General features: G+C 39.5%; 2 protein-coding genes across 4 annotated transcripts; one reads left to right on the top strand and one right to left on the bottom strand.

Annotated features, from left to right (window-relative positions):
* Positions 1-23527: 23527 nt before the first annotated feature.
* LOC118908309 (indoleamine 2,3-dioxygenase 1) lies at positions 23528-40807 on the bottom strand. Its single transcript, XM_057505194.1, is given in 11 exon segments — positions 23528-24255; positions 24258-24350; positions 25213-25361; positions 25778-25829; positions 26874-26991; positions 27522-27621; positions 29099-29102; positions 29571-29700; positions 35120-35236; positions 35352-35447; positions 40694-40807. Coding segments are annotated over 11 exon segments (1206 nt in total). The 5' UTR covers positions 40793-40807; the 3' UTR covers positions 23528-24007.
* Positions 40808-74874: 34067 nt separating this feature from the next.
* LOC118919330 (potassium channel subfamily U member 1-like) lies at positions 74875-139456 on the top strand. Of its 3 annotated transcripts, XR_008998713.1 has the most exons (8): positions 74875-75123; positions 79632-79721; positions 79852-79949; positions 99761-100146; positions 100527-100641; positions 134115-134211; positions 138420-138630; positions 139006-139456. XR_008998713.1 is itself a non-coding variant. In XM_057505192.1 (4 exons), the coding sequence occupies exons 1-4, from the start codon at positions 100613-100615 to the stop codon at positions 139309-139311; spliced, it is 657 nt and encodes a 218-aa protein (XP_057361175.1). In that variant the 5' UTR covers positions 100534-100612; the 3' UTR covers positions 139312-139456. The 3 variants fall into 3 exon arrangements, 1 of the variants encoding a protein (XP_057361175.1); XR_008998714.1 differs by lacking the exon at positions 138420-138630 and having other exon boundaries at positions 74877-75123; XM_057505192.1 differs by lacking the exons at positions 74875-75123; positions 79632-79721; positions 79852-79949; positions 99761-100146; positions 138420-138630 and adding an exon at positions 137397-137621 and having other exon boundaries at positions 100534-100641.
* The last annotated feature ends 4723 nt before the right edge of the window (positions 139457-144179 follow it).

The following is a 144179-nucleotide window of genomic DNA, read 5'->3' as shown; positions in this document are numbered from 1 at the left end:
TTGGTACTGGCACAAGAGCAGAGCCACAGACCAATGGAACAGACTAGAGAATCCAGACATTAACCCAGACATATATGGTCAGTTAATATTTGATAAAGGGGCCATGGACATACAATGGCAAAATGACAGTCTCTTCAACAGGTGGTGCTGGCAAAACTGGACAGCTACATTTAGGAGAATGAAACTGGACCATTGTCTAACCCCATATACAAAAGTAAACTCAAAATGGATCAAAGACCTGAATGTAACTCATGAAACCATTAAACTCTTGGAAGAAAACATAGGCAAAAACCTCTTAGACATAAACATGAGTGACTTCTTCTTGAACATATCTCCCCGGGCAAGGAAAACATCAGCAAAAATGAGTAAGTGGAACTATATTAAGCTGAAAAGCTTCTGTACAGCAAAAGACACCATCAATAGAACAAAAAGGATCCCTACAGTATGGGAGAATATATTTGAAAATGACACATCCGATAATGGCTTGACGTCCAGAATATATAAAGAGCTCACACGCATCAACAAACAAAAAACAAATAACCCAACTAAAAAATGGGCAGAGGAACTGAACAGACAGTTCTCCAAAAAAGAAATACAGATGGCCAACAGACACATAAAAAGATGCTCCACATCACTAATTATCAGAGAAATGCAAATTAAAACTACAATGAGGTATCACCTCACACCAGTAAGGATGGCTGCCATCCAAAAGACAAACAACAACAGATGTTGGCGAGGCTGTGGAGAAAGGGGAACCCTCCTACACTGCTGGTGGGAATGTAAGTTAGTTCAACCATCGTGGAAAGCAGTATGGAGGTACATCAAAATGCTCAAAACAGACTTACCATTTGACCCAGGAATTCCACTCCTAGGAATTTACCCTAAGAATGCAGCAATCAAGTATGAGAAAGATCAGTGCACCCCTATGTTTATCGCAGCACGATTTACAATAGCCAAGAATTGGAAGCAACCTAAATGTCCATCGATAGATGAATGGATAAAGAAGATGTGGTACATATACACAATGGAATACTACTCAGCCATAAGAAAAGGGCAAATCCAATCATTTGCAGCAACATGGATGGAGCTGGAGGGTATTATGCTCAGTGAAACAAGCCAAGCAGAGAAAGAGAAATACCAAATGATTTCACTCATCTGTGGAATATAAGAACAAAGGAAAAACTGAAGGAACAAAACAGCAACAGAATCACAGAACTCAAGAATGGACTAACAGGTACCAAAGGGAAAGGGACTGGGGAGGATGGGTGGGAAGGAGGGATAAGGGGGGGAGAAGTAGGGGGGTATTAAGATTAACATGCATGGGGGGGTAGGAGAAAAGGGAGGGCTGTACAACACAGATAAGGCAAGTAGTGATTGTACAACATTTTGCTATGCTGATGGACAATGACTGTAAAGGGGTTTATAGGGGAGACCTGGTATAGGGGAGAGCCTAGTAAACATAATATTCGTCATGTAAGTGTAGATTAGTGATACCAAAAACAAAACAAAACAAAACAAAAAGGGCAGTTCCGGTGTGGTAACCTCCCATGAGTTCTACACAAGGGTATAAAGGGCATATAAAAGTGTAGGCAAATTGTCTGTTTGCGTTTATGCAGAAGATCAAAGCCTAATTGGGCTACCCCGAAAATGAACTAAGATATGATATGAAAGAGAACTTCCAACATCAGCACTCTCTTGAAGACTCATGCCAGAAGATGATCAGCAAAAAACCCCAACAAAGATCCACGCACCGCTACAGCTGTAGATGCACTCATCCCACCAGCTCCTGGACTTGCCATGGGAATGAAGGAGATATCTAAGCTGGCCTGTGCATACAGTAAAACAACAAATTTGACTGGATCTATACTTTTGGAACTCAACCAAGAATTAGGAGAAGTGCAAATTGTAGCGCTCCAAAATCTTACAACTACAGACTATTCACTGTTAAAAGAACATATGGGATGTGAACATTCCCCAGGAATGGGTTGTTTTAATTTGTCTGATTTCTCTCAGGCTGTTCAAGTTCAGTTAGACAATATCCACCATATCATAGATAAGTTTTCACAAATGCCTAAGGTGCCTAACTGGTTCTCTTGGTTTCACTGGAGATGGCTGGTAATTACAGATATGCGTTGGTTATGTAACTATACTCCTATTATGTTAATGTGTGTGCACAATTTAAGCAGTAGCTTAAAACCTATACATGCTGAATTTACTCTACAGGAAGAGATGTCAAAGAAATAATCAATCTTCCCATGTTTTCTGCCGCCTGCTACTTCTATAGCTTTTCTTCTTCCTTCCTAATTACAACACTTAAATAGAATTTGTGCCTCATATCAAATTTACCGAGTATCATAATTCTTCCAAGTGGTAAAGATACCTCAAGACAAATGCTGGGCATAGAAGCTACAGGGCATAAGTATGCAAAGAAATAAAAAGCTAACCATTTCAAACAATAAGGCTTCTCTCTCACTTACCAACTTTACATTTCCCTGTATGGCCCCGGAGGATGACTGGTTAGCCAGAGACGGGTAAGATTCCTCAAGGAAGGAACAGCCTAAGACAGGCACAGTCGCAGGGGGGTCATCAGGTGAGAAATTGGGGATCAACAGAGGTGAGGCTTAGAACCTCACCCCCCCGTTCTGAGAGGAATCTTCTGCTTATGTGGATGTTTTATTGCCCTTGTCTAGCTTGGATTAACACATAGTCTACAGGCACACACCTGATCATCTACATTTGCTCTCTTACAACACTAAACTATGTTTTCTACCTTTATCTTGTATCTACCTACCACTTCAGCATTTTATTAAAAATAATAATAATAAAGAGAGAAATGTGGTATCCACATATAAATCAAGTATAAAAACCAAATGAGTATTCATATTTGAACTGACTGTTTATAGTTCATAATGCATGAGCAAAACCGAAAGTTTCTGTGATGACTGCCCTTGTACTGTTCACTATGTAACTTATTCATTATGTAAGAATTTGTTCTACATGTAAGAACTTGTTTGTTATGCCTCAGAAGATTGGAGACTGACGAAAATTAGGCTTGGGGTGGATTAATGATTGTGCATTGAGCATTGACTCCCCTGTACAGAATTTTATTGTCGTTAACAACCATTTGATCAATAAATATGAGAGATGCCCTCACAAAAAAAAAAAAAAAGGACAGACTTCCAATGGTAAAATAAATAAGTAACCGGGATGTAATGTATAGCATAAGGAATATAGTCAAGATATTATAACAGCTTGGTAGGGTGATAGCTGGAACCTAGAATTATGTATATAAATGTTTTATCACTGTGTTGTACACTTGAAACTAATGTAATGTAATACTGTGCATCAACTACCCTTCAATAAAAAATAATTATCTAAAAAAAAAAAAAAGTTGAGTGCAGGTCTAGAGGCAATGGAATATAATCTTCATAAAATAAATTCAAAGAGGTCAGGCCATGGTTCTCAGGAGGCCCTTCTAAAATGGGCTTAAGAAAGGAAGTTGTAAGCAAATCCTCACACTGGCCCTTCCTTCTTGGATGTCTACATAGGAGATCCTATTGTGAGAATTAAAACATTCCGGATTTCTGGTTCCTGGCTCACACGGAAATCCTTAAATACAATGTTTTTGCCTGATTCTAGGCTGCACTCTAATATTTGCTTTTTCTTTCCCCCTAGATGACTACAGGAATCTTCCCTTCCTCCTCTACCTCATCCTCTCCCTTGTTTAAAATGTTCTGTTTGGACTTCTGTATCATCCACAAACACAAGAAAACCATGAGTTTTCAGATCTTCTGTGCTCTTAAAGTGCAGTGACTGGTCCAGCAGTGGCGGAACTTGTTATAAATGCAAATTACTGGGTGCTCCCCAGCCTGCAGAGTCAGAGGCGCTGGTTTGGGGCCCAGCAGTGTGTGTGTCTAGCAAAACCTGTACCCAAAGTTTAAACGTGAGCACCTTGAGAGTGATCACAAAGGGAAAAAAAGATTTTAAAGATGTTTCACAATCCATTAAAAATGTACCCTTCCTTTTGGCTTTTCCTCTAGAAACTGAAGTATCGAATTATGTTATTTTTTGATTCCCAGACTTTTTTTTTTAAATTACAGTGTGGGAGAAGGGATTAGCTGATGATATTTTCACTACATAGCCCCTCTCTTGGTGCTGGTTCATACTTATGTATTATGTCTGTTTTAAAACTTGTCCAGTATGCCAATATACTGCTAATGAATTTTGTTAATTGCTTATAATTTTTCATTCTTATTAACAAATCTGCAACAATCATTCTTATGCATGTATTATTATGAATTATACATGTAATCATTATTAGGAATATTTTCTAAAGTTTGTCTTGGATTAAATATTCTGTACATGGGAAGACTAGAAGCTACTTCTTAATTTTTCTTCCAGAAAAGTTACTGGTAGAAAAATCTCTTCCAGAAAAATTACATGGATTTGTGATTGCATTTAGAGTATATGATATATAATGGAAATGCCTTCTATGTATGATTCTAGCAATGCAGAGGGTTACCAAACATCTTTTGTTTCATTATGTTTTTAGGATAGAATATGTATTGTATTATTTGCTTTAAAATTCTATAGTTATTCTAATATTTCATAAGCTTATTAAACTAACTCTCCAAGAAATATACCTTTCTCAGAAAGGGATGATTAAAAATAATTATGGAAAGTAATGCAATTATTTGTAAAAAATTATCGATGTTTATGGCAAGACAGTCAAAAAAGCACAGAATTTATAAGTTGGAAAGTAGAAGTAGTCTCATTTCCATCTTCCTGTCTAACAGTGACAACTCTTGAAGTTTCTTGTATAATTTTTCAGAAATTTTATATGCTATCATACTACTGTCTAAATTTTAATTTCTGTGATTATTATTGAGTTTGAATATCTCATCAGCTTTGATCATTGTGCTTTGTGGGCCTGTGAAATTGCCATGCACAAGGCAGTCCCACAAATTGGTGTTTTTTCATTTATGCCACTGGGTTTTAAATGATGCTTAGGAAGTTCTTTCCATGCCAACATCATTTGTTTTAGAGTAGTTCTAGTTTAAATGCTGATGCTTACACCTTTAATCCATACACATTTGTGTGGTACATGCTATGTGTTAGGACATATCAGCTCATAATTTCCATTTTGAAACAGAGCAAGTTGAAGGGTTGGAGACTTTCATGAGGTTACACACCTGATCGGTGGCCAGGTCAAACCTATTCTGATTCAAAGTTCAGTGTACACTCCAAAAACCTCCTCAGAGTCAACACGTGGAAAATAGTGGGGATGAGAGGATGTAAGAGAGGACAGAGGGCTGGCGCAAGGGGAATGAAGGGCTGGTGCCAAGGGGACAGGAAACTGAAAGAAACTGTGCATGTTTCCTCCCCCTCATTCCAATAATTGGAAGACCCAGAAGTGGGATGGACAGAAATAATAACACCTTTGGCCATCCTTTCATCATAAAAGCCAATTTTCTTATTTGAAATTATTTTTTTTCTAGACTTTAATGTCTGTCAAAGTATAATTTTCAAATATTTTTTAAATGACTTATACAAATATAAAACATACATTCAAAATAAATTTAGTTCATCATTGAGGAAATCTACAGGGTGGTAAACTTATCCATAAGCAACGGGGGGGTTTACAGAGTTTTGAAAAAAAAAGTTGAACTCAAATTACTAAGTTAAATATTAGCTATCATCAGCTAATGCCCAATAGGGCAGTACAATCATAAGCTTTAGGGTTATATCTTCTACTCCACAGAAACCATCGGCAACTCTTTTGTACATAAATTTACAAAGTAATATGTAACTTCAAAGGTTGGGCCACAATCAATAATAAGTAGCATGTCAAACAAGGAGACATTCTTTAGATAATTAAATAACCCTAGAGTAAGACAGTGCTCCGGGGTGGTACTGAATGAACACACAGCCATCCTGTTGCTTTATTTTGGGTAATTTTCTTAACACATTTGTAATCTAAAACAGAATAGACTTATATAAATAAATATAAATAAAGTATCTTACAGAAATAATAAACTCTGTTAGATTAACACTTTGGTTCAGTGAATTATCATGGGGGACAGCTTGGGGTGGGTGAAATAGGTAAAGGAAATAAAGAGGCACAAAATCTCAATCATAATATAAATTAGGCATGTGGATGAAGTACAGCACAGAGAATATAGTCAATAATTCTGTAACATCTTTCTATGTTGACAGGTAGTCACTACCTTAGCTGGGGTGAGGATTTAGTAATGCATATAACTGTCAAATCACTGTGTTGTATACTTGAAACCAGTATAATATGGTATATCAACTATGCTTCAGTAAAAAAGTATATATAAAAAAGTAGCCCAGAAAGTTAAAGAACTAAATGAGTAAATAAACCAAGTAAATAAAAAAATAAGTCAATAAAATAAAAGTTTAAGTAAAAATAAACCAGGCAAATATCAACAACGCTGGCTGACAATATTAATATAAAACTCCAGGAAGATTAGAATTCGAAGCAGCTGGATTTCAATGGGAAGAGGCCTCTGTGGCATTGCAGCAAAGTAAAGGGAGGAGAAAGTGGTAGTAGGTGACTCTGAAGAGACGGGCAAGCAGCATGAAGCCTCCTAAATGCCCGGTTTTGTTCTAAAGCACAGTTGGAGAGTTTAAGAGCAGAGTGACATGGTGGGATTTTCATGTTAAAGAGTCCCTCTGACTGGGGTGCGGAGTGTTTTCTAGTTGGGCAAGAGTGGAGACTAGGCAGAGGAGGAGCCATAGTCTGGGGGAGAAATGACGGTGGACTGAACTCGGGTGGAAATAGAGAAAGGTGACCAGCTAGGAGACACGTTTCAGAGCGAGGGCTGATTTCATTCATTATCAAGTGACTCATGTGAATACTGAAGATAATGGTGAGGCTTGATGGAAAAAGTGTAGTTCAGGTTAACACAAGTTCCAAGTAAGCATTTACTAAGTAGCAATTACTGTTATTATACTATTATATACAATAATGGGACGGTAATAGGAAATAAAAACTCCATTCTTAAGGAAATATAAGAGAATGGTATAAACACATTTTGCTGATGCATTTGGAATTCTGAATTGAATCTCCATTTGGAAAATTGTAAAAGATCAATATTTTTTTCCATCTTGAAGTAGGAAACCTCAATAGACCAATAAGCAGAGGGAAAATATAAATAAAAACTTAACACCTAAAATTTCTCTAATCTCAAGAATTATGATCTCTGTTCTGTTCCCAAGCATAGAAAAAGATGAGAGAGCATTTCATGGACCTAGTGAAGGTGACGTAACCTTAGGACTAACCCTCAAAATGATAGCACTACCGTTACGTATGAGTACAAAAGGGTAACTCTTAAATAAAGTCCCTTCAAATTGAATTTAATGCTGTGTTAAAAGACCATCCATTTTGATCATTACTGTGAGTCTGCTTTTACATTAAAAGGTTGTTATTATAAATCAGGAAAACCTAAAAAAGTTTGGAGAGAAGGTTTTGATACGCTGCTTAAGAACCTACCGCAGTAAAATAAATGATTGCTAAAATGCCTTCTAAGGAGACAGGACTTGATGATAGATTTTTTTTCTTTCCTTGAAGGATGGGTAAACAGATTTGGGACCGAAGCTCAACGGCTGCAGAGTAGCTTCCACAGATGAAAGTTCACCTTCCCTGCTTCTCTTTCCACGTGGAGGAGAGCTCAGCCATTCCTCCCATTAAACACTGGATATTAAAGACTATACCTTATAATTAGCACCAAATTAATTAGTCCACCTGGAGTGCCCAAGTCTTTGGTTCTGGCCTCCTAGTCTACCAGAAGTTTCTTCAGTCTCGGAGTACAGAGTTCACACTGGTCTCCTTCATGCCTGTATCTTAAGGTCTTCAAACATTGAAAATAGGGCAAAAACATTCAATAAACTGAGGCAGTGTAAAGTGCCATAAAATAATTGAAAGAGTAGTCAATCCAGGGAGACCAACATTTTCACACTAGAGAAAAATAGAGCAAAATTATTAGCATGAAGGGTGGGAAGGGTTCTAACCATTCACCTTCAAAATTAGCTAATGATTACAAGTTATTTTTAGAAACAAGGTAGGGAATTTTTGTGTAAGTGGTTTGGTTTGAACTAAAACATCAAGGGTGAAGAGCCATACAAGTTTTGCATATCAGTTTTATTTATAAAGAGAGGAAATTGAAGTGAACCAAAATGTCAATGCTACTTAAATTTCAGTGTTATATCATGCACAGAGATTTGATGCAACCACTGAAATTACATTAAGACTGATTAATTTCAGGGAAAGGTTTGTTTTATAGTATTGAGTTAAAAATGCAGAAAACAGATTTGGATATGCAATAGGATTACAACTTTACAACTTTTTGAATACACACACACACACACACACACACACAGATGTATACACTCTTAGATAAATTACCCCAAACACCAGAGGTATTTTGATTCTGTGGTGGAGCTTTAAATGATCAGCTTCATACTTTTTAACATTTTCTAATTTTTGTTTAATATACTTTTATAAGTTTAGTAATAAAATAACACTTAGAGTACTTTTTCATAAAAATATTGGGACTAATGGGCTACCATACTTCACTATTCTGTCAGTTTCTAAAGATTAATAATAAAATAAACACTAAAAAAAATGTGAAAGAAAATTTCCAACAGTGGATGGTTAATTTATGGGACTCATTAACATGAGTTTATGCAGCACTGAAAGATTTTTATCAATAATAAAGCCACCAAATGTTATTAAAAACACTTGAGAGCTATTTAGGGTAATCAAATGTTTCAAAATCAAATTAAGACACATAGTTTGATAGATCTTGGCCTAATTATGGGATGAAATGTTCTATTTCAAACTGGTCATGACTTAAGAAATCTGGTCTCTATGGCCCTGACTTCTCCTACCGTCACTAAGATCCAGAGCTGGGCAGTCCTAGTATTTAGTTCTGTGCTCAAACCAGAGTGTCAGAATTTCGAGGGGCTTTACTTAGTAGTAATATCTAACCTTTATTTCTTAACTTGATCCTCATAGCATACCCATGGAAAATAGATTCAAAGAAATTCAATATGACTTGTTAGTTTTAAAACTGGTAAGAAATTTAGCCAGAATTCAAACTCAAACAGTATGACTGTTGAAGAGTCTGTGCCATTAATCACAACTTGTCATACTGACTACCTACTATTTAGAGTAATGAATAGAACTGTCATAAAGTAAAAATATTCATGAATCCCAGAGAATAATTTCCCAAGGATCCGAAAACCTCAGCTGGAAAAAAAAGAAGAAAGAAACTAAAAATCTTATTTCATGGAAATGTCTTCAATTGCAAGTTGTCATGGCAACATAAAATTTTGTTTTTCTACCTAGTCAGACAATAAAAACACAAAATTAACTGTCTTCGGTATTTATACAGTCTCAAGAATACCCCTGCTCCTCTTCCTTTCCCCACTCCATGGGCCACAGAGTGAGAAACACGATTCCGGTTTACCCTTTCAACTTTGTGCAGGAGAAACGACTCCTTTCCCATGCAGCTGCTGTCACCTGATTCCCGTGCTCACATAGAAAACACAAGACTGGAGCTGGAGCTCAGGTGGGCTCGGTGGCCTACCCTTTGCCCACATGATGTTTTCTCATATTCAGCTGAGTTTTCCTCGGACCTGAAAACTACAATTTTGCAGCTTAGGATATGACTCTTCTCTGGAATATTGAGATCATAGTGGTGCATGTGACTTAACGTTATGCTGGCAAAACCAGTCAGTGATATTGCACTGTCCGGGTGTCTCCTAGATCATTTGATATTTTGCATCCTCACTTTTCACTGTCTTTCCCCCTCCAACACCTGCACAGTCCGGTTTGGGAATCTCAGGACGAGACAGTGTTTTCATTCTGGTTCTCCAGGTCCCTCCCTCCCTTTAACCCTTTATTCTTTCCCCTCCTCATTCCCAGGAGCAGATTCAACGGTGCCCCAATCCCTCAAAAAAAAAAAAAATATATATATATATGTCCACTTGGAAACTGTGAATGTGACCTTCTTTGGAAAAAGGGTCTACACTGATGTAATTTAGTTAAAGATTAGGTCATCCGGGATGCGGGTGGATCCGGTGAGAGCGGAACTTATCAGCGAAGACATGGACCGGAGGGGAGAGACAGAGGCAGAGGAGGAGGCTACGAGCCGAGTGGACTCATCCTACCACAAGCACGGAACACCTGGGGCCTCGAGGAGATGGGAGAGGAGGGGAGGGACTCCCGCACTGAGCCTTCGGAGGAGTGGGCCTGCCCACACCCTGATTTCAGACTTCTGAACTCCAGAACTCTGAGAGAACACATTTCTGTTGTTTGAGCCCCTCAAAACTGGGATAATTTATTACAGCTCCCGGAGGAAACGAATACACTCCCTTGAACCTCATTTTGCCTGAAAACAGCCAATAGGTGTTTTCCAGGGCCTGGGTTTTGCATCGGTTCTTAGGATCTGTCAGCTCACCTCGGTCAGGGTTGTCTCGAATTCCTCTTAGTGAGAAAACTCAAAGTCGCTTCACTGTTTAAAATCTCTGTTTCCAGATGACTGCTTGGGCTCTCTCCTTGATCTCACTTCCTTTACCCTTCTGTCCATTTCCCCTGGGCTCTGCTAAGCATTCTTTGGATCTTTAATTTTGGCACAGAAATCTGCACCCCACCTAACCTCCCCAGCAAAGTCAAACAACACACTGCTTTGTTGATCTCTGTGAACTGTGATGACATCTGATCTCTTTGTCTCTCTCTACTACTTCCCCATCGTGGCCTCAAACCCCCACTCAACATAATAAGCATGCCCCAGATACCAGCAGAGATGGCAATTTCTCAAGGAAATACCTGAATTCTCCTCCTTACGACTTATATCTGCAAACCTCAGCCTCCTTCAACAGCTATTTTTCTTCTCCTTGTAAGCATCAGGAGTCCACTGCTGTACTTTGAATTTCCCCAGCATAGTACATATGTATTTATTTTTCCTAAATGGTTGCTTGATCACTACAAAGAATAAACTTCCTAACCTTCCCTGACTATTTGCACTAGTCCTTTTCTTCTGCTCCATTCTGGCACATTTCCAATCTTCACTTCCTTTGTTTTCTCATTTAAACTACCTCGAAGCTCTTCTGGGAGTTTGTCACAGCCATGCACCTTTATTTCCAGAGCAGTCTATGAAATGTAGCCTCTCTTCTCTCCCTTGGTCCTGATTCTGTGGTTTTCAAGTACTGAGCCTTCTAGAGTAACTGTTGGAAGTCCGTCTCTGGCATGAGCATGGTTGAAAGCTTTCCAAGTGATTTGGGTGTGCAGTCCCGAAGCCAGAGCTCTAACCCACCCTGCACTTAACATTCTGGAAATCACTCAGATGCCAATTGCAACACGTTTCTCCCAGATGCGTGAAATCCAAATTCCTGAGCCTCCCATTCGAGGTCTCAATTCTTCCCCAATCTAATCTCTTGCTGTAATCTACCTTGATATCTCTTTCCTGCCAAGCTAATTTCCTTGTATTCTTTACGTCTAAAGAAAAATGACCCCCTCCCACCCAAACACAAATGCACACACGCACACAACATATGATGGACCAAGGGACTTTGGCGGCGCATTTGCAGACAGGAGTCTGAGAGGTTTATATTTTCCACGCTGAAACGCTGGATGCAAGAAATGTTGATAGAAACGGGGCAGGGCTAGAGTATTTGAAACCAAGTCAGCCCCTCACCCAAAGCCAGAATGTTTGTTTCTTCATTAGCTCACTGTGCTTTCTTCAGAGATACTTGAAAACTAATATTTATAGTAAGCAAGTAAGTTTACTGAAGGAGCAGCTTTGTGCTGGCTGATGTGGAAGCGCACACCCTTCCATCACTTGGGCTTTAGCAGAAAGCACAGCTTATTCACGCCCTGAGCAATGTCAGTGACAGATGGTTACCCTCCTGGGCAGCGGTTGCAATGCTGTTGTCTGGTGATGTGCTGACAGCCTCTCCCCTGAGGAGGGGGGCAGCTTGGAAACATCCTGGGGAAAAATTCCTTCTCCCACCTTTTCTCAGAAATGGAGATGTTTACAGTTTTCACCCAAATGAAAGAAAACTAAAAGTGAAACTACATTTTTCCAGTCTGGCATACACTTATGATGCAGGAAATCCAGTTTACTAGGGGATTTTTTTATATCAGCTCAGGAATGGAAATGTCTATGGGGTCTCCATCTACTGAATCACAGGACAGATTGAAGAGGCTCCGAATGTCATAAGCACTGTTGTTTCTCAACAGAGGAAACAACAAAGAGGGGAACTCTGCTTGTGGCCCTACCCAGGGTTCACGCACCTCACAATGGGATTTTTCCTCATGTAGGTGTACATAGTTAATCCCCAAAACAGTGTGTTGAACTATTGGTCTTTTTTTCCCCTTGTGAACCATGGTGGGAATATTCCTGAATCCAATTACATACAGAGTGGAGTTTTTAATGAGCACTGGATGGAGTCCGCAGAACTGCATTCTAGTCCCTACACTGGATTTATCAAAGCGCTTCATGCCCCAATAGCAATCCAGCGGAGATGGCACCAGATCCCCATTTGATGCTTGTGATTCACTCAGGGCCACAAGACTTACTAAGTCCCAGTTAGGGTGACCGACAGAATCTATTTTGCCTAGAACTTTCCCGGTTTGGCACTGAAAAATTCCACATCTTGGGGACCCCTGTGGTCCAGCAAATGGAGTCCCTTGGTCAGGTTGGTGGCAGTGTCAGAGAACACAGTCCAGTACAGGAGCTACAACTCAACTCCACATGACACCCTGAAGTCATTCTTTTCGAGGCTCAAGGGACCTGCAGATCTCACAACCAACAGTTCTCTGGGGAGCCGTGGGGCCAGCAAACAGGTCAGACCTTCACTCGTATTCGTATTAAAGCTCAGAGGTGAAGAAGCACTGGAGTAGGTATTCAATCAAAGCTCACCAAATTCCAGGCCATTCTTTGATCACCGTTAACTGGCGAATTAGGCTTAGGAGGGAAAAATTGGATCTAGTAAGTTCTGGCAAGGACTACAATCTTAGATCTCTGGGCTCTTAGCCAGGTAGGCCGGGCCCTTGTTTACAGTGTAGTGGAAAAAAAGATGTCAAGAGTCCCAAATACTAGTTCTGCTTTTGCCACTAATATGACCTTGGACAAGCCTACTTCATGGCGACTTCAGCTGGCCCCAAAGTAAAAGGGTCCAGATGGTTTCTAAGGACTCCTACTGTTTTAATGTTTACATTCAAAGGGTAAAGTGTTGATAAGGGTTAACTGATGGAACAGAATGGCATTACAGGATGAGCCCCCGGTAGAATTAAGAAATAACTGCTGTTTTTTCTCCAGCGTTCCCTTCTCCTCTGAACAATTTCTGAAAATACCTAATTCCTCCTCCCAGGCCCTGAAAGCACTCCAGGCATATTGTGTTCACTCTTTTCTCCCCCTAGCAAGTCATGATAAACTGATTTGCTCAGATAATCGCTCTCTATTGAAGTTCTGTCTTTTTCTGGATGACTTCAGTTTTCTCAGAAGTTTACTGAGCCAATCAACAATCTATTTTGTTTTTTTAAAAAAACTGGCATTAGAACATTCTACTAAACACTCCTCTGCTGTTACCACCACTTCTCTTTTGTTAGTCACACAGAGCTCTTTGAAGCTCCTTTTCCATGTGTTTATATGACATGTCTCTTAATGATTACATAAATTAAACACACAAACAAATCAGCAGCTCAAGAAACCTATTCTGACCTGATCCGAGACTCTATCCTTACCAGAGAATTTGGAAGAAGAAAGCCGTAATCTTCAGAAATGTGAAATCTTCCTAACGTCAATAACAGTGCTGTCTTCGAATTCTGACTTGGAAACTCCGTAATTTTCTTTGAAGTGTTGGCCCTGAAGTGGCTACTGAGGAGAGAGCTGCTCCAAATGCATCAAAGACCTCAGTCAAGGGAGCTTGAAAGACATATTTTCGTTGCAGTTAGTCAAACTGTGTCTCAGCAATGGGGGGAACTTTGGACCGAGGTTAACCCTCCATCAGAGCAGACTCTGATGCAAGGCTGAGTAAACAATTACACTACTGATTAAAACAAACTGGCCAGCCAAAGCATCTCAGAAAAGAATCCCTCCATTTTTGTCCTACACCCGTATATAAGAAGACTGGTTTTAAATGCAGAGATAAAATTCTGCTTCAGAAAAGGGGAAATGACCCAGATCTTAAGTCGTGACTGATCCCAAATGCCCTGCCAGGAATCTGGTCCACAATGAAATTTGACAAATTTATCCCAAAAAAGTGAACCATTACAACTAGAAGTTACTTACATTTAGACAGATATTCTGGATGGGTGTACAGTAGAGTGGGGCAGAAGACCAACTCCAACTCTCTCCGTAAGTCAGGTGTCTGCACATAGTTGGAAAAATATATTCCAAGGTTATGAGTGCTTTGATCTACTTAAAGAAATAATACTTATAATCACTTTTTCAAATCTCCAATTGCATTAAAGGAGGATATGTATGTATTTTTTTAAGTTTAGCCAATGAGGTAGTGGATAACAAACTTGAGAAGAGCCTGAACAGATCAGATCATTTGATTTTCCCCTCTTCTTTCATCCAACATCTTTTGGGAACCTACCAGTAAGGCGGGTGATTTTACCTAGAAGTAGATACCACTCTTACTAATTTGGCAGGTTAGTAATCTGCCGCACACGCACGTGAATACGGTCATTGTCTTCATCCATTGCCGTCGTCCATTGTCTGCTGATTATCAGCAGAGTGAGGACTGGAGGCGAGGTACCTTGATTTCCAAGCCATTGCTCTGTCCACTCCATCAAGCTGCCAGGCTCTTTGCCAGAAGTACCGTGATGGTTTGAATTCACTTCGCACGGAGCCAGTGACAGGTTCCAGCTTGCAGATCTGCACTAGGCAAATTCTGCAGGCTTTGCCTTTTCTAGTGGCCCTGAATTTACTCATAGGTTGAAAACAAATTTATTCGGAAACTAACTGATCTATTCACACCCGTTTTCTAAGATAAATGTGAAAGCTAAACGTGGGAAGTGATCTGATAATTCATTAACAATTCCCCCAACCCCACCCCGAGGGTTCAGCTCTGAAGGTTGTATGTCAAAAGTAGCCTAACTGGTTTATGGCTCTGCAGGCACTTGCACAATCCTCGGTAATCCCGCTCCCCCCACTCAGTATCCAACCAGCTCAGAGATCAGTGTCTTATGCCTCCTAAATGTAATTTCTCAAACTTGCTATCATCTTCTTGTTCTTTTCATGAATGTCAGATGAAAAGATGGCCCAGTTATTTTTGTTTATGCTGTCATGTCACTTTCCTCCATTCCCTCTGCACCCTCTCAAGAATTTACTGTAACATTATAAAAGCATAGAATATAAACCATCAGAACTGAAAGAAACATTTCAGTAAAAGATCTCATTCGACACCCTCATTAAATATAAGGCAAAGCTGGACTTATGAAAGTGAAATGACTTCTCAAATGTCACCCTGGCAGTTCGCATCAGAACTGGACTAGAATTCTGACTTCCTGCGTCACAGCCCAGTCAGTACTCTCACTGTTAATTTAGCCAGGACTGCCCGCGGGCGAATCTCTGCTCTATCACCTATCAGCTACGTGCATGGCTTTTTAACAGATGTGGTTTAAAATTGCAAGCCTATTTCCACATCTGGAAATAATAATGTTCATCTCAGGGACATTTTGTGATGAATAAATGAGAAACCAAAAGTGAAGCACTCATTAGACAACAGTAAGTGTCATTTTTCTCCTACTCTTTTTGCTTCATTCTGGAAATCCTTTTTTAATATCATGTTTTTCTGGTTCTCTTTCCTATCATTCTGGTTATAATATCTTTTGTATTTCAGTTGCTGTCTCCTTTTTATATTTCAGCCCTGAACATATAGATATTCGCAGTGTCATTATAAACATTTCTCTACCTCTGTGTTCTTATGTATTTCTCCCTGATCTTAACCATCAATTCTATGCCCAGTTTCCCAAGTTTGCATATTCAGTCTTGACTTTTTCTGCTGCCAAGGTTTAGATCCATAGTACCTGTGGGTCAGCGGACACCTTGGGTCCTGCCATAAAGAAACCTTTCAAGAGCTTCTCACTGTAAAGTAAAATAAGTTCAAATATCCTTGGCCTGGCATTCAAAGCTGTCCATACCTGACCCCAATCACCTTTCTAGCTGTGCAAAAATCTTCAATCACCTTGGACTCTTTCACCTCAAGTTTCAAGTTCAAGCTGCTTTGACTATTACTCATACCCTTGTCTCATCCTTTCTGTTACATTGTAAGCTCCTTGAAGAATCCACGTCGAACCCAATTTTGTATTTTCCTTTAGCAGCAAGCCAGGGTCTGGTACTCAATAAATGCTTGTTAAATGAATGATCTCTCACAGTCTCACTGTGGACTATATTTTTAGAATGGGGGGCTTCAAGCCAGTAATAGTGTGTGCTCATCTCTGTTGTACTACGGTCAGCCCAGCCCCAGAGACTTACTCTTCAGTATGGAGCACAGCGGCCACACACTCCAGGAAGCTCTGCTTGGCATCTTGTTTATCAAGAGGAAGGTGGTTAAACATAAGCATGCCTAGAAACTTCCTGTCTTACCAGTGGGGCTTGGAGTTTCAGAGTCCTGGGTTTTATAACTAGCTTGCACATGACTTGCAGGAGTATCAGTACTTAAGAAAGGTTGTTTGTTTTAGACTGGCTGCCAGGGCCTTTGGAAATGGAGCAGGCAGTATTCACAAAAAGGAGAAAAAAATTCCCAACGGAAATTTTTAAGAGGTCGTTTACGTGTTTACTAGATGGCACTTTCAGATAGATTTAGCTTCAGTTTCAAATTGACGAAATCCAAAAACTGAAAGGTCAGAAGCAGTCAGCCCAGATGACGCTAGAAGGCAGGGTGACAAACTTGGAGATTATAAAAGTCATCCAAGTGACTGAGACTATCCTTGTATCACCCAGTAATTACTTCTTTGTTCATAAATTCCGTGGGACTTCCCAGTCCCTTCTGGTCAACTTTCAGGCATCTGGCATTTTGCCTCCCTTTTTTTTCTTCTCTTTTTGACATCAGTTTACTGTTGGTGGTCTCTACAGTTCCGGTCCTAACTCCCTCTCTTCCCAATTTGTTCCCTTTCCTGGGTGATCACATCCATTCAGAGACTTCAGCCATCATCTCCAGGCTGATGACTCCCAACGTTTTGTCTCTAGTTGGATTTCTCCTACCATCTCCTAGACATCTTCACTTGACTGCTCTACAGAGCTCCCTCTGAAATATCTTGACACATCAACCATATACTAGGTACCTTACCCGTTACCAGAAGAGCAAAGGCTTATAAAACCTCCAGCGCCCAGCTCAAGGGCTTGAGCAGAGATCCTGCTGCCTAGTGGCCAGTCTCCTGCTATACTTAACACTCATTCCCTCTTCATTAGAAAAATGCCCATCTTCCTCATCTTGCCCGTGTCTTGGGGAGTGGTCTCTCTCAGTTTGAGGGGCCCAGTGAAGAATGAAGACCTAAGAACACTTGTTCAAAATTATTCAGAATTTTAAGACACTGATAGTAGAGCCCTAAGCCAAGTGTGGGGACCTTCTGCAAGTCCCTACATGACTGCATAGGTTGAGTGCCCATGAAGCTGGCCCTAATACCTCTGAGGCCACAGCTGACCAGTTAGAGACCTGGGAACCATGTGCACCTCACAACCAACAGAGCTCCAATCTTGCCAGTTCTCCTGCCCTAATATTTCCCATGTTTCCCTTTATCCCCGATTCCAACACCATTGTTTTCCATCCCTTGCCATTTATTATTAGAATATTGTATCATAATAAACCCCTAACTGACCTCTCTGCCTCAAATCTAACCCCAAAATGCTTTCCCATCTTTTCAGACTTGGATGACTTTTATAATCTCCAAGTTTGTCACCCTGCCTTTATCCCACCCTACGATCTTTCTAACTATTACCAGTCATTTAAATATTTATTTATTTACAATGGGCATCTCTCCATTTAAATATGATTTGAATAGGCAAATATAATAAAGTCCTTTCTCTGCTTAAAATCTTCCCCTTTGTTTTCAGGATAAATTGAAACTACTTCAGTGCACAGCCCTTGAAGTCAGTGACAGTTTAGCTTCCCTGACCTGTCAACCTTGTTCTTTTACCGTTCAACCATGTGGAACCACGTGTACTTCCTCAAAGAGACCGTGTGAGCTGCCGTTCTTTTCACATCCTTTGTTCTCTACGTGGAATTTTCTTTCATTTGCCTATATACTAATCACCCTTTAAAATTCATCTCGCACACTACTCATCTAGGAAAGTCTATTCTTGCCACACACTCTGCGGTGTTTCCCTCCCCGTCCCTGTTGTGTCCATGGAAAGCCCCATTTTCCCTCTCCCACCCCTTAGTCGGAGTCAGAAAGTACCGCTGTATGCCCTTGGACTCTCTCTTTATATTTTTGGCTCTTATTCCATTGTGTTGAGATAATCCATGTGTCAATTTCCCCACTAGTGAGCTCCTTGAAGGTAGGGCTGGTACCCTCAATCTGTCTCTACTGTCTAGCACAGAAACTAGCATAGTATGGTTTCTTATTAAATGGTTATTGAACAAATTAGTAATTAGGGTAGAGACTCTGATGCTTATAGGGTTAGTTTTAACCCCTTTAGGGAAACAATACTTGAGTCAACACAGTATTCATACATTTCTTCTCTTAACAGCCAGTATTTAAAATGCAGTGCTATGTGTGTGTATGTTGCAGAGACGAAAAAGCCATGAATCCCAGCTGTAGGGAATTAGCAAGAGAAATTAACACACACGCACACATACACAGCCATAATCATTACATGAGAGCAACAATGACCTACTAAAAGAGATTAAAATAATCTCTGGGAACACAGCTGAGAGATAATTCTTCACAAATTAATCCTTCAGTTGGGTTTGAACAATGACCTGATAGAATGGTTTCCAAATAGAAATGCAAGGTGGCGGGCAGTTGTAGCAGCACGGCCATATCACTGCGGCGCTTCCCAGGTCCATGGGGCTTTGACTCGACCCGGAGAATTAGAGGGTCTGGTTTGGGTATTCTCCAAAAGCCACTCTCCTCAAAGACAGGTTATTCTGGTATTGTCTTCCTCATTCCTCCTCCTCCAAGTCTTGCAAATCAGCACAAAACAAGAAAAAGGCTTTGGAAAAGGAGTCTTCTGACTAACTGGCAGGGTTAAGGGTTAAAGAATTAAAACAATGACACTGAGTGAGAACACATTGTAAACTTTACATATATATATATATATATATATGTATATATATGTATATGCACACACAGTTATTATATCAAAATCTCATTAGCCTGGAATAGATGTATATATATATATATGCTCACATATATTTTGTGTCCTCTTTCAAGCTAGCTATAAGCTTTACTTTCTCCTACTAAGGTGTAAGATTTCTCAGTATTTTCAACCATCTGACTTAAATTTTCTCTTTTGGGTACTTTATTCCTTAATTGAAGTTATATGAAATACAATACTATATTGGTTTCATGTATACAACATAGTGTTTCAACAGTTATCTGTGTTATTAAATCCTCACCTCAACTGGTGTACTTACTATCTGTCAACACAGAAAGATGTTACAGAATCATTCACTATCTTTTGGGTACTTTTGCACCATCATAAAACCAAACCTCAAAATCAGCACCAAGGTAATTTTCCATAAAAATTCATTAACAGCACCTCGTAAAAGAGATGATTTCTAGAGACTGCAATCTTACAAGCTGAACAAATCTGGTAGCATAGTCCTATTTCTTCCGATAATTTTCTGGTGAATTGTCGAGCCTGTACCTCCTGATGTTTCCAGTAGATGACCACATTCTACCAGCAAGAGAAAGCCTTTTCCATCATCTGGGTAATAAATGCTAATCACATTTCCATCCCTAGGTGCTTGAACAATGGCTTTAGAAACTTGGCACACACCTTCTCCGACTGTAGTATATTCACCACTCCGTTTGGTTCTCAGTCTGATTGGTTTTACATGTAAATAGTTAAAGAAGATGTAATGGCTCACAAAGTACATTTCTGATAATATAAAGGAGGCTCTACACATCAGGTTTTGCTTTATCCTGCAAAAAATAATTAGCATTTCATAATCTTCCAATACCTCTTTATTGAATGCATTTTTGACTGTGTCAGTGTCCAAAGGGGGCCTCCCAATAAATAAAGCATGTAGCCAATAGACCAAACATTATCCAAGTCCATGTGCACTTTGAGTTGCAATTTCTGAGGTGAGTGTAATTAAGACTTCTGAATAAAATAGAGTGCTTTTTACATGGCATTTTCAACTGAGTTAATAACCCAAACTTGGCCATCATTCGTAAGAGACCAGTTTCTGATATAATATGTCATGAAACTAAAAATACAACATTCTTGTGACAATCTGGTCCATGAAGTTTAAGCTTTGCGTTTTGAAAAGGCTTTCATCCTGTTCTTTAGATAGGTGTTCCTTTTGCTATTATGGTGCATTTCTAGTACAAGGTATACATCATCGCTATCTTCCAAATAGTTATAAAGCACCAAAGTAGAAGGATATTCCAATTGGTAATGTGTGGACTCTATACCACTCCAAAATTTCTTATCTATTATTTTGACTGCAACTTCCAAGCCAGTGTGAATGAACTCAGCTCTGTAGCCACCAGCAAATGATCCTCTTCTGAGCAGGTTCTAGCTTTCCAATTTCCCATCTTCTCTCCCACCCAGGTCGCCGTATTTCTAGGCACCGGCTCAGTGCCTGGTAGGCCCCCATTAAGCTCAGCCTCCATGACTGTGACTCCTGTGGCAAAAGCACAACCAGAAAAAAAGGTCTCCAGGGCATCTGCAGGCCAGGAGTATGCAGCCGCCGAGCTCTCATTTAAAAAAACCAGCTTGGGCTGGTTGCCCCACAGGGCAGCAATGGGAACAAAAGCAGGTTGTTACCACCCCTTGTGAGGAAAATTTTTCTTTCAGGGAGGTTGTAGTGTGTGGTAGTTTGACATATGCTAGAGTCAGATTGCCTGGGTTTAATCTGCTACTTATGTACAATATACTTATATGACCATATACATATATTTATAGTATATATATATATATATATATATATATATATATATACACTAGCTGTGTGGCTTTTGAAAGCTACTGAATTCCATCAGGTCTCAATTTCTTAAAAGTAGTAGTACTTATCTCAAAGGCTCACTGAAATGATTAGTGAATGGGTATGTGTTAGCTGTGTATAAGAGTTTGCTGTATTTTCAGAGGCTTTGGAAAAGGAGTCATGCGCTGTATAGGCCATTGTGACTGAGTTGGCAAGAACCTTCGAGACCATTGAGTGCATATTTCTATGCCAAATTTCTAACTTTTCAGTTGTTTATTGTAACATAAAACAATTCCATGGAAATGGGCTCATTTCTATCTTCAGGCATGGCTGAACAACAATGACTGTATGCCTCTTTGCACCAGCTCTTATAGGAGGATGTGAGGAGTTCAGAGCAGTGTGAATTGAGCAATATTCTCTCTGTGCCATGTAATATTATATTCAGTGTATTAGAGTGAGAAAACTGGGTTATAAGTTATACATAAGAAACTTCAGTCATTAATTGTGCACAAGTTAATCATAGAAGGAAGGAGATAAAGGTTACCTAATTTTCTGAACCCCAGATATTAAAAATATACATATTTTAAGCTAAATTCTACTCCCTTATAGAAAACGACTGCAAGTGTCCGATTCTACAAGGACATAGACTGGAATGGATTCTTGTTAATTCCATTCACACAGGATCCATGTTGCTACGAACTCATTACATCTAGCTAAAACCTCGGAGTGTGGGAGACTCCCCTCCCCTCCGTGGGCCCTGGAGAGCAGCACCCACTGGAATGAGCAGAGACCACATGGCCTGCAGTGCAGCAGTAGCAGGCCTTCTGTAGAGACATACCCAGTGTTTTGTTGAGCCTCTTCTCGTCCAGAGATAGTTAGTTAGTGCAACATCAAATATCTACTATTTGGACATACAGAAGATAACAGACTGAGGAAAAAGTGTCCACACTCTCTGTGGAGAGCTTGGAGCCCATTTCAGTCAGTCTATTACCTCTATAGCCACAGAGCAGTGTCAGCAGCGATCCTTCTGCCTACGTCTCCTCCCCCAGGTCAGGCGGCTGTGATGTAAAAGAGAAGGTGCTAGCGCAGGGTCTTGCTGAGGGAACCACAGATGCTCTGCATCTCCAGGCGATTCCACACCTAATAGATGCAACTGGCTCTCAGGGAGAAATGCCTGAGATAGCCCTGTGTTGTGTAGTTGTGCAGTCGGACTGACTGGTATGGCCGACAGGGCAGAAAAAAATATTGGCACCAATAAATCTTCAGCAATTTACTCACTTATGTTCTAGTATTACTTTACAGGTTCCTAACACTTCAGCATTAACTTTCATTCAGTCCTCACAGTAACCTTGTGATGAGGCAGGACACATACCATGCCCTTCTTACAGAAATATAAAGTGACTTGTCTAAGGTCACTAAGCTGATAGATGTCCAAAGTGGAATCCACCACTTTGGTCTCCTGACTTAATTTAGTGCTTTCTAAACTGCAGCAAACCCTATGGCATGATGTTCTACCTTCTGGGCCATCCCTCAAGAATTGCACACATGTGCACATACACATATGTGTTTGGGATGTATGTATGCATACTTTTTTCATTATAACTTTATATATCACATTGCAGCAACATTGGAAGGAGAATAAAGAAGAAAATGTGTCCCTAAAAACTCTTACTATTGTCATTTGGTGTATTTTCCGAGGAATCAAGTGAAATTTTGCTCTGAGCAGAGAGATTTCACTTGATATCATTGGGTGAGGGTGTATTTGAGAAATAAAATGTCCAAACAGTTTTCAGAAGTTTGACTTTATAAGTATGTGACTATATTTCCTTCCTCAGCTATGCTTGTGTGCACTCAAAGCAGCTCCTTATCGCTGGGCTTTTAGTGATTTGAGACTTGCTGATCCTGCACCTGGACAGCCATTCTGCTTTTTGTCTCTTCTCATCTTTAATAGCACATCCAAGTTCTGGCTGAGCATCTAGCATCTCACGAGATGCTGTCAGTCATCTCCTTTTCTCCCCGTCCCCTTTCCAAAGTTCCCTTCCTCTCTAACCCATTCTAAGTCAACTGAAAAAGAGTTGTCAAAACCCATAACGTTCTTCTCCCATTTTTACCTAATCATGTGACCCTAAGTACATTGCTTCCCTCCTCTGAGCCTCAACTTTGTTATCTTTAAAATGACTCTGGCTCACATGATTTCCTCTCCAGACCTAGCTTTTCATACATTCCATCATTAATTACCTTTTGCCAGAATGTGAGTGCCTGATAACCTTGACTTCCCAGGAGAAACTGACCAGAGAAAAGTGACCTCTTCTTGTTAGTCCAGGTTAATTTATTCATAAATTCACTCAATCTTCTATGTATATTCACTCAACAGATATTTGCTAAGTATTTTCTAAAGACTGGAGGTACCTGGGTCTGGTCACCGGTACGGAGTGTCCCTGGCATCATGTATCAAGAGTACAGACAAGTAAACAGGTAATCATAAAAAATGTGATTCTATTACAGGGGAAGTACAGCAATCTATTAGACTCGCTGAAGTGTAGCAGTACAGAGCAGGTCTCATCTGGAGGAACAGTTGATTATAGTTATGAATAAGGCAACTTTTAGAGATTATATTAACTTCTATTGAATTTCATCATTACATTGTAATTAGAGAATATAGATGATAATGTTTTTAATGGAATCACCTCTTGGTGTTCTCATACAGGGCCTGAGCAGGTATCAGAAAAGATATTTTGAACTCTTTTATAATACACTGTTAAGTAGTTGTTGCATTTCATTCATGGAGCTTATATAATGAACAGTGACATTAACATATATAGACATCTTTGTCTGGACAAAATGTACCCTTGTTTGGGTCACACTAATTTTCCTACAATAGGAATCTTTCAGTTGTTTGTTTTATATTCCCTAGGAAAGCCATGACATCAGTGCCTCCAGTTCCCTTATTTTCTATTTCCGATGGCTCTTCAGATGTTTGGTTGTTCTTGGCTGACTTTGCAGGATTCACAATGTACTTCTCTACTATCTTCAAGTGGTACTCTCTCAGGGAGACAATAGCTTTGACACATTTATTGTAAGATGCCTTCAGGTTGGCATCACCTTTCAAAAGAACAACTAACGGACTGAGAGGCCTGACTCCGATGAGACAAGAAATTTCCAGTGAGCTGGTGGCATATATTTTCTCATATCCTGAAGGAATTCAGCATCAGATTCTGAAGGAACAAGAGAAAGATGAGTTAGCAGGGAGGCTGAAGCATTCCCCAGTCCAGGGAGAAGGGCAGAATGAGGTCAGCTGGTGAGAGATCACAGGCCCAAAGCACAGCATGAGGCAATGAGTTCACAGCAGTCCTATTAGAAGACTTTCATCTTGCTACCTGTAAGGTAATCATTGTAAAATATACTTAATTCTGAAAACCATGTGAGCTAAACTCATTCTTTCATGCTAAGACTTTTGCTAGCTCTTCCTTTCTCACTTTCCTTCTGTTTTTTGTTCAGACATATTTGTATGGAAGCACTTAAAATCCATGAACTAAACAAAAGATTAGAAGGAACTATCCAAAATTGCAAAGAAGGGTGGTACTTAAAAAAGCAAAAACAGAAAGAATGGGACTGTCCAGGCAGCAGGATGGCTGAATGAGAGCAGTGCTAAGCCTCTCCTTGATGCCGAGGTCTCCATTTCCCCAAATTCAACTCCCTGTCCTATCTCATTTGCAGGTGACTTTCTCCTTCTAAATCTGCTGTGCATTTTCAGACAAGTGCTCCTGGCTCCACCACAGTCAATCAGAACTTATGTACAAATTCAAGAATCAAGATGGAGAGGGTGATGAACTTGCATTCGAGTTCTGGCTTCCCTGCTTTCTAGCCGGTTAACAGGCAGCCAGTCACCTCTCTCCTTTAAGTTTCTGCTGCTTCATCTATGAAATGGAATGACGGCAATAAAGTCTCTACTTTCCTGATTCTCCTGAAAGCATCAGATGAGCTCAGAGGAGATGCTGATGGAAAGGACTTTTTATATATATAAAATATTATTGCATTAACGTACAAGATGATTATTATTTGTTGTTATACACTCACTTTTACCAGAGTTCTGCTGGATGCCCAGCAGGACGTCGAAGCACTGAAAGATGCTGCTTTGGGCTGCACTGCCTCCTGCAAACATCTGTGGGGTGTTCTCGACGCCTTTGTACAGCAGCCCCTCCGACAGCAGGGGGTTGCCTTTCCAGCTAGGCCAGGAAGGAAAGAAGAATCATTATTTGGATTAACTGCCAAATTTTCAGGTATAAAATCTTGCAGTAGAGGATGAATGGAAGGAGACAAGAGATAGAAGGAGACACAAAATTCTTCCACACTCCCTCTTCCTCTCATCCTTATGCATGAGAATAATAAAGAACATGGTTCTGAGCAAATCTGGCCTAAGGATTCTGTGAATGGAACCTTATCTTTACACTAGTGAAGATCCCCCAGTGCATATGTCTGGCCAAGTAATAACAGACAGAATAGTCTATTCTTTCTCTACAGCGTGGATTTTAGGTTACCAATTGTTTCCTAAACCCAAGTGGAGGACCATCAGTGGGAACTTGGTGTGTGCTCTATGTTAATTGTTTAAGAGAAAACAAATTTCACATGTAAAACCACATACCCAGACAAGTATATGTGAAGAACATTGAAGAACTGGTTTGGGTCCATGAATTCTGTGAAGAGATAGAATGTGTTGAATTAAGCAGCACCAGTGATAACAGAGGAAATCAAGCCCTTGTAAACAACAGATTTGGGATTTCAGCACAGGGTGCAGGGGAGGCATTAGGTCACTGCCGATAAAGTCCTGAGAACAAGCTCTCACTCATCTGTCCTCTCACAGGGGAGCCCGTGTCCACTTCACAGGGTCTTCCACAAGGCTAACCCTCAGCTTGAGTCAAAGCACCTGAGTCCTCCCACCACTCACCCTCACGAGGCCAATTCAACCGTCAGTTTTTTTAAGGCCCCTTCATGTGTACTGATATAACAGAGAAACTACATACCTAAGGGAAGAAACAAACCTAAACAAAAACAGAAAGAAAAACTCTAGTTTTCCTATGGACCACAGACCTGGGTCTCTCCCTCCCCAAAGCTTGCCAACATTTTTGACTGGAAGATAAATCTTGCCAAGTACTGAAGAGCAGAAATGCAGAGCCTGGTGACACACAAGGCACACACTTGTTGGAGCTGTCCAGTGGCACACATCTCATTTTACACATTTTTGTTTATTTGCTCTTTTAATTATTGGTGTTTTTTAGCTGCTAATTGTGCAAACTCCTTTGAGCTCAGTGGGTTTTCTATATTGTTTTTTAGTGAACTAGTGGTAAAGCAGAATTTGCAGAGCTCCTATCAAGCTGAGCCAAAATTTGTCACAACTTAAAAATGTACCGCTTAGTGAGCACCTTTGGCAAGTTTTTCCATGGTTTTAAGTGAGAGACAAAGACATTTCTTAGAGATGAAGAGACCTATCTTGGAATTCTGGCTTCTCAAGTTATTACTTATATAATATTAGGTCATCTATCTTGTCACTTCAAACTTAAATTCTCTTATCAATAAAATGGACTGAATAAAACCTACCACAGGAGAGTGTAATCATTTAGTGAGATAAAATAGATCAGGTGAAAACACACCCACCAAATGAGAGTTGGTTTAGCTTCCATTTTCTCAACAACTCTATGTTTCAGATAATCAGAAACCTTTGACTGTCATACGATACTTACCATGCATTTGGTGAAACTCTTTAAGGGCTTTGCGCAGACAAGAAGTTATCTCAAGCAGTGCCTTCTCCAAAATACCATGGTCCTCGTGTTTTATTGTGCTGAATATAGCAGGAATTACCTTTAAAAATAAAAAAGACAAAAGACAAATACTTAAGATTTCCTGCCACTGAACACTGGTGTAGAATAAAATTCTCCTAAATCTTAATCCCTAAATTTGGGATTTCTTTCTTTCTTGGGATGGGTATCTGATAGTTGGATGAATTTCCTTACATTAATGAAGTTTGGGTTGTCTTTATTCATTTACTAGAGATAAGTTTATATAGTGTGATTTATTTCTATTTCTAATCAAAACTATTAGATTTATATCAATATGTGATACAGTTCCATGCCAAATTGCATTGAAAATATTTCTCTCTTACTGGGGTTTCAAGTCTGATTCTAAATTCATGGCTCTTACATTTTGTATTCTAGGTGATCCACAAAAATAAATAAAATATTTCTACCAGATGATCCTTTACCTCCAATTAAATAAGCAAATGCTGTATTTAGTCAGGATAAAGTTATTTCAAGTGTGATACAGCTTAGTTACTCAGTGATTGCTCTGCTTATGTGTATCAAGATGTACATTTTCAGTAGGGATGGACATACTTTGATTGCAGAAGCAGCTGCTATTTCCACCAACAGGGAAACCAGGAAGAATCCCTTACTGCAATCCCCGCCAGGAAGTGAGAACAGAACGTCCATGTTCCTAAAAAATTAGTCAAGGGAGTCAAGAATTTAGCAAAAATGTTGGTACACTTTTGAGTACTTTATAGTTTTCAAGCATTTTTATTTATCCTATTTTATTTTCAAACTAATCTTGTGAGATAAGTATGGCAGGTTTTACTACCCCCATTATGTAGCTGGGAATATTAATGTTAGGTCTGTTGTCTAAGATAATATAATTAATAATAAGTTAAACTGGAACTTGAGATTCCACTCTGGAACTTGGAACTAGAAATTCCAAGACTATTTCTGTTTCTGTTACCTCATTAATTTTTCACATACATATATATTACCATATTTATATGCATATATTCAATCTTTATCAAGACATGTGAAAGGTTTCAATTTAAGAGTAGTCTTCTGCTTAAATAAATATATTCATAGCTATAATTTTATCTGTGAACCTGATTCAGTTTCTCAGTGGTTTATCTGCCTTACAACGGAATTGACCAGCAAATTGAAAGAACTGCTTAGCCCCAATTTTTTTTGCTATTCATGTTTTGCATTGATGCAAACATGGTATCTGTATTATCTATGAGTTTCATGGTGGTTAATTCAGGTCTCTGAAGCCAGACCACTTCTGTAGCTTGCTGTGTGACATTGAACAAGAAATTTGAGGTTTCTGCCTCGGTGTACCCATCTGTAAAGTGGGACTGATGATAGTACTCTTGCATTGAAAAACCTTCCATAGCTTCCCATGTATTTCAAGACAAATGTTTAAATCCCTTATCATAGCCCAAGTCCGACATAACCCTTTTTCCATACATTTATTTCTTCATCCCTTTCCTGTACTATTCTTTTGCTAGCTGTTCCTTTCTCACTTTCCTTGTTTTTTGTTCAGACATATTTGTATGGAAGCACTTAAAATCCATGAACTAAACAAAAGATTAGAAGGAACTATCCAAAATTGCAAAGAAGGGTGGTACTTAAAAAAGCAAAAACAGAAAGAACGGGACTGTCCAGGCAGCAGGATGGCTGAATGAGAGCAGTGCTAAGCCTCTCCTTGATGCCGAGGTCTCCATTTCCCCAAATTCAACTCCCTGTCCTATCTCATTTGCAGGTGACTTTCTCCTTCTAAATCTGCTGTGCATTTTCAGACAAGTGCTCCTGGCTCCACCACAGTCGATCAGAACTTATATACATATTTAAGTATCAAGACTGAGTAGGTATCTCAGATACTTTATTTAGGGCTTTATAAGTGAACTAACAAATTAAATACTCAAGGAACACATGTGCATGGTCAAAGTTAGTTGTTACTAATAAGAAACTGTTTTAGATCAAATCCTTTTGTTTTGTGGCATTCCCATGTCTAGAATACTCCTGTACAGACGTTCACCCAGAACCCTGGGAGACCACAACTCTCTTGACCCTTTTCTGTGCAGGGCCTAGATTCTCAGCAGGCTCGTGTGAAAGCCCAGAGGTAGCCATCTCTATGGCTGAAGATGCGTTGACACTTAAACTCAACTGGACAGTTAAAAATTAAATATGTAGAATCTCAAAAACACGCTAAGCAGAGGGAAGCGAGACAGAAAAGAGTACATACTCTAGGATTTCAATGAAATCCAATAACAGAAAAAACTAGTTTTTGATATGACAGGTCAGAATATATTAGCCTGGGGATAGGGAAGAGAACTGAATGGAAAGAGCCACGGAGGAATTTTCTTAAGTGATAGAAATATTCTTATCTTGTTTACAGTTACACATGTGTATCTAATAGTCATATTCATCAAAATGAACACTTAAGATTGGTGCATTTCATTGGTGTTACTTATGTATATCTGTCTCATACATGTTCAATGCATTTGTGGTTATAAATACACCAAAGAAACTGTGCCTCAAAAACACAGAGGAAAGCTGTGCTGCCCCAAATTAAACCACTAACTCCCTTCTGATTTAAATAGCATACAGTCCTGTAATTCCCATAATAATTACAGAGTACACACCCACTGGGATCCTTTTTCTTCCAGTTTGCCAAGACACAGTCTGCATAAACCAGAATGGGAGGCAGCCCCAGTTTCATAGAGAGTTCACAGTAAGGAATAGCAATGTTTCTTGGCAGGACCTAATTAAAACACAATACTTAGTGTTAACCTTTGAAGCATGTTACACATTTTCTTCTGCTTCCTGAGTGCCAAAACAATAGCTGTTCTATGTAATGACACTTGAAATTTGTTAAAAAGAAAGCCTCTGGCCAAGAGTGATTCACCTGTGCTGAGCCAGGGTTTAGCCTAATTGCAATATCAACCTCCCTCAGAAACGTAGCCCTAACAGTCAATAAGGAATTTTCTGGTCAGCATCAGGGAGTTAATCCATCACATGAGCCTTCTCCATCCTCCTCCTCAAAAAAGAAGAAGTCATCTACTTAAGACCCCCTACTTCTCCCTATGGGAGGGTAACCTTTCATGAAACACCTTTTCTTTTGCTAATAACTTCTTGCACCCCCTCCCATCCCTGCCCCCACGCCTTTTCTGTAAAAACCTTCCATGTTGTATACAGTTCTTGGGAGCATCTCTCTACTTACTAGATGGCATACTGCCCAATTCATGAGTCATTTAATAAAGACAATTAGATCTTCAAATTTAATTTGTTCAATTTTGTTTCTTAACAGACAAAACAAATGGAAGTTTCTCTTCCTCATTCTGTAACTTAATCCCAGTAATTGTTGAATGTTTATATTTTAGATTTGTGGTGATGTGGACATAAACTGGTCATAGAGAGAAGATGGACCCTGGACTTTCTAAGGTCCTATGAGTTATTTGTACTCTACGTAGTAAAAGGCTCCCAAAACCCCACAGGCAATCCTGATGGGAAAGTGCACTTTGTGTACCCAAGCTGTGTTCTCTAACTGCTCTATTGTCATGAAGCTGGCATTTGGTTCTTTATCTGCCTGACTTCTTCATGTAACTATCATTTTGTTTTTAATCAAATGATCCCATCTAATCATTATTAAGATCGTCCTTGTCATCAGAGCCTGTTATTGGAGTGTATCTGACTGGGCAAAGGACAGGGCTGTGTGGCCCCAATGGGGTAGTGGGTGGTGAGACTTGAGTGGTAGAGATGGTGTGAGTCTGGAGCCCGCTTCACAGTTCTGTGAAAATCGTGGGAGCTACAACCCAAGTCACTTCAGATTAGCTTCATTTACCCCAGATGAGGTTTTAACCAGGAGAACAAAATATAAGAATAAAATAATTGACTATCAAAGTAGCAGCTGAAAGTGGGCTTCCCATGGAAGAGCTTGTGCCTCCAAGAATTAAAGCATTTTGGCTGGCAAATAATTTATGTGTGTTTCACAGGGAAATAAAATTTGGCCCTCTATGATTTAGGGATAGATCAAAGGGAAACAAAAAGGGAGGTAGTTTAATTGAAAAATTAATTGAAATGACTTAAGGGAAATGAAGGAAAGGTTCAAACACATCTTAATATATTATATCCATTCATGCGGCTATTATGAAGCTCAGGCTAAGGGTTTCTTGCCCAGTCTCAAGCAAAACATGCCTTACATTGAGGTATCTTGTTATCCATTTCTTTTCTCTTTCCTACAAATCTGTCACTTAGATATCTTTATTTTTTTATATGTATTTTTGTTGTTGTTGTTATCATTAATCTACAATTACATGAAGAACATTATGTTTACTAGGCTCCCCCCTTCACCAAGTTCCCCCCACAAACCCCATTACAGTCACTGTCCATCAGCATAGTAAGATGCTGTAGAATCACTACTTGTCCGTGCCCTCCCCGTGCCCCCCACACACATTACACATGCCAATCGTAATGCCCCCTTTCTTTTTCCCCGCCCTTATCCCTCCCTTCCCACCCATCCTCCCCAGTCCCGTTCCCTTTGGTAACTGTTAGTCCATTCTTGGGTTCTGTGATTCTGCTGCTGTTTTGTTCATTCAGTGTTTCTTTGTTCTTATGCTTCACAGATGAGTGAAATGATTTGGTACTTGTCTCTCTCCCCCTGGCTTATTTCACTGAGCATAATACCCTCTAGCTCCATCCATGTTGTTGCAAATGGTAGGATTTGTTTTCTTCTTATGGCTGAATTTTTATTGCCAGTTTCTAAAATCCTTTTCAAGATGAAGTGGCATACAAAAACTGGATAAATTTAAAAAATACATTTTCATGTTTTATTTTATAATTCTGATCTTAAGTCTGACAAATTATCTTTTGATTATCCCATGTACATCTGGTCTCCACATTTTTGCTAGTCCTCTTTCTCTTTCTTTTCTACTCCTCTCCTCTTTGGATAAGCCCAACCAATCTTCCAAGAAATAATTCCAGTCCCACTTCTTCCCTGAAGCTTTCCATGATCATGTAGCTGTTCTCTCCTGCTGTCATTATTGATGCACAATGCCTGTGCACTTAGCTAGTCTCAGATCCTAGGAAGTCTAGTCAGACTGTGTGCTTAGCTAGAGTCTAAGCTAGGTGTAAAGACCATAACTAATCTTAACTTTTTATGTCATTACAGAATCTAGACAAAACCCTTTAATGATTACAAGTGTTATGCAGAAAGACAGACTTGAGCAGAATGAAAAGAGGGTGAGGCCCACCAAGAATTCAGGTTGTTAATCAGATAAAGCCAGAGAGCCAAAGATAATTCAGAGGATTAATTAAAGCCACAGGGACCAAGAGTGACTTGAATGCACAGACACTCCCCAGATAAGGAACCTCAGAGTACAGGCACCCCCCCAGATGACAAAAATTCCCCAGATAAAAATGTCAGTGCACAGCCCATGTCTTCAATCCTCCAATCAGATCAAGCCCCCAAGGTCAAAGAATGTCAATCAGGGACTTCTGTGCCTTACCAAAAACCCCATAAAAGAACCCTCACAGTAGCATACCTTTGCCTACCTTGACTCTGGCCTCTTCCTCCCTTGGAATGTATTCAAACAAACTTGCCTTGTCTGCCTTGACCCTGGCCTGCTCCTCCATTGGGTTGTATTCAAATAAAACTTTCATTCTGCTTTACTACTGTTTCTCTGCCTTAAATTTCTTTGTTACCAAGGAGAATGAACTCAACCCCCAACATAAGGAACTACGTTCAAGGTGTTCCCATGATGGTGCAAAGCAACTTCTCTAAGAGTGAGTCATCACACAGGAAAACTGTATGTGCTGTTCTGTTGTGGGGGATTGGGTTTGTTCTCCTCCATTCCTGTTCCTGCTGCAACAAAGAATTGAAGGGCAGAGACACAGTGGTGAAGCAGGGTAAAAGTTTTATTTGAATGCACTCCCAGGGAGGAGCAGGCCTGAGTCAAGGCAGATAAAGGCAGGTTTATTTGAATGCACTCCCAGGGAGGAATGGGCCAGGATCAAGATAGACAAGGGCAGGCTACCAAGAAGCATGAACTTGCAAGCCCAATTCAGAGCGCTCAGCAGCCCCTCCCTACTTACCTGAAACAGGACCAAGAGAGTGAAGGTCTAAGTCTGGAGGGTTAGAATGAAATAGCAAAGGAACAAAGACACCGCTGGAAGAGCACAGAGGCAAAATGTTGTAAGTTGAAGGGCAAGAAAGATTTACCTAAAAGTTACACACTTAGAGAGAGAAGAAAAAGGGTGTACATCCTGAGAGAGGAGGTACACTGAAAGGCTGGGGTTTCTGTCTTTTAAGCACTTCTCAGGAATTTGACAAAGGGCTAGCGGGTACAGACTTGTCACATGGTCTCAAAATCTTATCTCTGGTGAGAGACACATCTCCTCTACTCTGTTATCAGTCCTGCAGCTGATTCTGCTAAATAAACTTCACACAAGAAATTTATTGATCCAGCTCCTCTCCAGGATGGTGACTTTTCTCTGCGGATATGTCAGTTACGCCTGTTTGCCTTGCTTTAAGGTGGGTTGAGAGGTACTGTCTGTTTACTAAAGAATACTTTAGGAATCTTACTTCTTAACTCCCTGGTTTTCAGAATGGAATTCCTCCTGTTCTTACTTACTATAACTGTTTATCTCTGGTTTTTTTTTGAAAATTAATCCTGAAGCTTGTCTCCTGTCCTGGTTACAAATTACTTGATGAGGGGGTGGAGGAGGAGGAAAAAACAGCGTACAAGTTAAGTGAAAGAATAAGCTGGGTCTTTCAGCAGGCTGAAGTGAATCTTAGCTCTGACTGACACAATGAAGACTCGGGCTGCGCTCAGATACTTTCCTTTATCTGGGTAAGATCCTGACATTCCAAGTTGCTCCTGGTCTTTGGAGCTTTAACTGATAAACTCATTAACCCTGTGATCTTTTCTGGCTCTCTAGTTTTATCTGGTTAACTCTTTGAGTCCCTTCTAGTGGGCTTTACTGGCCTTATTCTCCCTCCACTCTGCTCATATCTATTTTTCTGCCTAACAGTTCTATCTTTAAACAAGGTCTGAAAAGAAAACCTTTATATGTGTCCAAAAAGAAAAAAAAAAACTTTCACAAATGGCAGAAGGTGCTTACAGAATCTATTTTATCACTTTGTGTTTTAAAGGTTATTATAATTTATATTGGTTTCATGTGATTAGAGTTGCCAGATAAAATACAAGACGGTATTTTAAACCTAAAGTTATCCGCTGTTGCTGAGAGCAGTGTGAAACCACTATATTGTTCTACGTTGATGGGGTGAGATGAGCATTAAGAAGAGCCATAAAATGTTCCTATCTCCCAAAGTCATAAACAGAGAGAAATGTTTCATATTCAAATATATTGACTATAGTGTCATTTACAATGGTAAAATATTAAAAGCAAGCAAAATATTTATCAATAAAGTATTGGATAAATAGAGTTCAGGAACTCAATGAAAAAAATTACAAAGTGATTTCAAATGATGACTGGGATGGTTCTGTTAGAAGCCCCAGGTCCCAGAGAGAGTGCAGGGTCAGGTCACCAAGCTGGAGCTTCGTGCTGAACCTGATTACAGTTTCAGCCCCTCCTAGGAATGGAATTTTAAACTAATCAATCTGGAATCCCCTAATCACGGGTGAGTTAATCTTCATGAAACCCCTGTTCCTTCCCCTAAGGGAAAAGGACCTTGCCTGAAACAATCCCTTCTTTTCTTTTGCTAATAACTTCTTGCCCCCTCTGCACCCACCTCCTCTTTCCCGTAGAAACCCTCCATTTCGAACAACTCCCTGAAGCATTTGTCTACTTGCTACCTGGGGAGCTGCCTGATTCATGAACCAATCCATAAAGCTTATTCGATCTTCAAGCACTCAGCTGAATTTTGCTTTTTTAACACTGTGCAGTAACTAAAAAGTGATTACAACAAAATTTAAGTGAAAGAAGCAGGACATGCATGCATATGCACAGGACACAGCAAGGGTGTTACAGAAATAAAAGATGAAAAATCCAATAGTGAAAGAGTTGACATGTTAAGTCAATGGTTTATTGTTTTCCTTTACCTTCTTCTTGTTACTCAAGCTTCACAAAATGCAGCTATTGTACTTTAAGAATTCTTTTGGGTTAAATGTAAATTGGACGTACATCCAAGTAGTGTAAGAAACACTGGAAAATCTGCAAACCTTCTGAATATCTCCATCTCGATTCCACACATATGCCATGGTGATGTACCCCAGCACCAGATGGGCAAGGTGCTGAGACTTGTACCCTTGGAGGCCATCAATGCTGAGCATAGGTAACTGAGAATAAAAGGACAGGTTGACTTAACATGGGTGACATTAGAGCTTCAAAACCAAATTTAAAAATGCTAAGAAGCTATCCTAGAAGAAGACAAATGTAATAGTTTCTTCAAACCTCCTCAACTCTTGCACGTAGTTGGCCAGTCTCAATCACTTCTGTCAGATTTTTGGCAGTGAGAATCCAGGCACCATAAGGCTTAGGTAGCTCCTCCTTGAAAAAAAAAGAAATAATTGAAGAGGAAAAAAGTGTAGTGAGAATGTTCAATATTTTGATCTGAGTCATGGGTATATGAGTGTGTACACATGTTAAAATTCATCAAGCTGTACACTAAGAGTTGTGCATTTTATTGTATGTACCTCAATATAAAAATAATTTTTTTTAAAGCAATAGGACTTTAATTTACTAGAGGAAGTTTTTGTAAAATAGTTTAGTCCCCCATTGATTGTCCATCTTGCCTCTAAATCAGTTTTGTGCAACACTGTCCTGACATACACACAGCTGTCTAGTAACACTAGCCTGTGCACTGTCCCCCACATATTCAGAGCCAAGGACCATCTCTGTGGTCCTCCCCCTAAGCATTCTCATCTGCTTCTTTTTCAAAGTTCAACTCAAAACTTCCACTAAAATCCGACTGATTACCCCAGTCTACACTCATCCCCAATTACGAGTCCTATTGTTGCCAGACAGCTGCATCTGCAGAGGCCTCTCCCTGCATGACAGGTGAAGCCTCAGCCTGGACAGGGGAGGGTTCTTGACTGTGAAGGAGAAAGAATTCTTGAGTAGGTGAGAAAGGAATTCATTAAAATGAGAGCAGCAGGGAAGGGCAGTGGCCTTGCAGGCACCAGAGAACAGGAAAAGTACAGAGAGAAAGTTCTCAGCCTAGGGCAGGTTCCCTTGCCAACCCTTGAAGCCAGGGTAACCTGGCATCCAGTGTCCACGTGGGTCTGCACAGCATGGGGACTATCCCCTACCACCTTAGGGCTTGGGGGAGCAGTGGAGCACGGGATGGAGTGACACGATGTTCTGAGACCTTCCCAACAAAAGGAGACTTTCAGGCAGGCTACTGGTTCATGGGATTAAAGACGGTGGTGTGAGAAGTGAGACAGAAACCTCCTCCCCAAACCACATACAATACGAAAATATAGCAAATACAACTAATCCTGAAAGGGTGACAGGAAAGACCACTTACTACATCTGGTAGACTGTGTACATGTGGGGAAAAGAGAAGATCTCACGGAAAAGGCTAAAGCAGCAAAGCCACCATCTGGTGAGACCCAAGCCCTTCCCCCACCCCAGCTCACCAGTGGGGAGGGAGAGAAATGGAGTGGGGAAGAGGTGAAGGCCTGAGACTGCTGAACAAACAGCCCTGGAGATGCGCTCTGGGAGCACAAACCCTAGCCGATTGCACAGCTGCAGTTCCGTCTGGTCCCCCAGGGGGTGGGAACTCACAGGCTCACGTTCAGAGTGCTCAGCAGCCCCTCCCCGAGTATCAGGAGTAAAGCAGAGACAGAGTGAAGGCTTGGAAATAAAATGAAATAGTAAAGAGACAAAATGCAATAATTGAGCACTGAGAAAGCTTTATTTAAAAGTAAGCACTTAAAGGGAAGTGCTGGCATCCGCAGTGAGGAGGTGTGATGAAAAGTTGGGGAGTCTGTTGTTTAAGGCTTCCTAGAATGAGGCAAAGGGCAGTGGTGGGGGTGCTGGGTGTAGGCTTGACTTGTGCTCTCATGATGTCTCTCCAGTGGAGAATACTGCATCCTTCATCCACGGTCAGTCCTCTAGGTAATTGTGTAAGAAAAACTTAACACAAGAAGTTTACTGATCTGGTTCTTCTCTAAGATAATGGTTACCCTCAAGCACTGGGAACATACAGATTGAGACTGCTTGCCTTGCCTTAACATAGGGTGGGTTATTGTCTGATTACCAAAACATATGTTAGGAATCTTAGCTCCAGCTCTGGTTTTTAAATGGATTGTTAGCCTTAAGATGGGGTTCCTCCTGTTCTTACTATATTGTTTATATCTCAGCATGTTTCATCATAGGCAGGGAAAGTTAATCATGATGCTTATCCCATGTCCCTGCCCTATCTCACTATGGATTATACCTTTCCACATTAAGTAATTTATTGTGTTGTGCCCAAAGTTGCGAATCCCAGAAGACCACCAAGGAGCCAACACGGATGCAAAAGCAAAGAGCCTTTATTTGAGCTAGCTCAAGTTCAGTCTCTTATCTACACCAATGCAGTGGCAAGATGCCAGAGAAAGAGAGCGAGTTTCAATACCACAAAGGTTTTATGGGGTTCTAGGGCAGTTGGTGGGGTGATGGTCGTGGCTCTGGCTGATTGGCTGGATCTAGGGGTAGTTGATGGGGTGATACGTCGTGGCTCTGGTCAATTGGCAGGGTCTAAGGGTGGTGGGTGAGCTCCTTGCTGACTGGAGAGAAGAGAGACCAAGCTCCGATTGGGTGAAATAGGATCCAGGTCCCGATTGGCTGAGGTAGGATCCAGGTCCCAATTGGCTGAAATAGAATCTGGGAGTTTGCCCTTTCAATTGTTATCTGCTTTTTGTTCTTCCTTGGCTAGATTTTAATTTTTTTGGAATGGAAGAAAAATGACATTGATTAGATGTCAGTAGTAGACTAGACTCTTTCCTCAATAATTTCTCATTTTAACTATTATAAGGACCTAAAAAGCTGATGGTTATCTCCATATCCTAAATAAGAAAAGCAAGGCTCAGTTTACATAACCTGTTTTGTATAGTTTATCATGATTTAATCAAAAATGCTTCCAACTTGCAAAAAATCAATGCCCTTTTTGTATCTCACTACCCAATGGCAAGGATTTTATCATGCTTTAAATTCTCTGTTTCTTACAGGACCTGGTGTAGTACTAGACAGGTAGGAGATGATGTACACGTATACATGGCAATTACCTCCTGGGTTGGTACTATAGGCTTATTTTTGCCCAGTAAGTGCAAATGGAATCCAAATAGAAGTGCCTCCCTGGATCTTAACATATTTATAATCTCACCCCAAAGGAAAACATAAACACGAAAGACCTAGGTAACAACCTGAAATGAAATTCAAATCCCTGAAAAACCCCCATATGCCCTTTCTCCAAGCCTCCTTCATTAAGCTTCATTCCAGACACACCTTGGGTCATTAATATTGAATGATGGGAATGAGATGCAAATCAAGAGAACTCAAACCAACATGGGTGAAGTTTTAACCTTCAAAACAAAGTTAATATGAGAGGTAAGTTATAAAACAAGAAGACAAATAAATAAAGCATAAAATTCAAACATGTTGAGGGGATGCAGATAACTGGACAGTCTAAAACTGTTAGGGCAGATTTTTAGCAATGAAACATCCAGGAAGTATATTCACTAGTCAGTCACCTTTCTTGTGTGCTCCGAATTTTTCTTCCTAGCCACTCAAATGCTGTGCGCTGGTGTTTCAAGTTAACCACTATATATTTATTTTGTTATGTGTTTCACTATGTAGCACACCCAAATTTGGGGTTGTTGCTATTTTCCCCAAAATAATGAATACCTTTTTTTGTTGTTACATGTCATGATTAGTATCCTATCTGACAGAACTTTGAACAAATATAAAATTCAATCAATAATATATTTTGGGTTCAGAGGGTGCCTAAATGGTAGGATATGAGTTAGTGAAGAATAACAGAGGGCCAGTCAACTTTCTGCCAGGTTAGAGGAAGCATTTGGGCACCTATATGGGATCAGAAGACACATTACTTTCCTTTGGAATAGAAAGTTGACCAGTTATAAAAGACAGAATGGACACTTTTGAGCTCATAATATCTAGTCAAGATCTTCCATGAAGAAATAAAAGTAGGCCCCCATTTTTTTTCTTGTTTCAGGACACTGAATCTAATTCCCTAAGCATTTCAAGTAGCAGTATTTTTTTTTTTAAGTAGCTCAGGAAAAGTTGTTTTGCTTTTGTTTGGGTGCTTTGCATTAGGCCTTGAAATCTGTTCTAGAAGTCTGCATGATTACAACGACTGTTTCAGTGTCTAAGAGAACTGAACCTGGACAAAGAAAACAAAAGGAATAGACTTGATAGGAGGTTTCTAGTTTCTGGAAAATATTTTTTCTTGAACATCTGATAAGTACATCAAAACCACCCAATTCTGGCAACTCAGTGTGCTTATACAGAGCCTGAGCAAGTCTGAATAGTAACTAACTTGCAAATATAAAACAAACCAGGTGCTTTTAGCAATACAATTACAGCATTTAATTCCTTTTCTTAACTTAGTATTAGAAGAGGAAAAGTAGATGGGGAGGAAGAAATTGCTTTAGATTTGCCTGTCTTACACAAGGTATTACACAAGGATGGTATTTCTAAGTACAGTTAGGTTGTAGTTCCTGATTTAAAATAAATTTGCTGAACTTAAAGGTACTCCTCTGGAGTGTGGACTCTAATCCACAAATAATTAGAGAGACACTCTGGTATATAGGATTGTCACAACATGTTAATTTGGCTCCTAGAAACCCCCTCCTGAAATCTCGTGCACTTTATTAAGCCTGAGTGGGGAGTGGGTATGTCTTGTGATCTCTTCTCTTCAGAGAGGCAGCATAGCATACTGGTTTTAAAGATCATGCCCTCTGGAGCCAGACTAGTTAAGCTCATATCCTCTCTGCCATTTTTAGCTGTGTGAGTTCAGAAAATCACTTGAATGCTGCACAGCTTACGTGTCTCATCAGGAAAATGAGGTTAATACCATACATATCTTTTAGGATGGTAGTAAAGATACAATAAGTTAATATTGTAAGTTGCTTGAAAACACCATATGAATGTTTGATAATTAAAATTGAAGGTTAGATGGTTTTCATGGTATTCTTTGGAAGACAATGTAGGGAAATGTAGGATTTAGGGTAAACATTTACTCTACATGTCTCGCACTCTGTAGGAAAAACTTGTAACAAAAGAAAAAAATGGTAGCTGAGAGTCTCACTTGAATCTTATGCTTAATTAACAACAAGCAATATTAATACAACACAAAATTGCCTAATGTGTCATCTCAAACCCTAATTCAAGTAGGAACATATACTTCATACAATTTAAGGTGTATCAGCCAAGAAAGGGGGTTCCTCTAATGCATGGATCATTTCTTACATTGTTTTTTTTTTCAAAATGCCTTCTGAAAATGAAAATTGTATTAAGCCAGAATACTCCTATAGTTTCCTTTTCTCATTGCTTTCTGTATCTGTGTTAAATAAGTAAGGAGTATGTCAAAGGCTCCCTTTTTAGACAGAAAATTTCAAGAAAATTAAGTGACCTATTAAAGCTCTGCTCCAATTTTGGCTCCACTTTATCCTGCTTCAGTCTTCTTCAAACAGAAATTACTGAACCAAATCTGTTCAACAGAAGTTATTTGCCCAGGTAAATAATGGTCAAGAAAATGTTTTTGCCCATATTTTGGTTCCCTCTCTTACCAGTGGATTTGGCAGAGCGAATCCCATACCTTCATCGATTTTGTATTCTTTAAAAATCTTCCGAGGATCTTCCATAAGAGATGCCTTATCACATGCCATCTTCCATTCCTCTCCTGTGGTCCTCTCAGCCTCTGAGCAGTTTCAGAACATCTATTTATTACAGAGGTGGCCATAGCCAATGACCACAAACGAGGCAATGAGAAATGACTTCCACTTTTGGAATAGTTTCATTTTCTTTATTTGGAATTTGCTAAACAATAAAACCACAGGAGCATTACTATCCATCATAAGAAGAAACTGAAAGTTTATATTCCATATCAAATATTTATCACTGAGCGTATCATTTGCTTACTGCCATTAGAGAGGTCAGCAAGGGCCTGCTTGAAATAACAGAGACCAGGAAGATAGGTCACCAGAAAAGAACATTTTTATTGTATGGAAACTTCTAAATCTTCTAATTAAAATAATGAATTTGACCAAAGCTATATTCCTAAGCTATCATGTAGTTTTGGTTTTTTTTTAATAATTATTTTTTATTGAAGGGTAGTTGACGCACAGTATTACATTACATTAGTTTCAAGTGTACAACACAGTGGTAGAACATTTATATACATAATTCTAGGTTCCAGCTATCACCCTACCAAGCTGTTACAATATCTTGACTATATTCCTTATGCTATACATTACATCCCGGTTACTTATTTATTTTAGCATTGGAAGTCTGTCCTTTTTTTTTTTTTTTTTTTTTTTTGTGAGGGCATCTCTCATATTTATTGATCATATGGTTGTCAACGACAACAAAATTCTGTATAGGGGAGTCAATGCTCAATGCACAATCATTAATCCACCCCAAGCCTAATTTTCATCAGTCTCCAATCTTCTGAGGCATAACAAACAAGTTCCCACATGGAGAACAAATTCTTACATAATGAATAAGTTACATAGTGAACAGTACAAGGGCAGTCATCACAGAAACCCTCGGCTCTGCTCATGCACTATGAACTCTAAACAGTCAGTTCAAATATGAATACTCATTTGGTTTTTATACTTGATTTATATGTGGATACCACACCTCTCTCTTTACTATTATTATTTTTAATAAAATGCTGAAGTGGTAGGTAGATACAAGATAAAGGTAGAAAACATAGTTCAGTGTTGCAAGAGAGCAAATGTAGACGATCAGGTGTGTGCCTGTAGACTATGTGTTAATCCAAGCTAGACCAGGGCAATAAAACATCCACGTATGCAGAAGATTTCTCTCAGAACAGGGGGGGTGAGGTTCTAAGCCTCACCTCTGTTGATCCCCAATTTCTCACCTGATGGCCCCCCTGCGACAGCGCCCGTCCCAGGTTGTTCCTCCCCCGAGGAATCCCACCCATCTCTGGCCAACCAGTCATCCTCCGGGGCCATACAGGGAAATGTGAAGTTGGTAAGTGAGAGGGAAGCCTTATTGCTCGAAAAGGTTAGCTTTCTACTTCTTTGCATATTTATGCCCTGTGGCCTCCATGCCCAGCATTTGTCCTGAGGCAACTCCACCACTTGGAAGAATTATGACACTCGGTAAATTTGATATGAGGCACGAATTCTATTTAAGAGTTGTAATTAGGAAGGAAGAAGAAAAGCTATAGAAGTAGCAGGCGGAAGAAAACATGGGAAGATTGATTATTTCTTTGACATATCTTCTTGTAGAGTAACTTCAGCATGTATAGGTTTTAAGCTACTACTTAAATTGCGCACACACATTAACATAATAGGAGTATAGTTACATAACCAAAGCATACATGCAATTACCAGCCATCTTCAGTGAAACCAAGAAAACCAGCTAGGCACCCCAGGCATTTGTGAAAACCCATCTATGATATGGTGGATATTGTCCAACTGAACTTGAACAGTCTGAGAGAAATCAGACAAATTAAAACAACCCATTCCTGGGGACTGTTCACATGCCATATGTTCTTTTAACAGTAAATAGTCTGTAGTTGTAAGACTTTGGAGCGCTACAATTTGCACTTCTCCAAATTCTTGGTTGAGTTCCAACAGTATAGATCCAGTCAAATTTGTTGTTTTACTGTATGCACAGGCCAGCTTAGATATCTCCTTCCTCATTCCCATGGCAAGTCCAGGAACTGGTGGGATGAGTGCATCTACAGCTGTAGCAGTGCGTGGATCTTTGTTGGGGTTTTTTGATGATCATCTTCTGGCATGAGTCTTCCAGAGAGTGCTGATGTTGGAAGTTCTCTTTCATATCGTATCTTAGTACATTTTCGGGGTAGCCCAATTAGGCTTTGATCCTCTGTATAAACACAAACAGACCCTTTGCCTACACTTTTATATGCCCTTTATACCCTTGTGTAGAACTCGTTGGAGGTTACCACACAGGAACTGCCCTTTTTTTTTTTTTTGCTTTGTTTTTGGCATCACTAATCTACACTTACATGACGAATATTATGTTTACTAGGCTCTCCCCTATACCAGGTCTCCCCTATAAACCCCTTTACAGTCACTGTCCATCAGCATAGCAAAATGTTGTAGAATCACTACTTGCCTTCTCTGTGTTGTACAGCCCTCCCTTTTCTCCTACCCCCCCATGCATGTTAATCTTAATACCCCCCTACTTCTCCCCCCCTTATCCCTCCCTACCAACCCATCCTCCCCAGTCCCTTTCCCTTTGGTACCTGTTAGTCCATTCTTGAGTTCTGTGATTCTGCTGCTGTTTTGTTCCTTCAGTTTTTCCTTTGTTCTTATATTCCACAGATAAGTGAAATCATTTGGTATTTCTCTTTCTCCGCTTGGCTTATTTCACTGAGCATAATACCCTCCAGTTCCATCCATGTTGCTGCAAATGATTGGATTTGCCCTTTTCTTATGCCTGAGTAGTATTCCATTGTGTATATGTACCACATCTTCTTTATCCATTCATCTATTGATGGACATTTAGGTTGCTTCCAATTCTTGGCTATTGTAAATAGTGCTGCAATAAACATAGGGGTGCATCTGTCTTTCTCAAACTTGATTGCTGCGTTCTTAGGGTAAATTCCTAGGAGTGGAATTCCTGGGTCAAATGGTAAGTCTGTTTTGAGCATTTTGATGTACCTCCATACTGCTTTCCACAATGGTTGAACTAACTTACATTCCCACCAGCAGTGTAGGAGGGTTCCCCTTTCTCCACAGCCTCGCCAACATTTGTTGTTCTCTGTCTTTTGGATGGCAGCCATCCTTACTGGTGTGAGGTGATACCTCATTGTAGTTTTAATTTGCATTTCTCTGATAATTAGCGATGTGGAGCATCTTTTCATGTGTCTGTTGGCCATCTGTATTTCTTTTTTGGAGAACTGTCTGTTCAGTTCCTCTGCCCATTTTTTAATTGGGTTATTTGTTTTTTGTTTGTTGAGGCGTGTGAGCTCTTTATATATTCTGGACGTCAAGCCTTTATCGGATGTGTCATTCTCAAATATATTCTCCCATACTGTAGGGATCCTTCTTGTTCTATTGATGGTGTCTTTTGCTGTACAGAAGCTTTTCAGCTTAATATATTCCCACTTACTCATTTTTGCTGTTGTTTTCCTTGCCCGGGGAGGTATGTTCAAGAAGAGGTCACTCATGTTTATGTCTAAGAGATTTTTGCCTATGTTTTCTTCCAAGAGTTTAATGGTTTCATGGCTTACATTCAGGTCTTTGGTCCATTTTGAGTTTACTTTTGTATATGGGGTTAGACAATGGTCCAGTTTCATTCTTCTACATGTAGCTGTCCAGTTTTGCCAGCACCTCCTGTTGAAGAGACTGTCATTTCCCCATTGTATGTCCATGGCTCCTTTATCAAATATTAATTGACCATATATGTCTGGGTTAATGTCTGGATTCTCTAGTCTATTCCATTGGTCTGTGGCTCTGCTCTTGTGCCAGTACCAAATTGTCTTGATTACTATGGCTTTATAGTAGAGCTTGAAGTTGGGGAGTGAGATCCCCCCTACTTTACTCTTCTTTCTCAGGATTGCTTTGGCTATTCGGGGTCTTTGGTGTTTCCATATGAATTTTTGAATTATTTGTTCCAGTTCATTGAAGAATGTTGCTGGTAGTTTCATAGGGATTGCATCAAATCTGTATATTGCTTTGGGCAGGATGGCCATTTTGACTATATTAATTCTTCCTAGCCATGAGCATGGGATGCGTTTCCATCTGTTAGTGTCCCCTTTAATTTCTCTTAAGAGTGACTTGTAGTTTTCAGAGTATAAATCTTTCACTTCCTTGGTTAGGTTTATTCCTAGGTATTTTATTTTTTTTGATGCAATTGTGAATGGAGTTGTTTTCCTGATTTCTCTTTCTGTTGGTTCATTGTTAGTGTATAGGAAAGCCACAGATTTCTATGTGTTGATTTTGTATCCTGCAACTTTGCTGTATTCCGATATCAGTTCTAGTAGTTTTGGGGTGGAGTCTTTAGGGTTTTTTATGTACAGTATCATGTCATCTGCAAATAGTGACAGTTTAACTTCTTCTTTATCAATCTGGATTCCTTGTATTTCTTTGATTTGTCTGATAGCCGTGGCTAGGACCTCCAGTACTATTTTAAATAACAGTGGAGAGAGCGGGCATCCCTGTCAAGTTCCCGATCTCAGAGGAAATGCTTTCAGCTTCTCGCTGTTCAATATAATGTTGGCTGTGGGTTTATCCTAGATGGCCTTTATTATGTTGAGGTACTTGTCCTCTATTCCCATTTTGCTGAGAGTTTTTATCATGAATGGATGTTGATCTTTGTCAAATGCTTTTTCAGCATCTATGGAGATGATCATGTGGTTTTTGTCTTTCCTTTTGTTGATGTGGTGGATGATGTTGATGGACTTTCGAATGTTGTACCATCCTTGCATCCCTGGGATGAATCCCACTTGGTCAAGGTGTATGATCTTTTTGATGTATTTTTGATTTCAGTTTGCTAATATTTTGTTGAGTATTTTTGCATCTACGTTCATCAGGGATATTGGTCTGTAGTTTTCTTTTTTGGTGGGGTGTTTGCCTGGTTTTGGTATTAGGGTGATGTTAGCTTCATAGAATGAGTTTGGGAGTATCCCCTCCTCCTCCATTTTTTGGAAAACTCTAAGGAGAATGGGTATTATGTTTTCCCTGTATGTCTGATAAAATTCCGAGGTAAATCCATCTGGCCCGGGGGTTTTGTTCTTTGGTAGTTTTTTGATTACCGCTTCAATTTCGTTGCTGGTAATAGGTCTGTTTAGATTTTTTGTTTCTTTCTCGGTCAATCGTGGACGGTTGTATTTTTCTAGGAAGTTGTCCATTTCTCCTAGGTTTCCCAGCTTGTTAGCATGTAGGTTTTCATAGTATTCTCTAATAATTCTTTGTATTTCTTTGGGGTCCGTCATGATTTTTCCTTTCTCGTTTTTGGTACTGTTGATTTGTGTTGACTCTCTTTTCCTCTTAATAAGTCTGGCTAGAGGCTTATTTATTTTGTTTATTTTCTCGAAGAACTAACTCTTGGTTTCATTGATTTTTGCTATTGTTTTATTCTTCTCAATTTTATTTATTTCTTCTCTGATCTCTATTATGTCCCTCCTTCTGCTGACCTTAGGCCTCATTTGTTCTTCTTTTTCCAATTTCAGTAATTGTGACTTTAGATCATTCATTTGGGATTGTTCTTCCTTTTTTAAATATGCTTGGATTGCTATATACTTTCCTCTTAAGACTGCTTTTGCTGTGTCGCACAGAAGTTGGGGCTTAGTGTTGTTGTTGTCATTTGTTTCCATATATTGCTGGATCTCCAGTTTGATTTGGTCATTGATCCATTGATTATTAAGGAGCATGTTGTTAATCCTCCATGAGTTTGTGAGATTCTTTGCTTTCTTTGTACAGTTTATTTCTAGTTTTATGCCTTTGTGGTCTGAAAAGTTGGTTGGTAGGATTTCAATCTTTTGGAATTTTCTGAGGCTCTTTTTGTGGCCTAGTATGTGGTCTATTCTGGAGAATGTTCCATGTGCACTTGAGAAGAATGTATATCCTGTTACTTTTGGATGTAGAGTTCTATAGATGTCTATTAGGTCCATCTGCTCTACTGTTTTGTTCAGTGCTTCCGTGTCCTTACTTATTTTCTGCCCAGTGGATCTATCCTTTGGGGTGAGTGGTGTGTTGAAGTCTCCTAGAATGAATGCATTGCAGTCTATTTCCCCCTTTAGTTCTGTTAGTATTTGTTTCACATATGCTGGTGCTCCTGTGTTGGGTGCATATATATTTAGAATGGTTTATATCCTCTTGTTGGACTGAACCCTTTATCATTATGTAGTGTCCTTCTTTATCTCTTGTTACTTTCTTTGTTTTGAAGTCTTTTTTGTCTGATATTAGTACTGCAACCCCTGCTTTCTTCTCGCTGTTGTTTGCTTGAAATAAGTTTTTCCATCCCTTGACTTTTAGTCTGTACATGTCTTTGGGTTTGAGGTGAGTTTCTTGTAAGCAGCATATAGATAGGTCTTGCTTTTTAATCCATTCTATTACTCTATGTCTTTTGATTGCTGCATTCAGCCCATTAACATTCAGGGTGACTATTGAAAGATATGTACTTATTGCCATTGCAGGCTTTAAATTTGTGGTTACCAAAGGTTCAAGGTTAGCCTCTTTAGTATCTTACTGCCTAACTTAGCTCGCTTATTGAGCTGTTATATACATTGTCTGGAGATTCTTTTCTTCTCTCCCTTCTTATTCCTCCTCCTCGATTCTTCATATGTTGGGTGTTTTGTGCTGTGCTCTTTCTAGGAGTGCTCCCATCTAGAGTAGTCCCTGTAAGATGTTCTGTAGAGGTGGTTTGTGGAAAGCAAATTCCCTCAGCTTTTCTTTGTCTGGGAATTGTTTAATCCCACCGTCATATATGAATGATAGTCGTGCTGGATACAGTATCCTTGGTTCAAGGCCCTTCTGTTTCATTGTATTAAATATATCATGCCATTCTCTTCTGCCCTGTAGGGTTTCTGTTGAGAAGTCTGATGTTAGCCTGATGGGTTTTCCTTTATAGGTGACCTTTTTCTCTCTAGCTGCCTTTAAAACTCTTTCCTTGTCCTTGATCTTTGCCATTTTAATTATTATGTGTCTTGGTGTTGTCCTCCTTGAATCCTTTCTGTTGGGGGTTCTGTGTATTTCCGTGGTCTGTTCGATTATTTCCTCCCCCAGTTTGGGGAAGTTTTCAGCAATTATTTCTTCTAAGATACTTTCCATCTCTTCTCCTCTCTCTTCTTCTTCTGGAACCCCTATAATACGGATAGTGTTCCTTTTGGATTGGTCACACAGTTCTCTTAACATTGTTTCATTCCTGGAGATCCTTTTGTCTCTCTCTATGTCAGCTTCTATGCGTTCCTGTTCTCTGATTTCAATTCCATCAATGGCCTCTTGCATCCTATCCATTCTGCTTATAAACCCTTCCAGAGTTTGTTTCATTTCTGCGATCTCCTTTCTGGCATCTGTGATCTCCCTCCGGACTTCATCCCATCTCTCTTGCGTATTTCTCTGCATCTCTGTCAGCATGTTTATGATTCTTATTTTGACTTCTTTTTCAGGGAGACTGGTTAGGTCTGTCTCCTTTTCTGGTGTTGTCTCTGTGATCTTTGTCTGCCTGTAGCTTTGCGTTTTCATGGTGAAAGGAATAGTTTGCAGAGCTGGGACGAGTGACGGCTGGAAGAACTTCCCTTCTTGTTGGTTTGTGGCCCTCCTCTCCTGGGAGAACAGCGACCTCTAGTGGCTTGTGCTGGGCAGCTGCGCGCAGACAGGGTTTCTGCTTCCTGCCGGGCTGCTATGGAGTTTATCTCCGCTGTTGCTGTGGGTGTGACCTGGCTCTGGCCTCTGCTAAAAATTGGTGGAGTAGCGTTGGAGGGTGAGCGGCCTGGAGGCTATTTATCTCCCTAAGGGGCCTTCCTGCTCCCTGCAGCCCAGGGGTTAGGGTGCCCAGAGATCCCCAGATTCCCTACCTCTGGATTAAGTGTCCCGCCCTTCCCTTTAAGACTTCCAAAAAGCACCCACCAAAACTAAACAATGACCACACACACACACAAAAAATTTAAAATTAAAAAAAAATTGTTTTTTAATTAAGAAAAAAAAAGTGGCCGCTCGTTTTTCTTTATTCTCTGGCAGCAGCCTCAGGCATCTGTTCACCGGTCTAGCTGTCCTGTTTCCCTAGTATTGGGGGCCCTATCCCTTTAAGACTTCCAAAAAGTGCTCGCCAGAACAAAATAGAAAAGAAAAAAAAAAACGGTTGCGTGTTTTTCTTGTGTCCTCCGGCGCCAGGCCACCGGTGCCCACTCACTGTTCTCGCTGCCCTGTTTCCCTAGTGTTGGGGGCCCTATCCCTTTAAGACTTCCTAAAAGCGCTCGCCAAAACAAAACACCAAAAAATATATATATATATGGTCGCTCGCTTTTCTTATGTCCTCCGGCACCCAGCCTCCGGTGCCCACTCACTGTTCTTGCTGCCCTGTTTCCCTAGCATCCAGGGACCCCTGGGCATGTACTGTGTCTGCACTCTAGCCCGGATGGCTGGGGCTGGGTGTTCGGCAGTCCTGGGCTCCGTCTCCCTCCCGCTCTGCCTATTCTTCTCCCGCCGGGAGTTGGGGGGATGGGCGCTCGGCTCCCGCCGGGCCGGGGCTTGTATCTTACCCCCTTCACAAGGTGCTGGTTTCTCTCAGGTGCGGATGTGGTCTGGATATTGTCCTGTGTCCTCTGGTCTTTATTCTAGGAAGGGTTGTCTTTGTTATATTTTCATAGATATATGTGGTTTTGGGAGGAGATTTCCGCTGCTCTACTCACACCGCCATCTTCCGCCCCTCCTTATATATCTTTCAAATTAATGATTTTGTTTTCTTTGGGTAAATACCCAGAAGTGGAATTGCCAGGTAGTATGGTATTTCTATGTTTAGTTTTTTGAGGTAACTTCATATTGTTTTCCATAGTGGCTCCACCATTTTACATTCCCACCAACTTTTCTCCACATCCTTACCAACATTTGTTATTTCTTGTCTTTGGATGGTGGCCATTCTAACTGGTGTGAGGTGGTATCTCACTGTGGATTTGATGTGCATTTCCCTGAGGATTAGTGATGTTGAGCATCTTTTCATGTGTCTGTTGGCCATCTATATGTCTTCTTTGGGAAAATATCTATTCGTTTCCTCTGCCCTTTTTCAAAATCAGATTTTTTTTTTGGTATTGAGTTTTGTGAGTTCTTTTTATGTTTTGGTTATTAGGCCCTTATCATATGTATCATTTGCAAATGTGTTTTCCCATTCAGAAATGGAGAGCTGAAGCTTTTCAGTTTGATACAGCCTCACCTTGTCCATGTTTGCTTTTGTTTCCTTTGTGTGGGGAGTCAGATCCAGAAAAAAATTATCAATGGTGCTGTTCAAGAGTTTACTGCCTATGTTTTCTTTCAGGAGTATGATGATTTCAGGTCTTTAATCCATTTCAAGTTTCCTTCTGGGTGTGGTGTAAGGCAGAGATTCAGTCCCATTCCTTTGCATATAGCTCTCCAGTGTTCCTGACACCGTTCGTTGAAGAAACTGTCTTTCCCCTCTGTCTACTCTTGCCTCCTTTGTCATATATCAAGTGGCCATGCCTTTCTCATTGAGGGATAAACAAATATTTTGAAGTACTTCCTTCATACGTCCTCCTAAGATTACTAAGAATGTGGTACCCACTCAGGTGAAGAACCAGCTCTTTGGCACATAGATGGCTGGATGTCATTTACCTCAAAAAGAGTTGTTCTGGAATTGGTTGCCCAAACCAAATAGACGGCCAAGCCACCTTAGTTACGAAGGTTGTAATTTCCTCAAGGTCATGGAGAAAGTCAGTAGTAGAGTCGGCTCTAGAATTCTCATCTTCTAAAGACCCGGTGAGGATGCCGGAGTTCTCCCTCTGCTCACTCATTTGCATCCTATGAGTGAGCACCGTGGTGGTTCGTGACTCTCATCCTGGAATTGCTCATTGTTATCCCCCTGGTGTTAGGACTCAGTAATAGACTGAATTCTATATTTGAAATTGTTACCATGTGCTGATGACATCTTAGAAGGCTGACAATTCTGCCTCCTGATATCTCAAACCAAGACACAGAGTGGTAATAGGGAAGACCTTGTGAAAATGCGCTGCACACCTAAGATCCAAGCAGCATTTATTCTTTTCCCTGTGTGAGCTTCTTCAGTGGGCTCCTCATCTTATTCATTTTCAGGATGATCCGGAAGGCCACAAAAAGATGGCACAACATCAATGGAACAGGAACTGTCCCAGTCAGTTCCTCTGTTTGGGATCCTACCGTATGAAGATCAGAGACAGGTTTGGCATGTGTTTGTGTTTAGGAAATGAGTGAGGCTTCACACGGTTTTCACAAGCTAACAGAGATGTGAAAGGGGAAGCTCTCCTTCAGGGGTGGGAAACAAGACCACAGGCCACCGTTCCAAAGGCTGCAGGTACAGAGCCAGACCTCTCTGACCACTTAGAGACGCAGTCTTATAAACGGTTGATGATGAATGTTAACTCTGGAAACAGAGATCACTGTCTGGAGAAACATCCACAAGCATTATGTCTACATCTCTATTTTGAATTTCAAAATGACAATCTGCTAGGAACTATGAGGGATGCAAAAAGGAAAGTCAAGGCTAAGCTCATTTTTATAACTTGTTCATGCATGATGCATATACATTCAGGTGTGCACACTGCTCTCCATATACCACATGAACATGTCACCCTGAGTTCGTACGCACAGAAACCCATGCAGACATGCACAGACCATTCAGCCACAAATGCGGAGACACTATTCATGCCCAAACAAGCTTTGCAAGCATGGCTGCTGTTGAATAACAGCTGGCAAATGATGATGACAAGAATAATGGTATCTTACCCAGATAAGATTTTGCTTAAGAGCTTGAAATTAAACTCTTAAATGCTACCTAATGGCTGTTCTATTACTGGTGGTCAAAGGAAAGGAGCTTTGTTATGCCCAGTGTGCTTTGTTTCCCAATTTTGTTTCTCCAACTTTATTTTTCTGATAGATTATCATAATTACCATAATAGAATATGTTTCACCTGTGCATCATAATTAATACTGGAAAGTTGCTTAAAACATTTAATGCTAAACATTGACACAAAATAACAGAATTTATAATAACTTGGTAACTTTTTAAGGTCATTTTCAATATCATAATATAGAATTCAAGGTTTTTGCATTCAAGAAGTACCCAGTATTGAAGTTCATAGGTTTTGTTGCTAAATGAGTTCATTCTATTATTTCTAGATTAAAGAATTTAAGCAGTGGCATAAAAACTGGGGAAAGAATTTTGAAGTATTGACTTCTTAACAAGACTGAGTACAAAAATGGGTAATGGGTATGGTGCATGTGCCCTCTACTTTTTTTCTTTTTTTCCCAATGCACAGTGAATGGGTAGAATTATTTAATCTTAGACTTCTGCTCCAGGAAATTTATCTTCTTCCCATTATATTTTGTGTGGTTACGAAAATGTGAGAACCCATTTGTCCATAAACAGTCGCTGTATTTTCATGTCTTACCTTGTATGTAACTCATGTCTACTCTTCAGTCCTAGGGTACCTTTCAATTTCAGATAGGGAGTAAATATTACAAATTGTTGAGAAGTGTAGGCCAAGCAACCAAAACACTACACTGTTCTGCTTTTAAAGCTTGAGGAGAGAATTTGATAAAAGTTGAGTGACTTCTCAATAATTTGCTGTATTTACTTTAATTGAAAGTGCTCTAATTTTCTTTAAGCCTTTGGGAAAGTTGGCCTAATGCAAAAATGTCACAGATCTAGGTACTGTGAAAGTTCTTTCAGAAATTATTTGGAGAGTCATAATTTTCTCCTGAAATGTGCATTTTTAGAAAGTTTACTACAGTCCTAAGTATGATTTTACCATATCTAAAGGCTGATTTGTTTTCCCAGAGAAGGCACCTCTAATTTTTTTTTTGAGAGGGCATCTCTCATATTTATTGGTCAAATGGTTGTTAACAACAATAAAATTCTGTATAGGGGACTCAATGCACAATCATTAATCAACCCCAAGCCTAATTCTCAACAGTCTCCAATCTTCTGAAGCATAATGAACAAGTTCTTACATGGTGAACAAGTTCTTACATAGTGAATAAGTTCTTACATGGTGAACAGTACAAGGGCAGTCATATCACAGAAACTTTCGGTTTTGATCACGCATCATAAACTATGAACAATCGAGACAGATATGATTATCCATTTGATTTTTATACTTGATTTATATGTGAATCCCACATTTCTCCCGTATTTTTTTTTTTTTACTAAAATGCTGAAGTGGTAGGTAGATGCAAGATAAAGGTAGAAAACATAATTTAGTGCTGTAAGAGGGCAAATGTAGATGATCAGGTGTGTGCCTATAGACTAAGTATTAATCCAAGCTAGACAAGGGCAACAAAACATCCACAGATGCAGAAGATTTCTCTTAGAACAGGGGGGATGAGGTTCTAAGCCTCACCTCTGTCGATCCCCAATTTCTCACCTGATGGCCCCCCTGCGACTGTGCCTGTCTTAGGTTGTTCCTCCCTTGAGGAATCTTACCCGTCTCTGGCTAACCAGCCATCTTCTGGGGCCATACCGGGAAATGTAAAGTTGGTAAGTGAGAGAGAACAATATTCTTTGAAAAGGTTAGCTTTTTACTTCTTTGCAGATTTATGCCCTGTGGCTTCTATGCCCAGCATTTGTCTTGAGGTATCTTTACCACTTGGAAGAATTATGATACTCGGTAATTTTCGATGTGAGGCGCGAATTCTACTAAAGGGTTGTAATTTGGAAGGAAGAAGAAAAGCTATAGAAGTAGCAGATGGAAGAAAGCATGGGAAGATTGATTATTTCTTTGACATAACTTCTTGTAGAGTAACATAAGCATGTAGAGGTTTTAACAAACTACTAATTAAATTGCATACACACATTAACAGAATAGGAATACAGATACGTAACAAAAGCAGACCTACAATTACCAGCCATATCCAGTGAAACCAAGAAAACCAGTTAGGTACCCTAGGCATTTGTGAAAACTTATCAATAATATGGTGGATATTGTCTAACTGAATTTGAATAGTTTGAGAAAAATCAGACAAATTAAAACAACACATTCCTGGGAAGTGTTCACATCCCATATGTTCTTTTAACAATAGATAGTCTACAGTCACACGATTTTGGAGCACTGCAACTTGCACTTCTCCTAATTCTTGGTTGAGTTCCGACAGTGTAGATCCAGTCAAATTTGTTGTTTTACTGTATGCACAGGCCAGCTTAGATATCTCCTTCTTTATTCCAATGGCAAGTCCAGGAACTGGTGGGATGAATGCAGCTACAACTGCAACAGCGCCAGGATCTTTGTTGAAGTTTTTTGGCACCTCTAATTTTATACTGAAATTTAAATGAGTGTTCCATATTAATGCTATATTGAATATTTTTTAAAAGTCAATTCTCAGATGACATATCAGGAATGCATGTGATGGGTCAGTATTAGAAGGCGAATTGTCAATCAAGATATGAACTCAACATAGTTATTGAATGAGACTTCACTTCCTACCATTCAGAAAATAATAAGTAGAAGAATTAAGTCATTTTAAAACCCTGGCTCCACATAAAATGAGTTTTTCTAAAAGTCAGAGGGTCTTAGCGTGGCACGGTCAATTCCAGTTTACTTGTGTCTTTCTCAGTGGTAGTTCAAGACTATTAACAGACATGGAAGCTAGTTCAGGTGCTGGCCTCTCATTGCCTGCTCGTGGGCGAGTCATTTAGTTTCTCTAAACCTCAGTTTCCTTATCAATATAAAATGGACTTAATCATACTAACTTTGTCCACGTCCCATAGGATTATTGTAAATTTCAAATATAGTAAATAAAGGCATTTTGTAAATATGAGGACGGATTATCATTTCGGCAAGATACGGAAATAAAAGCAACATAAAATTGCTGAAACTTCTTTCTCAAAAAAGCGGATACCTAAGTAATCAACTAAAAAGCAATTTGTAATCTTTTTCCTTTGTCCATGCATCTTGATAGAAGAGGTAAGACTTATTCCCGGAGCAGAGAGAAGCGCACTGCTCCCAGTCCTGACCACCACGAGGCCAGTTTGGAGGGTCTGGGCCTGGGAGCGTGTAGAAAGGCAGGACGAAGACTGCAGATTTCAAAACTGAAAAGCTGTGCAGAGGATCAGTAAAATGCAAAAACAGTAAAATTCGGTTTATGAAATGCTAAATAACCTAAGAAAAAGAGAGTGGTCTTAAATTTGAAGTGTTTCTTTTTTTCTTTCCCACCTAATCTCCATCTGCTGTAAAGGAAAGAGGCACAATGGAGCTATACTCCCTTGGAATATCCTCTTAACTGGATGAAATTAGATAAAACCAAGACTGACCTAGGAGTTTTAAGAGGAAAGTTAAACAACAATAATAACAGTAATAATGATAAAAATGAAAAACAATTATGGAAAACAGTGAAATAAACTAGATAAGCCAAAATCAGACCCAATTCGTCTCAGGAAGTGGGTAGAGGATACATGCTAGATTAGCCATTAAAGGTCTGGAAAATTCAAGGTTAATTTAGGCTAAAACCATGGTTTCAGTTTCCTTTAATAAAAAGTGGAAAAATAGATTCTTTATATTAAGCCTGAGGGAATTGATGTCTGTTTTTCACCGTGAAAGTTAAAATTTCTGCATAGATTTTTGCTCTAGGTGTTTCTCCACTGGACTCACTCTTCTGTAACTACTAGGTAACTTTAGATGTGAAAGATAAACCGGAATAACCTAGCTTCCAGGGCCACCTGTGTCCTACTATTTTGACTTTAGGAAAATCAGTGAACATTTCGGATCCTTAGTTGTTCCCCGATGAGAAAGGACTAGATCAGCCATGCAGGAATCAAGTGAAATAACACATGTGCAGGTCCAGTCTAAGTTCTTCCTAACCTGAAAAATCCAGCAATTCCAACAGTTATGGATATATTCCTGAAAGTTATGTGTAATTTTCACATTTGGACCCATACTCTGTATGAAATTAGCTGGATGCTACCGAAATCTGATGCTTCCTTTCTGTTGTTCAGATACAGTCCTTAGTGTTTCTATTTTACATATCTGGGTGATGCAAACAGGACCCTATTTAAACCTAAGTTTACGTTTTATTTAAAACTAAGTTCCTGGCAAGTAGTTCCTTGACAGGAAGATACTTCTGTTCCTCGGCTGATCCGTGTCACCTGTACTTACCACCTAGGTTCATCGTGGTGTGTGGAAACATCACTGTGGACAGTGTGACTGCCTTCCTGAGGAATTTTCTCCACCACAAGTCAGGGGAAATCAACACTGAGATCGTTTTCCTGGGAGAGTAAGTGTATCTGTCTGGCTCTTGAGCTCTAAATTAAAACTTGAAATATGTGTGAATTGTTTTTTAATGTGAGGAAGGTACCCTTATAATATTCTTAGAAAATTAGGAAATAATAATAAGCAAAAAGAAAAAGCAATCGCATTACCAGAGTTAACCTCTGAAAATATTTTGAAATCTATCTTACCAGATGTTTTTCTGTGTATATATATATATATATATATATATATATATATATATATATATATATATTTTAGTGACCCCCCTGTGGTATAGGTTATTCTACACCCTTTTTTATTGTATCTGATGATAATTTTTTACATAAGTCTGGTGTACTTAATAATTATTATTCTACTGTTAATTCTTAAAATTGGAAATGTGAAGTTCAAATAGATGCAGAAAAGGTCACTTTTGATATTTTTGTTCTATTAAGTTTACCTTTCTACAAGCAGAGCCCAAGTCAAATATTTTGTGAAACACTGGAAAATGGATACTTGATATAAAAAGATGTTTAAGTAGGCTAAGTGGCTGCTTACTGTTTCTACAATTTTGGTTCCTAGCAAGATTGAACAGTTTTTGTGTGCTTGGATGTTTTCCATTCCTTTTTGAAATTTGTCTTCATTTCTTTCATCCTTCTTTCTACGAGGATGGTCATCTGTTGTTTTACCGACTTTTAAGTATCCTTAATATATTTTAATATATTTTTATGTTAGCCTTATTGTGTCTTATGCTGTAAATAATTTTTTCATTCTTTGACTTTTTCTGTGTGTGTGTGTTTTTACTTTAATACAGAAGCATTTGATTTATATGTACTTCAGCCAATTAACTCTCATTTTGGCTTCTTGCTTACCTGACAAATATCCAGAATTAAGCAAATATTTCTTTAGCATTTTTATGTTTTCATATTGAAATGTTTATAGTTAAGCTCTCTGGAATTGATTCTGTGCAATATGTACAGACTTCTTTATTATATTTTTAAAATGTGTTTATATATTTAATGTGTACTAACTTCTTTAATATATATTTATTTACTATTTTTATTGAATGTATATTAAGTAAATGTATATATATAAAATGAATCATTTTACTTAATATATATTAACTAATTTGTTTATTAATGGGAACTAACTTCTTTATTTTGTCCAAATGGTTAAGCAGTTATACAAGCACAACACACTAAATATGTCAGACATATTTGAAATGACATATTGATCTTATACAGGATTGTATATGGGATCACCTCAACCTTCATGCATTTTACAGTTGAACGTTCTGTACTTTTTACTTTAGGACATGTCCGATCCACCGTAACTTTGGGCTCTCATATATCAGGTAGCCAATAAGCATTTTGATGTTGATGGGCGGCTAGCAGTTCTGTTTCATCGCTATGCCTGTCTTTTCAATAATTTGTGTATTGAATCCTTACTCTAAAAAAACAGTAAGAAAGCCAAAGTGCTAAAACTAGTAATAAGAGGTTAGTAATTACAATCCAATTATGACAAAGAGGAAAACATCAGATGTTACAGAAAGTGACATATTTTATTCATTGCTGTATTTTCAGAGACTAATGTAGGTTATTGCATGTCTTTATCAAGATAATGAATGAAAATTTATAAATGGTAAATGTTGGCAGCATCCATGTAGAATTTTGCCAATCACATATGTAGTCTTATGACTCCAAGTCTATATGCTTCATCAGACATTCTCTACAACTCCACATTCACACATATAATTGCCTATTGGATATTTGTACCCTAGTGTTTCAAAGGCTCCTCAGACTCAACATTTTCAAAAGTAAATTCATGATCTTATGGTCCCTTTCCATCTCATAAGGCAAATAAAAAAATTAAAGCAAGAAAGAAAACAGCATTTCTAGAATTTTCTGTTTCAGTAAATGGGACCTCATTATCACAGCTTACAGCTAAAAACCAGGCATTGCCTTTGATACCCTCCTTCTCAGACCCTATGAACATTAGCTTCAATGTCATCATTTTTGTCTCCTAAATAAATCCTAATTCTGTTTCTGCCAATTCGTCTCCACTATCACCACCTTATTCAAGTTATTACTCTGTCTCTCCCACATTTCTGTAAAGGCCACTTTATTGATTTGTTCTTTTTGCTCAGGAGCCCATCCCCTAACTTTATATGACCAATTTATTCCCCTCCTTCAGCACTTAGAGAGTCCTTGCCTCTCCAAGCTCTCTGAATTAGTGTCTGTCAATCCTTCTCTATCATTACTCCATTGTGTTTCCTTTAAAGCAATTGTCACAATCTGTAATTGTGGTAGATATTCCCGTAATAACAGCTGTTAACATTTCCTTCCCTTACAGTACATTTGCGCTGCTCCTCTCAATAAAAGATGGAATCTCTTTCTCCTTCCTCTGAATATGGGCCAAACTGGCTTGATTTGATAAGTAAAATGTGGCAGAGGTGATGCTTGGCTATTTGTAGATGACAGGCAGTTTCACTGTCTTGAATCCCTAAGCCATCATAGAAAAAGTGACACTAGCTTGCTGAGGAGAAGGCCCAGCCAGCTCTCAGCTACTCCAGTCGTATAGCTGAGATAACAGTCACAGGTGGAAAGTCATCTTGGATTTTCTAGCCCCCAGTCAAGCTCCCTGATGAATGTACCCATGTGATTGACCACATTTAACAATGTAGAACAGCAGAATGAGACCAGCCAGCCTACAAAATCATGTGAAATAATGTATCATTGCTATAAGTCAGCAGTTCCAGAATGGTTTGTTTTGTGGAAAGAGGTAACTGATATAAAGAGTTGTACTTGAGGTGGGGGGCTATCATAGTAAAAGCCAAAAATATGGCCTTTCCTTGGAACTAGTGGTAGGCAAGGACTGGAAACATTACGTGGATTCTCTTAGAGACCATAAAACAATGAGGAAAAATTGCTGTAGGGTACTGGAGGAAGAGCAGGGTTTTGGTAACAATGTCACCAAAAATAACATAGAAGGCAGGAAATGTACATAGGGAAATTATCTAAGAAGATTTCCTGGAAGACTGTTGGGAGTAGTGGGGTCTAAGGATGTCTGCTGCCTCCATTACCTCCCACCCCAGTTTCTTTTCCTCGGGAGCATCAGTTGAGTTTTCCCATTCCTGCCTCATAATGGTTTGTTGAGTGTTGAGGAGGTGGTTCATGGGTCTTCAGATGGGAAAGTGCTGTGCCTGAGAAGCCCCATTCATGTCTACACCTAACGTAGTTGACAAGATCCAGAACTTAGGAGCTGATGCTTTAAAGACATGAGACTTGGGGGAGAAAGTGAGAGTATTTTGTACAGTGAAATATGTGAATTCTTGTGACCAGATGGCACACTGTGGTAGATTGTTTTTAAAAGATGGCTACTAGCCATTCTTCCCAAATGTTTAAACATATTCTCCTCCTAACAAAATTCTAGCCTATTTTCCCTTGTATGGGCTGGACTTTTGACTCTTTTTAATCAATCAAATGTGCAAAAGTGACTGGGCCAGTTGTGGGCCCAGCCCGTAAGAAGCCTAGCCGGTCTCTTGGAGTCCTGAACCACTGTATATGAAGTCCAGCTACTCTGGTGGAGAGACAGTCCATCCTGCCACCAGCAACTCCAGCTAGCCCAGTTGGACTACTCTTGCATCCTCTCTTGGATTTTCTAGCCCACTAGCTCTTTCAGCTAAATGCAATCATATAAAGCAGACTCACACAGGATAGAAGAATCATCCAGCTGAGCCCAGTCAAACAAAATAATATCAAGAAATAATAATTTGTTATATAAGCCACAAAGATCTTGCAAGATTTTGTGCAAAAATTTGATAGCTGACACAGAAATTGTCACTTTTCTTTCTTTGGTTATTTGTTTATTATTTTTTTAAAAATCCAAAATACTGGTGCTGGCAAAACTGGACAGCTACATGTAGGAGAATGAAACTGGACCATTGTCTAACCTCATTTACAAAAGTAAACTCAAAATGGATCAAAGACCTGAATGTAAGTCATGAAACCATTAAACTCTTGGAAGAAAACATAGGCAAAAACCTCTTAGACATAAACATAAACATGAGTGACCTCTTCTTGAACATATCTCCCCAGGAAAGGAAAACAACAGCAAAAATGAACAAGTGGGACTATATTAAGCTGAAAAGCTTCTGTACAGCAAAAGACACCATCAATAGAACAAAAAGGAACCCTACAGTATGGGAGAATATATTTGAAAATGACACATCTGATAAAGGCTTGACGTCCAGAATATATAAAGAGCTCACACGCCTCAACAAACAAAAAACAAATAACCCAATTAAAAAATGGGCAGAGGAACTGAACAGACAGTTCTCCAAAAAAGAAATACAGATGGCCAACAGACACATGAAAAGATGCTCCACATCACTAATTATCAGAGAAATGCAAATTAAAACTACAATGAGGTATCACCTCACACCAGTAAGGATGGCTGCCATCCAAAAGACAGAGAACAACAAATGTTGGCGAGGCTGTGGAGAAAGGGGAACCCTCCTACACTGCTGGTGGGAATGTAAGTTAGTTCAACCATTGTGGAAAGCAGTATGGAGGTTCATCAAAATGCTCCAAACAGACTTAACCATTTGACCCAGGAATTGCACTCCTAGGAATTTACCCTAAGAACGCAGCAATCAAGTTTGAGAAAGACCAATGCACCCCTATGTTTATCGCAGCACTATTTACAATAGCCAAGAATTGGAAACAACCTAAATGTCCATTGATAGATGAATGGATAAAGAAGATGTGGTACATATACACAATGGAATACTACTCAGCCATAAGAAGAGAGCAAATCCTACCATTTGCAGCAACATGGATGGAGCTGGAGGGGATTATGCTCAGTGAAATAAGCCAAGCAGAGAAAAGAGAAATACCAAATGATTTCACTTATCTGTGGAGTATAAGAACAAAGGAAAAACTGAAGGAACAAAACAGCAGCAGAATCACAGAACCCAAGAATGGACTAACAGGTACCAAAGGGAAAGGGACTAGGGAGGATGGGTGGGTAGGGAGGGATAAGGGGGGGGAGGAAGAAGAGGGGTATTAAGATCAGCATGCATGGGGGGGTAGGAGAAAGGGGAGGGCTGTACAACACAGAGAAGACAAGTAATGATTCTACAACATTTAGCTATGCTGATGGACAGTGACTGTAAAGGGGTTTATAGGGGGGACCTGGTATAGGGGAGAGCCTAGTAAACATAATATTATTCATGTCAGTGTAGATTAAAGATACAAAAAAAAAGAAAGAAAAGTGGGATTACTCCATGATAGGATAAAACTAACTATAAATCAACGATTAATGCATGCTTTAAATATCCTTAATTTTGATCACTTAAAGGGGGTCAGATGATCAGCTATGGAGGTACACTTATCTGATAATATTCCTTTCTCTTAAAAAAAAAAAAAAAGCAGTTCCTGTGTGGTGACCTCCAATTAGTTCTACACAATGGTATAAGGGGCATATCAAAGTGTGGGCAAAGGGTCTGTTTGTGTTTATACAGAGGATCAAAGCCTAATTTGGCTACCCAGAAAATGAACTAAGATACGATATGAAGAAGAACTTCCAACATCAGCACTCTCTGGAAGAGTCATACCAGAAGATGGCCATCAAGAAACCTCAACAAAGATCCAGGCAATGCTGCAGTTGTAGCTGCATTCATCCCACCGGTTCCTGGACTTGCCATTGGAATGAAGAAGGAGATATCTAAGCTGGCCTGTGCATACAGCAAAACATCAAATTTGACTGGATCTACACTGTTGGAGCTCAACCAAGAATTAGGAGAAGTGCAAATTGTAGCGCTCCAAACTCTTACAACTACAGGCTACCTACTGTTAAAAGAACATATGGGATGTGAACAGTTCCCAGGAATGGGCTGTTTTAATTTGTCTGATTTCTCTCAGACTGTTCAGGTACAGTCAGACAATATCCATCATATCATAGACAAATTTTCACAAATGCCTAGGGTGCCTAACTGGTTTTCTTGGCCTCAGTGGAGATGGCTGGTAATTATAGATCTTCTTTGGTTATGTAAATGTATTCCTATTATGTTAATGTGTGTGTGCAATTTAATTAGTAGTTTAAAACCTATACATGCTTAAATTACTCTACAAGAAGATATGTCAAAGAAATAATCAATTTTCCCATGTTTTCTTCCATCTGCTACCTCTATAGCTTTTCTTTTTCCTTCCTAATTACAACCCTTAAATAGAATTTGTGCCTCATATCGAATTTATCAAGTATCATAATTCCTCCAAGTGCTAAAGATACCCCAAGACAAATGCTGGGCATAGAAGCCACAGGGCATAAATCTGCAAAGAAGTAAAAAGCTAACCTTTTCAAACAGTATGTCTTCTTTCTCACTTACCAACTTTACATCTCCCTGTATGGCCCCGGAAGATGACTGGTTAGCCAGAGACGGGTAAGATTCCTCAAGGGAGGAACAACCTAAGACAGGCACAGTCGCAGGGGGGCCATCAGGTGAGAAATTGGGGATCAACAGAGGTGAGGCTTAGAACCTCTCCCCCCGTTTTGAGAGAAATCTTCTGCATCCGTGGATGTTTTATTGCCCTGGTCTAGCTTGGATTAACACATAGTCTACAGGCACACACCTGATCATCTACATTTGCTCTCTTACAACACTAAACTATGTTTTCTACCTTTATCTTGCATCTACCTACCACTTCAGCATTTTATTAAAAATCATCATAATAAAGAGAGAAATGTGGTATCCACATATAAATCAAGTATAAAAATCAAATGAATATTCATATTTGAACTGACTGTTTATAGTTCATAATGCATGAACAAAACCGAAAGCTTCTGTGATGACTGCCCTTGTACTGCTCACCATGTAACTTATTCACTATGTAGGAATTTGTTCACCATGTAAGAACTTGTTCATTATACTTCAGAAGATTGGAAACTGTTGAGAATTAGGCTTGGGGTTGATTAATGATTGTGCATTGAGTCCCCTATACAGAATTTTATTGTTGTTAACAACCATTTGACCAATAAATATAAGATATGCCCTCTCAAAAAAAAATAAATAAGTTCAAAACCTTTGACCTAGGAACTTTTCTTCCACAATCTGTCGTAAATAATAAAAAATCCAAGATAACTATGCTATCAAATGTCATAAAAGTAAACTTTTAATTTATACTTTTATAAGTCATATTCTCTAGTGGCATGCAACAAAAACTAACTATGGCTAAATTAAAGCAGAAAGGAATGTATAAATAGTTATTATGTAGCTCTCATAATCTCCAGAAGAGCCATATAACCAGCCTTAGAGAATATAAAACATGGAATACTGATAATATGATGCTTATTTATAAATGTATATTTTTTTATGTTCATTTGTATTTATAGGTATTTTGATATTTTCTGATACTAGAAATACTGTCATTATGTTTTCTAGTATTTTGCTATGGTATGAAAAAACAATTGACATTTGTATATTAATCTTCTATCTAATCATATTACTAAATTCCACTAGTATTTTTAATTATTTTCTGTAGTGCTATTGGGGTTTCTATATAAGTAATAACATTATTTTAAATAAAGACAGTTGTTTCCTGCTTTCCAATCCTTATATGTACAATTTACTCTTTATTTTCTTATTGTACACACAGAGACATCAAATGTGATGTTAAGAAATGTGGTCATTGTATGATCATTTGTCACTTAAAAGAAAATTATTCTATTTTCCCATTAAAGATGTCATTTTTCTTTTAAAGGTACTCTTTATTGAGTAAAGGTAATTCTCTTCTATTTGTAATGTACCATGACTTGTATTTCTTAACTGTGAAAAGACATTTCCATCGACATGCTCTCTGCATCTGAGATGATTATAATTTTTCACTTTTTTTTAATGTGGCAAATTACATTAATAGTTTTGGTACAATTATTAGTTTGGCTTTGTTGTATTAGTTGAGAACTATTTCCTTCTTTTAATGTCTTTGAAAGACTTCATAAAGATGGGATTATTTGTTGCTTGAACATGTGGAAGAAGTTACCTATAGAACCATTTACAACCGATGGTTTAAAAAATTCTGTTTGGTGTGTGGCTTTGTGTATGTGCTTGTTTTTGATTTTAGAGATTTTAAACTACAGCTTCAATTTCTTTAACAGTCATAGGACCATACAGGCTTTTTGTCTCTTATAGAGTGATTTCCGGTAAAATATATTTTTAGTAATTTCTCTGTTCTGTCTACGTCTTAAGAGCTGTTGCATTTAGTTATTTGTTGTATTCTTTTTTTATTCTTATATCTTTTTTTCCCATAGGTATTTTTCTTCTTCATTCAGTACATAAATCATTTTTGTCTTCTTTTTTTATCTATAAATTTTACCACAGCTTTGCCTATTATATTAGTCTCCCCTGCCCCCAGCCACCCACCACACACAAACAGAACCAGCTTTTGCCTTTGTTGATCTTCTCTGTTTCATCTTTTCTATTTCATTCTTTGCACTTTTGTTTTTATTGTCTCTTTCCTTCTTATTTCTTTGGGTTTATTCCAATATTAATGTCCAGTGCTTTTGTTGTATCCATTGGCTTATTTAGTGTTTCCAACATAATTTATTTCTAATATTTTTAAAAGTTCATTATAGTTTCTTCCTTAAACCCAAAAGATTTTTTTAGTAATCTGTTTTCTTAAATTTCCAAATCTGAAGAATATATTTTTTTGTTATTAACTTCTAACTTAATTGTATTGTCATCAGAGATCATAATTTGTACAACTGTTTTTTTGTGGGATTTTTTTTGGCAGTGTGTCAAGGCTTTCTTTATTAGTCAAGTAATTTATGATTTTGATAAATATTTGTGTGCCCTTGAAAAGTATCAGTTATTCACAATAGCCCTGTTATGTAAACAACCTAAGTGTCCCTTGATGGATAAATGGATAAAGAAAATGTAGTGTATATGACTTCCCTATACAATGGAATATTATTAAGTCTTTAAAAAAGAAGGAAATCCTGTCATTTATGACTACATGGATCAACCTGTAGAACATTTTGCTGAGTGAAATAAGCCAAAGATAAATATTGCATGGTATCACTTACAACTGGAATCTTTAAAAAAAAAACAGTCAAACTCAAAGAAACAAAGTAGTAAGGTGGTTGCCAGGGCCAGAGATTGAGGTGAAGCACATAGGGAGAGATTGGTAAAAGGGTACAGGCTTTCATTTTCAAGTTGGATAATTTCTGAGGATCTAATGTATAACATAGTAATTGATAACACTGTATTACAGAAATTGGCTAAGAGAGTAGCTCTTAAATGTTCTCAGCCCAATAAAAGAGGTACGTATGTGAAGTGATAGATGGGTTAATTAACTCAATAGGAGGAATCCGTTTACATTGTATATGCATATCAAACCATCACATTGGAAATTTTAAATATCTCACCATTATATTTGTCAGTTATTCCTTAATGCAGTTCTAAAAATATTAGACACCCTAAATGTCTGTAGAGTTTATAAATATAATGCTTGATAACTTTTTTCTGCTTGATCTATCAATAATTGAGAGAGATGTATTGAAATCTCTCATTACAGTGGCCATCATTTTATCTCTTTAGTTTTGTCAATTTTTTCTTCATGTATGTAGAAGCTATTTTATATAAGTCATAATTATTAAATGCTATATATCTTTTTAAATAATAGAATGTTTTTATTTTATGCTGAACTTCATCTTTAGTATTTTAAAAATTATTTTTAGCATTAACATTTGTATTTCTTCATATCACTATGATTGATTAGATCTGAGCTCCAGGCCCATCCCTCAGATTAGGCTAGTTGTCTCAACATCACCTAACCATATGGCTTAATAGTGGGGGAAGGATGTTTTTCAAGAGGACATTAGGGGTTCTATTAAGTGCACTAAATAAGTATGACGATCTCTAAATCAATCATCCGTTCCCATCTTTGGTACTCCATTCTTTGCCCAGGGTTCCTCTTTCTGTGGAAGTGAAAAGCGTATTTCAATGCTACATGGCCTATACAACTTTTATTTCTGGATCTGCCCCGAAATGGGAGGATCTGAGGCGAGTTGCGGTAAGAGCTAGTTATTTTCCTCCTTGTAGTTTCCCTAAGCTGCAGCCATCAAGTTGATAAGATGTATTTTTCTTCCAAAAGTATTACCCAGACACTAAAAATTGGGGAAAATATGACTTCCTCAACTTTAAAAAGTAATCCCAAAGGAAATGTAGTAATTAACCTACAAACTCTCCTTGACAAATATCAAGCAGACCTCACTGTTTACCTACACTTACATTTAGATTATTTTCTTTACTAAGTCCTCTACTTAGAGCAGTTTTATTTTATCAGTCTAAGAGATCTCAAAAGGTTATGGTTAGCTAAAGTGGGTTTTAACTTAACCATCCAAATAGGGTTCTTACCAGACAGAATTACAGACTGATACGCGTTCTGATAGGAAGAACATGAAGGAAAACAACAGAAATCCCATTAAGGTTGAGACTAAAACTAATGCGCAAAGGCCAGCCCTCTAGAGAGCTTTCACGTAAGACCGAAGCCAGCTTTCCTCTCATGTAGGTTTCAAAGAATCATATTTTCCAGAAAAACATGCTTTCACAAAAGCTTTAATTTTTTAAAGCAGAGATCTATAAAGTTAACAAAGAATTAAAGCAGAAAATGACAGATCCAGAACAATCTTTATCTTTCCTGCAACTTGTTAAAAGAGCCACTTCAGTAATTTTCTAGAACCTTAAGATTCAGAACCACAGATATTCAATGCTTGCTTACTTGGGCCAAGCAGACTTCCAAGTTCCTCCATTTTTTGCTGTCCTGAAAGGCAAATAAATATATAGGCAGTTGCCTAAAAAGACCTGATTATACATCACTAGGCATAAATTGATGTCTATGGATGATAGGAAAAATACAACTATGCACTGGACCTATTTTAGAGCAATCTTGCATCTATGTTGGAGACTCTGTGCCGTGGTCCCTCCACTGCAGCCATCACAGCTCTTGTAGCATTTGCAGGACTGTGATTCTGATGTAAAGACATTTTCCTCACAACTCCTTCCCAAGTATGTTCTCTTTCTTATTGGAAATGTTATGACAGAACCATAAGAAAACCCAAAAGGGGAACACTAGGACATTTCCCATGTAATGAATCAGAGGGCTGCTCTTTAATTTTGAAAAAGAGGTGGACTCTGCAGAAGCATGCCTGATCATAGCCACCCTTTGTGTAATGATCCACATGCTGAAGATACTGCAAACATTAGGAGGTAAGAATCTGGCACTGTATTATATATGCTCCAACGCTAATTTTATTTCTCTTTTAAAATAAAGCCCAATCATGGGACTAAATAAGAGAAGATGTCATCTGTTACTGCACTAAGTTCAATGTATTTCAGGTTTCTGCAGATTCTTGAGACTGCAGGTACTTGAAAAAAGAACTGAAAATAGAGGCCTCTGATTGTCGATGTGCTTTTCCACATACTTTTCTGAAGTTTATATGGATAATAGCTACCTAAATTTTAAAAGCAAGCATGCAAAACCTGATAACTGTTCAGATAGCACCATTGTAAGTAATGCCTCTGTACCTCAAAAATAAAGATGCCATTTGTAACTTGTGAATCCTGTTTGTAGCATTTATTGGGGTTTTTCTCCAGCTCTTCCAGTAAGATTGTGTATGGTTCTGTATGATGTGATTATTGGCAAGTATTTTCAAGATGGCTAAAGTTGGTGTTACCATCTTTAACTGTGAACTTTGAGCAATGGCATTGTGCCTAACCCAGGTGGCCTTCAGAGAAAAATAAATATATGCCACTGAAGGTGACACTACAGATAGCAAGAGACAGCTGAGAATTTCAGCTCTGCATAATAGAGTAAATATGATATAGACTTTAAATATGAGGTAGGTTCTTAATTTGTAAAATGAGAATGTTGGATAAGACAGTCTATGAACTACTTTAAGCTATAGACAACAATACAATCTCCATTTTTTCCTATAATTAATGTGTTTGAGATTAAAAGCTAAAATACATGAAATTCTTATTTCCTCCTCAAGAATTGGTCCCCGAATAACAGTCTCCTAATACCAAAAGATGACTAAATATATTTAGTTTTCTAAGACACTAAAACAATAGTACCGTTTTATGTGTATGTTATAAATGGAACATTTTTAGAGCACAGTAAAACAGTGAACTTTAAAACATGTTGTTTTATTATGCTTATCCACAGTGCAATTTAACTCTGATTTGAATTATATTACAAAGCCATTGGATATGTCACTTCACTGATGAACATATTTGTTGTTTATGTAGCGTGCTCTCTATCAAGAACTATCACTCTAAGACCAGAGTCATCATACAGATACTTCAGTCCCATAACAAGGTATAACATTCTATCCTACCCAGTCTCCTCTTCCTTTAGTTTATGCAGCTAGGTGAACTTAGTTCATTAAAGCCGTAGATGGAACTTACTACTTTATGGGTTCACACTTGAAAAGTTTCTGCCAATTGTAGATGAAATTTGGAGTCACATTAAGAGATTGTTAATCAATTAAGAATGTAAATTCAGAAAGTTATATTCAAATACTTTAAAAGTCACTAACTTGAGGGTCTAACTTCTAGTTAGCCTGAATCTAATTGTGTTGACTGAGATCCTCCCCTTTTGGATGCTGACAGGCTTTGGCACATCCTTGACTACTGAGAGCCACTAAAAATAAAGTAGGCTGATTAGACAATCACAAAGGTTGAGCTAGGGCAGAGTTTAATGATAAGGTTCATCTCCTCCATGCAGCCACTACTTCAAGAGTGGGAGAGGTGGCTCTTTTATCTAATGCATAGAAACCAACATAGAGTATCAAGGAAAATGAAGAAACAGGAATATGTTTTAAATGAAAGAACAAGATAAAACCTTAGAAAAAAGGTGTTAATGCAACAGAGATAAGTGATTTACCTGACACTTCAAAACTGCAGTTGAAGATGCTCCCTGAGCTTGGGATACTAAGTGAGTAAAGTTGAATTTCAACAAAGAGAGAATGTTAGTACCAAATAGAAATCATGAAGCAGAAGAAAGGATCAGTGAACTTGAAGACTGAATAGTGGAACTCACCTAATCAGACAGTAAAAAGAAAAAAAATGATGAAAAAGAGTGAAGATAGCTTACAGGACTTATAGGACATCATCAAGGGAACCAATGTACACATTAACGGAGTCCCAGGAGGAAAAGAAGGGAGAGATAAGTGGAAAGAAAACTTATTTGAATAAATGATGGCTAGAAATTTCCCTAACCTGAGGAAAAAATAGATATTCAGATACATGACGCCAAGAAAGTTCCAAATAAGATGAGCCCAAAGAGACCCACACCAGGACACGTTATAATTAATGTGTCAAAAGTTAAAGGAGAAACTCTTAAAAGCAGAAACAAACAAAAACCCAACTCGCACAGAACCACAGTAAGACTTTCAGCAGTTTTTTTCTGCAGAAATTTCACAGACCAGAAGGGAGTGGGTGAATATATTCAAAGTATTAAAAGAAAAAACTGCCAACCAAGAATATTCTAACCGGCAAAGGCATCATTCGGAATTGAAGGGAAAATAGTTTCCCATACAGGTAAAAGCTAAAGGAGTTTATCGCCATTAGAGCTGCCTTTCTAGAAATGCTAAAGGGACTCCTTTAAGCTGAAATGAAAGAGCATGAATTCCTAATAGGAAAACATGAAAGTATAAATCTCACTGGTAAAGGTAAATGTATAGTAAAATTCATAAGTCTACTGTTGTAAAGGTTGTAGGTTATCACTCATAAAGCTAGTATGAAGGTTAAAAGGCAAAAGTAGTAAAACTATAACTACAATAATTAAGGCATACACAGGTAAGTTAAATTGTGATGTGAGAAATAAGGTGTGACTGTAAAAATGTAGAGCTGTAGAATGTAATCAAACTTGTTATAGCTTAAACTATTATAAATGGTATTTTATATAAGCCTCATAGTAATGACAAATCAAAAACACAGAAACACAAAGTATAAAGAGAAAGAAATCTGAAATCTACAGAAAATTGTCAAATCAGAACAGAAATAAGTGAAATAAAGACTAAATAGTCTTGTGAAACTAAGAGCTGGTTCTTTGAAAAGATAAAATTGATAAACCTTTAGCCAGACTCACCAAGAAAAAAAAAGCAGAGGGCCCAATAAATATAATCAGAAACAGAAGTTACAGCCAGTACCTCATAAATACAAAGAATCATAAAAGACTACTGTGAAAAGTTACAGGCTTAAAAATGGAACAACCTAGAAGAAATGAATAAATTCCTAGAAACATACAATCTTGTGAGACTGAATCTGGAAGAAATAGAAAATATGAACAGATTGATTACTATTAATAATGTTGAACTGATATCAAAACACTCCCAACAAACAAAAATCTAGGACCAGACAGCTTCAGTGGTAAATTCTACCAAACATTCAAATTAATACCAATCCTTCTCAAATGCTTCCAAAAATAGAAGAGGAGGGAGTACTTTCAGACTCATTTTATAAGGCCAGTCTTACCCTGCTACCAAAACCAGAGAAGGATGCCACAAGAAACAAAAATTACAGACCAGTATTCCTGATGAATATACACACAGAATTGTCAACAAAATATCGGCAAACTGAATTCAATGTTACACTGAAAGGATTATATGCAACAATCAAGGAGGATTTATTCAAGGATACCAGGATGGTTCGACATCTGCAAATCAGTTGATATACTACATTAAATGAAGGTTAAAGATTTTATGATCATTTCAATAGATGTCAAAAGAGCATTTGGCAGAATTCAATATCTACTTATGATAAAAACTCTTAAAACATGTGTATAGAGGGAATGCACCTCACAATATTAAAGGCACATACGACAGGCCTGCAGCTAACATCACACTCAATTGTGAAAAGCTGAAAGGTTTTCGTCTAAGTTCAGGAGCAAGACGAGAATGCCCATTTTCACCACTGTCATTCAACATAGTATTGAAAATCTTAGCCAGAGCAATGGGGCAATAAAGAAAAAAAAGCAAATAGGAAAGGAGGAAGTAGAACCGTCACTATTTGCAGATGACATGATACCATGTAGAAATAACCTTAAAGACTCTATTAAAAACTGTTAGAGCTAATAAATGAGTTCAGTAAAGTTGCAGGGTACAGAGTCAATATACAAAAATTTTTTGCATTTCTATACCCTAATAAACTGTCAGAAAGTAAGAAAATGCAATTGCATTTACAGTTGCATCAAAAAGAGTGATGAAAGACCAAGACGGTGAAAGACCTGTGCAATGAAAACTATAAGACACTGGTGGAGTTCACCCATTGTGGAAAGCAACATGGAGGTACCTCAAAAAATGAAAAATAGGAGTACCATTTGACCCAGGAATTCCACTTCTAGGAATTTACCCTAAGAATGCAGCAGCCCAATTTGAAAAAGACACATGCACCCCTATGTTTATCGCAGCACTATTTACAATAGCCAAGAAATGGAAGCAACCTAAGTGTCCATCAGTAGATGAATGGATAAAGAAGAGGTGGTACATATACACAATGGTATATTATTCAGCCATAAGAAGAAAACAAAACCTACAACATGGGTAGAGCTAGAGGGTATTATGCTCTATGAAATAAGCCAGGCGGAGAAAGACCAGTATCAAATGATTTCACTCATCTGTGGAGTATAAGAACAAAGCAAAACTGAAGGAACGGAACAAAACAGCAGCAGACTCACAGAACCCAAGAATGGACTAACAATTACCAAGGGAAAGGGACTGGAGAGGGTTGGGGAAGGGAAGAGTAAGGGGGAATAAGAGGCAATATGATTAGCACACATAATGTGGTGGGGGGCATGGGGAAGGCAGTATAGCACAGAGAAGACAAGCAGTGACTTTATAGCATCTTACTATGCTGATAGACAGTAACTGTAATGGGGTATTTGGTAAGGACTTGATCATGGGGGTAATCTAGTAACCACAATATTATTTAAGTGACTGTAAATTATACCAAAATTAAAAATATGTATATCTCTAAAACCGAAAAAGAAAAAAGGACACTGGTGCATGAGATGGAAGAAAGACATTAATAAATGGAAACTTATTCCATACTCTTGGATTGGAAGAATTAATATTGTTAAAATATCCATACTACCCAAAACTATCCATAGATTTCAGTGCAATCTCTATCAAAATTCCAGTGGTATTTTTCACATAGAACAAACCTAAAATTTGTGTCGAGGCACAGAAGACACTGGAGAGACAAAGCAATCTTGAAAAAAAAGAACAAAGCTGGAGACGTCACAATTCCTGACTTCAAACTATACTACAAAGCTGTAGTAATCAAAACAGTATGGTATTGGTATAAAAACAAACACATAGGTCAACAGAACAGAATAGAGCACCCAGAAATAAACCTGCACATATATGGTGAATTAATTTATAACAAATATAGAATGGATATTAATAAAAAGATGAGATATAACAAGTGTTGACAAGGATGTGGAGAAAAGGGAATCCTTTGGGCACTGTTGATGGGAATGTAAATTTTTGGAGGCTCCTCAAAAAATTAAAAATGGACTACTTACCATATGATTCAGCAATTCCACTCATGGATGTTTACCCAAAGAAAATCAAAGCACTGATGCAAAAAGATACATGCACTCTCATGTTCACTGCAGCATTATTTACAATAGCCAAAACATGGAAGCAACCTAAGTGTCCATCAATGGGTGAATGGATAAAAATAGTGTGTGTGTATGTATATTACATATATATAATGGAATATTATTCAGTCATACAAAAGAAGGAAATCTTGCCATATGGATGAACCTTAAGGGCAATATGCTAAGTAAACCAAATCAGACAAAAAAGTCAAATACCTTATGATCTCATATGTGTAACCTACTGAAAAAGGAACTTGTACTTAGATACAGAGAACAGATTGGTGGTTGCTAGAGGTGGGGATGGGGAGGTGGGCAAAATAGGTGAAGGGGTCAAAATGTACAAACTTACAGAATACGTAAGTCATGGCAAGGTGTAATATACAATATGGTGACTATAGTTAATAATACTTTATTGTATATATGAAAGTTGCTAAGAGAGTAGATCTTTAAGGTTCTCATCACAAGAAAAATGTATGTTAACTACTGTGGGGATGGTTGTTGTTAACTAGACTTACTGTGGTGATCATTTCACAATATATACAAATATCAAATCAGTATCTTGTATACATGAAACTGATATAACGTGTGTCAATTTGTACCTCAATAAAAACAAACAAGTAAAAGATTGTAAATTTGGGCATAAATTAGATTCAGAGATCTAAGCCATTTGACCTGATTTTGCAAGACTATGTTTTTTTTTTTAAGTGGAGCGGTTGATCACTAACCACTTTTAAATACTGAATTAATTTGTTCTGAACATTTCTTCTGACCTGAGCACCATAAATGCTTTCAAGTAAGATAAATTTTAAAAGGCATCCCTCCAGAAAGAACTTTCTCGAATTATATTTATTTCTAACGTTTGACCTACTTTCTACCATGAAACAGGTTTTCCTGCCAAAGATTCCCAGCTGGAAATAGAATGCTGGAGACAACATTATCTGCTGTGCTGAATTAAAGCTTGGATTTATCACCCAAGGCTGTTTGGTGCCAGGCTTGTGCACCTTTCTGACGTCTCTATTTGTTGAACAAAACCAAAAGGTAACCTTATAAATTGGTGTTGAATCTTGGCTCTTTCCCCCTGGCCTCACATATATTAGGATCAGAAATAGAAAAAAAAATTGAGGAAAGCTAGAATGCCCCAAGAAATAAGATTTGACTTCTACTTGAACTGCAAAAGGACTGAGAGATCTAGATTGACATTCCAGGCACTGCACTGACTTTGAGAGAAGTTATTTATCTTATTCTTGCCCAAGAATATTTATCTGCAAATTAGAAATCATAACTTTGCTTGCTACCTACAGTCCACAATGTTATGAATGTAAATGTGTTTGTAAAAGTAGAAGCACTTTGAGTTACTGAAAGTAGAACTACAAATAAAGATTATATTATTAATAGAGGAGTTATATATTTAAATATAAGTTAAATACTAAATATTTGGTATAATAATGCCTAATCATATTTATCAGAGAGATATAATTTCCAGGTTATTTGGGGGACATCCCATGCAGTAATAATAATAATAACCATATATTGAGTGCCTTCTACGTGTTAGGCAATTTAAATGGTTTCTTCTCAATAATTCAAGGTAGTATCCTTGAATCCAGTAATGGATGTCCAGCAGTTTGGCCAGTGAAGCCAGCTAACGTGATTGTGTAGTAAGTTAGTGAGTAGCAGAGGTAGAATTCTGTGACCTGTGGTCTTAGCCCTGTGCCCTGTATCTCGTTTTGGGTATCTGTGCAAACTCCCACATCAGGTCCTTTGATACCTTTGTTTGAGATAAAATAAGCATCTAGAAGGGACTACTGGGAGGAACTTTTCCAGGAAAGAGTACGGCCTTCCAAAATGCCATTCCAATGAAATGTTCCAGGAAAGGTGTTCTAATGCTCAGCAGGGCCCAGTATCCAATTGTGCAAAGCCTCTCCAGAGAGCGACCTTTCTCTCCATTTAATTATGAGCCCGCATATGCCTTTTCGCATACTCAAATTCCCTCTTGGCCTCTCTTTGCACTTCATTTCCTTTGTTCCATCAATTTAAAAATTTTACAATTTTCTGATCTTGTCCCTTGTGCTAAGGAAAGTGAAAGAGGTGAAAGATGCTGTGGTTGGCAAAACACCAACTAGAAAATGGAATTCTCCTGTAATTCCTTCTGTGACTGTAAGGAGGTCCTTTACAGGCACACGGAAGTAATCACTGGGCCAGAGAGAATGAGCTTTATGCTGCCCACTGACCTGCTTTCTCCCTCACTTAGTGGCCACTGTGTCTGACTGTGAAGTGGTGTGTAAGGACACTGGCTTTGCCTCTGTTGTGTCCTTAGAAAGTGGAGGATAACTGCAGTATCTGTTCAGGTGGATGTGATTTTAGTCTCCATGGCTGGAGAGAGTGAAAGGATTAGGAGCTCTGTATGAAGACCTCGTCTCTTCCATGGAGGTGTACACGGGTGGAGGTACACAACCAGCCCTGCCATGGTTTTCTTTTTGTTATCTCTGAAGCTATAACCACCTCACTGAGGATGGTTACCTGTCAATATTCACCATAAAATGGCTTTTGGAATACAGAAATTGAGAGAGATTTGTGGTCACCATTTTTTTTTGGAAATGAAGTCTGAAACCTACTTCCAGAAATCCTAAACTGGGCAGAGTCAGGGCAAGATTTCTTAATGCTGTTCTCTGCTCTGGTACTTGAAAGTCTGTGGTAAACTACTAATTTAGGTTTAATGGCCTGGACTCCAGCGTCCTATGTCCCATTTTTCTTGGATTAGGCAGTTATTTTCTCTGACTGTTAGTTTCTGCATCAATAAAGTGAGAATAATCACATAACCTGATTTTTCCAAGTATTAAATTAAAATTTATGAATACCCAGATTAAAAGGGCTTAGGTCAATGCCATGAGTTCCAATGATTACATGGTGAGAAATTGTAGTCTGAAGAGCATTTCCAGTTGGTTCTGGGCACAGAACATTGCCTTAAGCTTAAATTTAGATTAGATCTAATCTAACTAATTTACTTGAGCTCCCTGATTCTACTATCAAAGTCCAAAATCCATCCTGTCTTCCTGTTTCTCTTTCTGATCTCTTAAAAACTAGCTCAGGAAGTCTTCTCTATCCTAGTGGCTATCATTTTTTACCCTCCTTCAAAAACAGAAACATTTAGATTAGCAGCATTAAGCCAGTTTCTCTAGTAATGGGGATTTACGTGGTGGTGTGAACTGCCAAGCGAGGTGAGTCCAGTCAGGGGAGGAGTTTGAAGGGGAAAGGACAAGAGAGGCACCTGAATCTTTGGGAAGGGGCGGGGGGTGCCTGGATTGGATGATAAGCCCGGTCCTTTTTAGCAGGGCGGACTTGTTTGTGTATTCATTTTGTTTTTGCTGGATGGCCCTCTGAGGAGTGCTTCTGAACTGGCTCTGACTCCCCACAGCCACAGGGTTTCAGAGTCTATAGAATAATCCCAGACTTTGATCTGAGATTCTGGGCTTTCAAGATTCTGTCCTGCCGTGTCAGAACAGGGTGATGGTGATTCTCAGGGCAGCGGGGGCAGGATACGAGCAGAGCATAAGAAATTCCGGAGGCTCTTACATGAATGTCAGAGATTTTTTACCCAACTGCCCCCATCCCCGTCAAGCCACATACCTTTTTGAGAGAAATCCCTCTCCACTGACATCTCCTATTTCTCTAGAAACCTACTGCTGTCTAGAACATTCTCATTCCCATTGATCAGGATGGCTCTTGAGTTCATTTGAATTTATGAATGCTTCTGATACTGGACAGAAGCCATGAATATTTTTTTTCTTTGTAGCATACAGTTAGAATGAAAACTAGTATGTTTAAAAAGAACAGTCTTGAACAGCCATGTCTAGAAAAACCCAACTTGGGTATCATATTATCCTTCCCATCTTATAGCTGCTGACTCAAACACCAGACTACCTTGCTGAAATTAGCAAAATGAGAATTCCAATGCCATATTAGGCAAGATCTACTGTTGATAGGGTAGATAAAGGAAAGGGGTAACATTACCAGACCATTTGCTTTTCTTGAGAATCCATATTGGATAATATGACAAGAGAAGTTGCCATGTAATAAAAATGAAAAATCTAGGACAGAGAATCAGTGGCAAAGATACGGAGATAAAAGATTCTGAAAAATAAGAAAAAGTTGAGCGTAAATGGGATGGAGAACAGGAGAGACTATTTTATGTTGGCATATGTGTATTTTTTAGCAAACTTGAATTGGAGGCAGAAAATTAGTATTAGGATTTTGCTAGCCTGTGGCCTTAGAGAAATGTTCATCATCTGGAAAAATGAGGAAGTCATATTAATTAATACCTAAGACTCCTTCCAGTTCTAAAACTGACTTTTATCAGGGACCCTAGAATTATAGGGAAACAGTCAAAATTCAATAATTTTGAATGATACCAGGCTACAAAGGAATGATTTTATATGAAAAGTTGGAAAGAAGAAAAGATCTTCTTAAGTAGAGAGGATGCAGAAGGTATCTGGGCAAAAGAAATCAAGGGGTACTGTATGAAGGAAGCCATTATGGAGAAAATAACAAATAGTATTGTCTGGTCTGGCTGGATAAATTTTATTTAACAACCCTGCTATGCTCAAGAAAAGCTCAAAATCTAAACCTACACACAACTGCTAGAAATAGGTCATGGTACAAAAAAAATGGAGTCTTAAGAGTTATAAGGGAGTTTGGGTCTCAGACTGGCCCAAAACTTGGTCAGGTGTCAATACCTTGGACCTTCAACAACCTGGGCTTTGCATCAGAGGTATTTCTGAAGCTTTAAAGACAGGTAGACTGTAAAAGCCCACTTCAGGACTTGCAAAATCAAAACCTCCGAGGGTAGGGCCTGAGAATTTTTTAAGTCTTTATGGCATAGTCAATTTATTCACTGGTGTATGGTAACTACTGGACCAAATTCTTTTAAGATCCTTTCCAACTGATTTCTGTAAACTTTATTAGGATGGCTATTAGGACCTCATACACCAGAAACATGAATATTTATTAAGAACTAACTTCCACATGTATTCAAGAGGTTCTGGTGCTATTTACTGCTTAGCACACATCTACCACCAGTGAAAGAGGAACCTACTCCAACATAGGTTCACCTTTGGTTTCTCACCAGAATATCATGTGATTCAAAGGGATTAATCCTGATTTGGCAATGTTTTTGATAATAGAAATCTCATATATGAGACTGCTAGTTCATGAACAACAGTGCTAAAGGCACTTACACTGACTCTGGAATCCTCACAACACTGGGTACAGTTATTAGTCCCATTTTACAGAGGAGGAAGCGGAGGCCCATGAATGTGAAGTAATTTTTCCAAACTCACACCACCCACCAAGTGGTAGAGCCAGAATCTGAGCTCAGTTCTGATCAACAAGCTGTACTAAACCCACTGTAGCCACACTAAATGAAAGGAAAGTAGCGTAGAGTGTCTCCACAGCTGGATTTTAGGCAAGTATTTTGAGAGACTGGGGGAAAGCTTATCTTTCTGCCACCCCTTATTTCCTGTTCTTATTGATACTCTTGAATAGACTCTACTAAGACTTACAATAGACCTGCATCATCATGAGGGTTTGGCACAGGGAATAACATGTCACCTGCTAAGAGGTAAAGCCGGGTCTGACCCCAGTCAGATCGTGACCTGAGTTTGTGCTAATGGTGAACATTTCCCTAAGGGAGCAAGTGGCCAGCTTTCATGAAGGGGGTGTCAGGCAATAATGTCAGCTTGGGCCTATCTTCCAAAGAAGTTCATCTCTTCTTTCAAATACAACCATGACAGTATCTTCATAACTAAATGTTTAGCAAGAGTTAAAGGACTCTAAAAAAAAAAGTGAAGATACAACTAAGTATGTTTATTTATTAGAGAATATCAACCATTGATATTTAGGGTGGGCACAAATCCATGTTCTTTTCCTTTCAAAATTAAAAGCAATCATCCCACTCATTAATAACAGTCAGTAAATGCTCAGAAAATGCATCCAGTGCCTCAGGTAATGAACTACCTGAACACTGCCATTCAGAATCTTCCTACTCTTGGCATAGGGCATTTGGTACAATTCCTCTGGTGTTTATAAGGCTCTAACTTGCACATTACCTCAGAGGACCAGAACAATAGGGTAAGTTTTGCCAAAATTAAGACTTGACCTCTTCCCAGTGTGATAGAAAAGGAGTGTGTTTTAAAGGAGGAAGGGAGTACTTGAATCATGCACACCAAAGCGAGGGGAGTTACAAGGTTATGATGCTTCACCGTGCTGGAGGTCAGAATTAAAGGAAATAAAACTGGGAGATGCTGACACACATAGGGAAAAATGTGAGGAACTCAAATAGTCAAATTGGAGAACTGCACCAGGGAGTATCATGGGTGCAGTTTGTAAGACAGCATTTTCAAGCACACAAGCCAGAAGAAATGGAAAATCAAAATGTTTGAGTAATATAGAAATAGAAGCAACTCATGTGGTTCCTGCTCCCCGAAATCTTGTAATCAAGACAAAGAAGTCAGACATACAAGTTTAATCACTTTTGAATCCAGCGGATTAATTCGATGTCATTTAATCTGAGAGGGTAACTAGTGTGAGGATGAACACCAGCAGGATGACAGGAAGACTAGCAACTGTGTGACCTTGGCCTGTTTGGCATTGGATAGCCCGAGTTCGCGAGGCTTCCTGCTTCTGAGGTGGTTTGACTTGTGCAGCTTAGCAATTAGGTTGTGACCTTGGCCCACTGCCCACATATTCAGCATCAAAGAATCAACTGCCATCAAATTTAAATTTTCTACTATATTGGGCAGTAATAGGGAATTGAGTCTTATTAACGCTGCAGCTTAGAGAATCCATTGGTAATGACAGAATGAAACACCAAATATTGCCAGAGAAACTTGAAAAATTACTGTATATTTGTTTTCTGTTTCCATGAAAAATTATGGTATTATTAGTTTCTGTTTCCAGTGGTCTGATATTAAATCCACCTGCAGAAGTTAGACTGCATAAGAATACATTAGGGTTCTTTATCACCGAATCTACAAAGGATGTCAAAAGGTAATTTTTTGGTATTACTTTGTGGAGAGAAAGTCCTAAACGGATGCAGCTTAATGGCAGGCAGACTGTCAGCGCCTTGCTTAGTGTTGAGCCTCGCATAAATCATACTTGATCTGCTTCCTTTGTCCAGAGCCGCCTTTTACTGTGCCGCCTGTCACAGTGATGTGTACACTCGTGAGCTCATTGGAAAATGTAGCTGCAAAAGCAAGAATCATCAACATATCACAGGTAACTGTGCTTCCTATCTAGGTGTCCTCAGCCCAGCTTCTGGGGGTGTGACCAGGGAGAGAGGAGAGGTTCCAGCTCTTGAAAGACAATGCCTGTTTGAACTTGGCCAGCAAGTGGCAGACACTTCCCCCACTGGGCATACAACACCTGAGAATCAGGCTTTCAGATCTCAGAGAAACCTTAACTAGTTATCTAGCTCAGCTCCTTCACAGGCCAGGTAGATGAGTTCAGTAATGTCCAAAGTCACTTGCCAGTTGGAGGCATCTCCCAACTCGAGCCAAGAATGCTGACTTTCAGCCTGTTGCTTTTTCACTGCATCACACTGATCTTCCCAGCTTCAATCACCAAGTTCAGCCTGTATCTGACTGCTTGGTTGGTCCTCATGTGAAAGAAATTATTGAGATGTATTTGGCATGCAACATTGTGTGGGTTTAAGGTGTATAATGAGTGGATTCGATACATTTACATTGCAGTATTGTTGCCATTGTAACATCAGCTAACACCTTAATTTCCATAGTATACAAAAACTTCATCCTCACATAGTTCCATTTCCTCCTTTTGTGTTGTTATCATCAGAAATTATATCTTCACAGGTACCCATCAACATAGATATATAACTATTGCTTTATACAATCATCATTTAAGTCAAAGAGAAAAAAATCCTAGATTCTCTTTTATATTTACTTATGTACATACACCCTTACCAATGTTCTTTATTGCTTACTGTGGATTTGAGTTACTGCCTAGTATCTTGTCATTTCAAACTCAAGGACCCTTATTAGGGTACTTCTTGTAGGGTTTGTCTGCTAGCAATGAACTCTCCATGTTTTTACTGATATTAAAATGTCTACTTTACCCTTCATTTTGGAAGGATAGTTTTGCCAGGTATAGAACTTTTGTTACAGTATTGTTTTCATTCAGGACTTGCAATATGTCTTCCTACTGCCTTCAGGCCTCCATTCTTTCTGATGAGAAGTCATCTGTTAATCTCTTTTTCTTTTTTTTTTTTTTAGTCCCAGGATTGTTTTATTTTTATTTTTATTTTTTTTTTAGATAATTATTTTTTATTGAAGGGTAGTTGACGCACAGTATTACATTACATTAGTTTCAAGTGTACAACACAGTGATAAAACATTTATATACATAATTCTAGGTTCCAGCTATCACCCTACCAAGCTGTTACAATATCTTGACTATATTCCTTATGCTATACGTTACATCCCAGTTACTTATTTATTTTACCATTGGAAGTCTGTCCTTTTTTGTGTGTGTGTGTGCGTGTGAGGGCATCTCTCATATTTATTGATCAAATGGTTGTTAACGACAATAAAATTCTGTATAGGGGAGTCAATGCTCAATGCACAATCATTAATCCACCCCAAGACTAATTTTTGTCAGTCTCCAATCTTCTGAGGCATAACAAACAAGTTTTTACATGTAGAACAAATTCTTACATAATGAATAAGTTAAATAGTGAACAGTACAAGGGCAGTCATCACAGAAACTTTCGGTTTTGCTCATGCATTATGAACTCTAAACAGTCAGTTCAAATATGAATACTCATTTGGTTTTTATACTTGATTTATATGTGGATACCACATTTCTCTCTTTATTATTATTATTTTTAATAAAGTGCTGAAGTGGTAGGTAGATACAAGATAAAGGTAGAAAACATAGTTTATTGTTGTAAGAGAGCAAATGTAGATGTTCAGATGTGTGCCTGTAGACTATGTGTTAATCCAAGCTAGACAAGGGCAATAAAACATCCACGTATGCAGAAGATTTGTCTCAGAACGGGGGGTGAGGTTCTAAGCCTCACCTCTGTTGATCCCCAATTTCTCACCTGATGAGCCCCCTGCGACTGTGCCTGTCTTAGGTTGTTCCTCCCTTGAGGAATCTTACACGTCTCTGGCTAACCAGTCATCTTCTGGGGCCATACAGGGAAATGTAAAGTTGGTAAGTGAGAGAGAAGCCTTATTGTTTGAAATGGTTAGCTTTTTACTTCTTTGCATATTTATGCCCTGTGGCTTCTGTGCCCAGCATTTGTCTTGAGGTATCTTTACCACTTGAAAGAACTATGATACTCGGTAAATTTGATATGAGGCACGAATTCTATTTAAGGGTTGTAATTAGGAAGGAAGAAGAAAAACTATAGAAGTAGCAGGTGGAAGAAAACATGGGAAGATTGATTATTTCTTTGACATATCTTCTTGTAGAGTAACTTCAGCATGTATAGGTTTTAAGCTACTACTTAAATTGCACACACACATTAACATCATAGAAGTATAGTTACATAACCAAGCATACCTGTAATTACCAGCCATCTCCAGTGAAACCAAGAACACCAGTTAGGCACCTTAGGCATTTGTGAAAACTTATCTATGATATGGTGGATATTGTCCAACTGAACTTGAACAGTCTGAAAGAAATCAGACAAATTAAAACAACCCATTCCTGGGGAATGTTCACATCCTTTATGTTCTTTTAACAGTAAATAGTCTGTAGTTGTAAGATTTTGGAGCGCTACAATTTGCACTTCTCCTAATTCTTGATTGAGTTCCAACAGTATAGATCCAGTCCAATTTGTTGTTTTACTGTATGCACAGGCCAGCTTAGATATCTCCTTCCTCATTCCCATGGCAAGTCCAGGAACTGGTGGGATGAGTGCATCTACAGCTGTAGCAGTGCGTGGATCTTTGTTGGGGTTTTTTGATGATCATCTTCTGGCATGAGTCTTCCAGAGAGTGCTGATGTTGGAAGTTCTCTTTCATATCGTATCTTAGTTCATTTTTGGGGTAGCCCAATTAGGCTTTGATCTTCTGTATAAACGCAAACAGACCCTTTGCCTACACTTTTATATGCCCTTTATACCCTTGTGTAGAACTCATTGGAGGTTACCACACAGGAACTGCCCTTTTTGTTTTGTTTTGTTTTGTTTTTGGTATCACTAATCTACACTTACATGACGAATATTATGTTTACTAGGCTCTCCCCTATACCAGGTCTCCCCTATAAACCCCTTTACAGTCACTGTCCATCAGCATAGCAAAATGTTGTAGAATCACTACTTGCCTTCTCTGTGTTGTACAGCCCTCCCTTTTCTCCTACCCCCCCATGCATGTTAATCTTAATACCCCCGTACTTATCCCCCCCCTTATCCCTCCCTACCCACCCATCCTCCCCAGTCCCTTTCCCTTTGGTACCTGTTAGTCCATTCTTGAGTTCTGTGATTCTGCTGCTGTTTTGTTCCTTCAGTTTTTCCTTTGTTCTTATATTCCACAGATAAGTGAAATCATTTGGTATTTCTCTTTCTCCGCTTGGCTTGTTTCACTGAGCATAATACCCTCCAGCTCCATCCATGTTGCTGCAAATGATTGGATTTGCCCTTTTCTTATGGCTGAGTAGTATTCCATTGTGTATATGTACCACATCTTCTTTATCCATTCATCTATCGATGGACATTTAGGTTGCTTCCAATTCTTGACTATTGTAAATAGTGCTGCGATAAACATAGGGGTGCACTGATCTTTCTCATACTTGATTGCTACATTCTTAGGGTAAATTCCTAGGAGTGCAATTCCTGGGTCAAATGGTAAATCTGTTTTGAGCATTTTGATGTACCTCCATACTGCTTTCCACAATGGTTGAACTAACTTACATTCCCACCAGCAGTGTAGAAGGGTTCCCCTTTCTCCACAGCCTCGCCAACATTTGTTGTTGTTTGTCTTTTGGATGGCAGCCATCCTTACTGGTGTGAGGTGATACCTCATTGTAGTTTTAATTTGCATTTCCCTGATAATTAGTGATGTGGAGCATCTTTTCATGTGTCTGTTAGCCATCTGTATTTCTTTTTTGGACAACTGTCTGTTCAGTTCCTCTGCCCATTTTTTAATTGGGTTATTTGTTTTTTGTTTGTTGAGGCGTGTGAGCTCTTTATATATTCTGGACGTCAAGCCTTTATCGGATGTGTCATTTTCAAATATATTCTCCCATACTGTAGGGATCCTTTTTGTTCTATTGATGGTGTCTTTTGCTGTAGTCATCTGTTAATCTTACTGGGTTTCACTTGTACATCATGTTTAGTTTCTCTCACTGCTTTGAAGGTTTTTTCTTGTCTCCAGCTTTCAGCATTGTTACTATGATCTGTCTGTGTCTGGATCTCTTTGTGTTTATTCTACTTGGACTACATTGAGATCTTTGGATGTGTATTGTAATAGGCTAAGAACAGCCCCCAGAGATATCCGTACACCAACCCCTGTGAATGTTACCTTATATGGCAAAAGGAACTTTGTAGATGTGATTATATTCAGGGTTTTGAGATGAGATTATCCTGTATCCTATCTGTGGAGTCTTAATGTAATCACAAGAGCCCTTGTACTAGGAAGGCATACACAAAAGCCTTGTGATGGAAGCACATTGAGAGAGAGAAAGTGTTATTCCACCAACTGAAGATGGAGGAAGGGGCCGCAAGGCAAAGAATATGGGGAGCCTGTAGAAGCTGGAAAAGGAAAGGAAATGGGGCCTCCCCTAGAACCTCTTTAGGATTAGGATTAGGATGTGGACATCTTTGGGCGGGGGGCATTTTCTGCCTACCGAAAGCCCCTCCATTCATCCCCTAGGCCTGTCATTACAAATGACCATAGACTGGGTGGTTTAAAACAACAGAAAATTATTCCCTCGGAGTTCTGAGGCCAGAAGTCTCACGTCCAGGCACCAGCCCTGTCACGCTTCCTCCAGAGGCTCTTGGGGACAGTCCTGCCCTGCTTCCTCTAGCTTCTGTGTCTCCTGACGCTCTTTGGCCGGTGGCAGCATAACTCTAGTCTCTGCTTCCATCTGCAGGCATTTCCTCTGTCTCTCCTGCATGTCTGTGTGTCTTCTTCTTACAGGGACACTAGTCGTTAGGCTTAGACATCACCCCAAATCCAGGATGATTTCATTTTGAGATCCTTAACTAACTACATCTGCAAAGACGCTGTGTCCATTCACTGTATTAGTCAGCAAAGCCCAGAACAAAACCGCATGGACCAGGGAGCTTGGACAACAGAAATCTGTTTCCTCTCAGTTCTTGAGACTGAGAAGTTCAAGGTTGAGGTGTCAGCCAAGGCACTGGCGAGGGCTCTCTTCCTGGCTTACAGATGGCCACCTTCTCCATCCTCACATGGCAGAGAGAGTGAGCTCTGCTCTCTCCTCCTCTTCGTATAAGGACACTCATCCAGCAGATCAGGGCCCTGCCTTTATGACCCACTAGCCTTCATTACTTCTGTAAAGGCCCTGTCTCCAAATACAGTTACATCAGGAGTTAGGGCTGCAACGTACGACTTTGAGTGGGACACACACAGCTCAGTCCACAGTAGCCACATTCTGAAGTTACAGGTAGATGTGAATTCTAGGGGAACACCATTCAGTCCATTAACCCCTCTGTTGAATAACTCCCAGTTAGTGTACTTTTCAACTGTAGAGTTTCATTTGGTTCTTTTTTATAATTTTTCTCTGTTTATTGATATTGTCTCTTTGAAGAGACATTGTTATCATGCTTTTCTTTACTTCTTGAATCATGGTTTTCTAGCTCTTGAACACGTCTGTGATAGGTGCTCTGAAAACTTCCTCCGCTGAGGCTGACATTAGGACTCTTGCTGGGCAATTTCTGTTGTTTGCGTTTTTTACGCCTGTGTATGTTTCATGTTTTCCTGTTTCTAGAAAACTATGCTTGAGCTAATATATTGTAGCAACTCTAGGCACCAAGGCTTTGTCATTGCTTGTTAGGTTAGTTGGTAGGTGACTGTCCTGGGAATCTTTTTCCCCCACGCTGTGAAGCCTCCAGTGTTGCCTGTCATCAGGGCATGCAGCCTTGGGCCTGCACATAGTCATCTGAGGAGGACAGTGGTGTTAACTGGGCTCTTTCTAATCGTCCCCTTCCCTGTCTCTCTGTTTAGCTCTCTGCCTCTTGGCAACCCACCCAGCTCTTAGGCTGCAGGTTACTCTGTAATTTTGACAATAACCTGGGGCGTCTATTGCTCTACAGTATTATCCAGTTAGATGTGCACCCCTTTGCTGCAGTAGTTTTTGACACCAGTTTTTGAGGTTGTTCTGACCCTGAGAGAGCACTTATAAGCCTTCTCTTTTCCTGGTTCACCGTAGTTTACCTTGTTGCTTTCATGGAGCTTCCAGCCTCCACTTAATTGTTTGCCACCAAAATCACTGCTGTGTTCAAGAGTACCAGTGAGTTTGGACTTCTGCAAACTCCGTTCCAGATGAAGCCACTATCCTCGGGAGGGGCTTCCGAGCTCCCTGTTCTGCCTCTCTGGGCAAATCGCTGAGCCGCTGCTCCACTGCAGGGAGAGTGGTCCGCTCCTCACAAAGCGACACACCTGCCTCTGAGCAGCCCCTGGGCCCTGGTGGTAGCCTCTGTTCTCCTTGGTTTGCCTCTCCCTCTGGGGATGTGAGCTGGGGACAGGGTGGTCAGTACCCCTCTCTCCACCCCACGATGGCTGGGCAGGGCCTCTGCCCCATGCGTGAGAGCTGGGGGAGGAAGGAGCCTCCATCCTCCGGCTGCGCTCACCTGGGGCGCAGCCTCTGCAACTGCTGCTGGAGGAGTGGGAAATGCTGGCGCCCTGCCCCTCCCAGAGACGGGCTGGAGCCCTTGGCTGGGTGTCCGGGGAGAGGGAGCGCTGCGAGCTGGGGCACCCTTACCCAGAAGGCAGCGTCCGTCCCACTTGGTGGGGGCGGGGGCGGGGGCGGGGGAAGGTTGGAGCAGAGAAAGCGGTTTGTGGCTCGAGTGTCTGTGGCCCTTGCCGTTCCTCCTAAGGTACAGTGTAATTTCTCAAATTTCCTTCATTTGCTATATGCCCATAAGAGAATTTTTAGAGAATTTAAACGTGTGTGTGTGTTATAATCATTTTCACTAGCTATTGTTGTTTCTCCAAGGTCCATGGAGCTTCCACACGCAGAACTAAAGGCGCTGTCTATATTTTCTCTCAATCTTTTGATTTTGCCTTGAAAATATGCAACAATTTTGGGTGTAGAAAGAAGCTATTCTTATGCAATTTCCTGAAATCCCTGTTGTCTGTGGGGTTCACAACTGAATGCTTGAGTCTGAAGAATATCTTCATTTGATGGGCTTTGAGATCCTATTTTAGATTCAAAAGTTAAACATTGACTCTTTTTTGCATTCTGTAACAGTATGAATGTCTCTTGAGGCAATGGGTGAAACTGGCTAAATGGGAGAAATATCCCAATAAACAAGGTGTGAATAAGAAAGAAAACATTACACATTAAAAGCATCATCTGGAGGAGGGGCGGAAGATGGCGGCGTGAGTAGAGCAGCAGAAATCTCCTCGCAAAACAACATATATCTATGAAAATATAACAAAGACAACCCTTCCTAGAATAAAGACCAGAGGACACAGGACAATATCCAGGCCACATCCGCACCTGAGAGAACCCAGCGCCTCGCGAAGGGGGTAAGATACAAGCCCCGGCCCCGCGGGACCCGAGCGCCCCTCCCCCCAGCTCCCGGCGGGAGAAGAGCAGGCAGAGCGGGAGGGAGACGGAGCCCAGGACTGCCGAACACCCAGCCCCAGCCATCCGGGCCAGAGTGCAGGGCGCTCGATACTAGGAAAACAGGGCAGCAAGAACAGTGAGCAGGCACTGGAGGCTGGGCGACAGAGGACATAAGAAAAGCGCGCGACCATTTTTTTTTTTTTGCTTTATTGCTGTTTTGTTTTGGCGAGCGCTTTTTGGAAGTCTTAAAGGGATAGGGACCCCAATACTAGGGAAACAGGGCAGAAAGACCGGTGAGCAGAGGCCTGAGGCTGGCACCAGAGAATAAAGAAAAACGAATGACCACCTTTTTTTTTTTTTTTCAATTTAAAACTTTTATTTTTTTTTTTTAATTTAATAATTTTTTTTTTTTTTTTTTTTTTTTTTTGGTGGTCGTTGTTTTGTTTTGGCGGGTGCTTTTTGGAAGTCTTAAAGGGGCAGGGCGGGTCACTTAATGCAGAGGTAGGGAATCCGGGATCTCTGGACACCCTAACCCCTGGGCTGCAGGGAGCAGGGAGGCCCCTTACGTAGATAAATAGCCTCCCAGCAGCTCCTGCTCCAACGCGACTCCACCATTTTGGAGTAGCTGCCCGAGCCAGGCCACGCCCACAGCAACAGCGGAGATTAACTCCATAGCAGCCGGGCAGGAAGCAGAAACACTGTCTGCGCGCAGCTGCACAGCACAAGCCACTAGAGGCCGCTGTTCTCCCAGGAGAGGAGGGCCACAAACCAACAAGAAAGGAAGTCCTTCCAGCCGTCACTCGTCCCAGTTCTGCAGACTATTCCTATCACCATGAAAAGGCAAAGCTACAGGCAGACAAAGATCACAGAGACAACACCAGAGAAGGAGACAGACCTAACCAGTCTTCCTGACAAAGAATTCAAAATAAGAATCATAAACATGCTGACAGAGATGCAGAGAAATACACAAGAGAAATGGGATGAAGTCCGGAAGGAGATCACAGATGCCAGAAAGGAGATCGCAGAAATGAAACAAACTCTGGAAGGGTTTATAAGCAGAATGGATAGAATGCAAGAGGCCATTGATGGAATTGAAATCAGAGAACAGGAACGCATAGAAGCTGACATAGAGAGAGACAAAAGGATCTCCAGGAATGAAACAATATTAAGAGAACTGTGTGACCAATCCAAAAGGAAAAATATCCGTATTATAGGGGTCCCAGAAGAAGAAGAGAGAGGAAAAGAGATGGAAAGTATCTTAGAAGAAATAATTGCTGAAAACTTCCCCACACTGGGGGAGGAAGTAATCGAACAGACCACGGAAATACACAGAACCCCCAACAGAAAGGATCCAAGAAGGGCAACACCAAGACACATAATAATTAAAATGGCAAAGATCAAGGACAAGGAAAGAGTGTTAAAGGCAGCTAGAGAGAAAAAGGTCACCTATAAAGGGAAACCCATCAGGCTAACGTCAGATTTCTCAACAGAAACCCTACAGGCCAGAAGAGAATGGCATGATATATTTAATACAATGAAACAGAAAGGCCTTGAACCAAGGATACTGTATCCAGCACGACTATCATTCAAATATGACGGTGGGATTAAACAATTCCCAAACAAAAGCTGAGGGAATTTGCTTTCCACAAACCACCTCTACAGAACATCTTACAGGGACTGCTCTAGATGGGAGCACTCCTTGAAGGAGCACAGCACAAAACACCCAACATATGAAGAATCGAGGAGGAGGAACAAGAAGGGAGAGAAGAAAAGAATCTCCAGACAGTGTATATAAAAGCTCAATAAGCGAGCTAAGTTCGGCAGGAAGATACTAAAGAGGCTAACCTTGAACCTTTGGTAACCACGAATTTAAAGCCTGCAATGGCAATAAGTACATATCTTTCAATAGTCACCCTAAATGTTAATGGGCTGAATGCACCAATCAAAAGACACAGAGTAACAGAATGGATAAAAAAGCAAGACCCATCTATATGCTGCTTACAAGAAACTCACCTCAAACCCAAAGATATGTACAGACTAAAAGTCAAGGGATGGAAAAACATATTTCAAGCAAACAACAGTGAGAAGAAAACAGGCTTTGCAGTACTAATATCAGACAAAATAGACTTCAAAACAAAGAAAGTAACAAGAGATAAAGAAGGACACTACATAATGATAAAGGGCTTAGTCAAACAAGAGGATATAACCATTCTAAATATATATGCACCCAACACAGGAGCACCAGCATATGTGAAACAAATACTAACAGAACTAAAGGGGGATATAGACTGCAATGCATTCATTCTAGGAGACTTCAACACACCACTCACCCCAAAGGATAGATCCACTGGGCAGAAAATAAGTAAGGACACGGAAGCACTGAACAACACAGTAGAGCAGATGGACCTAATAGACATCTATAGAACTCTACATCCAAAAGCAGCGGGATATACATTCTTCTCAAGTGCACATGGAACATTCTCCAGAATAGGCCACATACTAGGCCACAAAAAGAGCCTCAGAAAATTCCAAAAGATTGAAATCCTACCAACCAACTTTTCAGACCACAAAGGCATAAAACTAGAAATAAACTGTACAAAGAAAGCAAAGAGGCTCACAAACACATGGAGGCTTAACAACACGCTCCTAAATAATCAATGGATCAATGACCAAATCAAAATGGAGATCCAGCAATATATGGAAACAAATGACAACAACAACACTAAGCCCCAACTTCTGTGGGACACAGCAAAAGCAGTCTTAAGAGGAAAGTATATAGCAATCCAAGCATATTTAAAAAAGGAAGAGCAATCCCAAATGAATGGTCTAATGTCACAATTATCGAAATTGGAAAAAGAAGAACAGATGAGGCCTAAGGTCAGCAGAAGGAGGGACATAATAAAGATCAGAGAAGAAATAAATAAAATTGAGAAGAATAAAACTATAGCAAAAATCAATGAAACCAAGAGCTGGTTCTTCGAGAAAATAAACAAAATAGCTAAGCCTCTAGCCAGACTTATTAAGAAGAAAAGAGAGTCAACACAAATCAACAGTATCAGAAACGAGAAAGGAAAAATCACGACGGACCCCACGGAAATGCAAAGAATTATTGGAGGATACTATGAAAACCTATATGCTAACAAGCTGGGAAACCTAGGAGAAATGGACAACTTCCTAGAAAAATATAACCTTCCAAGATTGACCCAGGAAGAAACAGAAAATCTAAACAGACCAATTACCAGCAACGAAATTGAAGAGGTAATCAAAAAACTACCAAACAACAAAACCCCCGGGCCAGATGGATTTACCTCGGAATTTTATCAGACATACAGGGAAGACATAATACCCATTCTCCTTAAAGTTTTCCAAAAAATAGAGGAGGAGGGGATACTCCCAAACTCATTCTATGAAGCTAACATCACCCTAATACCAGAACCAGGCAAACACCCCACCAAAAAAGAAAACTACAGACCAATATCCCTGATGAACATAGATGCAAAAATACTCAACAAAATATTAGCAAACCGAATTCAAAAATACATCAAAAGGATCATACACCATGACCAAGTGGGATTCATCCCAGGGATGCAAGGATGGTACAACATTCGAAAGTCCATCAACATCATCCACCACATCAACAAAAAGAAAGACAAAAACCACATGATCATCTCCATAGATGCTTAAAAAGAATTTGACAAAGTTCAACATCCATTCATGTTAAAAACTCTCAGCAAAATGGGAATAGAGGGCAAGTACCTCAACATAATAAAGGCCATCTATGATAAACCCACAGCCAACATTATATTGAACAGTGAGAAGCTGAAAGCATTTCCTCTGAGATCGGGAACTAGACAGGGATGCCCACTCTCTCCACTGTTATTTAACATAGTACTGGAGGTCCTAGCCACGGCAATCAGACAAAATAAAGAAATACAAGGAATCCAGATTGGTAAAGAAGAAGTTAAACTGTCACTATTTGCAGATGACATGATACTGTACATGAAAAACCCTAAAGACTCCACCCCAAAACTACTAGAACTGATATCGGAATACAGCAAAGTTGCAGGATACAAAATCAACACACAGAAATCTGTGGCTTTCCTATATACTAACAATGAACCAACAGAAAGAGAAATCGGGAAAACAACTCCATTCACAATTGCATCAAAAAAAAATAAAATACCTAGGAATAAACCTAACCAAAGAAGTGAAAGACTTATACTCTGAAAACTACTAGTCACTCTTAAGAGAAATTAAAGGGGACACTAACAGATGGAAACTCATCCCATGCTCATGGCTAGGAAGAATTAATATCGTCAAAATGGCCATCCTGCCCAAAGAAATATACAGATTTGATGCAATCCCTATGAAACTACCAGCAACATTCTTCAATGAACTGGAACAAATAATTCAAAAATTCATATGGAAACACCAAAGACCCCAAATAGCCAAAGCAATCATGAGAAAGAAGAATAAAGTAGGGGGGATCTCACTCCCCAACTTCAAGCTCTACTATAAAGCCATAGTAATCAAGACAATTTGGTACTGGCACAAGAGCAGAGCCACAGACCAATGGAACAGACTAGAGAATCCAGACATTAACCCAGACATATATGGTCAATTAATATTTGATAAAGGAGCCATGGACATACAATGGCGAAATGACAGTCTCTTCAACAGGTGGTGCTGGCAAAACTGGACAGCTACATGTAGGAGAATGAACCTGGACCATTGTCTAACCCCATATACAAAAGTAAACTCAAAATGGATCAAAGACCTGAATGTAAGCCATGAAACCATTAAACTCTTGGAAGAAAACTTAGGCAAAAACCTCTTAGACATAAACATGAGTGACGTCTTCTTGAACATATCTCCCCAGGCAAGGAAAACAATAGCAAAAATGAGTAAGTGGGACTATATTAAGCTGAAAAGCTTCTGTACAGCAAAAGACACCATCAATAGAACAAGAAGGATCCCTACAGTATGGGAGAATATATTTGAAAATGACACATCCGATAAAGGCTTGACGTCCAGAATATATAAGGAGCTCACACGCCTCAACAAACAAAAAACAAATAACCCAATTAAAAAATGGGCAGAGGAACTGAACAGACAGTTCTCCAAAAAAGAAATACAGATGGCCAACAGACACATGAAAAGATGCTCCACATCGCTAATTATCAGAGAAATGCAAATTAAAACTACAATGAGGTATCACCTCACACCAGTAAGGATGGCTGCCATCCAAAAGACAGAGAACAACAAATGTTGGCGAGGCTGTGGAGAAAGGGGAACCCTCCTACACTGCTGGTGGGAATGTAAGTTAGTTCAACCATTGTGGAAAGCAGTATGGAGGTACATCAAAATGCTCAAAACAGACTTACCATTTGACCCAGGAATTCCACTCCTAGGAATTTACCCTAAGAACGCAGCAATCAAGTTTGAGAAAGACAGATGCACCCCTATGTTTATTGCAGCTCTATTTACAATAGCCAAGAATTGGAAGCAACCTAAATGTCCATCAATAGATGAATGGATAAAGAAGGCGTGGTACATATACACAATGGCATACTACTCAGCCATAAGAAAAGGGCAAATCCAATCATTTGCAGCAACATGGATGGAGCTGGAGGGTATTATGCTCAGTGAAACAAGCCAAGCGGAGAAAGAGAAATACCAAATGATTTCACTTATCTGTGGTATATAAGAACAAAGGAAAAACTGAAGGAACAAAACAGCAGCAGAATCACAGAACTCAAGAATGGACTAACAGGTACCAAAGGGAAAGGGACTGGGGAGGATGGGTGGGTAGGGAGGGATAAGGGAGGGAGAAGTAGGGGGGTATTAAGATCAACATGCATGGCGGGGGTAGGAGAAAAGGGAGGGCTGTACAACACAGAGAAGGCAAGTAGTGATTCTACAACATTTTGCTATGCTGATGGACAGTGACTGTAAAGGGGTTTATTGGGAAGACCTGGTAACCTGGTATAGGGGAGAGCCTAGTAAACATAATATTCGTCATGTAAGTGTAGATTAGTGATAGCAAAAAAAAAAAAAAAAAGGGCAGTTCCTGTGTGGTAACCTCCAACGAGTTCTACACAAGGGTATAAAGGGCATATAAAAGTGTAGGCAAAGGGTCTGTTTGTGTTTATACAGAGGATCAAAGCCTAATTGGGCTACTCCGAAAATGAACTAAGATACGATATGAAAGAGAACTTCCAACATCAGCACTCTCTGGAAGACTCATGCCAGAAGATGATCATCAAAAAACCCCAACAAAGATCCACGCACTGCTACAGCTGTAGATGCACTCATCCCACCAGCTCCTGGACTTGCCATGGCAATGAGGAAGGAGATATCTAAGCTGGCCTGTGCATACAGTAAAACAACAAATTTGACTGGATCTATACTGTTGGAACTCAACCAAGAATTTGGAGAAGTGCAAATTGTAGCGCTCCAAAGTCTTACAACTACAAACGATTTACTGTTAAAAGAACATATGGCATGTGAACAGTCCCCAGGAATGGGTTGTTTTAATTTGTCTGATTTCTCTCAGACTGTTCAAGTTCAGTTGGACAATATCCACCATATCATAGATAAGTTTTCACAAATGCCTAAGGTGCCTAACTGGTGTTCTTGGTTTCACTGGAGATGGCTGGTAATTACAGATATGCTTTGGTTATGTAACTATACTCCTATTATGTTAATGTGTGTGTGCAATTTAAGTAGTAGCTTAAAACCTATACATGCTGAAGTTACTCTACAAGAAAATATATCAAAGAAATAATCAATCTTCCCATGTTTTCTTCCGCCTGCTACTTCTATAGCTTTTCTTCTTCCTTCCTAATTACAACCCTTAAATAGAATTCGTGCCTCATATCAAATTTACCGAGTATCATAATTCTTCCAAGTGGTAAAGATACCTCAAGACAAATGCTGGGCATAGAAGCCACAGGGCATAAATATGCAAAGAAGTAAAAAGCTAACTTTTTCAAACAATAAGGCTTCCCTCTCACTTACCAACTTCACATTTCCCTGTATGGCCCCGGAAGATGACTGGTTAGCCAGAGACAGGTAAGATTCCTCAAGGGAGGAACAACCTAAGACAGGCACAGTCGCAGGGGGGCCATCAGGTGAGAAATTGGGGATCAACAGAGGTGAGGCTTAGAACCTCACCCCCCCGTTCTGAGAGAAATCTTCTGCATACGTGGATGTTTTATTGCCCTTGTCTAGCTTGGATTAACACATAGTCTACAGGCACACACCTGATCATCTACATTTGCTCTCTTACAACACTAAACTATGTTTTCTACCTTTATCTTGTATCTACCTACCACTTCAGCACTTTATTAAAAATAATAATAATAAAGAGAGAAATGTGGTATCCACATATAAATCAAGTATAAAAACCAAATGAGTATTCATATTTGAACTGACTGTTTAGAGTTCATAATGCATGAGCAAAACCGAAAGTTTCTGTGATGACTGCCCTTGTACTGTTCACTATGTAACTTATTCATTATGTAAGAATTTGTTCTACATGTAAAAACTTGTTTGTTATGCCTCAGAAGATTGGAGACTGACAAAAATTAGGCTTGGGGTGGATTAATGATTGTGCATTGAGCATTGACTCCCCTATACAGAATTTTATTGTCGTTAACAACCATTTGATCAATAAATATGAGAGATGCCCTCACAAAAAAAAAAAAAAAAAAAAAAAAGACAGACTTCCAATGGTAAAATAAATAAGTAACTGGGATGCAATGTATAGCATAAGGAATATAGTCAAGATATTGTAACAGCTTGGTAGGGTGATAGCTGGAACCTGGAATTACGTATATAAATGTTCTACCACTGTGTTGTACACTTGAAACTAATGTAATGTAATACTGTGTGTCAACTACCCTTCAATAAAAAATAATTATTTTAAAAAAAAAAAAGAAAAAGCATCATCTCACTACACACAGCTGTGTACTAGAAGAGAATTTAGCAGGTTTCACATATTCACCATATCCCTGTAAACGCAGCATACAAATGAAACTTTTGCAGATAAATTATGCACACTCATATGCATGCACTGCTGTCACTTTCCAAAACAGCGATGTTTTATAAAAAAGAGTAATCACCCCTTTATTTATCTGACTTTTAAGTGTGGTTGCTCGTATAAATAATTTAAGCAGACAGTTGCTTTATCAAGAGGGAAAATTTCTATATAAAGAGGAAGGAAACCTCTGCCTTCATATTTGTACCCACTTCTGTGACATGTACTTTGAAGTCTCTAGGGAATAATTTAGTATGACTTCCAGTGCTCAGTCTAGTGTTTGATCTTCGATGTAGTCATCACATTTCTCAGAAGCTTTCATTCTTCTCACACCAGAACGATTTTTTCTTCCTGCCCTCAGGAGGGGCATCCTCAGTCGATGGGGGATCTAGGGATCCTCAGTCGACACTCCCACCAAACCTATCCCACCGCATCCAGGAGAACTAACTAATTTGTTAGCAGGATTCTGAAATAGCAGAGTCAGCGTGCCTTGACTCGAGTTAGCCAGACGGTGGCAGCAGAGCACCATGAAATGCTCACGCGTCTGGGGCTGGGAAGTGAATTTAAGCCTGGAGACTTGGTTCTGGCAAAACCGTGCTAGAGGTGATCGCTGTGGAAGAGGACTGCTCAGTCTCACAGATTTAACGTCATGATTATATCTGGAAATTCGCCCAGCGGATTAACTTCCAGAAAGGATTTAGGAATTTACCAGTAGATGACAACATAGAAAATGTCCTGACTTTAGATGAGTACAAATTTCAGACTGAATATTTCACGTTTCAAAGCCAGATGAAGCGTATCCCCAGTCCAGCCCCTTCAAATAATTATCTTTATTGAGCTAATTAGGTTTGCTTGGCCCCACCAGTTTCTTCCTCCTCCTGTACTCAGTGAGAATTCAGAAGATTTGAATTAACAGATTAGCTGGGGTTCAGGCAAGACATGTTACCTTTCAGTATCATTTCCAAACAAGGCAGACCTCCTCCTCTCCATGGCCCTTCCCAATTCTGGTGCTCTGTGCTTTATATTCCCTCTTCCTTTGATTACTTCCATTTTCCCAAATTGGGACCACACCAGAGTTTCTCCACTTCAGCTCATAATCTAACATTTCAGAGAGGTAGCCTGGTGCACTGGTTAAAAACATGAATTCTGCTTTGGTCCCTTAGTTCTTAGTTGTGTGACTTGAGACAAGTTATTAAACCTGTCAATATGCTTCAGATGTCTGTAACATGTTGATATACTATTACATACCTCAGAGTATTAAATGAGAATATTAATACATAGGGAGTATACAAATTGAGGATATTAATATAAAAAAAACATTCAGAGCAGTGCCTGGCAAATAGTATTTCATATATGATAATTATTGTATTACCCGTGGGAATGTGAACTCAAAAAGCATTTCCTTTCTTTCCTCATCAATGAATTACAGATGGAGGAAGAACTGGCAGAGAAGCCCTAGTAGCTTATACGTGTTTTACCCCCCACCCTGATGGTTCTGCGCTCAGAGCATGGAGGCTAGGAGGGCTGCGTTCAGGGCAGGAGTAATTGCCTTTCCGCCTTTCTGCTTAGTGCGATTAGATCACTCACTGGGCAGGATCTTCCCCAGCCCCAGCTGTGCAGGTCCCTGCCTGGTAGTTAGCCAGGGAACTCTCTGGTGCCTCAGGCTTCAGGGGTGGTTCTCAACCCGGGAGGAGCATATAGGGGTCTGTCTGCGGTGAGTGGAGGGAGGGGCAGTAGGAAAGTGGCCCAAAGGGAAGCTGTTTCCAACTTGCCCTGATCCTCATTCGCTGAGAACGGTTTTAGTGTCCTCAGGTTCACTTTGTGATGGAGTCGCACCTAAGGGAGAGGGGAGTTAGGAAAAGGAAATTGGAAGGAGGGTGTGAAGGGCGTCGGGGACAGGAAGACATGGTAAGACAAGGTTTGAAGAGATGGTCCAAACTTGAATTTACCTTACTTCACAGTTCTCTTTAGCTTTGGTCCTGGGTCCCTTTTTTCATAAACAAGACTAACTGACCTCTTTGAGGAGGGAGTTACCCAGCCAGTGTTCCCTTGGGAGAATTTCAAACCTGGGTTGAGGTGTAACTACCCGAATGCATCTACGGGCTGGTCTCCCTGACTCGGCTCCCTAAGCAGCTGCGAGGTCCAGGCTGCACTGTCCTGCACCAGTGGCCTTCGGGAGGCACAAGAGTAGGTGCTCTTATGTCTCTTCTCTAAAGCAGGGTCAGGGTTCACATGTCCACTGAATTCAATAAAAAGGAAAGCAATTTGGTATGAAATCCACGAAGACCATACACAAATATCTCGTATTCCTATATCCATGACAACTGCTATTGTTCTAATCCTGTAGTCGACCCTGGGGTTTCATTTTCTCCAGTTCTTAGCATCCATCTCCCCTTGGCTGTGGCCCTCCTTATTTCTCACTCCCGTGATTGCAATACCTTCCTAGCCAGTTTCCCTGGATCTAGCCGCTTGTCATGCCAACCCATGCCATCTCTCATGGCTGTAATAATGTTTCACAAATAAAGTTCTGATCATGAGCAGCTATGTAGATTTAAAAACTGACCATATATGAACATTATCCCTAGTTTGCAAGGTGGGGCATTGGCCTGATCTGCTGTCCTGCTGCCTTTTCATCTCCTAAGAGCAGTGGCTCTTAAAAATGCTGTCACTTTTCAGGTGTGACACAATGCCTGGCAAATACTAAGTTTTTTGTAACTAATTGCAGCAACTTAGTTTGGTAGCAAATTGGAGCAGATTCAGAATTATCCAGATAACATAGGAATTACTTTCACTCGTGTGAACTATAATAAGATTTCTTGAGGGAGATGGAAAGGAGAACTGCTCTGTCTATGTCCGGGTAGAGAGAACACTCTTAGACTTTTTTTGGATTAGAAGGGACCGAAAAAGATTAGAGGGTTAGAAGGGACCGAAGAAGATCACGTGGGCCCATTCATCTTTCAGCATCTTGCGCCCAGCACCCAGCCAGGGCCCACACCAGCCCTCATGTGGACTGCTTTTTCCAACCCACATATTGCACCTACTGCCATAATTATGAAAGCTTCCAGAACTACACCAATCACTAATGAGTTTTTGAAAGAGATTTTTATTAAAAATAGCATGAGGGAATACTCGATAGCAGAAATTGTGAGGGTTTCATACCTAGCACTCACCTCCCCCTCTACCTCCATCCCCACAGCCCTCTCTGTAATACCTGCCCCCTGCTGGCTGGAGAGTTAGGTTTTGAGAAAGCAGAGAGGCTTCGGGGGGCTCCGTGGTTCCCCAGCCAGTTGGGGCATGTTGCCTTTCATGTTCCATAGCTCAGTTTCTGTCATGTGTACAGAGCTGGCTAGCCTACACCCTGACAGCTGGTAACACATTAGCCCTCACTCAGATTTTCCTTCAGACCTTCCCTTCCTGAGCCATTCCCCGCAGGGCGAAAGGTATCCAGGAAATAAGGAAACGCGAGTCACCCTCTGCATGTAAGTGAAGGCTTCTGAGGATCACAGGCCCGGAGCAGTCTTGTTCCAGACCTGGCTCTCAGCGCACCCCCGTGGTGCCATTCCCGCTGATCTAAGCCAACCAGTCACATACCCGAAGAATGTCCCTCTTCTTCCCGACTCGATACTTTCTGTGGGTTAGAATGGTTCAGAAAGAATTACATCACAAGGAGAGGGGTACCGGGATGTTTTTGTGGCTCTTTCTGTTGTCCAAAACCTGGTGATGCATGGTTTTAAAGCCTTGTTCCACCTGAACTGTCCATCGTCAGAGTGCAGTGATGATTCTTAAATTGACCAGAAGGAAAAAGGTCATGTCTCTTCTCTCCACTGGGGTGGGCAGAGGAGGAAGACCAGCAGTGGTGGCACCTCTTTGACTTTGCCATCTCCTTGTCCTTCTTCTTGGGCAATCTCCCCACTGAACCCCAGCAGTCAGGCTCAGGCAAGCAGATAATGCAGGGTCCCTGCAGAGTAGGAGAAGTACTTGGTGCGAGTTCTTGTTGACCAGCAATGGCTTCTTAGCCCTGTGTGTTAAAGGATTCCTAGGTGGAATCCAGGTTCTGAAATAAGAGTGGCATGATTAGTACCAACAGACGGGTGTAGGAAGAAGTAATGGCTCATGTGTCAGGGTTTTTCCATCTTGAAGCAGCTTCACATTGCCGGTGTAAATCTTACATTTCAACCATTCTTACATTTATCTTCGCAGTCACCCTTTAAAGTCAGTATTTTTCCCATTTTGCAGATGAGATAATTACTTGCTTTTGTGTTATTTCCAGCTTTGGAAATTCACAACTCTTTTGAGACATATCCCATGTCAGATCAAGTGTCTCCAAAAGTTAGAATGAATAATAAAGGAAGCCTTGAAGGGCAAATAAAGTAAAAGGAGGAAATAGATCTGAGAAGAATGAATTGCAGTCTGAGCGGTGTCTGCACACAGAGAAAGGGTCTTGTATCGGGACCCCTTCATAGAGTCCTGCCGTGGCTGTAGACCCTGCCTGGAGCGGGAAGGCTTCCTGGATGCTGCGCTTGTGGATGAGATGGAAGGCGGGTTGGGTTAGAGAGGCATCCCAGCACCTCGACAGGTACTTCTTTCAAGCACACCCCAAATGACTACCAGAATCCCCAGTCATCTGCCATCCGCTCTCTCACTCTGTAGAAGAAAGTGAGTTTTCTACAATTCATCTTCTTAGAACTGTAGCTGAAAAAACCTGTAGAACAAAGAAAAAAATTAGGTATCTTGATCTTAGTGATGGTTATGTGAGTGTGTATACATGTCAAAATTTCATCAAGCTGTACACTAAGATTTGTGCATTTTATTTATTGTGTATGTATGTCAGTTTAAAAAAAGATTTTTTTCAACAAAGGCCTATAGGCTCCACATTGTGGGGGGGGGGGGGAAGAACTGTAGCTCAGTAGTCTGCACGGAAGGATCCCCCACCTCTCCCCAGCCAAGGGCCTGGAAAGGGCTCGGCCACCAGGCACGGTCCAGCAGTGCTTCAGGAAAGGTATCCCGCCGGCTCACTCAGATCCTGTGCAGAGCAGATGCAACACTGATTAAAAAGAAGAGCAGCCAGAAGGAATTCTCGTCTGCCACACCGAGGGGTTCTTTTCCAAGGGAGCAGTCAAAAATGGGGGGCAGCTTGAGCATCGCCCCCAGGTAAGAGCTCCTAGGAGCCCTCACACTCCATGATTTTCTGGGAATCACTGAGCAATAAAAATTTGAGTTGAAGCAGAATATTTACTTTGTCAGCCCCTATAGTGACCAGTGAAATTGTTGCTCACCAACACAAGTTCACCCCAACCCCTCCCAGGATCATTAAGCTGAGTGAATATTCCCGCAGGCAACAGCTATAAGTTTAACCTATGATTAGCAAAGGTTATGAACCCTGATGTCTTTCAGCTCACCTTTCAGGCCTTCCAGAAATGTGGGTTGGTGCAGAATTTCAAAATACTCTCAAGTAGCTTTTCTATTATTAATCCATTCCCTATTTCCAACTGGTGGATCATGAGGTTGCCTCTGTTTTTTCTTTTTTTTCAGTTTTTTTATTAAGGTATTATTGATATACACTTTTATGAATGTTTCACATGAAAAACAATGTGGTTACTACATTCACCTATATTATCAAGTCCCCCCCATACCCCATTGCAGTCACTGCCCATCAGTGTAGTAAGATGCCACAGATTCGCTGTTTGCCTTCTCTGTGCTGCCCTGTCTTCCCCATGACCCCCCCACAGCATGTATACTAAACATAATACCCCTCAATCCCCTTCTCCCTCCCTCCCCTCCCACCCTCCCCCACCCCTCCCCTTTGGTAGCCGCTAGTCCCTTCTTGGAGTCTGTGAGTCGGTTGCTGTTTTGTTCCTTCAGTTTTGCTTCGTTGTTATACTCCACAAATGAGGGAAATCATTTGAGATTGCCTCTGTTCTTGATTCTGTAAAATAGGTTCAACAGATTCCGCCTCTCCCCACTCTCTTTTCCCTGCAGCCCCTTAGTACATTACAACATTGATTAACCAGAATGAAGGGTTGGAAGGTAGGGCTGGGGTGATCTGTTGAGTTGATTTTAAATAGAAGTTCTCTCACTCCAAGCTTTGTTGTGGATAACTCTGTAATATGTTGGCAACACTTCAGTTTAGAAGCTATAATATATGAGGAAAATCTTCAATGATTGAGAATTGTGACTGTCTACCATTAAATATTGTATTACCAGCAGAGCACAGTTGTTATTTTCTGGCATTATATAATGTAAGGTGGCTCTAAGCTGTGTGTTCTTGGCCAAGCTGCTTTACTTCTAGGTGTCTCGGTTTTGGTATCTTAAATGAATATAATAATAATGAATACTTTGTAGGTTTTTTTGTAACATCTGACTGAGATTAGATATAAAAAGCACTTTGCTTGATTGATAAGAGTAAATGCTCATTAAATGTCCCTTATTATTGCAATTATCAATATAGCTAGGAAAGTGTACAAAGTTGGACTGCATATTTAATAAGTACAGAATCTTCCAATAACGTGGATTTTGAAATAAATCCATGATCTTGTTTTTGCCATAATTCACTTCTTTCACTACATGAAGAATCATGTTTCTCTTAAACTGGCGACTCTGGGTCTGGTTAACAGGTTCTGCTGTGCCTCTCCCACAGGTGAGGCAGGTGTCCACCGCTGAGAGCCACAAAGGTGCCACCACTTCACGTGAACACTTTCTAAGAGGAATGTAAAAGTTTCTGCCCTTCCTGGCCTTCCATTCCAGGATTTTATAAAACAGATAATCTATGGGAAAGGATTAAGAACTGTCCTGAGGTAAGGTGCTGTGGAATTTCATGAATTTAGATTTTTGTCATGCTCTCAACAACAAAGCAGCTATAGACTAACACTGAGATTTGCAGATAATTCTTTTTTTCTTTTAAGGGGTTGGTATATTGGCATTCATTGAGTATGGCTGTGGGCTAAGTAGGCAGTGCGCATGTAGTGCATTTGTAGATATGGAAATCATGTTTCAACCCCCAAGCAATCTAGCTAGTTAAACAGATGAATTCCTATAAAATAAATCAAAGGCCAAATAAGGCAGCATTCCTTCAAGTGCAACATTAATGATTCTGGCAGGAGGTCAAAGATGGACTTTGTTAATGAGGGTTGGATGGATTGTTCCAGAAAGTTTCCTGGGGAAGTGGGATTTGAAAAGGTAGAACAGTGGGGAATCTCATCTCCTGTTTAGTCTGTAACGAGGAATATGCAGCCTTCCGTGTACCAGGTAGCTGGACTGGAGGCATGGATGTGTGTGAGTGTGTGATAGAGTATTGTGAGAAATAGCTGCTCAGGTTTCTCAAGAATACATTATTGACTGTTCATATCATGCACATGTGTATATGTGTGTGTACATCATGTTATGTTAATGCAATCCTGTTATAAAAATGTACAAATTTGAAAACTGTTTTGACACTACAAAGACAATGCATGTGATAAGTTCTCCAACCATGTTTTTGCTTCATTTGCCTTTTCCCCTGTCTTCTCTGTAATAATAGAAGATTGGCAAGTCATAATCAAAGCCACAGAAAACCCTTAAATGTAGTTTTAGCCATTTAGCTTACAGACTTTTCCCACTATTCTTTGCACAGCTATAAAAACAAATTAATTTAACTGAATGGTATATTTCCCATTGTCTTTAATTCCCCCATTGTCTATGATAAATAAGGAAATGGTCTAAAGCAGGCATCTAAAAGGAGAGTTAACCCAGATGGTCTGGTCCATGTACAGAGTGAGCCTATCAGCCCTACAACTGGCTGTGTGTGTGTGTGACTCTGAATATGCTATAAAATCCCGTTAAGGAGGTCAGAGATAGTGATAGAGTGACCCATCCAGATCATTTCTAAAGATGATGCTTAATTCACTTGCCCTCTTAGTTCAAAAGCAAGGTATGTTCACTTGAACTACAGAGCTTAAAAAACCTGAAGAGGGCCATACTGTTGATCACACAGTGGAACATGCCTCAGTAGGTGTGCACCGTTTGGGGGTGAATCCCTGGGATAGTTCATCAGTGAAGTTGGTTAGCTCAGCTGACATAAATGCACTGTTAAAGGGGTTCTGTGCCAGTTAGTACTGTAGAATACAGGTTATTTTGTGGGATATATATATTTTTTTTGCAGGGCAAAGATAACTCCAGCTCACAAACTGGCAAACATGTGTCCTGGGCAGTAACAATGAGTGGTAACATAGACTTGATGGCTTAGTAGATTCAACTAAGCATTACTGGGATAAAATACCTAAAATGTGTGGTATGTGCTATTTGCAATCCATTTTTGATGTGCTAATAGTATTAACACTCGTTCCAAAAACATCATGTTATTATTTATAGTTTTGCTGACAGTGGGCTTGCATTTAAAGATGTAATCTTCAGGCCAACAGTGGGTTTTCTGGTTAAGTTCAGACCCTACTATCTTCTGTTTTTAGCACTTGAAGCCATACAGATAGCCCTCACTTACACAAATGTTAGAGTCCAATATTCCACGGCATCCCTCGGGTCTTTTGTTTATCATAGAATAAGCAGTGTTATAAATAGCAACTAGGTTCTCAAGACTATAGCACACAGAAGTCTATCTAACCGATGGTAGTCAAATATGTATGTGTTGAGTACATAAACCCTAGCTCAATTCACCTGAGTTCTGTGTTCTTACATCGAGGGGTCATATCATATGAGAAAGCAAGAATGAATGTTTCCTCTTCCTCTTCCTCTTCAGGGTGATAAAGTTAGTCCATGAATAATTTTACGACATAAAAATGTATTTCAGCCACTCCTGGGGCTCCTTTGCCCTCACTTCCAATTTCTCTCCTGTGACCACCCCGGGTGAGTTTTGCCCATTTTTTTTCCTATAGTTATTACTATTCTCCATCTCCTCTCTATCAAAATTAACTTCTTCAGTAAAACTGATCTTAAACAGATGTTAGAAGGAAGAGATTTAGATACAAGTAATTTATAATATGTTTCAAATGACCAGTAACACAATAACCACACTTGCAGTATTTTTAACAGTAGGTGTTTATAAACTCAAGTAGATGTTGACAGATACTCAGTGAAACAAGGAGAGGCAGAGATTTTTCCAAGCAGTGTATGATGGATCTGGGTCAGGAGAGAAACCTATTTCTAGTAAAGAGATTTGTCTTCTTTGGGCATATCAGCCCTCCCCTGCAAATCCTCCCTCTGGGTCTGTTTAATCCGACTCTCACAGACCACACTGATACCTAAATACTTCCCCACATAACTTCCCTGTCCGCTATGTCTTTGGAAAACCTGTCACCAAGATCGTATTTACAACATCAAATTTATCTTCATATTCCCATTATTCTTCCGGAGATATCAGAGACCATGATTGTTATTTTTTCTCTTTCCTAATGTGTAACCCAGCCTTAGGTCTTTTTCAGCTCAGGTGGCCCACAAACACCACCCATGAGCACTGCCTCTATAGCAGGCATGAGGCCCTGGATCACCATCTTCTTTAGAAACATTTAAGCTTCAGTTTCCTCATCTGCAAAGTAGAGATCATATTAGAACCTAAATAACTGAAATGTTGCAAGGAGTGAATGAGATGAAATGGATCAGTTTTCACATAGTGATGTAGTGCCTAATGCATGGCGAAGTCGGAGCAAGTGGAAAGGGTTGACAGCGTTGTTCTGTTCTCCCATCCCCCTCTGCCCTCATTATCCTGGCTCTCTGATTTCCATGCTTTTGCAGCCATTTCTTTCTCATTCAGTGGTGGAGGGTTTGAAGTTTAAGACCTTCCAAAATGTCATTCACTGTCTGCTTCCTACTCACTGTCCACAGACCCTCAGCTCAGTGGGGCCTGGTCAGCAGGGTGTTCGGTGAGGGTCTGTGATGAGGTGCCTCCTCTGGAGCAGTCCCTTCGCCACGACCGGGTCCGCCTATGGCTTGCCATTCCCCCTGCAGAACACTCTTGTCCATGGCAGACCTGCTCCTTCCTTGGCTGTTTCCCAGTGACTTCCAGCTCAGCTGATCCAATGGCAGTCTTCAGTTTCTGAACAAATTACAGTCTGTCCGGAAGGACTGCATGTAGAGCCTCTGCCAGGCCGGAAGCTTGTTAGTGTAAGAGGCACACACCATAAGGACTTGGGGAAACCCACCCAGCGGGGAGAAGTTGTTTTTCTTGTGGCCCATCCACTTGCAGCCCTACATAATTTATGCCCAGGCATGACTCCTGAAACATCTGGCCCAAGACCTCTCACCCTCTCACTTCCAGCTGCTGAGCCCCCTCCACCACACACACACACACACACACACACTCTCTCTCTCTCTCTCTCTCTCTCTCTCTTTGTTAGGAAAGGAAGCTGGATCCTTCCTTCCTTTTTGCTCTCAGTTCTGCACACCTTATTGAATTCTGTGCCCCCGGTGATCCAGGCAAGAGAGACACCATCTTCTAGCCTCAGTGACACCTGAACTCCTACTGAGGACCAGTTTCCAGGATCTTTCCAGGGGAATAAGATTGTATATGAGTCACCAGACGTGGCTCTTCTTCTTTCTCCACATCCTATCTGAGCTTTCCACAGTAGCTGCTCATATGAGATTATTTGAGACCATTATTTTTTTCCCTTTTCTTTCATATTAAGCTTTTAAAATGACTTTCCTCTAGACAAGCACAGAATTTTCTATTGAGTATGATATAATCCATAACTAGTCAGTCAGAAGCATTCTTTGAGTCATACACACTGAGTGAATATGCCCTGACTGTAGGACTTCAAATCATTTTCTAGAAATCCACATTTGCTTAATATTGTGTCACTAGCATTTTATCTTCCAGAGTCACCTTTCTCCAAGAACCCAAGTAATGCTTATGTTGTCAGTCCTGTGGTTTCCTACCTGGGATTCCAGAACCTCTGAGGATGCCTTCCTCATTTCCTTCTGTGGTATTTGGGTAGGGAGGAATCACTTGCAGGGGCATCAGCCATGAAGTTTAGTAAGCGTCTTTGTCAAGCTTAATACAAAGTCCAAAGCAAACAGTAATACAAATGTACCCGTATATAGTTATAGGCATAGGTATGGGGGTAGGGATACAGATTGACATACATCAGCACGTATAGAAATGCTATTTTTAAGCACAACAAGCCTCAGTCCCCAAAGACAGGTGAAAGAGTTAGGGTGACAGGGAATAGAAGAATGAGAATTTGGCAAGCATAGTAGATACTTTCCTTTAAGCCCTCTACATACCTCTTTCCTAGTTCTTGTGTTCTGTCTATGGGCAAAAATCCAATCTCTGAGAAGCAATGTGCCACAACTCTAGCAAAGTACCATGTTTATTGAAGAATAATTCATCTAATGCATAGTTGAATAAATGAGTTCTTTAGACTCACAAACAATATTTTATTACCTAAAAATAAAGACAAATAAAGGCATCTGGTAATACCTTGGAAAATTCAATATATCCCTTCCCTTACTCTCATCGCCCTCCCCCCATTTGACTAGCTTAGACGGCTGTAATAAAGGAGGGACAAAGGCCCTTTTTAAACCTCTCTGTGGTCTGTGGACAGATCTTAAGAAAAATGAAGTCAGATTCTCCTAGGACTTGCTTGTATGGAAATCTCCATTGATTTGGCTGGGTGGTAAGATGAGGAAGCAGCCCTCATGGCATGGGAATAAGTATCACAGCGCAACAACTGGCCATTTACTGAGTATGCATGTTTATTTGCATTGAGTCATTATTAGCTTTTGCATATTTTCATCCCATCACTTATTTCTAAAAATCAGGGATGAGACCGTGTCTGTTTAGGGTAATGTATAAAAGACCAGCTCGACAAGACAAGGTGAAGATTCCGAGAAGCTCAGCCAGTGTTTCTAGTAAAACTCTGTTCAAGGACTAAGGACACAGCTGACATAGTTTCCAGGGATAAGTTATCAAGTAGATAATGGGTATAGACTTTCCATTCTTCATGCTTTGCTGTCTGTTTGACCCCTGCCATCACCCCTTCTCAGGGTCTCAGTCCCCAGCTATTTACTGTCCCCATCAACCTCTATGATTTGAACCAGCATTTGTAGAAACAGAAGTTTAAAATATTAGTCCTTCCAAGGGTAGCTCTTCTTTCCTCAAGAATCAAGGACTGAGAAACAGAATGCTCCCTGGGGGAGCTCAGGCATCAACCAGAATGAGAAATGCAACTTTTGGGGCCATTCGGTAAGGCTTCCTGGGTGTGTCTAAAAGCACACCTCAAAGCCTGTTGTTTGCTGTGGCATGTTAGTTATTCAGCTGCAGCAAGAATGATAAAAGAGGAGGGCACCCAGACCCTTGGCTGTGGTAGAACTCCAGAAAACCATTAGGAATCAGACCTCAGCTCTGTGACTTCCGTGCTCTGTAATCACGAGCAAGCCACTTACTGTTCCTCATCTGTAAAACCAGTGGCACCAATCTCGTAAGACTGATGGGAAGATTGAGTGTAAGACTCCTGGTGAAGTTCCTAGGAGAGAGCAAGCACTCAGTGAATGCTGGCAGTGATCACGACACAGAAGACAGGATTGTCCCACACAATAGTTGAACCCGTGGTCTAAAATCTCATCTCAAAGCAGCTTTCTGCTAAAATTTTACTGGCATTCTCCATTTGTGTGAACATCAATAGCCTGAGTAGGAAAGACAGAGGACTCAGAGATAAATTTCAGTTCAGTTTCATCTGGGGTGGCAGGGCTGCAGCAGGACGCACGTTCCAGGATGTGAGAGGTAGACCCAGTTCCTGTCTCCCCAGGAAGCATCCTCCCAAGGATGCTTCCTTCCTTTTAGCCTTTTGTCTAAGGACATGAGGATATAAAAATTTCTAGCCTATGTTAGACCCATGCTGAACTCCAAATGACAGCAGTGTGCCTTTGATAGTGAAAATCAAAGCTAGGACCATAAATGTCCTCAACTCAGCATCAGATATTGGGGATACTTACCCAACAAATTATTGGTGTTCATGCAATTATTGCTAACTTTTCCTTCCCCCCTACCAAGAACAAGTTAGCTTTTGAGTCTGTAACAGTCCCCAAATAATTGGGAAAATCTTCCTTGCCAAGGACTAAGAAAAGGCATCTTTAACAAAATTCCTCACTCCCCAGTCTGGAACCCACTTTCCATTCCCTCCCTGCATCCCGTCCTGCCCTCCAGCTTGTTGAAGGCAAACAGCAGGCAGGCAGAACTTCAGGGTCGCCGGGTAGCTTTACACCTTAGCCGCCGTCTTCAGCACATACGCAGCCATCAGGGCAATAAAATACTGTTCATCGCTTCTACCCCACAACCAGTTAGGTCAGCTGTAAATACTGGAATTGCTTGGCAAGCATGCTGGAAGATTGTGCTGACTTGTTAATATAAGTGAAAATGTAATTAGATTTACAACACTTTTTTTTCCCCAAACCATAATTCACAGCAACAGCAACAGAAAAAAAAATTCTCTTGCAACCTGCTGAAATACCGTTATTAAAATGCACGTGAAAAGTCAGTTATGCCAGAGGGTGGTATTTAAGAGAAGTGAGTTTCCATACCCTGGGATTACACCATGGGGATTACATATTTCTTCATTATTTTTTTCCCTAAGATCTCTGCTGCTGCCAGATGAAAAGGAACAGATATTTTGCTTATTTCACTCTGAAACTTGCTGCAGATAGTGCTAAAAAGTAAATTAAATAAGCTGGCTTCCTGGAAACCTACTCTGCTGTCCTCAAAGCCTTGGAAAAGCAGAGTCATCGCCATTCTTTTTTATCTACAAGCCCATCTCTCTTTAACCAATCGTCATATACCTTAAAACACGTGGAAATCAAGTGTTTTTTAAAACGTCCTTCTGTTTTGTGTCCTCAGTGAGTAGATGGAGCATTCTTATATACAGACAAGAAATAACCCCTTAATTTTGTCTTAAAACCTGCAGTTTCCTCTACCCTCAGTTCTACCCTCAGACAGGGCGGCCCAGGTACCACCACCTGCCCCGGCCTGGCCTCTGCACCTTGGCCTGAGTCAGGCAAAGCTCCGCCTCTTTTCCCCAGGCTGGGATTCTAATCCCAGTTGCAGTTTTAACCCAGACAGGCTGCCGCGTCCCTGCCTCTGGTTTCCTTGTGATGAAATGTAGGTATGGTTATATCTCATCTGCATATAAGGTACCAGTAGGGAAAAGCTAGTTAAAAAAAAACAAACAGAAAATCATAAAGCAATTTATAAGTGGGAGAGAAGCTGTCATTTTCAGTCTCAAACTTCTCCTAAAACATTCAGTTTAGATAATGGAAGAATTTTTAAATAAATATTTTTTAGAATCAGTAGTGCATATATTGTGGATTACTCTTTGGGCAAAGATTCTGGTGTTGCTCTGTGAGAATCAGTCAATGGAGTAAATCACACATACCTGTGCATATATGTGTATATATATGTATATGTATGTATGTATGTATGTATGTATGTATATGAGTTACTTTATACATTTATACTTCACATGTACCTGTACATACATTCATAGCAGATATACCTATTTACAGAAAGATCTTGAAGAGCCTGAAAAGAGGAGTGGAGAACTTTACACACTTTGATTTAAAGTAGCTCTTAAACCATTGGTATGGCTTAGTAATTGAGAGCAATGTAAATGGTCTTCTTCCACCATAAAAATGTTCAGTTTTTATTTATTGATTGATGAGATCATTATAATTAATACCTTTATATTTGCATTTTATTATAAGTATTAGCACATTACTATTTCCAGTTCTTAAAATAATGTTCTATGAAAAACATTTTCATAACATGTGCTTCAGTTGAAGTATCCTGTTGGATTTTACAGTCAGCCAAGCCTGGTGCACAGCTTTTGCAGTGTTTGGAGGTAAATCTGAGTATTCTTGGACATTTCTAAATACCCAGCATTCAGCTGCCAGGACCATGTTCCATGTTTCCTTTTTTCTCACTTGACTTCTGTTTTAATCCTTGGAGGAGCCCTTTTTGGGGATCAGCATTAGAAACCGGTTTCAAGAGACTTAGAGATGGCTCAGAGGTAAAAAGACAACTGGGAGGGATTTGTAGGACCACGTCCAGTATGTGTGTGGCCTGTGAGCTCAGCCGCCCAGGAATTGTTCTGAGCACCCGTGCCCCACCCAGAGTAACCGATTTCCTCTGTGTCCCTTAGCCTCACCCAGGAGCAAACCCTGAAGTAGGACAAAATGCCCCCGCAGTGACACAAGGCCCTGACCCCCCCACGTGGGTTATATCAGGTGTTTTTTTTGTTTTGTTAACAGCTAATTTGTAGGGGGAAAAGGTGAACATACTAAAGAGTAAAACAGGCAGGAACTCTCCTGCCTGAGTTGACATCTGTTTTTCCGTCAAAAGCCATGTCAGATACTCTAAATCTTAAGGGTTATTTGAGACCAGGGGGAACACGGGAGAAACATGTTTTTACGATCTGCATAAGCAGGTTCTCTCTGTCACCCCTGGTGACAGTCCTCCCTCTAGAGGGCCTTGCAAGGTCGGCCTTCCCACCTAGAACCTTTCTCTTGCCTGGAGGGAGGGGAAATCGAGGAAAATGATTCCTGACCAGGTTCTCACTCCTTCACCAGATGCTCTCACCCCCACCGCCAGATCCGAGGAGCCGCCTTTGGTTCCCTTTCACCTGCCCCTTACTTCGTCTTTACTGTCCCTCATTTTACTGTTCCAGCCACCGAGTGCTCTCATAGTCTTTTTCTAAGGCAGGAAATAATAGAAGAGTCGAGAAGGAATGGCCCAGTCAGGCCCGGAGCATAGGAGTGTGATGGGGGCACCGACCCAAACACCTCAGGGGGTGGCCGCCCTCTTCAGACTTTATCCTGACCCATCATCTAGCGCCACCCCCGGCTGGCTTTTCTCACACCGAGAATCACTGCGTGCAAGGCTAGACATTCATGTCAGGAACACTGAAGCTGAAAGGACATAAGAAGAACATGCCTCTGTTAACTGCCCCCAGAAGCAAAAACAAAGGCCAGGCCAACAGCAGAGCAGTGAACCTAGCAGGACCCGTGAGCAGCTAACGCCCGGGCTCGCCGTCCTGGTGAGGGTGAGAAGAACCAAGTGCCGAAGCTCTGAGATAGGGGTCTCGCCTAAATCCAAACAGGTCTCCTATTTTCTCCATTTTACCCCTGAAAATATCTTGAATCTCTCCACCCTTTCCATCTCCAGTCCTAATCCCAACGCACACTGCTGTCTTCTCTTCCTAGACCCCTGTTAACATGGCCTTTGACCTGGTCTCCCCACTTAGGATGATGTATCAAAAATGAAAAGTTGACAGCATTTCTTCCCCTGAGTAGTTTTTCAGTGCCCTTAGGAATGAGATCAAAATCCTTAACAATGCCTTTCATCACCAGGTCCCTGTCTGTCATAAAAGCTGTCAGAACTCCAACAGTTCCACATTCTCTTCTCCAGACGGACACCGTGCTGCTTTGCCTGCCGTGGGCTGTGCATGTAACTCAAATGTGCTTTCTTCTCATCTTTGTCTAGTAAGGTCTTACTCTGTTCCAAGAGTCCTTCACCATTCAGTGCAAAATACCTTGGATTACCAAGGTACAAAGGGCTCTGTATTTGATTAGCAGCCAAAAAAAAAAAAAATCTAGCTACTCATTATAAGGAATGAACTCCTTTCAAATAAAAATCTCTCTCTCATGTGGTCTTTTATAACATTGACTTATCAGTGAAATATAAGCATTTCATTAATTAAACATTTTAATCATAAACATTTCAATTAATGTAAACATTTTATTTAATAAAATTTTAATTAAGTAATACCCTCCAAGTAATACAAACCTTTTAAATTAAAGAAAGACAAGAAAATTTCTAATAAGGAATCAGGAAACAGAAAAACCGCAAGGGAGAAAGTGATGCATGGGAGCCTCGAGCCAGGAGGTGGAAGCGTGTGCCCCAGGCGGCCGCTTTTGCTCACGGGCACGCTGCCCCCGGGGCGTGGGCACCGCCACCGAGCCTTCATCCTCTGTACACAGGCTCTCTGTAAGTCTGTTCTGCAGAATCTAGCCACTCCCGTCCTTAAGTCACATCCCAGCTCCGCTACTACAAACTAAGGGGCTGGACCCCCAGGGTCCCAGGGTCCCATTACAGGAAGAGAGTGTCTGCTTGGTTCAGCTGAAGTCAGGGTCCCTGACTTGTCCGGTCACACCCAGGAGGTGGAGTCATCAGGAACAAACTTGGCCGTTAAGTGGGGGATGAGGCAGTTCCCAGAGAAGGAAGGAAATGCACATAGTGGGATTGGTAGACACCGCAAAGGAGCAACTTCAAATAAACACAAGACCCATAACCATAATAAAGACATAAATAGCATCATGTCAGTTAGGGGATACATCCATGCATATGCATATAGCTCTTACAGGATACGCAGTGGCCCAGTGAACACTTGCTTTCCCCTTTAAACAGTAAATCTGTTCTCAAGGATCATGAGTGTGGTAGTCAGGAAAAAAATGAATCATCATTTCATTTTAGAATAGATCAAATAATCAATGCCCTGTGTTTCTGTCTAATATTTGGTGTGGGCCTTTGATGTGCATCGTGCTTTCACAGATTCGTTAATTAGAAAGTTGGGTCAGATACTGTGCTGGAGATCACAAAATTACTGAAATTGATAAGGAAGGCTTCCTGCAGGAGGAAGAACTGGAGCTGCATTTGAAATGTCAAATCTTTTAACAGCTGGCAAACTGTGATCTTCATGAATAACAAATTAATACAAAGCAAAGCAAACCTGATTGGAGGGAAATGCATGTGGGCTTTCTGTGACATGAAACTTACCTGGCAACTGTTAAGCCATTAGGACTTTAATCAAGTCCCTTTCCCTCGTATTCTAGAAGGCCAGCCTAGAGTGGGCACTGTACAGATTGGTTTATGGCTCAGATATTTGTTACATAATAAGGCTTAGAAACTTAAATGTTATTCACAGCTGCTGCCAATCAAGTACCTGAACGAGAGCAACACAAACACTAACAGTAAATGCTGAGCACTCCGGTGTTCAGAGGCTCTGTCAGGATGCACTGCAGGCTTTATGAATGTGTGTGAGTGAATATACAGAAGCTTGGGAAAAGGTCATTGGTATTTTTGGAGCAATAAATCTAGTATGGAAAGATTTGCATTTTGGCTGTGTTACATACAGGGCTGGATTAGAGGGAGAGAACACTCTGAAGTAATATTTCTCTGCTGACTTGTTTTATTAGCTTCCTTTAAACATCTTACATTATTGCTTATAGAATTTCATTTACTTGGATTGGCAGCTTGATAAATACATCTATTGGTGATGATTTGGATTGCTCTGGGCATTAATATTATTAAAACCTGTCACAAGGAAACATCTGAAAGATGACTTACTGTGAAGATTACAGCATGAAATAAATCATCCTGTGGTATTTGTTACCATTTATGGCCTCTTGGAGCTGAGTCAATCCCTTTTTATGTTGCATTATTTTTCAAGTTTTTATAGCCTTACATTATATATGGCTGTCAGAGCTGAACAGATGGGGTGTCGGACATGAGCTTTCTGAATAATTCCCACCCTCCAGTTATTTGAATGAAGGACAAGTGAAAAACTGTGCATTCTCAGGCAAACAAGGAGAGAGAAAGAGGTGGAGAAGCTGCTGTTGAGGAAAAGGGATCCCTTTTGTCAGATTGTTTAGGCCAATTCCACCAGCTGGTTGGAATCCCCGACTGGCAGTCACCCTCTCTGGATTCCAAGCAAGAGAAGAGGTGGCTGTGTTCGGCTCCAGCCAGACAAGTGCTGTTTTGAAATGCATTTTCTCAGGAGCGCGTGCCTCTTGCTGAGACATCTCCACATTTGGAGGTGAACGTGTCATAGTCTCCTCCTAAAAAACTGAGAAACTAAAACACACACACGCACGCAAACAGTAGAACAAACAGAAAGACACACTGAAAGGACTTAATATTCTTTGAGGATGTAGTGGATGTGCAAGCATCCTGGAGGGAGCACAGAAGCCTTTATGATCTGAACTGTTCAGCAGGCTCCTTGGAGTCAGTCAGAGAGGAAGACAGGGAGCCCCGGGGAGGTGTTCAACCCCCTGTGGAGGGGGCAGAAACAGAGGCCTCGAAGGACTTATATAACTGAGGCGAGCTGTGTGCTTGGGAATCCTTAGCTGCTCCTCCTCTCGTGGCACCAGGCAGCTGCCAGATTGCCACAGGAGCCCCTCTGCAGAGTCCAAGGCGTGCCACCATTGCAGGAGAGAAAAGTGACCCATTAAGAAGCCCTCGTTTATAAGAGGAGAGGACAGTATGTGTGAATTTTCCTGCTTACGCTCCCTGCGCACCGCTGCATCCACTCTGAGCAATTCTATAAAGGACCAGCATACTGTAGAGGAACACACAGTAGGCAGCCTAGGTGACAGGAATCTAAAGTCACTGCTTTCCATCTCGGGACTTTGAGTCCCTTCGTGTCCCATCATCAGATAATGTGGGTGAGAATATGCTTCCTGTTCTCCTCATGGTGTTGCTGTGAATTCCAGTCATACAACACATACCCACACACACTTTCAAGTTGATTGTCTCCTACCCCTGTCGAAGGTGGTCATTTTAATCACCACTTTGCAACCAGACCTTTGCCTTCTCTCTGCATTTTCTTGAGTTGATCTTTCTCTCTTACTCATCTCCTCATCCCCCGATCCTTCATGTCAAGCCCTGCCTCCACTATCTCTTAAAATGGTTGCCTTTCTGGGAGTGATGTGTAGGCAGTCTGAGCTGCAGCTGAGAGCAGACCCTTCTCTCGTGTGTACTTCTGACTCCCTTGTCTCTCATCTCTTTTCCTATGTCATCATTCCAGGGACCTTCCATACGAATTTCTGTTTATTTGTCACATTTGCATGAGGGTGCCAGCCGGACACACCATGTCTCTCTTACTCACTGGCAGCCTCGTAATTTCTCTACACTAAATCTCCTAACTGGAAAACCAGAGACGAGATGAAACATGATCATCTAAAGCTCTCTCGAGCTCTATCACTTTCTCCTGTTCCAGCCGCCGTATCTTGAAACATCCTCGTAGTAACTGATTTCTCTTTGGGGTTCTTGGCCTTTTCTGGAGAGAAAGATTCTCCCAATGATAATTGCCAAATCTCTTTCTCTGACAAATTCACATTCAAAAATAATACTTCATGCAGAGTTTACAAATCCTTCTCCTCCTTGTTTTAGCCTTCCTTGTTTTAATAGGGGTATCATAAATGTACTAAAACCATTAAGCCACACATTAAAGTATCTTAACTGTGTGTGTGTATGTTGGATGTGAGGTCAGGAAGAGAGGCACTATTATCCAGAGTGACCTGACATAGTAAAGTCTCATAGTAATGTCTAATCACTACTCCTCACCTCTTTATTATTAATTCCACAATTCAAGCACATAAAATAACTTACTCATTTTTAGAATTTGCATGACTAATGGAGAGGTCAGATGGAATAAGTATAAGTTTCATAATTAGGTTTTGCTGGGAAGTTGTGCAAACCAGTCTCTTTATAATTTGGTCAGCTCCTGATTTTTAATGAGGGCACCAGGAGTGACTGAAGCCTCTGGCAGCGTTCACTTCATGTTTTAATTACCCACAGTAATTCTGACAGTTACACACATGTCATAAATCACATCATAATGAACCATAAAGAAAGTATATTTAATTACTAGAGAGGGAGTTCTCAGATTAAACAGGTAGATGGAATGTGCCGACATGTGAACCGTGTTTGAAAACTGGGCGGCCCGATTCTGTGACACGGAAGAACCAGCCCCTGAAGGTTGCAGTACAGGGAATAAGGAAAGCCAATCCCCGATTCCCAGCTTTCGCTCCAATGGAGAAAGAGCTTGGAAGTCATCACTCCTGCCATTCCAATAGGAAAAAAAACTGAAGAAACTGAGAATTAAAGACTTTTCTTCATCCGTCAGACAACTGAGGATACAGGACAAAAAGCCATCACCTTGAAATCTGGAGAGTCACAGCAGAGATCCGCTTAGGATCTAGGGAAAGAGCCACTGGAACCGTGAACTGGTATGAACACTTAAATGGTCATTTTGATGAATTACTGGAGGTTGAGTGCAGACTAGGTGGAGAGTGAAAACTTCCTGGGTACTCTAGGCTTAGAGGGACCTCCACACTTTTGGGAGTTTCGTGCCTTCAGGAATTCTACCAAATTCTCGCAGTGAAGAGCCCAGAAAATTTCCCTCAGCAACTCTGGCAGTGGGAGAGAAAGATTAACTGCAGTGAATATACCCAGGGGGTTCTCTGTAGCAAAGCCCCCTCTCCAGGGGAGAAGATTCTGCCAGTGCCTCATCTCAGGTGTAAGAATGGCGTTTCTCCCAGTCGAGCCCCCTCTAGCCATCCCTTCTCATCTGAGGGGAGCAGGGTGGAGCTAGATACAGTTATGAAAATCACAGCCCCAAGACATAGGGCCACTGAAAACTGAAATTCAGTCACAAAATCACATTATCTTCCTCTACTCTGTGCGTTATTACTACACCAGCAGGGCTCCAGTGTAACAGTGTGTTACAGATGAAAAAGGGGCAAGGTGCAGACTGTTCAAGAAAGGGTTCTTCCTGAAACATAAAGACAATAAGGAGACAAAAGCAAGGACAGAGGAATCTGAAGCCTTTAGAAACTACAGCTACAGGAAACTTAACCACAGTGCCACTGCTAACCAGATCATTGTAAACCTTATGCTATTACAGATCCACTTACCTTATTGGTTCCTATTGTCTAATACATCATATCCCTTTGAAAAAAAAGAGAATTACAAAGTATGCTAAAAGTCAAGGAAAACAAATGCTATCTGAAGAGAAAAAGCACGTATTAGAACAAGACTCAGATATCTCACCAATTTGGAATTATCAAGACAGGGAATTTAAAATGAGTATGATTAATATGTTAAGGGCTCTAAATGAAAAACATAAGCAATGTGGAAGAACGAATGAGTAATGTAAGCTGAGAGATGCCTACTGGCTGAGAACCTGCCAAAATGAATGACTCCAAATCTCAGATCCAGAAAGCGCAGAGAATTCCAAGTATGATAAATACCAAAACATCTATAACTGCATATCCTGTCCAGCTGCTAAAAAGCAAAGACAAAGAGAAAAGTGTGAAAGAACCCAGAGGGAAAACATGACCCACGTGTGGAGGAACAAGGATAAGAATCACAGTGGTCTTTTTGTCAGACACCATAACAAAGAAGAGCACAGTGAAACACTGGAAGTATTCAAAGAAAAAAAACCCATTGACCTAAAACTTTATATGGAGTGAAATTTTCCTTCAAAAAGGAAGTAAAAGTACAGACTTTCTTGGACAGACAAAAACCTAGGGAATTCATTACCAGAAAGCCTTCCCCTCAAGAAACATCAAAAGAAGTTAAGAAAGTAAAAGTATTTTCAGGAAGAAGGAAAATGATATAGGTCAGGTCAGGTATTCCAATCTACATAAAGAAAAGAAGAGCATTACAGAAGGATTAAATGAAGGTAAAATAAAAATATTTTATTTTTCTTATTCTTAATTGGTTTAAAATAAAGCTACTGAAAATAAGTAAAATTGTATTGGGTGACTGTAGCATATAGCTACGTGACATGAACATCAGCAGTGTCGTAAGAGATTGCAGGGAGGAAGCGGGAATGCTGCCTGAGAAGCTACCAGCATTATGCATGAGGAAGTACAGTGTTATTTGAGGTGGACTGTGATAGTTAAAAGTGTATGCTGCAAATCTGTAGGAAACCCTTAATTTTAAAAAAAGAAGTAAAGTAATACGTTAAGAGAGGAGATCAAATAGAATCATAAAATGCTCAATTAAAACCAGAGAAGGCAGAAAAAAAGGGGTAGGTGAAGAATAAATGCAATAAACAGCAGACGATTAGAAACATGGTAGACAATCCAACTATTTCAATAATCACGTTTACTAAGAATGGTGTAAATAAAACAACTAAGAGACAGACAGTCTCAGACTGGATAAAGAAACAGAACCCAACTATATGCTATCTACAAGAACCCCACTTTAAACTTAAAATTTGGGTAGGTTAAAAATGCAAAGATGAAGAAAGATAAACCACGCCAACACTAATCAACAAGAAAGCTTGAGTAGCTATGTTAATTTCAAAGAAACTTCCAAACATGGATACAAACATTCTATAATGATAAAGCAGTCAATTCTTCAAGAAGATATAATAGTCCTAAACTTATACACACCTAAAGACAGAGCATTAAATCAAAATACATGGAGCAAAAAATCATTAGAACTGAAAGAGGAAAGAGATCCACTCTTCACTGTTGGAGACTTCATGACTCCCTTTTCAGTAATTGATCAGGTTAGCAGAAAATCAGTAAGGATATAGTTGATTGGAACAGCATTATGATCAACTTGAACTAATTGATATTAGTAGAATACTCCAACAACAGAAAAATACACATTCTGAAGTGCACAAAAAGTAGACTTCATTCTGGTCCCTAGAACATTAACCAAGTATGTTCTCAGATTAAACTGGAAATCAGTAACAGAAAGTTGGAATTCCCCACATATGTGGAAATAAGTAACACCTAGGTCAAAGAAGATGTCTACATGGAATTTTTTAATGTTTTGAACTGAATAAAAATGAAAATGCAAAATTAGTGGAATGAAGCAAAAGCAAATCCTAAAGGGAAATTTATGTCATTAAATGCATATATTAGAAAAAAGGAAAGAATTAAAATTATTAATCTAAGCTTCTACTTTAAGAAACTAGAGAAAGAAAAAATTTAAGCTTAAAGCAAGCAGAAGAAAGATAGTAATAAAATTAGAGGATAAATCAAAACAGGAAACAGAAAAATAAAAAAGAAAATTAACAAAACCCAAAGGTAGTTGGGTAGAAAATATCAATGCAATTTATAAACCTCTAGCCACACTAAATGAAAGTGGGATTATTAACTACTAATGCCATGAACATGAACTAGCAAGTGAAATAATGCAAGAAAAGAAAATAAAAGTTAATACAGATTAGAAAGAGAATAATTCAGGAATTCCATGAACTCTAGGCAAAGAATTTGGTAATTTAACTGATACAGCACAGTTCCTTGAAACACACACAGAGACATAGGTAATTTGAATATGCCTATATATATTAAATAAATTGATTCAATGATTAATAGTCTCCCTCCTCCCCCACAAAAACCCAGGTTTTACTGGTGAATTCCACTATACGTTTAAGAATTGATACCAATTTTCCACAGTTTCTTTCATAAAAAAGAAGCAGAATGTATAATTCCTAACTCAAGACCAGCATTACCCTAACCCCATAACCAGATAAAGATATTATAAGAAAGGAAAATAGTAGGTTAATAGCTCACAGAAACACAATGCAAAAATCTGCAACAAGATGGAGGCACTTGAAATGTAACAACATATAAAGAGAATTATGCTCCATGATTATGGAAGGCTGATTCACTGAAATTAAAACTGAAGTCATTGAAATTCAATCAGTGTAATCAACTACTTCAACAAACTACACAAGAAAAGTCAAATGATCATTTCAATCAATGCATAAAAAGCATTTGACAAAGTACAACACTCATGATAAAAAAAATCTAAGCAAACTGAGAAAAGAGAGAAACTTCCTCAACTTGATGAAGAGAATCACAGAAAACCTACAGGTAACATCATACTTAACAGTCAGAAACTGGATATGTCCCAATTAAGTATCAGGAACAAGGCAAGGATATACACTCTTAATCACTCCTATTTATCAACATATTTGATGTCCTAGCAAGTGAAATAATGCATGAAAAAGAAAATAAAAGTTAATACAGATTGGAAAGGAAGGAATACAGCTAACTGTCTTCATAGATGACATGATTGTCTCTAAAAATCCCAGAGATGCTACAAAAATATACCTATAGCTATTAAGTGATTATAGCAAAGCCACAGGATATAAAGTTAGCATACAAAAGTCAGTTGTTTTCCTAAATACCAGCCACAAACAACTGGAATTTGAAATAAAAGAAAATACTATTTGCAGTAGTATATGTATAAGCCTCACAAAATTTGTATGGGTCTGTTTTTAAAACAAGAACAAAGTATTTGGAAGCAATTAAAGATCTAAGTAAATGCATAAATATTCCATATCATAGATTGGAAGACTCAATATTGTTAAGACGTCAGTTCTTCCCAGCTTCATCTGTAGATGCAGCACAACCCCAGTAAAACTTTCAGTGAGCTATCTTGTTGATACTGATAAACTGATTTGAAAGTTTATTTGAAAAGGGAAAGATCTAGAATAGCCAACATAATACTGAAGAACTCCCCGACTGCAGAACTTACCAGAAAGCTACATTAATCAAGACATCATAGTATTGGTGAAAGAATAGACACATCAAACAATGGGACACATAACAAAGCTCAGAAATAGGACTACAGCAATATAGTCAACATCATGATGTTTGACAAAGCAAAGGAAATTCAATGGAAAACTGACAAGTCTTTTGAACAAGTGGTAATGGAACCACTGTATGTCTGTATGCAAAGAACAAAAAATATAGATGTGGATGTGTCACCTTTAACAAAAACTGGCTCTAAGTGGATTATATAGCTAAACATAAAATGCAAGTTATAAAATTTCTAGAAGAAAATATAGGAGAATGTCTAGGTGAACTTAGGCTTGTGGATGAGTTTTTAGGTCAAACACCAAAAGTACAATCCAGAAAAGAAACCATTGTAAGATCATTAAATTGAAATTGATTAAAACCAAAGGCTGCTGGCTGCTCTTTGAAAGATACTGTTAAGAAAATGAAAAGATAAGCAGATTGGGAGCAAATATTTGCAAAACATCTATCTGATAAAGGACTTGTATCCAAAATAAAGAAAGCTTGAAACTCAATAAGAAAATCCAATTAAAAAATGGGCAAAATAACTGAAAGGACACCTCAACAAAGAAGATAAATGGAAAATATGAAAAAATGCTCAAATCAGTGTGTGTGGGGCACGGGGAGGGCTGTACAACACAGAGAAGACAAGTAGTGATTTTACAGCATCTTACTATGCTGATGGACAGTGACTGTGAAGGGGTATGTGGGGGGGACTTGGTGAAGGGGGGAGCCTAATAAACAATGTTCTTCAAAAAAAAAATGTCAATAGTCTTTATGATACTCTGCATAGGCTCCACATTATGTGTATTTTATAGAATTTGGGAATAAAAGAAAAACTAAATTTGTGTTATTTCTGTACCCCGTGTAGCCAGATTTGGTGTGCACATATTGTGTGAGGAAATAAATGTTGAAGTGATAGAAATGTGAAAAAAAAACCAAAGTAATAAATACGCAAAGCTTATCACTTCAAAAAAAATGCTCAAGTCACTTATCATTGCAGAATTCCAAATTAAAATGAGACCCTACTACCTACCCATTCATTTGGCTGGAACTCAACAAAACAGACAATTATCCAGTTGTTCCTAAGGATGCACAGTAGTAGGAACTCTCATTCATTGTCGGTGGGAATACAAAATGGCAGTCACGTTGGAAGACAGTTTTTGGTGATTTCTTACAAAACTAAACACAGTCTTACCACACAATCCAGTAATTGTACTCCTAGGATTTTACTCAACTTCTTTGAAAACTTAGGTCCACACAAGAACCTGCATGTGAATGTTATAAGTTTATTCATAAACACCAAAGACTGCAAGCAGCAAAGATATCCTTTAATACATCAATGGGTAACTGCTATATTCAAAAAATGGAATTTTGTTTAGCCAGTTTTAAAAAAGGAGCTCAAGAAGCCACAAAAAGACATGGATGAATCTTAAATGTTTCTTACTAAGAGAAAGAAGTATGTCTGAACAGGCTGCATACTGTGTGATTCAAATTTTATATGAAATTCTGGAAAAGGTAAAACTGTAGTGATAGTAAAAACAAAAGCCATTACCTACCCAGCAAATCTCAGGCTAAATGGTTTGCCTGTAAACAAAATGGTATTTGTGTATGTTTTGAAACATAGCATGATGTCCCATTTGTTCTGCAGTGAATTTATTATATTGCAGAAATGGATTTCTTTCAGAGAATTGTCCAATACTTTGGCCTTAGTAAATGTGGTTATCAGTGTTTAAATGGGAGAAACAGGCAATATTTGTTGGTTTCAAGCCTTCTCAGAGGATGGTATTCATGTGTGGTTATTTGCCCTTCAGAATTTGGTTTTCAGCTTGATCTGCCTTGATATGGTCTCCCTGGAAAGGATAAACACCAACCAAGCAGGCATATAAATACAACTTGACAATAAAACGACACGTGAACCTCAGTGGTGAGGCAGCCGTGGCCAGTGCATCCCTCCTTATCCACAGAGCAACAAATTATTTAGCTTCCCCAAATTCCTCATCTAAGAATGAGGTAATTACAGGGTTGTTGTAAGATTAGCGATAATAAATATTAAGTACCTAGCATAGTGTATTTTTAGAAGTGCCCACTCAGTGCATGGTACATACCTGTTATAAAACATTATAATATGAAATTTAGCTGAAGAACCTGAAATTAGAGCACAATGAGTTCAGAGGTTCTTAAGCTCCTCACAGCTGCTGCATCTGTGTGTGCAGATCAGAGCCCCCTCTCCAACCTGTTGCTGAATGAGTTTGAGCCCAAGAGCAAGAGAAATCTTTCCAGGGAGAAGAGTAGTTGGGTTATGTTGATGGCAGCTCTCCCTTTCATTTCCTAGGCTGAAGGGAGTTTTTTTCAGAGAACATTTCTTCAAAAATTGTGTTTATTAAAGCCATTTACTAAATCACAGTCATATTCACCCTGCTCTCCTGATCGTTTTTTTCCCTGGAAGCTGGGGACTTTAGAGACTCTCTTGGTTTGTGCTCATATGTATCCAGTGGTATTCTTCATGTGGATTTTATTACCTTACATTTCACCTGTTAGTTCCTGGTTTGGGTGCGGGGGCACACATCTCACTAGAATCACCATGTACCTACAAATAGATAGGAATTTGCTTAAAATCATAGGTGAAAGCTGTAAGGAAGTTGAGTTTTATCTTTGAGTTTGAACTTCTTAGTAATAGGAGAGATGGTCTGGACTTACTAATAGCTCTCTCTTTTTTTTTTCCTGGATAATTATTTTTTATTGAAGGGTAGTTGACACACAGTATTACATTAGTTTCAGGTGTACAACACAGTGATTCAACATTTATATACATGATAATTCTAGGTACCAGCTATCACCATACCAAGTTGTTACAATATTTTGACTATATTCCTTATGCTATACATTACATCCCGGTTACTTATTTATTTTACAATTGGAAGTGTGTTTATATATATATGTATGTATGTGTATATATATACACATACATACATACATATATATTTTGTTTGTTTGTTTGTTTTGTTTTTTTGTGAGGGCATCTCTCATATTTATTGATCAAATGGTTGTTAACAACAATAAATTTCTGTATAGGGGGGTCAATACTCAATGCACAATCATTAATCCACCCCAAGCCTAATTTTTGTCAGTCTCCAATCTTCTGAGGCATAACAAACAAGTTCTTACATGGAGAACAAATTCTTACATAATGAATAAGTTACATGGTGAACAGTACAAGGGCAGTCATCACAGAAACTTTTGGTTTTGCTCATGCATTATGAACTATAAACAGTTCAAATACGAATATTCATTTGATTTTTATACTTGATTTATATGTGGATACCACATTTCTCTCTTTATTATTATTATTTTTAATAAAATGCTGAAGTGGTAGGTAGATACAAGAAAAAGGTAGAAAACATAGTTTAATGTTGTAAGAGTAGCTCTCTTAAACGAATAACACGTGGCAACACAACTGGACAAGTTCAGAGATACAGTCAATGGCACTCATCAGTCATTCCGTCTCCAATTAGTAAGTCTACAAATACTTATTGGGAATTCATTGGATGTCCCCTGTCATTTCAGGGTTGAAGACCACTACACTAGGTGCTAGATCACACACATGATCTCTGTTCTCATGGAACTCAGTTCAACATGTAGTTGTTCTTTGTAAGCCCTAGGATATTTCAATAGCCCCTCATCTTTATAAATCTCAATGTTATATGAGATACTCATTGCAATATATTTCTAACCTCAGTGAGTCAGCACTCTTGGAATGAATCATTACAGATAGATTTGTCTAAAACTTAATTATCTAAGTATCATTAGTGTTAACATAATTTTAGATGGAAATAATCCTGGAAACATAGGTGCTTTCCAGATTCTTTATGGAAGAATGTATTGACTACAAATGAACTTCTAGATTGTTCAATTATCATTATGAATGTCAGTAATTATATGTGTTATAGTACACAGTACAGCTATAGTTCATTAAATGGGAGGAAAATTTTGACCCTACAGGAAAATAAATAGAATACTGTACTTTGTTCCTTCTTATTGCTACTTTTTAAAAATGAAAACTGTATTGAGATGTAATTCATATTCCCATAACATTCACCCTTACTCGGTTGTTTTAGACTAGTCACAGAGTTGTACAGCTATCGTGCATGTCTAAGTTCAGAACAGTTTCATCAGTCCCAAAGGAAACTTCATAGCCATTAGCAGTCAGTTCCCATTCACCCTCCTCACACACCCCTGGCAATCACTAACCTACTTTCTGTCTTTAAGGATTTTCCTATTATGGACATTTCATGAAAATTTGAGTGACACAATGTATGGCCTTTTATATCTGGCTTCTATTACTTAGCATAACATTTTCAAGGTTTATCCCTTTCATAAGCATGTCAATTATTCATTCCTTTTTAGGACTGGATTATATTCCATTGTATCAGCCACTCCATTGTGTTTATCCACTCATTAGTTGATAAACATTTGGACTATTTCTTTCTTGGTAATTGTATATAGTGCTGCAGTGCACATTTGTGTATAGGTTTTTGTATGGACACATTTTCAATTCTCTTGCTTACATACCTAGGAGGAGATTGTTAGGTTGTATGATAAATTTATGCATAGATTTTAAGGAATCATCAAATTATTCTTCATATTGGATGCACCAGTTTGCAGTTACACTAGCAGTGTATAAAGATTGTAATTTCTCTACATCCTGTCTAACACTTGTTACTCTTTTTGATTATAGCCATCCTAGTGGATGTCAAATGATATCTAACTGTGGTTTTTATTTGAATTTTCCTGATGGCTACTGATGTTGAGAATCTTTTCATGTACTTATCGGTCATTTGTAAGTTTTCCTTGGAGACATATTTATTCAATCCTTTTTACTAATTTTTTAATCATATTGTCTTTTTGTTGTTGAATTAAAAGAATTATTTATAAGTTCCTGATAAAATCTTTTACCAGATACATTATTTGCAAATATTTTCTCACATTTCATGAGTTGTCTTTTCACTTTCTTCATGAAAGCCCTTGAGCCACAAAGATTTTTATTTTTATGATATCTAAATTGTCTGTTCTCTTTTATTGCCATGCTCTTTGGTGTTATATCTAAGAAATATTGCCTAATCCAAGGTTTTAAAGATTTGCACCTGTTCTTTTCTAAGAAGTTATACTTTTATCTCATATTTAAGTCTCTGATCCAGTTTGAGTTCATTTTATATAAGGTATAATTCTCCCTCCTTCCCTTCCTCCCTTCTTTTCTCTAATTGCTCTGACTACAACCACCAGTACCATGTTGAATAGAAACAGAGTTGATAACTTTTGTCTTGTGCCTAATTTTTTTTTTTCTGTATTCATGATACTCTTTGTCTTTGGCCTTGAATAGTTTGACTACAGTGTATCTAGGCATAAATCTCTAATTATTCTGCTTGGAGTATGTTGAGCTTTCAGAACATGTAGATTAAGGTTTTCATCAAATTTGGGGTGTTTTTGGCCATTATCTAGTCAAATATTCTTTCTACCCCTTTCTCTCTATTTGTTTTCTGGGATGTAAGTTGGTACCTTTGATCTAGTTTCCTGAAGCTCTGTTCATATTTCTTTTTATTTTTTTGCCATTTTTTCTTTAGATCAGATAATCTCCATTGATCTATATTCAAGTTTGTTGATTCCTCTTGCCAGCACAAATTTCTCATTGAGACCCTCTAGTAAAAAAATCTATGCAAACTTTACTTTAAAATGATGTCAGGTTATGTTCTAGATGAGGGATCAGAAGGTTAGCCTGAAGGCCAAATCCAGCCCACCAGTTGTTTTAAATGGTTTGCTGTGGCAAAGCAGTATGTTTAATTTGCAGTGACAGTCTAGCTATGCTAAAAGAGTGCAATATGCATCAACATTATGAGATTAGGCACCTATCATAAATAACATTCCTAATTCACAGGAAAACACTGGTTTTAAAAATTAGAAAATTTAAGAAGACTATTTCATCACAGCAGAATTTGAAACTAAAGTTTGTTTATAAGTGGCTCATTTACTAGCCAGGCAGCAGAAGACATTTATTAATGGTGAGTCAGTTAAATTGTTTTTAATTGTAGCAGCCAACAAATGTGTCCAGAAAAAATAGAATTGTTTAATACTATCAACTTTTCAGCAAAACAGTTGTTTAAGGAGTTGACATTGGGAGCAATATTAATAGTCAATTAAAATATAAGGCAAATGAGTTTGAGTGGTTTCCCTTAGCTCCTTATGAGTTGATAAATGTTACTGATAATGTTTGTAGTTGTTTATTAAAGGAGCCAATGCACAGTTTGAAGTAATTGAAAAAATTAGCCTCTGAGAATAGTTTTCTTGCACAACTACCTATGAAAAAATATTTTTAAAAGTTGAGAAAACACTACTCCAGTACAGTCTGAAGTGGAATCTGCTAAGATGTATTATAATTGTTAGTGTTAAAAATACATGCGGAGCAGATAAAATTCCTAGTTAGACAAATTGACAAAATTGTTGAAATGGAAGGTGTGTAAATATTATGGCTATTCATTGTATTATTCATCATCAGGTATTTTGTGGAAAATATTTGAATTTATCTTGAGTTATTCAACCAGTAGTGTCAGTGGTGAACCTCGTTTGCTCTTACAGACTTCGCCATTGTTAGTTCTGTGAATTTTAGTCAGAAATAGAAGCTAAATGCTCTGACTTGCTGTACCACAAGCAATTCAACAGTGTGGCAATGATAAGATTTAATGTGATTATTTTGAGCTCTTGATCAAGACTTAAATTCTTCTGAATGACTATTATTGAACACTAAATAGTTTTCAAAATACAGCATTCGCTGCAGGTTTGATAATTTTTCTTAATGAAATTAACCTAAATTGAAAGACAAAACAGTGCTCATATGTGAAATTTATTCTATGATACAGTCATCACAGTGAGAATTATCATTCTTTGAATCACAGTAATATCAGGCTGCCTTATGCACTTCCCATCAGGACAAAAGTTAAAACAAGAAGTGAGATCACTATTTCCACACAAACATGCAGTGGATATATTTTCTGATCTCAGTTCCAGCAGGGATCTTTTTTTTTTTTTGGACCTTGATACAAGTGCAGAGGAAATTTCTATATTTTTAAGTTTATTTAATTGTGTGATTGAGGACTTACCCCCTAACCTTCCATTGTAAGTGATTACTCTGCCATATAATGACATGTTAAATGGCAGATATTGAGAGAAGAGTCTAACAATTCTGTAAATGCCTTCTAAGTGATGGATATACTCAATTAGATTCATATGCTCATGGAGCATTATCAGTACTTGGTAGTACCTATCTATGTGAAAATACATTTTCAAAGATAATATATGTCAAATTTTATTAGGGGTCAGCACTAACATATGAACATTTGCAATGATTTTGATGATAGAGAAGACTATCATCAAATTTGAATTCGAGTTAAGGAAAATCCCTTTAAAAATTCCTTTCTTTTCATTAATAGATCTGTAATATAAAAAATTATACTTATATTTTGAATATCACCAATGACATATTGTGAACATTTATTTCTGTCTTATTATAGAACTATCTGTATAATGTCAGTTTTGCCTCTTGGTCTGCAAAGCTTAATATAATTGCTGTCTGGCCCTTCAAAGAAAAAAATTTCTTGATCCTGTTTTAGATGGTTAAGTTGATCAGTATGACATCAGATGCCTATAAATAATAGCTAAAGACTGATTTTAGGATAATTCTCCCAAGGCATTAATTCTTATCTCAAACTATTATGAAAAGTTTTGAATTTAGATGAAAAGGGAAGTGAAGAGTTTGGAAAAGTAGGGGTATAAATAAAGAGTGCCCACTTAAAAAGCAATTGACTCTTCAACTATATAATCTGTTTCCTGCTGAAACCCCCTCCCCCCAAAAAGAGATCATAGAAGATAAAGGAATCACAAAGTGGAATAAAATAGCCATTAAAACACCTTATCTTTGGTTTAGCCCTAGCATTTTCAGTGAAAGAAGATGGGTTCCTGTCAGATGGTCAAATGGAAAAATTCAGGAGATTTCAGAGCACGTAGCTTCTTTGTTTTTTCACAGTGTTGAGAGCTCAGACGTAACTTGGAGATTTTGATATGGAAGAGACAAAGATGATAGAAAAAGCATTTTCATTCTTGCAAAATAGTCAAAACACTATTCACCAGGAAGGCAGATTTATATTAAGTATCTGTATAATTCTATGCAGATGCCAATTTATTCTAATCTACAAAAGCCAGAGCTTCTTAGCTGAAAAATCACAAAGCACCAATGCAGTCCATCCGTTTTGTCTACACGGGCGGAGAGGAGGGATGTGTGTGGGCTTCTGCCTGGTGGGTGACAGGTGGTGGACCATGGGGTGATCTTGCCCCTGCTGTAAGACGTAACAACAAAGATCCACGTCAAAACTCACTCAACCACATGCACAATGGCTCCATGGTGCAGGAGACATTTGAGTTAGACGTCAGAAAGAAATTTTTGCCAAAAGTGTGTGTGTGTGTTTGTGCAAACATTTGTATGTTTGGTGCTGATTTTTAAATTATAGGAAAGTTCCTGGAAAGTTTGTAGAATCACTAGGCAAATACTAGAAAGGCAATAAATGCCTTCAAAAACTTCCTTCTGGACGTTAAGCAGTAGGGGTAAGAGGTGGGGCATCAGATGGTTTTGTTGGTGTGAGAGGCCTCAGCTTCAAGAAATTCAGATATGAATGTCACTGATAGGATCATACACAGCACAAGTCAAGACTTGAGGCACGGAAGAAACTTAATTTCAGATTAGAGGGGAACAGAACAGGATGATCATTCTGCTTCTTACCCTCTTTTGTTCTCATTCATCCTTAACTTAAAGAGCTAAAACACAGGGAACATCTAAGTAAGAGTGTCCATGACCTTCCAGTGACTCCTCTTCCATCTCCCACTAAAAATCCTCCTCCCTCTCATCCCTAATAACAGCCAGACTTTAATCACTAATTCATGTTAAAGAACCCTAGCCACAACCTTTTTCCTCCCACCAGAGACCCCTAATTCCAACTTTTCACCTTTCCTCAAGGCATGCCGCTTCTAAAACTAGCCTTCCTGTAGCGCGAAGAGCAGAAGGAGGGCCCTGTCATGAGCAATCCCAAGTGGCCCCCACCTCCATTACGTCCGTTGCTCCTCGACAGGTCACTGGTGCTAAGGAAAATGCTCTAACAGTCAGGATGCCTTTATTCAACAGGCTAACCTCCAGCGATGGCTTCCAGATGTGAGCAAATTCTAAGAGTCTCTGGCCCTCAATACATCATTGGTCTTCCCAATGTTTCCAAAAACCTGTAACCACTAGCACACCAGCAAATATCTCCATTTCAACATTCAGCAGTAGGAATTTCAGAGAAACTAAGGAATGTGGATAAGAAGACTTCACAAATAAGTTCATCTTAAAAATTATCCAGTAGTATTCCTGTGCCCTGGAATTTATTTATTTCTTCTGCACAGCTTGTACCTTCCTATTTGATACACGTCTTTTTCTCTCTCACGTACACACATGCACACACACACAGGCACACAATCACACATGCACACTCATAGCAGTAGCATATTGATGGATGCTGTTTCTTCCCAGTCCTAATTTCTTTTGGGGGCTACTACTGCTAGTGATTGCCCAGACCAACCCTCTCACCCCACTGCATAAGGAAGACATTTTTGTCATGCTAATCTCTGACCCAGGTTCAATCCCATAGAACCTTAGAAAGTACATGAATACAGTCAAACATGAGCTAGTTTTGAGATACTTCAAATTCCTACTTCCCACTGCCATATCCCGCCAAAAACGTAAAAATCTTTTGCTGAAATTTGCATTTGTTTCAGTAATATGTTTTACGATCGAAATATCAGAGTAACTGGCTTACCTGTTCAGTTCCTAGTCCATCGAACTGTATCCCAAATTCTGTGGAAGGAAAATATTTTTCATTTAGGTTCACCTCTATGTTAACTATGTCATTGGATATTTAGAAAATGTGTGGTTTGGGGTAGAGGACCTGATAATACAAGCTCATGCTGAAAAGACTGGCTGAGGAAATTGTTTCCATGGTATGTGAGGCTTGCCCCAAGCTCGGAGCTTCTCTTTCCAGCCTTTATTAAAGGTACCTGCCACTCAGGGTCACACCTCATTTTTCCTCACATTGTAGGAAATCCCAAATGCAATATCCATAAAATATAAAGGGCTTTAAATAGGGGTCTGTCTGGGGAATGAGTGAGGAAGAGAGAAATTGTCTTTTTTCTTTTTCTCCTTGATCTTCTGTCTGGTAACAGTTTAAGTTTGAGATACCTGCATGCATGTTTTCACAGCAAATGCCCTGCAGAAAGCTGACAGTTTGTACTCCTCAGAAATAAAGCACAGCTTAGCAGAGAGATGCTCACATGAGAGCTCAGATGTGGGTTTATCTAACAGGAACACCATCCTATTCTCGCCTTCACCTTGGCTGGGGCCACCGCAACCTTGTGGCTCACTTCCAAGCAGGAGGGTGGGGAAAATGTCTTTGTGGAGATTGTCGGTTGTAAACACTGAGAACAGAGGACATGGATGTGGTAGATGGCATCTGTAAAGCACCATTTAAAGGCAAATGGAACACTATTCACAGCTGATTTGGTTTATATTAGAACATGGTTTACATTCTCCTATGTGGACTAGGAGGAAAGGAGGTTCTATGAACGAGGAACATAGTTCTCCAGATCTCAAACCTGATAAGAATTAAAACCAAGACTCCGATCTCAGGTGTGTCCCCTAATGAACCCCTTGAACAAGCTTGGCGTAAGGCCAACACCACGGTCCTGTCTAGTACCATTCAGAGAGCGTGAATGGCTCTTAGAAATCTGGGTTGGGGCTCATGACTTATGGATAATTAAGCTATCAAAGGCATGTTAATTTGAATGAATGAAGGAATCCATTTCAGTGCACGTGACCTTGAGGCTGACATTACAACATCTTCTGGCTAGGTAAGTGATTGGAATCCAATAAGTTTACAGGTCTTAAATGTAGAGGAACGTAAAGGATTGCACCTTGGCCTTGACTAGTTTCATTAGCAATTAGCTGTCTAGTTTTCCAGACCCTTCTCCAGTGCACCATACTCCCAGAACAGTTCTCTGCTGGGTCCTCTCCATCCCATTACTCTAGGTGTAACCCTTCAAGCGAAGTTTAAGTAAGTTCCTTTGAAAAATTTTGACTTAAGAGAGCAGTTTACACACTGATCTTATTAAAGAGAGAAAGTTGCTTGATACTATGGTGGAATCTTTAGCCCAGGTGTTAAATAACAAGCTATATTAGTGCACAGGGAGACCCCCTAACCTTACAGCACCGAGAACAATAGGTTGTATTTCTCCCAGGATGTAGAGTAAACCCTCCCAGGAGAGTGCTGTCGTAGCTACTGATAACCAGGGCTTAACCTGTGGTGTGACCTGGCATAGTATTCCCAAAAGGTATTTCAAAGGATAGTAACAGGTCAATAAGTAAGCAAATAAGTAAATAGTAAAAATTTGCATGGTCAAATAAGTGTATGTAACACTGGATTATACAGACTTTCAAAGGATTTATTTTGCAAGATTTGGAGAACCTTTCATATGCTGAAGTACAGTATGAATCTCAAAGACAGAACATTTTTTTCAAACTTTGACTACAGAAAATATTTCTTAGAACCTCTCTCGTTACTAATATTCCATGGAACCTGTTCTTCCAAAAAAGTATTTTTGTTAAGATAGGGTGGGCTTTTGCTGTGGTTATAACCAAGAAATTAGAGTCGTTTACCATAACAAAGGTATATTTCTTGCTCAGGTTACATGTCCAACACAAGTCAAGGAGGTGAGGGCACTCTGCTCCACATGGGCGCTCGTGTACTCAGGGTGGTCATCTCTGCAGCTGGTTAGGCAAGAGCCTGAAGAATCATATGGGAGTTTTTCATGATGTCAGCTGCCACTTCTCATATTTCATTGGCCATAACTAGTCAATGTGGCCCCACCTAACTGCCCAGTTGCTAAGAAGGAAAGGATAATTTGATGTCATGAGCATCAATACTCATCTTCAGCATTATATTCAAACTCCTGGTTTATAATCTGCTGGCTGTTTAACTTCTCTCCATAAAATAAAGAATGGTCTTTACTGTCTTTGGCAGAGACAGAAATGTTCACCAGATATTTCAACTGCTTCCTCTGTTCCTCAGCCCCCTTAAGGTTAACAGGAGCCATGTGACTTGTTCTGGCCAATGAAATGTAAGCAGAAATGATGTGTGTCATTTTGGGCCAGGAAAGTTAAAAGCCCGGCTTGGTTCTCCAGTCTTCTTGTCTTCCCTTGCCTTAGTGACTGAGGGTGATGCATGTGGCTGCATGGTCGTAAGATGGTGGAGTCTCTGTCCCCCTCAGGTTCTGAGTGGTTGTGTGGAGCGGAGACATCTGTTCACTCAAGTATAATAGATAATATGGGTGAGAAAGAACCTGTGCTGTGTTAAGCCCTTGGGACTTTGAGGTTGTTTCTGCAGCCTAAGCTAAATTCTTCTGACTTAAATAGGTCCTTTCAACCCTAAACTTTCTGTGATTCCAGAAAGGTTTCCCCTCTTCTTTAACAAGCAAATATGCATTTCTCAGGATGTGGTGGGCTTTTCAAAAGATCTCCTAACCCTTTCAGTGATGTACTATATTACGTGATAGTCATTGTGCATAACTGCATTGTGGGGAGATCATGTGGAAGGTTTTGCCAAGACTCAGACTAAGATTAGAGCAAAGTTTTGTCAAGTGACAGAAGCTGTAACGAATGTAAAATGCATTAAATAAACAAGGATGTTTCAACAGGAACCCACAAGGAAAGATGTGGAAGGAGAGGGGAGGTGAACAGGCTAAGGAGGTGCCACTGATGACTCAGTCTCACAGCCTTTTAAATTCTGTATGCAGATTCCCAAAATGCGTCTCATAAATTCTTCCAAACAAGAGTAACAACATGATAGTAGCAAAGTTAAAAGCAGAAATAACTACCTTCAGGGCATGTCTAATCTAAAGTCAAAGAGAGACTGGTGTGTCTGTAAAACATACACCCCCATGTACGTGCGCACACATACAATCCTTCTGGCTTTGCCTCAGAGAGCACGTTGTCAGCTGTGATGTAGTCTGGACCTTTCAGGTCTTGGTATCCTTCAGACATGCCTCTGTATTTTGAGGTCTCACAGACCCAGTGTCATTCTCCAAAGTGTGATTCTTCACTTTGGGCTCAAGGCCCTGATGCGTTTGACGTCTTGGCTTTGTCGCGCCAGAGCCCCAAATGGTCTCAGGCTAACTCTCCATTCTCCCTGTTTTAGGACTTTTCTGTATGAAACGGAAGACAATTCTGACCAGCTTGACAGCAGTGGCGTGTGTCACTGGTGCAAAGCAACCCCTTTGGACAGGCTGATTCTGGTAAGTGATCTTGCCCCAAATCGCAAATAAAATAAAGCTTCTCTTAGGGCAAATGATGCCCTTCTGCCAGTTACAAGCACCTGTCATTTTTCTTTGTAAACTGTGACTTTTGAAGGAAAAGCAGCCATACCAATGGTATGAAAGGTAACAGATGTGGCATTTGAGAAAGATATGTAGGTAATACGGTGGATCGGAAACAGTTGGATGAGATTCTTCAACTACTTCTCCCCTCCTTGACCAGTTTAGCTGAGTCAGTTATTCAGAATAATGTTCTCCTGAAACGATGCTGTTTTCTTATTAAATCTAATTAATTTAAATGTACCAGGGAAATTACCATTTATAAGAACTCAAGTCTTTTTTTTTTCCAAGTAAAGCAACATTTTCCTAATTATTGGCTTTAAAGTTCAGATTTTCTATAGTAGTTTTTCTTAAAACTGACCATCTTTATGCCTAACACATTAGCAAGAATGTTTCACCTAGATGCTTGCCCCACCTCCTACATGGGCAAATCCTTACAGATGTTAGATATTAGATATAGATATTAGAATCCTGGCCCTGTCTCTGTTCTCAAAAGGAGACAAACTAACTCAGCTCCCTAAACTGCCAGCAGCTAAGATGTAAAAATTCAGGTTCTGACATCTTTCTGGATTCCTGTCTATTCTCATATTTTCTCCAGAGCTGGAAACTCAAGTATAACCTCAATGGTTTACCTTGCAAGAAGTAGTTGGTAAATTTACCTAATAAAAGTGATTGTTCACATGTTTATGAACCCTATGTAATTTGTTCAACTATGGGTAATTGATGATTATTTTTTTCCTTGCTTTCCAAAAGTAGATTAGTTCACTTTTTTTCTATCAAACACACATACTCCCAATCCTTGTGGCTCGGTGCCATTGTCCTGACATAATATGTTCCAATTTTTGTAAAAGCATGATCAATCATTTGATCAGAAGCACAGAATTGTCAGAGCTGTCACATCAAGTAGAAGACTGTTTGGGTTGCTAAAACTCACCATCTTAGCAAATATGTCTTATTCTAAGCTAGGCAAAATAAACACCTGTTGAAAAGGAAGCTAAACATGTTTTCAGTGGGAGGGAAATCTTTAGAAAGGTTGGGAAGTTGGATGCAGATAGAAGCTTCCAAGAGACCAAGAAATGGAAATAGCAGACATTATACCCTATTTATTAAGCGTGCAGACAGGTTGCTATGATAGATACCTCCCTTATGGCCCTTGATGCGGAATATAGTTCAGAACACCAGTTGGATCTTTTGATAAGTTTAGAAGGGCCTCTGATTTAAGAAATTCTAAAGGTTTTGAAATGTGTGACCCTAGAGGAGAAATGTCCAGATTGCAGAATTCAGGAGGCTTTGAACTGGGTTTAGTTGACAGAAGAGTCAAGTGGAAGTGGTTAATTTAAGTTACTTTGAACAAATAGTGCATTCTCCCCTTTCCCCCAAAGCCACTACTCTTCTCAGTTGGAGACAGTTTTGTCCCACAGTTTCTTGGAGAAATTGCCTCTTAAGCTGTGCCCATTAATGCATTCTGCCATGTATCTTGTTTCTAGTTGTTTAGTTCTACAGAAAAGAGCAAATGTTGGACTTCAGGTATGTTACATTAAATACCAGTAGAAGCTTCATTGTACAAGTTAAAACTAATCAGATTAGCTAGAGACAATTATTTAATAGATTTGGTTAAGATTCATAGCACTCTCCAGGAACGCTCTCCAGACAAGTTGCTTTGATTCTCCTCACAGGGCAATTCCCTTTGGAGAGTATTTCCTAGTATATGCTAATTGGACAAACTCTTATTGTTGAGATGTTAAGTGTTACTTATTTATCCTGTTGAATTTCATCAACCCCTGTTTCATAGAAATTTGTCATTTCACTCAGCTAAGGATTGGAATAAAGGAGAATGATATATATCCATTCTGAGTGTTCCTGTGCTCATAAATAGAACATACTCATACATGAACTGCTTTTAAATGCATTTAATTTGTTCTCTGCCAGCCTCCAAGAGTCCTTCTCTGAAAGTCTAGGAATTCAGTAAGATTCAGATTGGATTAATAGTTAGAGAATGGCACTTACAAGCACTATACTTTCAGTATGTTACCTAATTTCCACAACAGAATTAACACGTTTATTTTTAAACCATTTAAACTTAAAGAAATTGAGGGTCTGTGAGGTTAACTAATTGTTCACAATTATAATGACAAAGCCAGAATACAAAATCAGGTCTTCGACTCCAGGCCGTCTGCTCCTTCTGCTCCATCGCAGGGCCACGAGGGACGACACGGACTCCTTCCTTGCAAGAAACTGGACAAAGGCCAAAAATAAGTTTCCTACAGGAATGTCATTCCTGTTTCAAAACTTGCATTTATGATTTTTAGATGTCTCTCTGAATGTGGGGGAAACTTCACCAAAATATTGTTGAATGTATTATTTTGTTCTAAACTGAGAAATATAGAAGAGATGTTAAATAATTTATGATACTGATAATAGTAATGAGACAATGCCTATAAAATGTAATACTTTGGGATCAAATGGAATTCTTATGACCTTCTCATTTCATTTTGTGCACATAGTGAGTTTCCTCCACTCTGGGAAGAGTCCATTGAACCACATGAAATTGCCAATATTCAACTACTTTTGACCCATAAGAAGGCAATTTCATTTAGTTCCAACTGATATATATTTTCTTACATATGAAAACCCACTGAAAACTGCAACATGTTGTAAGACTTGATGTAATTTTCAGGGCTCACGAAAAGATGTAAGTTCAGCAACGGAATTTGGATTATGTTAGTTTTTCTTTGGACCTTGCTATAGTGCACACAAGTCTAAGAACACAATGAAAATAAGAGAGATTTTCACCATTTGCTTCATTGATTTCACACCTTGAGGAATGAGGCTGATCTCAGGTTTAATTGATTCACTACAGGCTAATTCCAGGCTAATAGAGAACTAAAAAAAGTGAGCTAAGGAAGTCCACAGAAAGATAAAAACTATGATTATCCTACTGTGGATAAGTTCCATTTCTTATGAGCAGTTTGCAAACATCCTGTTGTCCTTACGGAAGTGCTCCTATGGACACACCTAGAAGACGTGGGATGAGGGGAAGGAGCCCTCTTTAAAGGTCCCTCAACTTAGTTCTCAGACTGACCTAACTCTGGCATGCTTATGCTTAGAAACGAACTGATAAGACAAAATACAGATTTCGAAACCATGTGGTAGCATGTGTCTTCAGAGATGCCCACTCAATGCTGATGGAGTTTCAGAGTTTTGTAATGCCCTTGAGAACTAGCAACTATACCCGGCAGGAGCTGAAGGACATTGTGTTCATTGGCTCTCTAGATTACCTAAAGAGAGAATGGCTCTTTCTCCAGAATTTTCCCCAGATATACATTCTGCCTGTAAGTATCACATAAGGGATAGTGAATATTTATAATGATAATAGTTATAGCACTAATAAGAATAGTAATAATAATAATAGCTTGCAGTTACGTCAGAAATCAGTATCTGACACCAGGAACTGTTCTAAGCATTTTACATATATTAACTCATTTAACCTTAAAAATAACTCTATGGGGTAAATTTTTAACATGGTGAATGTTAGGCATGGAAAGAGTAAGTAACCTGTCCAAGTTCACACAGCAGGTAAGTAGCAGAACTAGGATTTAAATCCAGACATCGTGACTCTTGATTTTATGCCCAGGAGTCACTATGTTCTATGTTTTATGTTTATAACCATGTTTTATGGTCTTTATATAAATCAGAGTTTCTCTGCGTTTCTGAATCTGATTCTGGCTTAATGGCTAAACCTAAGCTGATACTAGCCAGCCTTTGTGCTCTAATTTTCTCATCTTTTCCGGAGACACATCTTTTATGGAGCACATAATGCCACACAATCCTTGACAGATGTAAGAAAAGGAAGAATTGGATTTACATTTCTGAGAAATAGATCCATTATGCATATGTGGCATTGTGGTGGTAACTGTATTTGCTCTGTACCTTCATAGGTCTGAATCCCTTTTATGCCACCATTTCCCTGGATTAAAAAAGAAAAACAACAACAGTATGTGCAGCATGAAATGCACCAAAGCTTTTGATTTTTCATGAAATAATGCTGGCAAATATGTAAGGAATATTTTTCACAAGTCAAAAATGGTTCCCGCAAGGAGCAAATGTCATTTGTTTGTTTTGTTTTAAAGCCACCACAAAGTTCCCCGCACTTCTGCCTTACTTAGTCCAAAGAGAGTAAGAAAAGAAAATGATCAGAGGTCTTCAGATCCACCTCGTGTTAGGAATCACCATCATTTCAGGCCTAAGCTACCTGAAAGCAGACCAGACATGCCCCCGTTTCTTCACCAGGGGAAAGAAGCAGCCACCGCTTTGCCAGCTGATCGGAAGAGTACCATCAGGGTGAGCCAGGAGCAAAAGGGCGAGGAGGCGGAGTTGGGCGTTAGATCGGTCACCCCTCCTTCCCCGAACTCCTCACCACTGTTCCCTCTTCTCCCGCTTGAATCATCTAAACGGGTTCAGCACCGCCCCCTCTCCTCTCATCCTTACTCGCTCTCAGGAAAGAGTCTGTGAAATGTAGTCACACTAAGATGTTAACGCTTGGTAAGGCTTAATTGTGTCAGATACCAGGTAACGAAGACTTACAACCAAGTCAGTGGAGGCTGATGACACTTTGGCTCAAAAACGACATCAGCCACAAAGTGCCACCACCAGGAGCCGTGATATAAAATCCTTCTGCCTGACAAGTCCCTCCTCTGCCCAGTTTTCTCTCACTAGGGGTCTACACTCTTTCCTGAGGACCTCCATGCAGTCAGCCTAGAGGAGTGTTCCATGTATGCTGTCTTATCCTCGCCGTCCATGTCACCAAGCAGCCAGACTTTGGTGGACACAGAGGCCATCATGGCCACCCTCAACGTCGGATCACTGCGGATCGGCTACTCTGCCCAGAAAGAGCCAGGTGAGACCACCCCCCTGACAGGAAGGGGTCATGGGGAATGGCATAGGAGAGAGAGTGAACTCCTCTCTGAAGAACTTCAGTCACTGGGAGTAGGAGAGGTTGGGCCGGGGCCAGTTGGCCTCTAAGGTCCCTTCCAACTCTCAAGAATTTCATAATAGAAGTTTCAGACGGCTCAGTCCTGGGGAATCCTAAGTCAAATGAAAAACGATACCCGTTTTCTAAATGGAATGCCTGTAACACTGTTTTCCTATTTTAAGGAAAATCGTGAAATTGTGAGTGCTGTTACTGTTGTTATTAATCAGAAATCAATGAACATAGTAACTGGCATATTATTATAGTTAATAATGGGTATTATTGACCATAAGTCTCATTGGATCTTGTAGATGTTGGTTTCATGGTTGAGAGAATGAAGTATAATCTCCTTTACTCTTCAAGATGCTGTCAATATATGAGTTTTAGGAGATTGTCTCTAAGGTCCCTTCCAACTTCTATAGATGAAAAATGTCATACTTCAGCTTCAGATTGGAAAGAGGTCATGCAAAGTGGGAATCTCTTCAGGGTGGGAATCATGTATTTCCCGCCTCTGAATTCCTGCCACTGCCTGGTTCAATTATGTCACTTGGATGCTTAAAACAATCCTGTTGAATTGAAGGAAATGAGCCAGTGAGCTGGACTCTTGAGAAGTTACCACACATTTCACTGTACCCAGACTGTGCTTGAGGTAAGTTCCCACTCCACAATTGTGGTTTACCTTCCCCTCAAATGGGAAAAGGCTTGTATATTAGTCTGTTCCTAAAAATTGACTATAGCCATTCAAGCTAACATGAAAGTGCTATTCCTGAAGAGCTGTCTGTATCTAAAACAGATTTTCCATTTAAGAAATGAAAGTAGCCCTGATTGGAGTCCCCTGGATCCAGCCATTTCCCTTGGGAAATGGCACTTTGATATTCATGAAGTGCTTGCTGTTAGTTCTGCTTTACAAATATCCTGAAACCAAACCCAAAGTACTATGAAAATCCAGACCTAGGAGGTGTGAGCCGTATTTCTGCTGAACAAATCTGAAGATCCATCAAAATGCTGTTGTGTTCTGCACATAAATCCTTAGTTCACCGAGTAGGGTCATGCAGATTTACAGAAAGTTTGTATGTGTGTGCAAGGAGTGTATGGTATGTGTGAGTGCGTGTGTGTGGGTGGGCGTGTGCATCCTGTGTGCAACTTATCTATAACTAGACAGTAAAGAAGTATTCACTTGAAGGGCAGGCACATCAATAAGCAAATGAAATGCTCACTCAGTATAAACTTGGGTTAAATATATGTCAACCATCCAGTTAATCATCTGAGTGATTGGTCCTTCCTATTAATATTTTTTTAAATTTCACATCCTATATAGGCTAGAAAGATAGAAACCTATGATTTTATTTCTGGCTTCCTTTATATTCATCCTTTCACTTATATATTCATTAATTCAACAAAAATATGTTGACTTTATACGATGTGTCATGTATTCTGTTGCCCTTAAAGGAGCAACTGATGGCTTAGGAGGAGGAGGTAGAGGAGAGAGGAAAAAATGAATGGAAAAGAAGAAGAGTAATGGGGGATATCAGAGTATTTGAATCATCATGAAGTATGAGTAGGTGCTTTCCCCAAAGACAAAAGGGAGCGTTTAGAGGAAAATGTATTGTGAGGACCTTGCACAGTTCCTTATATGGAAGTCCTCATACCCTGAAAAGGAATCTGGGAAGATAGACCTAACCAATCTTCCTGAAAAAAGAATTTAAAACTAAGGTCATAACCATGATGATGAGTGAGAAAGCAATGTAGATTTTACATTCAGTAAAATCTCAAATATATCTGTTCTATGTGTCTTCTAGAGCTTGTTCATTCTCTGTGTTTCTGCTTAAATATAGAGAGCTGATTTGTTCCTCTATCAAAACAAGTCTACTTTAATCTTGCTTCCTAATTTCTCAATTTATAAACACAGGGTCTCAGTAGTACATGTTTTTAAGAGTAGGGCTTCAATATCAGTCAATCATCAATCACTCAGTGAACAAATGCTTACTGGCCACATGCAATGTGTGTCAAATTCAAGTATTAGATGCTAGTGATTCAGCAGTGAAGATACAGAAGCAGAGACAGACAGACATGCATGGAGATGGGACAGACATAGAGAGACAGAGATCCTCTTTTAAGGAAGAAGAGAAAAGGTTCTGAAAGCCATAAACTCTAACTAATGTTGCCGCTACCAAGTGAAGGCAGCTTAATGACCAATTCTTGAGTCTCTGTTCCATTTTTTTCATGAGGTCATCACAAGAGCCCATGACAAAGCCCATCTGGGCTGAAACCAGGGATAAGAAAATGCAGGCACAGATGCCACTGAGCATGGTTTCTGTGTTTGCTCTGAGTAATCTGGACCTTCTCTTTTGCAAGAGAAACCTGACATCACTTGAAAAGGGCCCCAAGGCCTTCAATGCCAGGTTGTTCTGATGAATTATCCTGACTGACAAGTCAACTCCATCAGCCTGACATAACCTGAAGACTAAAGAGATACTGGAATTTACTTCTGCAGCATACATTCTGAGTTTCAGCTTTTGCTCTTAGAGTTGGGGGTTGGTAAATATATGTACTTTTTATTACATCTTAAACATTGAAAAATGAGTACTGGGAAATAAAAAACACTTCAGTCAGCACCTATAACCTATTAAGGAGATTAATCAAACACAAACTTTGTCAACTTCCTCTTGTTCTGTTATGTTTTATGACACTATTATTATTCATCAACATAATAAAAGGAATTAATCTTTATTGCATGGAAAACATTTGTGAGACAGAGAAAGGGGACTTAGCTGACAGTCGCTGTCTTGTGGTTCAAATCAGTCATCAGGACAGACTGAATTATTTTTAACTGTGATGCATTCATTCGGCTTTATTTGAACATTTTAATGCATTATAGGGTTTCCTACAGTAACAGAACACAGATCATCGTTTGAATTGAACGTGTTCCATATAGAGTCAGTTGCCCTTGCATGAGCTGTCTTCTCTAGTAGGATATGAATATTTCTAGATAACGATAGTAGAATAGAAGTTATATCTTTACACACAAGCTTGCAAGCACCTTGAGATTCAAAAGCTCATACATAAACCCAGAAGTTTTTTTTAAATCTATAAGTAATTAATAGTAGATGCAGGGTTTCTTGACAGGACCCTTATACATGAAGGCATTCATTTGTTTCTAGAATTGAAGGCTCCTCAGACAAGTGGGTTGTTTTTCTACATCCATCATAACTCAAGGAATGAAGCAGAGTAGTCATAAATACTCATGAAAATAAGTACTCCTCCATAGATTAACCTGAACCTATTCAGCATCTATTGTGGCATGAACAATAAAAGAGGCCCTGTGGGGCTGGAAAGAGTTAAAATGTGGAGTCCCTATTGACAACATCCTTTAATCCAATGGGATATATTCTTAGGGGAATAAAGTGTAGGTTTACTGTTAAAATAAATGAAAAAGTCCAGTATGGACATATGTATCATTAATCAAGTGCAGAAGGGAACAAGCGTGAATACAATGTGGGCTTGAGGGATCCTGCAGATCCAGGACGTAGGTTAAATGTGTCACACATGCCTGGGAGGTAAGAAGCAAACCACAGCTGTCTTAATGTGAATCTTGCAAAAATGTTTATAAGTGGCTTCACACATGTGCTTCTCTGTAGTGTGATTAAGTATCAAACTTGAAGGTTCTACCAGGATAAACCTTTATGAAAATCTTAGTTTCAAGACACATGCTACTTCCTTTCAATTGCTTCTCTAAGATGACTCTATTTTATGCTGGAAAAAACCCTCAACCATCCACCAGGTTCCTGTGTGACCTTGGACCAATATTTTACCTCTCTGAGCTTTGATTTCTCATCTGAATAAGAAAGCACAGAACTAGATAATCTTTATGACTCCTTGTTATTCACATACAGTTTTGTGAAGAGTTCTTCTGTTTCCTTTGGGTAGAAAACAGGGATCTGAAAACCCAGCTGTCTTGCCTGAGGGTTTCAGCCCCAGGCAAGCTCACTATGGATTCAGTGGGGCTGAGAAATGACTACAGAACATTCTTGGAGTAAAAGTGTTCATACCTGGCTTTATTCTCAGGGCGGTAGGTCAAGCACTAGACTCATGTCTGCATCCAGCAACTGCAGGTCCCTGATCCACCTCCGTCTCTGCCTCCACCCACTGGGCAGAGCTCTTCATATAGGGGCTCGGCCAGTAGTAGCTCATCGCCTGTGGGTGTGGAAGCAGTAGCCTGGCAGGAGGCCAGTTACATCGTCAAGTAGTTTAGGCTCAGGTGAGGAACTTCCATTTTCCCTACACCAGCTGACCTCCTGGCTCTGATTTGTTGATGTGTCTCTGCCCTTCTGGGCAGTGAAGAGTTCTTCCATTTTCTTTGCATAGAACTGTTTGCTCCTCCCCTTTTGCTCTGCATGGGCAGTTCACCTGTGCTGTGAGGAGGTGAAGGAAGGTGGCCTGTTCTGTTCTAGTTAGTTATTCAAGTCTAAATTATTATTGCCATTCCTTTTCTTCTGTCACCTTGAAGTTTTTGGATGCCAAGGGTATTAATGAAGGATAAGTTTCATGAAGTCAGTAGGAAAGACACCAAAACATTGCCTAACGTCAGTCAGGACAAAGGTTGGGAGTAGGAGAAACGGAAGTGTGACGGGAAGTACGTGATTAATCTAATCTCAGAATTCTTTGGTATGTAAAGGAGAGAGGTTATAATTGAGCATTCTCCACACATAATTAAGTCTATGATAAATTAATATCTTTGAGGAACAATCAATAAGAACAAGATTTGCATTGAGCTGAAAAACTCAGTATAAAATAGAAATGTTTGGGCTTGTTAGTTTTATTACCCTTAAAATTAACCCTTTGCAGAAAAGAGCAATTTGAAAGTGGCAAAAGGCACAAATCATCTCTAATGAAGAGCTTCTTCTATAAATTACCTCTGGAA

Source organism: Manis pentadactyla, chromosome 7, assembly GCF_030020395.1.
Source record: "Manis pentadactyla isolate mManPen7 chromosome 7, mManPen7.hap1, whole genome shotgun sequence".
NCBI lineage: Eukaryota > Metazoa > Chordata > Mammalia > Pholidota > Manidae > Manis > Manis pentadactyla.
This window is presented reverse-complemented; position numbering and strand designations above follow the sequence as displayed.

Coding starts and splice junctions, on each gene's coding strand:
- LOC118919330 (XM_057505192.1), top strand. CDS start 100,613: ATGGGGGGCAGCTTGAGCATCGCCCCCAG. Junction 100,642..134,114: donor AGCTTGAGCATCGCCCCCAG/GTAAGAGCTCCT, acceptor TCCCTGTTTTAG/GACTTTTCTGTATGAAACGG. Junction 137,622..139,005: donor CCCAGATATACATTCTGCCT/GTAAGTATCACA, acceptor TTCTCTCACTAG/GGGTCTACACTCTTTCCTGA.